The sequence below is a fragment of the Labrus bergylta genome, chromosome 13 (assembly GCF_963930695.1).
Source record: "Labrus bergylta chromosome 13, fLabBer1.1, whole genome shotgun sequence".
Lineage (NCBI taxonomy): Eukaryota > Metazoa > Chordata > Actinopteri > Labriformes > Labridae > Labrus > Labrus bergylta.
The window spans coordinates 14392547-14530269 of NC_089207.1; the positions used below are offsets into that span (position 1 = coordinate 14392547).

At 39.7% G+C, this 137723-nt stretch overlaps 5 protein-coding genes and 2 long non-coding RNA genes across 7 annotated transcripts; 1 reads left to right on the plus strand and 6 right to left on the minus strand.

The window, feature by feature from the left end:
• The first annotated feature begins 38441 nt into the window (after positions 1-38441).
• On the plus strand, positions 38442-41887 carry cdk5r2b (cyclin dependent kinase 5, regulatory subunit 2b (p39)). Its single transcript, XM_020638462.3, has one exon. The coding sequence runs from the start codon at positions 39189-39191 to the stop codon at positions 40095-40097; it is 909 nt and encodes a 302-aa protein (XP_020494118.1). The 5' UTR covers positions 38442-39188; the 3' UTR covers positions 40098-41887.
• An 11713-nt stretch (positions 41888-53600) lies between these two features.
• Positions 53601-57577, minus strand: fev (FEV transcription factor, ETS family member). Its single transcript, XM_020638423.3, has 3 exons — positions 57233-57577; positions 56490-56561; positions 53601-55204 (listed from the first exon to the last, which is right to left on the minus strand). The coding sequence occupies exons 1-3, from the start codon at positions 57279-57281 to the stop codon at positions 54663-54665; spliced, it is 663 nt and encodes a 220-aa protein (XP_020494079.1). The 5' UTR covers positions 57282-57577; the 3' UTR covers positions 53601-54662.
• Positions 57578-58083: 506 nt separating this feature from the next.
• On the minus strand, positions 58084-60255 carry LOC136181314 (uncharacterized). The gene is made up of 2 exons (XR_010667667.1): positions 60158-60255; positions 58084-59663 (listed from the first exon to the last, which is right to left on the minus strand). It is a non-coding gene; the product is annotated as an uncharacterized lncRNA (long non-coding RNA).
• A 1801-nt stretch (positions 60256-62056) lies between these two features.
• On the minus strand, positions 62057-65315 carry cryba2b (crystallin, beta A2b). The gene is made up of 5 exons (XM_020638447.3): positions 65164-65315; positions 64435-64621; positions 63361-63502; positions 62854-62996; positions 62057-62413 (listed from the first exon to the last, which is right to left on the minus strand). Exons 2-5 carry the CDS (start codon positions 64590-64592, stop codon positions 62266-62268), a joined length of 591 nt encoding a protein of 196 aa, XP_020494103.1. The 5' UTR covers positions 64593-64621; positions 65164-65315; the 3' UTR covers positions 62057-62265.
• A 6102-nt stretch (positions 65316-71417) lies between these two features.
• LOC109987385 (uncharacterized) lies at positions 71418-73515 on the minus strand. The gene is made up of 2 exons (XR_002278110.3): positions 73380-73515; positions 71418-73265 (listed from the first exon to the last, which is right to left on the minus strand). It is a non-coding gene; the product is annotated as an uncharacterized lncRNA (long non-coding RNA).
• A 2202-nt stretch (positions 73516-75717) lies between these two features.
• Positions 75718-83796, minus strand: umps (uridine monophosphate synthetase). The gene is made up of 10 exons (XM_065962434.1): positions 83556-83796; positions 82827-82980; positions 82015-82139; positions 81658-81845; positions 81474-81571; positions 79911-80071; positions 79708-79825; positions 78873-79048; positions 78667-78781; positions 75718-77223 (listed from the first exon to the last, which is right to left on the minus strand). Exons 1-10 carry the CDS (start codon positions 83703-83705, stop codon positions 77045-77047), a joined length of 1464 nt encoding a protein of 487 aa, XP_065818506.1. The 5' UTR covers positions 83706-83796; the 3' UTR covers positions 75718-77044.
• Positions 83797-84861: 1065 nt separating this feature from the next.
• On the minus strand, positions 84862-116019 carry fn1a (fibronectin 1a). The gene is made up of 49 exons (XM_020638439.3): positions 115733-116019; positions 114719-114844; positions 114436-114573; positions 113967-114098; positions 113592-113729; positions 112549-112707; positions 111870-112067; positions 111573-111755; positions 110591-110767; positions 106909-107064; positions 106505-106633; positions 106079-106222; positions 103089-103210; positions 102755-102923; positions 102168-102353; positions 101931-102059; positions 101623-101712; positions 101301-101495; positions 98774-99052; positions 98226-98489; positions 97701-97795; positions 97134-97302; positions 96932-97018; positions 96404-96595; positions 95585-95857; positions 94857-94971; positions 94668-94744; positions 94482-94571; positions 94085-94351; positions 93870-93986; positions 93474-93638; positions 93214-93369; positions 92970-93083; positions 92579-92848; positions 92245-92456; positions 91688-91775; positions 91325-91510; positions 91144-91233; positions 90591-90782; positions 90389-90478; positions 89521-89623; positions 89176-89395; positions 88847-89017; positions 88625-88763; positions 88323-88490; positions 87263-87388; positions 86932-87038; positions 86593-86712; positions 84862-86370 (listed from the first exon to the last, which is right to left on the minus strand). Exons 1-49 carry the CDS (start codon positions 115869-115871, stop codon positions 86302-86304), a joined length of 7521 nt encoding a protein of 2506 aa, XP_020494095.2. The 5' UTR covers positions 115872-116019; the 3' UTR covers positions 84862-86301.
• Between the last annotated feature and the right edge of the window lie 21704 nt (positions 116020-137723).

Sequence of the window (137723 nt, forward strand, 5' to 3'; positions counted from 1 at the left end):
ATAATATCATTCATACTTCGAAAACTATGTCGACTAAAACAAAGAATCAGGTTTTGACCTGATTTGACCTTAAAGACATGCTGCTATCATGGGTTGAAAGTCAAAGCTGACTTACAGTTAGGACTAGACTCCCTCACCGTTACATTCTATTAACGTCACACCATTTTTCTTAACATTTTTGGGCAGTTGGAAATCAGAGAGAGAGAGAGCGGGGAATGACATAAGGTAAAGGAGCCACAGGTCAGATATGAACCTGGGGTCACCCACCTGGAGGACCACATGGGATGCACGTACCATGCATAGGCTACCGGCGCCCCCACGTCACACCATTTTTAATTCAGTATGACAAAAAAAGGATTAATTTGCAAAACAACTTATTTATGCAAGTTTCAGGGAATGTCAATCACACTGGTGTTGGGTTCATTCATTTCAAGAATTGCATTTATCCGTTTGTAATTCTTTTGCTGTTGAAATACAGTTAATCACAATTATAATTGTTCTTGTAACATCATTATCTTTGGCTTTATAAATAAAACTTTCAAAGTATGACTGCAGATTACCTCTGATATTACCTGGCACACAACTACCATATATTTTCTAACATCATCAAAAAATCCATTTAACTTGTTCTTGTTATTGGATCACTGTAGTGCTTGTATACTAAAAATGAACGAGACAGTGTATGTCATTGTGCGGTAAGTACTGTGAAACATCCCCCGTCTACATCACCTGCACCTGAACACGATGACATAATATTCAACAATATTACATCCCTACCATCACCAGATGTCTCTCCAACAGCATTCCTCTTTGTATGAGGCAACCACTGCTTGTACCTAACAACCCATCCAACACTGACATGATCACATCTCCTGGCTGGATATGTGTGAGTGTGTGTGTCAGGTGTAGTGAGTGGCATTCATCTCAGGCGATCTATCACATACACACATCAGACATCTGGAGGGCTGGCCTTTTATGGGGGCTATGACATAAAGAGTATTCTCTTACATGGATCAACAACGACATGTGCGTGTGTATGTGTGTGTTCTGGAGTGTGTGCTCTGACAGGTACTTGCATGTATTCATGTGAGCGCGTGCCAGTGTGCAGGGAACAAAGAGATCAGACTCTGAGAGGGAGCATTTAAGAGTACGCCTACCTCCCAGTGTCACAGCAATAGCCTTCATCTCACCCAAAGAAACCACAACAGAGAACCGGGAGGGATACCTCACTGGCACATGACTGATAGCTCTCATCTAAAGGGAAATTCCATCCTAAAACAGATTTTGTGAACAGGTGGGATATATGACGGACACCTACTCTTTTATATTGGCCTTTGTGCAGCTGGCAACAAAACGTAATTCAGTTTGAATGAATGAAAACGCCATTGCAGCGGAGCAGCTGATGATGATGATGGTGCGTCTTTAAATTGCTGGTAGAGTCACTTTACTTCAGTCTAAATATTTGTAACACAATTCAAGTTTTAATTCTTGGGTGGAGAGAAATAATCTTCTTAGACATCAACAAAAACACGAAGCGCAAGGTGCAGCTTTAAATTACACGCATTTGGCCTGTTTGAGTTTACACAAGACTCTGCTGCACCAAGTCATCAAAGGAAAATGAGTGAGAACGGGTTTTTGTGTACGGTTACCTTAGGTTTTTTTTGTGATGATTTCTCTGCAGTCATAGTGTCTCAATATTTTCTGCAAAAACCAAAACAGAATTCAATGTGTGTAGAAAAGATCAAACACCAGGTTTTCAACTGGGTTTCCTTTTTAACTCAAATTGTACTTTGTTAGAAACATTATTTTACTAATAAAGGAAGATAAGACTTGTAGCTTTTCATTTGATCCTATATAGACATTCAAATATACAAAACTAAAACAACATCTCAATAATCAAGTTCATTTACACTACTACTAACATTTGACCACTAAGGTGTGGGGACCCCAATTAGTATCTGATACTCATAAAACAAGTAACTTCTGTGGGTTGGTTTAAATATTTGGAAGACATAGGAGACCTAACTACTACAAGGGATGAGCATTTTTTAGTAATTTCAATGTTTGAGTCTCATTACCATCCGACAAGGCCCTAATGGACCCACTCCTAGGCAGCTGCTTTGAAGTGGACCAATATGTTTTTATGTTATATGCTACTCATCAGTGTGATTTGTGTGTCTGCAGGACAGAGGTCCTCAAAACCAGTTTGTTTTTGAAATGACACATTTGACTCCATGTTGAGTACTATCGTCACAGCCCTGTTCATAACACATTGCAAATCAAATTGCATATCGCGGCGCTTCCATCATTTGAACATCTTTTAAACTCTTCAGTTCACTTTTAAGCTGTTCACGTGATGTTGGCATGTACTCTGGCTCCACAAAAGCGAATGCCTTTTTCCTCTACAAAACTTAATCGCAGAAAATCTCTGGTCACTTTATTAGCTGTCAGCGAGCTAATCTTCTCCACTCTGGTATCATCACAACAACGTGTGCTAACAGGGCTGGCAAACGGTGTGATGGGAGATTGCCTGTTGTCTGTCTCTGCTGGTTTCTCCTTGTGCACATGTGCTTAAGCATCAAACTAGTATTTCTACAATATGGGTATCAACAAGTATAGTGCCACATATCTTACACTGTACGCTATCTTCGTCTTTTTTTTGTCTTAGTACTTCCAGACAATACTTTTCCTTTTCACTGCTGACATGGTGCATGTAACGGTGGCTGAGTTTGTTTAAGGGAATGTCACATTTTTGTCAAAAAGCAGCATGGTGTCAAAGTTGACTCGCAAACTCTTGAAAGATGCACATGAATATTCGCACCTGTCTTAATCTTAATCTTACTAATTAGCTTAAAACCTTTGAGGTAGTCAAAAAACATTTCAAAGGTCAAGCACTGCTACTAATTTGTTTGCATGCCCTCAACATTGTTAATTTACTTCCAATGGCAATCATGAGAACAATTACTGTATATTTCAGAGATTTCTGCAGGTTGTGATTGAAGTAATCTGGCTGCAAGTTTACACCTATAGAGTGACGTCATGGTGGGCAGAGTGGTTGCACTTTGATCCAGCTTGGCAGAAAGCTTGTACTGGTGTTAGGAGTCAATAAGAAGTGAGCAGTAAACGGCTTTGAATCAGCTGAAAAGTGCCATCTTTTGTCTTATTAGTCAATGAGGATGTTCTTTTTGGGCACTATACAATAGATGCTCAGCTGATACAAAGTGTTTTTTTAGAAACTTTTGGATTTGTATTACCGGTAATAAAGCCACAGGAGGAAGCGGTGCCGTTACAGTAGATCATACTGTAATCAGTCCGTATACATCTCATCACTGCCTAAATACTTGTGATGAATATAATGTGAGCCCCATTCATTCTTCCTCCTCTCGTTTTTCACCTGTTTGTTTCAGGAAAAATGAAGAGCTTACATATTAGCAGATAAATCAAACAGCAAAAGAATGATGACCCAACATTTATTGACAACGGATTATGTTTTTAAGCTAGGACATAAATCCTACAAAGTCTGATTAACACAGCTGGTTTTCAAGCGGAAGTTTGGTCCATGGATATTTATCACAAACTAAATGAAATCTTCAACTTTACTACACTTATTCGGCCAAATTCTGAACTTATTTCCATGGTTTTTCATGAAGTAAAAGTATCCGACCGGTTCCTGTCTTAGCTGCTGAAATAATGTCATGGTTTAGAGCTGTAATGTGTGTTGTTGTCACATTAATAATAAATTTAATTAAATTAGAAATGAACTGGAGGCAGACAGTGTATCAGGTGTTAAAATTGAGCTAGCTTCAACTCAAAGAACGCTGTGGTGAAGACGCCGCCCCTCTGGTGTGTGATTGACCAGAGCGATCCTTTTAAAGACCTCTGAAAGATAAAGTAAAAACAAGCAAATGGATCAGTGAAATATGGAGAAACAACTGAATCTCTTCACTCTGACTATTAACTTTTTTGAGTTTCACATTCATCACTGATTGAACCTGTTAGAAAGCAGAGCTCTTAGAAGATTATCAGTTCCCATCCTCTCACCACTATTCATCCATCCATCCGTCCATCCATCTGTTTATTCATCCATCCATCTAACCACTCACTCAGGGCATCCAGAGCAGCGCAAGCCTCTAATCTGTGGCCCTGAGCAGCTGCTGCCTTGTGGCTGACAGGCATGCTTATTATTGCACACACATGCACTCACACACATGCAAACACACACATACATGCACATACACACATACATATACCAAAGTCTTATAATGTGGTAGGCAAGTTGCCAGTGGCGTGCCTTCCCCTCACCAGTGTGACCCAAACACTGCTGCTGCAGCTCCTGGTGCCACTGCTAAACTCAGGGGACTTTCCAGCAGAGCTGGAGAAGAGAAAGGGAGCGGTGGGATCAAGAGATGTGAGAAGATAAAGGGAGGAAAGCCACTACTGAGAAATTACAAGGTGCCGTACAGACAAATACAATTAGGAAGAGCAAAGGTGAGTAATGAGAGCAGATGACAAAACAGAGGATGAGACTAGAGGAAAAGTTATGAACCATGTCGAAATAGAGACATTTAAACCTGCTCCAAATAAGATATAACACAACAAAAATTTGGAAATGAATGATTAGAAGGACTAGTTGCTGTATTTCAATTTTTAGGTGTGATATCAGTACACTTGTCTGGTAAAGGCTTTAAAAATTGACTTCACATCGATGTATCCTCAACTGTATTGTTCTGTATGCAGTACGAAACAAAGGACATTCTCCTGAATCTCCTTTCCCCAGATGTTTTGCATCTGGATCTCTGTCCTGCAGGAGATGCAGCCTCTCTATATTCTCTCTCCACTCCCCCTACATAATGTGTATGTCATGCTTGTCTCTCTTTCACTCCTTGTTTGTTTCCTTTCTCTCATCTGAATGTACTATGTGCTCAAAGTTTAACTTTTTTTGAATTTGGGAAGTCTGTTTAATCCTTTGTCCAGTTTTTGGAGAGAGAAAACCTGGCTGAAGTTCTGTCTGATTTGGGGCAGTTGTTTTTTTTTTCTTATATGTTTACATATCACAATGCCTGATGCATGTTTTTTTCCGTCTTGGAAGGGAGTTCCCTCACTCTGTTGCTCATCCTAACATCTATATTTTCCTGATTAATGGTTGTTCTATTTTGAGAAGCTGTTTCAGTGCTTGCAAAATAGTGAATAGCTTACTCATAATGAACATTATTGAAATGACCAACCTGCACTTTTCCCTTACATTATATAATGTGGTGGCAAGCAGCACATTTGCAATTGTTAAAAGAACGACAAAGATCTTTTCCTTCTCATAATTCATCCACTGCAGAGAAAGACAAAGACTTCTGGTCCAACAGCCGTTAATTTTTTCATTTAGAGGTTTTTAGTAATACAGTACGCAGTTTCCTTGCAAACCTTTGCCTCACCCTGTACCAGCACTCGTTAAGATTAAGCTATTCAAATACATTGCAAGAAAGAATTACAAGTTGGTTGTGGTTACCTGGTAAAAAAATTAGACTTTTGCATTTTTTGTAAGACAGCTCAGCATTTACCTTTAAAAAGTCTAAGAGTTATCTTTGTCTAGACTTGTAGAGTTACCTTTTCATAGACTTTTAAATATATGTCCTTAACAACCTTTATAATTATAATTATAGTATTCAGTTCTCTTAGCTGAAGCAGAAGGCTCAGTTATACAAATGTTGGCCAAATGATTATTCAACCATAGGTGTTAGCAAGATGAGTGCTCTATTATAAGCATGCTAGCTAAATGGCCATAAAAGTACTGAGATGGGAATATCAGTGTAAATTAATTAAGTCCAACTCTACTCTGCCCATCCCTGGCCAAGGGATGGGCCAAGGGCCCAGCCAGCAGGCTGCACATCTGCTGGTGAAGTCAGCAATCTCTTCCCATCGCAGTAACACGAGGATGATGGATGATTTGGAGACAGAGGTTTTCTCTGTGGTTTCCTCCTCTTTAAAGCTCTCATCCAGACTCGCTCTGTCCTCTGATCTCTCCTTCTGTTATCATCCCGCTTGCCATCTTTAGCGACTATGTCATTCTCGTTTATTAGTTACTCCATCTCCGAAAGCAATTCTCTCCCAACAGTATCTATGTGTGACTCACTCCTTTTTTCTTGTTTGGGTTTGGGACCATGAGGAAAGCTCAGGGCAGGGCCTGGCAGCGTCTATATAAAGAAAGCAGGGTAATATCTGTCATGCGTTCTACATTACCATCGCTTAGCAATGACAGCAAAATGTTTTTTAGACAGAGGTCTAAACATTTTAATTAGAGCTGAAAGTCACTCCAATTAAAGATTAAACAGCTGATATCAAATTATGGTTTGGTCCCTACTATGTGAAAAGGGGAATATATTCCTGAAAAGTTCACAGCCCCAGACTCCTACTTCTAGTGTTGTCCAATTAACAGTCCAAAACTGATTTGTCAGAAGAAAAACGATGTGTTTGTCAGCAAATTAACTGAGCTTTAACGGAACGGAGCTTTTCAGTAACACTTTCTGGAGTTGCTTTATTTACAGCCAGAATTTAGCACCATTCAGAGCCACAGCCCACTTCTTTTAATCATTTTGTACAAGCGAATCATCAGTTGAAGCAGACCTTCTGTAGGTAGACCAGTTGTAATGGAGGTGCATCCATTCAAGCGCTCTTTGGTCAGTGAGTGTTTAAGAACGCTGGCTCTGCTCTGAGTGTCAGAGTGAAACATGTAGAAAACCAGGGGACACAGAGTCATTTTCTGCTACAAATCACTATGTAACTCTACTTTGTTAACCCGCCACTGTGACCAGACTGATCAATTGGTGTTGCCTGATGTGTGCACTACAACGAAACACATGTTAAAATAGCTTATTGCTAGCTCTCTCCACCAGTTAGTTTTAAACTGAAGAAGCCATTGGAGTAGAGTTGAAATTTCTCTAAGATCTTCCACCAAGTCCAGTTGCATTTGGATCAAGCTACTGGAGACTACTGGAGGTCAGCCAGGTAGGTCAGAGGTAGTGTTGGACGTGCAACCTGTCAGTCAGCCCTACTGGAGAAGGACCTCAGTGCACTTTCTCCATGCTTCTATGCTTTCCTTAAACTGTTGAAGCATGAGGAAATCCTCAGAGACTCCGTCGGCATACATATTCAGTAAGCTACTTACGGGGCAAGAGGCCCAACTTTTGAAGACAATTTCTATTCTCTCATACATTCACATTTGTAACTTTATGGCTAAAATGTGCAAATAGTTGTTCTTCAACTTTCTAGCAATTACCAAACTTTTTATTTGGAACCCTGTTGTTGATCTCATTGGATTAGAATTGGTATCTTTTAGATGTCATACTAATAAACAGACTCGATTGCTACATTTTGAGAAAATGTGAAAAAGAATTTAACCTGCAGATCGCCAGTGTTGTTTACATTGCAATGCAGTCTGGGTAGTGACAACGAATTGTTTGCATCGCCACAGTGTTAGTGAAGAATGTAGACTGAAGTTAATGCAAATGGAGAGTTGATAAGGCAACTGAGGGGCTGAAACTATGGTCTCTGTACAACAATTCTTCAATGCCAATAGAGAGAGAGAGAGAGAGAGAGAGAGAGTTTGTTTTATACCCGGTATTGGGGATGGGGTTGCTGCTGATTAGATCACATGTGGTCGGTTTTTTTCACATCTGTGATCAAGGGTCTCCACATGCATCTCCAGTTACCAGGATGTCACTTTCCCACATCATTTCCCACATCATATGCAAATACATTTTAATGACAAACAGTGGTGCATAGGTGGATAAGTTATAACGGTATTTGAATACTTTTGCAGTTCTATGGATTTTCAACAATGAGAACTGCTTTGCATGTTGTTGGGGCGCAAGTGGCACAGTGGTCCTCGAAGCAGACGGCCCGGGTTCAAGTCCAACCTGTGACTCCTTTCCCGCATGGTATTCCCCACTCTCTCTCTCTCTCTCTCTCTCCATGATTTCCCACTCTATCCACTGTGCTATCTCTACAATAAAGGCACAAAAAGCCCAAAAATAAATATAAAAAAAAAGTCATTTGTGTGAACATGTTGTCTCACCACTCTGCGTTGTTGTAAACTATGATGAAACAATTATGGGTAACATCTGCTCGTGTCATTCACAGCAGGTGGATATATTCACATTGAATCAATGCTGCAAGTGACTTTTTCATTATTGTCCTCTTTGCTAAGAGGAAGCCTTGTTAAGCCTTGCCTCCAATGTGTAATACATTGGCCGTGGCATGGTTGGTTGAAAACCCAACCATGATTTCGCCATCAGAGGTAGTAAAAGAGGCAGTAACAGTCTGACCCAGAACGTTCATCAGATACGTGTGCATTGCGTGTCAGCTCCGCTCCGTTAGGGCTCCGTACTCCCTCGTCTGTCAACACCCACAGGCTGCTTTCTCCGAGCGCATCTGGTGGAATTTAGGGGTCGGTGTGTGTGTCTATGCTAAGCTCCCACTGCGCAATGCAATGTGAATCCACACACTGGGACACCCATATCATGCAGTTTTGTATGCAATGTGTAAGAAAAAGGGCTAAATGTCAGCAGAACTTTGTCACGGTGCATACTGCAATCTGTAAAAGGCTTACGTTGCAATGTAAACAAATATGAAGGCTTACACATGGATTGTAGATGTAGAAAACGTTTTTTTTGTCATGACAATCATATATATCGGGTTCATTCAAGGTTAATTTTAAGGTGTAATGATCTGATTTGCTGCAGCCTTTGTGCACTGATACTCTTACTTTGTAGTGAATAAATGTAAAGAAAAAAAAGAATGATACTTGAATCAAGTTAAAAGTAATTTATTGTCAATGGACTGAACTTTTAACTTCAATTAAAACAGCAAAATGTAAAATTTGAGCTTGAGCATATTTGAAGTGTTTTTCTGTTTTTCACAGTGTATTTCACATTATAATGTGTACATTATACTGTAGAAGTAAGGATCACCAAGTACAAGCTGATCTGTCCAAACCTATGAAAACACATTGTAAACTTACAAAACAGCCCCATGATCATGAGCAAGAGAAGTCAAACATACATACATATTTTTTGGAGTTAATTATTGATGCCAGAAGAGTACCAAATTAATCACAAATTACAAACCGGACCTTAATTTCACCATTCTAGCTTCTTTTTTTTTATGACGGGTCAATGGGATGAGCAACCCCAAAACACAAGAAAAAGTGCCGTCATATATGTTCACTACGAGTCATTTAGGTATGCATTGTGTACAATACAATACAACACACACACACACACACACACACACTCATTCAGTACACACATTATGACCAGCTGTGTCCGTTCATTGGAGGTGATGATGAGATCAAAGCAGTCATCTTGTCATCCCCCCCCCACACACACACACACACACACACACACACACACACGCACACACAGAAGCATCAGGATGTTGTTAATCAGTAGCAGTGGGAGCTATACTGGGTAGAGGAAGGAAGGAAAACTAAAGAAAAAGAAAAACTTTTTTTCACTCTGCTTTACAAAGCCTGCCGGCCCCCAGTTGCCTCTGTGAATTTATTTTCACCTTGACTACCAAAAACATTTGACCTTATAATAAATAATACAATCACAGAAATAAAAAAATAAAGACCTACTTTACAGCTACAGCTTTACAACTACCAGTCAGCTTAGCTTATATAGTTCAAAGGTCTCTCTTTGTAAGTACAGAAGGTAAGCATTGACAGTGGCACTTTCCCACACGACCATGCCCCCTCAGTGTCAAAATGTTCAGAAACACACTTTAGAAGAGAAACTAAAATTACAAATATCTGCTTAAATTAAGGACATCTACATGTAACAGCAACTGATGGAGAACACCATAAAAATTAACTACTTAAAGCCATTTACTGATTACTGTCCACTGATTCCTGACACCAGTATCTGCTTTCTGCCACTCTGTAGCAGTATTGCAATGACTCTGGCATTCTGTGATGCCCGGCTCAAGTCGACACTTGAGGAATTGCAGTTTTTTGGTTCATTTTTAAATGGTAAAATTGAATTAAGTTTGTATGGTCCTTTTCTAGTCTTCTGACGACTCAAAGGACTTTTAACCCCACACGTCTCATTTACGCGACATTCACAAACGCTGTTATGTAAATTGTCCATCAGTAATAACTTATCCCAGCCATTAACATTCATGCCACTGACACAATAGCAGGAGCCACTTGTGCCTGCAGGAGCTGGGGATCATACCGCACACCTTCTGGTTGATAGGCGGCAGACAACGAGGCCTCAGCTGCAACAACATCAGCAGCCTAAGTAAGTGGTTAAACATAGGTCTGTTATATTTCAATCTCAAAAGCAAACCATTGTATCAGAAAAATATAAGGATTTAAGTGAAGTTCAAACTTCAAATGCCCCTTGATTTATATGTGTTTAGACAAAAGAACAATCAGCCAATGGATGTAAGGCCATTTCCGTATATCCCAAATGAGGCAATGTCTGGTGGGGTTACCACATGAACTGGGTGATTAAACATGCCTGTGTCCAACGATGAGACTGTAATTCCCAAATATAGGTACAAGTTAAAAAAAAAAATTAGGATACTGATTGACTGAGCAATCATTGCTTTGTTCTTAAAAACTACTAGGCCTATAATACATCTTAAGATGTCCAGAATACCCTTAAATTGCACTGCGTGTGGGTTTAAGTCTTTGATTCTAGGGGCAGCCTAAGTAATGACTTTGGAGTCATTAGATGGAGAAGTTAGAAGTGACCCTCTTTGAAGGGGAAGGCTCTTTGCTGTAGCCAAATAATAGGGTGAGGTCGTCTCTCAGATCAGGTGAATGAGTGGTTGCCACTTGGCACTCCAAAGAAGATTATTTGTTAAATGACCTACGCTTTACACAGATGTGCCCACATGGTCAACACTTTAAGAACACAGACATAACATGCTGAGGGAAAATGAGAAAATCTCTGTAGTCAGGTTAATTTGGTCATTTTCTCTGCTGAAATGACCAATCTGGTGTAAAGATGGATAACAGCCTCTCACTCTTCGCTGCAGAGAAAATTACATGCATTTTGTTGAACTGTAAACTTTTTTTCAAAAGCTGTTCTCAAAGAGTTACAATGTTAAAGGCCTGGAAAGCTCCTGCTGTGTTCTTGACATGTAGATATTTTAAATCATGTGATTTACACACACATTCATTAGTCTTTCCAGTAAAACTCCTGCAGCTGCAGTATGACACTTAACAGCAGCTATACGCAGATGCAAGCCATTTCAGTTGTTTGAAAATGTTACGGGAACAGGACCCCTGAGTTTCCGTAAGTGTTTGTGTGTGTCCATGTTGAGTCACCATGCTTATGCTAGTCACAAAGGTCAGAGGGCAAATGAAGTCTTTCTTGTCTCGACACAGAGTGACCTTATTTCCTTTATTAACAATAGCTTCTTGTGTGGCTCCTGAGAGTGAATACAGTGGATGAAAGGAAGACAAGTGAGGAATGGACTGAGAAAATAAAGGGTTATTTTGAAGTCTTATCATAAGGGTATTTGCCCTCACTTGCAGACAGCTTTGGCTGTAATGACACAATTTTTTTGAAAGCATGTTTTTACAAATGCACACAAAGTCATGATAAACAGGCCAAACCTTTTGATTGACATCATTATTAGATCGTCATCTTTTGTTTACCAAGCACAGTAAACCCTTATACCAATAAGGGCGTTTAGATTTTAGATTAGCCTTAAATGGTCCTTATTGTCAACACTCTCCATATACTGCAGTCTTATTCAAGAGTTGCACCAGATTTGTACTATTGTTGGATGAGAATCCATAGAGTTTCATTTGCAGCAATGCAAAAACTCTTGTCTGGCTCTCAGTTTCCCTACAGCTAAATAATTTTTACTCGGTAAATTATAAAAATGTCTTAAAATGCAGATCATTTGTCAAAAACACAAAAAGGAAAAAGTAAGGTTGTAAAAGACCAAACATTAGGCCAGCTGGCTAATATCTTTGAACAATAAAGCCTATGGGACGGATGGCCAAGTGGATAAAGACAAATCATCTACTAAACGGCTGATGAAAAAAAACAGGGACTGTTCCTCTGCATCAAAATAAATCCTGATAAAATGCAATCAGTAAACAAAAGGAAACCAGAATTTTCCAGTCAAAACCTATCCCTTGCCACAGATTCTGTATTTATAATGAAGTTATCTTTTCATAGAGATTAATCACTGAGAAAAGAAGAAAGTGGATACGGTGCCAAATATCTAAGTTCATTATATAAAAAAAAGAGTGACAGTAAGGCCTTAGAACCACAGAGCATTTTTTTAGTTTAGTTAAACCTTCACATGGTTCTTTTGACTCAGATTGCTATATTTTCAGATTATAGTCGACTTTAGCCTTGACCGACATGTTTACTTTTTGTCCTCAGCTTCCCAACTATGATCAAATCTTTAACCAAAGTGGTTTGGATTCCCTAAATGGAGCTTTCACACATAATGAAGAGGTGAAAAATGTCCTTCCAAATACATGATCCTGACATGGTGTTCATGGGAGGGCAGTATAACCATGATTCTTTTTTTCAGTTCCATTCGTTTGATGTTTATTTCACAACATCTCATCTAGTCCTGCTAATGGTAAATACATTTTACATGCAGATCTCGAGTAAAACAAAGTAATGTAGAAATAAGTCTGCCATCTTCTCTAATTAGCTCATGTTATTCTGAATTTGAAATTACCACGCTTGAAGGAAGAACAAAGCTTACTGTCTCTAAAATATACAGTCTCTGGTTATCATGATTTGCTTTTGGTCTCGGAGGTCTGTGAGGTTTAGTTACGGTTGAAATTAGGGCCATTCGTTGCCACAGTAACTATTCAAGACAGAGACGCTGATGAAAATGGGATCATAGCTGTGTGAGTGAGTGTGTGTAAGTGTGTGCACATGTGGTATCATGGGAAGTTTTTTATGGAGCGGATAGAGGTCCAGACTGAGGACTGAGATGTTGAAAACTTGGTCAATTTTTCCATTAAGTCAAACGGTTACTTCACTCCACACAGGCTTGACAAGCTACCATCAGGGTGGTGTGGCTTTGTCAAGAAGTGCTGCCAGCTTACACAGACACAGACACATCAATGTGTTGAAGCATTTTGTGATAATGACAACTAAATAACTATTTACAACAAAAACGTGCCCACAGAGATATAAAGTTTAAAAAAACATGCATACTAAGATATAGTTTACATAAAACTGCTTAGTTATCAAGAATGCCTGCTTCATGTAGAGGGTTAGAAACTTTAATTTCAAGGAATATTGGTTTAGATTCACCTCCCAATCAAACAATTATCTAAAAATATCTAAATAAAAAGTTACACAACAAATTACATATCCAAAGTCTAGACTTGTGGGTTAAATGCTGCTCGTTACTTTCTATTTAATCTGCTTTGCACTCTGCATTAAAGTCTGTGATCTAAGTAGGAATATCACCCATTAAGTTATTACGTCTGAATACTAAATTAAAAAATGAAAAAGTTGTCTTAAAAATGTTTAAATTCTTTCATTATGTGTATAAAAGACTTTGTCCAAAATATATCTGCATCTGCCCAAAGGCAACCCTCACATGTTATTGGCCCCATAAAGTCACCATTAACACCCTGCCACCATCAGCAGGTAATTTATTGCTTTAATTACAGACAGAAAGAATACCAGAAAGAGTTTATAACCACTCTAATAGGTATGACCCCTGCAGGTCCTGGACAGGGTCGAAGAGGGTCACCATCACTCTTCACAAAATGAGTTCAGGGCCTGGGAATCTAAAGTGGACGCCAGGCTTCAGAGCTTTGAGTTGGAGTTGCTTTAAACATTTTTCAAGAACTAAAGGTGATGTTAAGTAATTTTTCTCCTCAAATGTTGAAAAATTAAGATGCCTGGGCTCCTACGTAGAGAGTTCACGATACCAATATTTTACCTGATAGGGTTTGAATTCAGTTCATGAACAACCTTCAGTGTAAAAACTAGATAAACAATGAAGTTAAAGTCAGTTAGTATTTATTTCATATTTATAAGGGAACATTTCTCATCTGTTGTTAAATGAATTGGGTCAAATGTTAATCTACAGTATATATTAACATTTGATAACATTAATACATAAATATTGACCTGCCCTGTAAGAGGCCCATGTATCAGTCTATGAATCTCTAAACAGGCCGTTTCCACTAACACATTTCTCTATCAACCCAATCACAGTCATTTGTATTCATGTAGGAGCTTCATGTTCACTATGGGCACTGTTACGTTTAATTTACTTTGGGAGTGAGCCTTTGATGCTATTGAGCCATCATAGAAGAACAAACATGTAAAATAAGCTTGTAGACTTTTGCTATTAAGCCATTCAACTGTTTTACAAATCACTAAAATGAGACCCCAAATAACCGTTAATTTGTCATTTTGGAACTTACTTGTTTCTAATGGGGGGTCAATGTGATAAAATAACATTCTGTGGTTTACCAATACAAAAATATGTTATTAGCTTTAAATCTGTGATATTCAAAGGAGGATATGTTTTTGATATCGGTATGATATACAGTAGCCTATACTGCAATTCAAATGACTTAATGTGGGGAAATCTAAGTTAATTCTGTAGTCTAGCAAAAGACAGCTCATATAGTTAGTCAGATAAATGAAAAATAAACCACAGTAGCACAAGCTGCTGCAGAAATCACACACACACACATGCATTAAACATTTTTAAAAATGGTATTTAATCCTTGTCTTTGATGCTGATTCAAATTCTTGCTGCATTCCTTTCCCACAGTATTTTTTTTAGATTTCCGAACATTTCTTAAACCAACCAAAAACCACACTTAAATCTACCAGATTTAACCAGCAACATTTCCGAGTTAAAAAACATTATTGGGTTGAACCCCAGCATGGCTCCATATGGCGATGGTGAGCCTGAGCATGCATCTGTTAGTGTTTGTGTTTACGTGGTTTGGGAGTGTATTTGCATAAACACTTAAATGTTATCTGTATGTTGTACTTATATTATCAGTTGTTGTTCATTTTAAATCTATGGTCGAAAACAGTCAGACGTCACATGAGTGTGTTTGTGCTTGTGTGTGTGCTTTGGATGCTGTATGTGTAAGCAGGGTGTGGCAGAAGACCCTGATGTGGTTGCCTCTACTTCAACACATGTTGACGGGGGCTTGAGGCTCCACACATCACCAAGAATGTCTGGGAACTTTCCGTGTGTGTAAATGTGCATATGTGTGAGTGTGTACAATATCATTTCTGAAGGGTCGATGTGGCTGTACTAATCATTATGCATTTTGGTTTCATGACGATGGCCTGGGAATATTTGCTCCAGATACTAGGAACAGCTGCCTTGCTAACCCCCAATGGTAGACCGCCATCACTATCAATCTCCTTGGGAAAGTAGCTCTTTTTCACATATGGATTTCCCTTTATGTGAATCATATCATGTTTTTCTCAGATGTTCTTATCATAACAATTTCCCTTCTACAGCTATGTTCTTTAGTCATGGTAAGAAAGCATTATGAATGTTTGAAGTCGACAGTGAATGCAACACAACATCTAAATGCAGGATCTTTACATTTTTCTTGAATCATTTCAGAGAAAGAGAAAAATGAACGTCACTTCCTGTTTAATTCTTTATACCCTGTAGACACAGAAATGGAGTCTATCTGTGCACAAAACATTGTGGTGCACAGATGAGTCCCATGCATGTCTCAGTATAGCTGCATATTTCTGCACATATGCATGACAGTATGAAGTGTAGGAAATAAAGGAATATTTCTGCATCTACATTTGAGGAAAAGCAGAAGCTTTGCTTTAATGAGAAACTCCACATGGCTGCAGGAAAGCTCGTAGCTGGTAGGACTTATACCATTTCCAAAATAACATTGTTAAGTGTCGTGGTATCATATATCTGTTTCACAACACACAACTCAGTAAATTGTGGCTATGACACATGTCGAGGTTCTCCGCGCGGTTCCGTGGCGGTTCTCCGAGCGGTTCCATGCGCGGTTCTCGTGGTGTTCACTCTCTGAGCAGCTGCAAAGCATCGGGGCCAGTACGCTGCTGACTTGACTGTTCTCCTTCCAGAAGTCAACCAACCGAGGCAAATGGAGTTCAGCTTTTCCAGGGATCTTGGGCTCCCGGGATCAAACATTGTTGCTAACAGGCGGCCCCCGGCAGGCAGGCAGCGGTCACCACAGCAGCGGGCCCCTGGGCCAGAGGGAAACACCCTCCCTGTGGCTTCCCTCTCCTGACAAATATTAAAGACCTGGCCTTCCCCCTTGGCCATTCCGTCTGTCCTTTATTTGCGTGCCATTTAGTGGTAGTATAGATAAATTAAAATAAATTAGTCCTGCTCTTCACTATTTGTGTTTTACAACCTGTGGAAATAGATAAAATACATCAAGTTTGGAACACACCCCTGAAGCATCAACAACTGTGGAAAGACTTTCAGTAGCTCACTTTTATTGATTTTTTATTTTTACTGAATTCACTGTAATTATTTCCATCATCATCACATCTCTGCAAGTTTATCCTCATTTTGCCTTACTATCTATGTCCCTCTTCCCTCACTCTCTTTCTCTGACAGGGTTAGGGGCAGGCGCAGAGCCTATGGCTCATTGCAGAGGGTGCGGGGACCAATAGTGGGCCCTTAAACTGTCTATAGGCTATATAGAATATGCTGTGGCCTATATAGTAATATAGTATAGCATTTATGGTATAATATTGGCTGTATGGAGATACAAGACGGGGCGGGACTAAGAGAAATGCCGCTGCAGATTACAAAGGGTGCTATTACAGTGACAGGGACTTATCAGTGAGTGACCTGCTGATATTTAAGCAGAACAAGTGCTGATATGTCTGTGCGCATATTCCGCAGATTAAACAAGTAAAGCAGACTTAATTAGCCGGACGGGAAACCAAAGATAGAAGGCAACTACAGTTTAACATTCAGTGAAGTTGGACGCTCATCCAGCCACACAGCCAAACAGACAATACAATAAAACCACACATTATCAACCCACGCACAACAACAAACTTTGTAAACAGTGTGGTTGAGTTGTTGAGGGTTGAGTTGTCAATGAGAAAAAAAAAATTATTTAGTTTTTATACTTTTAATGTTACAAAAAACTGCGAGGTAAACAGAAATAAAGCAGACAGACGACTAAGTTTTTAAAACTCCAGACAGCAGCAGGGGGCCCAGCAAAGGGGGCGCTAAGAGGTGCAATCAATGACATTACAAACAGGCCACAGCACCCTGCTGGTGCTGTTTGCTGCCGAAGTTGAGAACCCCCTTGGCAGTGGAGGGGTGGGGCCCTCTCTGCTCTACAAAATACATTGTGTGTCTTGATTGCGACAAAAGGAAAGAGAGACTCAGACCTAGTCAAAGTAACTTTATTAGAAAATTCAACTAAATAACAAAAATGCATGTTAAATTTGGCTCAAAGAGGACCCCTTGAGACAACAGTGGGCCCGGGGCGGCCGCACCTTCTGCCCCCACACTTGCTCCGCTACTGGTTAGGGTATTAGTAGCTGTGTCTTCAAAGGCAGGGGCCGTATGCCTTCAGATTTACTACAAACACAAGGGGGATAATTGCACAGAGGCCAGAAGATTTACACTCCAACGACCAAGCATCATAGGACACCCCACTGACTGCTGTTTAGCTTTCATAGGTACATTTTGCTGTCTTGACAAAAACCCAACAGGTAGCTCAATCATTGTTCAAGTTAAGACTAATTTTCATTCTGAATCATTATGTGAGTCATATAACCTTTGCGTGTGGCAACTCCTTCACTTCATCTCCAAAGAAAATATACTAATTACACAATTCAGCCGCAGTACACTTAGGTACTGAAGTGTATAAAAGAGGCATTAAAGGCAAATACCTCGTCATTGTCGGTTTAAGGGGCTATATTGAGCGTTGAGAAAGCATATAGGAAGGAGTGGCGTAATGGAGTGATGTGAAGAGGTTCCCTTGTCTCTCCTGCATTCTGAAAGCATGTGAGGTTTCCATTTTTTTCACTTCACCTTCGCTTCCAGCAGCATGGGTATAATAAAGACTTGTGTAAACAGTCAAAGCATGGAAAAGAAGAGCCAACAGAGAAAAAAAAAGTAAGAGGTGAGAAAAGAGAGGTGAGGAGGGTTCATGAAGAAGGTCAACCCAGTGAACGCGTTTTCATTAACAGATTGTCAGATATGGTGAGGGAGAGAGGCGCTGACTGAAAAAAGAAAATAGTGCAAAGTTTGAAAGTGGAGCTCAATTCTCCTCTTGCAGCAGAAGGCATGTGGAGAGCAGGTGTTAGGGCCAGCTGGGGTGGAAAAGAAGAGATGGTGCAAGAGCAAAGGGAACTGCTCCCTCTACAGGTCATTAAGAGGCATTACAGTTCAGTTTTAAGGATGATGGATCGGTGAAGACATGCCCAGGCAAGACCCATTCAATCCAAGCACACGTTGCCCCCCACTTTGTAACAAGAGAGCGGTGTCCAACAGACCTCAACCGGAACATGAGTGGAAATCAAAGATTTACAAGAGGAAGCTACCCCCCTTGTATACTGGTCTTTTTTTTTTTTTTTTTTATTAAATCACTGGTCTTGGCAGCCTGGTCACAATGCTACATGAAGAGCACAACACCCGATGTGGCATAAGGGAAACTCAGATAACACAAAAGCCAGACGTTGTCTTGTCATTCTATGATGACAGACAATTTGTCAATGAAGTGATGTAGTGTAATGCTATCCCACCAAAGGAATATCGTACATAAAATGGAGTGCAATGTTATAAAACACAATTTTAAGAACATGTCTTCTCTCTTCCTCAAGTCCAGAGTTAATTGAGGTGCAATTAATGTCACTGAAGAATCAACCATGTTAGTTCCTTACAAATTAAAACATCTTAGTTTTTCTCTTCACATTGCCCCCATTCTGTTTCCTTTTTAATGGCCCTGGCAGCAATACTCGAGCCCTATATGTTCCCACAGCCCTATGTTCCCACATTTCTTGGACATTTTCAAAATTAGGTCTTTTGTTCATTTGTGTACATTTCCCTTCAATTTAAGCCCTATGTTCCCACAAGATTGTTTTGTTTAGTTTGTTTATTTAAAAGGACAATGTGCACTTACATTAAATGTTTGGGATCACCAGATTTATCTAAAAGCTACATTCCATCTGTAGTCCATTGCTACTGGATAATAGGTTAGGTGTAATTGGCTAACAAAGTGGGAGAAAGGGGGATAAAATCTGATACAAATTTATGAAAAAGGAAATGTGGGAACATAGGGCCTAATTTTGGGAAAAGATCTTAGAAAAATGGGAACATATGGGCTGTGGGAACATAGGCACGCTCCCCTGTACAGCAGAGATAATCTCCGTCTGAAGATGTTTTATCAGTAATTATCCTTAATCCCTTCTTCAGTATGAGCGGATAATAAGCCTGACAGTTAAGCTGTTATGACAAAGTGCAGAATATGTGTGTGTGTGTGTGTGTGTGTGTGTGTGTGTACATGTGAGTATTTGTGTATCTGTGCGTTTGTGTGCATCTGTACATTTAAGAACAGGCAAAAACACTTGAGGGTATCTTGTATGTATTTTTTTTATTTCATCTGCACTTTTATGCGCACTATAATCTGTGTGTGCCTCCACGTGTGCTTGTGTACCTGAACGAGTGTTTTTGCACATTCCGGGCCCTCCAAACCCATGAATAATAAGCTTTACTTTGACATGCCCTAAAGATGAACTTGAGAATCATCATCGTTTGACTTCTTAGCTTTTGACATGGCTGCCAGTCAGCATCAGTGGTTGGATGAAACCAGAGCTGCTGCTGCCCTCAGAGGATCTTCTCTAACCCTTCTCTTCCTCCCTCCCTCCCTTTCCCTATTTTAGCATTCTGTCTTGTTCTTTCCATTCCTTTCTCTGCAGTTCTACTCTCCCTGCTCCAGCCAGGTAAATCTGTTTCATATGACTTTGCAAAGGGGCCCCTCAACAAAGGTCAACATGAAAGGTAACACACCACGCGCCAGAAAAAGACTCTATACCTTTTTCCAATTGATCTTCTACCACAAGAATTACAAGTCAGTTAAACTACAGTACGGTAATTATTGTATTGTTGTATGCCCACAATGCCAGTCAAATAATGTGTCTAAGATTTAACGCGGCCTCCTGCAACCACACAGTGCTGTAGCTCCAGGTAATGGGCCTGCTCTCCCTGCCCTACTGCATGGATGTAAACCAGCACAGTGGACAGATGGCATCAAGTAGGACCAGCACCTTTGGCAGTGTTTTGTTACTGCAGCAATGCGTAACCACATTCAGCACAGGCATCTGCTGCTTAAGTCAGACAAGTTTGAAGTTATTGTGCTTGGCCCTAAAAACCTCAAAGATACTTTATCTAACGATATAAATGTTTTTAATGGCATCAGCTTTGCATCTAGCACAAATGTTAGGAATCTAGGAGTTATATTTGATCAAGACATGTCCTTTAACTCTCACATAAAACAGACTTCAAGGACAGCCTATTTTCACCTTATAATATCTCTAAAACCAGGCATATCCTGTTGCATACCAATTGAAAAAAAAAGCTAGTTCATGCATTTGTTACCTCCAGGTTGGATAATTGTAGTTCTCTTTTATCAGGTTGCTGGTAAGACTCTTCAGCTGGTCCAAAACGCTGCATCTTGTGTACTGACTAACTAACCCTGTATTGCCTTCACTGCACTGGCTCCCTATAAAATCTAGAATAGAATTTAAAATCCTAGAATTAAAACAATTCTTAGTCATTGTTGTTGCTGTTGCTATGTTTGTCTCTATAGTTCTCTCTTCTTTCTGTACATCTCAAGCCCAACACAGTTTCTGCAGATGTCTGTTCAGCATGAGTCTGGTTTTGCTCAATGTTTCTGCCTCCTTAAAGTAAGTGTTTTTCTTGCCACTATAACTTTTCTAAATGTTGCTTATTGCTGTGCGGATGATAGATTATGTTGGGTCTTTGTAGTTGATATAACATAGAGTAAGTAACTTTACCTGCTCTCTTGTAGAGGATCTTGAGATAACATTTGTATTTCTTTATTTGATAGGTCTGTGGATAGTGTTGGAAATTGAGAGAGAGTGAAGGACATGAGGGAAAAAACCACAGGGCTACCTGCTTGAAGGACTACAGTATAGCCACAGGGGTAGTGACCTAAACACTAGGCCATCTACGCCTTACATAACTTAATCCAAGAACTGGATTATTTGATTATTGGTTGCTGTTTTTATCCTTGGTATTTGTAAATAAGAATCAGTGCCGAAATCATGTCCATACAATAAACGCGCAGCTACAACAGTACAACAGGTATTACGATTGAAAACAGGGCAGGCACTTGTTAAAAGCATCAACATCTTCTCATTAAACAGGTCTTATTTTTACACTTGTATGTCTTAATTAAACCAACAATGTGTTTATTTATTGGTGAGCATTTAAAAGGTGCTGTTAGAAGGAGCTTAAAACAGAGGTAAGCTAGCTGTGTCCTGTCTTTGTACAAAGCTAAACTAGCTTATTGTTGTAGTTTTCCATTTGAACCCCAACAAGAGTGGTGCAATATTTCATCCATCCTTTGGCAAAATAAGGGTCATATTCCCCTTTATAGATAAAAAATGTTTTTAATTTCCTGGAGTTGAGTTGACGCTACACATGTCCTCAATACGTGTTCTTGAAATATTTTCCTTGTTTGAGCACACTGTATGCACGTGTAGCATGTGCATATGTTTGCAGGAGTTCATAGCCTATTGTGAAAGTGTGTGACCTTAATGCTGTATGCTGAACTGTTTCTTGGATAAAGTACAACTTCACATAACATCTGACCTGTGTTAATCTGACCTGTATACATTTAGCTGTTCAAGCAAGCCCCTTAATCCAAACCCAAAACAGATTAGTTTAGACTTTCTGGATCCAGAGTTTTGACTTTACTCAGCCACAATTTGTCAAATTGGAGATGATAGCTGACTGTAGCCAAGTTACAAAAGGGGAAAGTTTAAGAAATGTTTCTCCCTGTGATGATGTTCTCAGAGAAGGCCAATGAAAGGAGCGGCCACTCTTGGATACTAAGAGCATGCTTGTCTTAGCAAGGATCAACACAAAGATTTTACTCTTGCATCTTGTTCTGTCTTTACTTTCTCTCTCAAGATTTTGATCTGATTGCTTGATGGATTCTCCCCAGTCTCCCAGTTAATTTTCAATTTAAAGTAGTATACAAGTTTTTTCAAGATATATGACCTGCGTGTATGCAGAGACAGTAACTCACATAGTCAGGTCAATCAAACGTCTGAATTCAAATATGATCAGAGGGCCTGAAGGTCACATATTGTGCTCCTTCATAACAAGTTTAAATAAGTCTCAGAGGTCCCCAAAACAGGTCTGTGAAGTTTCTTGCCAAAATACACTCTGATCCCATATTTTAGCATGTCTATAGCTTCAAATAAAAATGAGCTGTGTGACCATGACAATGCTCCTCTCTGGAAGGGCTTGGTTGGCTTTCTTGCACAATGCCAAATTGTTTATGGTGAGAAGGCAGTCTCAATGGACAGAACAAACACCTAGCTGTGGGAGTGTCACCCACCTGGGGAAGGGGTTACTGCCCTTTGTGATGTCACAAAGGGAAAAAAGCTCCAAGTGGCCGGTTTGAGCACACGTTTTCTGAAAAGCGGAACAGGAAGAAGGCAGAGATGATGGACATTTCATATAAATGTAGGTTTTGTTGGCAGGCCAGGGAAAACACATATTAGTTTTGTAAAACCATGGTAAAGTGTATTTTGCATAATATGTGACCTATTAGGAGATCTGACCTTGTCTGATAGTCGAACGGATATTCTTCTTAGGGATACGACTACAAATAAATCTAAAACTGAAAAGCACCATCCAGAGTTTAATGCCCCTGAATCAAAAATAATCAATGGCAGCTTTAGTTTTTTACAGAAAATAACATTCAGTCCCTACTTGGTATCTGGCATCATCCACATCCATTAAACAGTCCAAGTTATCCTGAAGCTAATCTATGCCTCACAAATACAACCTCTTCCTGCTTCTGTCACTCCCTCTCTCTCTCTCTCTCTCTCTCTCTCTCTCTCTCTCCATCTTTCTTACCCACAGAGAACCTAGGTGATTATAGAGAGCCACTGAGCCAGAATTGAAGAAAACAAGGCAACTTAACCCGAAAACCCCAAAGAGCATGATAAGTAGCCTTTTACATGCCCTGATATTATCATATGCATGCCTCATTCATAACGGACAAACTGATCAAAAACCCTGAGATGCTCCAAAAGGTCATCTCTGGGTTCACTGTAGGTCAACCTAGCCCATGAAAGCTGAGGGTCATGGGAAGCTGCAGCTCTTGGCTTGCCTGGATAGGAACTTCAGTGACAGGTTCTCTTTGGAGAATGTTTGTAAAATGGCCGACCACTGATACCACAGCAAAGAGCAGCACTCTGTGAATACATCCTGGGCCAAGGACATGGCTAGCACATCATGACCAATGATCTGAACCAGGGAGGAGGCACTGAGAAAGGAGTGGAAGAGGGTAGCCTTTACACTGGCTTTGGAGGAGGAGAGGATATGTGGACATGTGTGCACATCTTTGTGTGTGTGTGTGCGTGTGTGTGTGTGCGTGTGTGTGAGCGGAGAGGGAGAGCAGACAGTGCCTGCATTTTAGAGGGTTGAATTGGTTTGATTACATTTGGAGATAACAATCAGCTCCATTCCACTTACTGCCTTATTGTGTTTGATGTCCAATGAGCATCCAGATGGAGCAACTCAACACGCATAGCCTGCTAATGTACACAGATACACAAACACACATGGTGGAAGGGGAATCTCAGATAGGGCACGTCTAAGTGAAGTATTCTGAATGTAATCTTTCTCTCTTTAATCCAAACACATTTTATGCATCAAAGGTAAGTATAGGTGAAAAAAAACTGGCCAAATACCATCTGCTAGAACCCTTTGAAACTACCCCATCCATCATCTTTTCCCTTGCTTTATATTCTCTCTGTGTCTGTCCATCTACATCAGTCTCTATATATCTCCTTTTTCTGGTGGCAAGTGGTTCTCTTTGTAAGTAAACACATTTGGAAATGCTTTGTCACTGTTTAGGGTGGGAAAGAAATGTGTGTGTTAGACTGTCTATGAGTGATTGTGGTGGGGGAGATACAGCTCACATACACACACACACACACACACACAAATACGCACATGAAAATGTTTGACTCAATGCTGTGGAAAAGGGCGATGTTTGGTCCTGATAGTTTCTCTCCCTCTTTAATTGTGGGGAAATGGGTTTCAGATGTTACTGCACGACTGATCACTTTGGGCCCATGCTCGGCCCCGTCATGTCCTCCCAAACCACATCAAGGAGCCCAGGCCTGATGTGGGACGATAGCAGCCGAGCGAGGGAGGCCCACTGCGGGGCTAAATACTCCTCTGGGTGCCCTTGCAATAACAGGATCCACATAAGCAGTAGCCGTATGATCTGTCAGCTATAAGAGAGGCTGCCTACCGTGTGATATGTGATGCTTTTACCAAAAAAACAAAAAAACAAATCGAACATGACTGGAGAATATTTTAGATGCTGTGTGTAGGATGGAGCATATTTAGGTGTGATTTTCAGGATAGGCATATTCAATATCTTGTACTAATAAGTTTTAAGGTCAAATTTGATGCCGTCTTAGGACTTTTATGTGAGTGCACAGGTGAGGTCAGAGATCAGGGTAATGAGGTATATGGCAGGCATTATGTGCTTTAGAAAATGACATCTAAACAGGTCAAATGCTCGACTGAACAGGAGCTTTATTACCCCAGATTTATGTGATTTTACGATTAGACTGTTCAATCTTTTCCTCGCATGTATTATTTGTGGTGGTGATGGTCAATAAAGAAACATTAAAGCTAAATTAAAAACTGAGTGTATAATCAAAACCAATGAAAACTGTGCACATATTTCGAGCACCTGTTGAAGACATGGTGGATCACTGTGGGTGTAACAAACCCACATTCCAGTAATAGAGACTTTTGGTTGCTTCGGTTTGTTTTCCTTGGATGACTCCTCACCCCTGGGTGAGGACTCTGGTAATTCACATGGGAGAATGTAGGGGTTGATGTCATGTGTTCCAGCTTTAAGACAGGGAGACAGACACAAACACAGAGGACTGGGATCTGATGCTGCCCTCTCCTGGTGAGTGCTGTCTGATCTATGATCTGAGACACTAAATTTTTTTTTACAAGATATTGAATGGCTAATCGCCCAAGCTTATGTCCCCCAGAACACACAAAAACAAAACTCATTTGTGGTGACGAACCTTCAATGATATATAGTGGAAGGGAACTAAACATATTTACTTGTCATACTTTGTTATAAAAAGTACTCAGGTCATTATGCTGACTCTTTTACTACAGTACTACAGCAACTCTGGGTCCCATGTCAGTTTGAATATCTCTAGGAGTTGTTGGCAGACAATACACAAACGTTTCTTTTGCCATATGATTTGAATAATATATTGATTTCAAAAGAAGAACAACCCTCCAATATTTCTTAAAAAATAATCAAAGAATGGTGAAAAACCAAATAAGAAAATGTGAGCAGTCGATCTTATACCTACCAATAATATCTTTGTCTCATGAAGCCGACAGTTGAACCTGTGAGCCCTATAAAATAATTAATGGAGTACACTACATAAGTATAAAGTAGTTAACAAATATCTACCCTTTAATCAGCTACTGTCCTGAAATAGGTGGTACTCAGCCTGCAAGAGTGCTTACGCTAAAAATGAATTACTGGAATTTGAAATATATTTAAATCAGTCAGAGTGGCAATTTTGCCTCAGTTTTATTGACATCACGTCTGTCATTTTTCTTAAAGGTTTTTGACTGCCGAGATCTAATGTGTCCTGGAGTTAGAGACGTAATGAAACGTCGCAGTACACATTATAAATGGATTCATATATGGACAATCTGCTCCACTTAACGAGAATTTCCCTATTTGTGTTATAGATATATTTATTTGAGTTGAGAGTTGCTTTGAATCCTTTTTTTTTATATTTAATAAATATTAAAAAATGAATTTGTCATCAGTCTCTCTAATAAAGAGAATAGTTTTTTTCAGTAATAATACAACCTCAACATTAAAAAGTATGACTTAGTTTTGGGGGGGAAAAAAAGGAATAAGGATATTTTGTATTTTTATTTTCAGATAATGAAAAATAAAGCAATCATATTTGTTTATAAAATGACTTTAATCTCATGTGCTTATAAAAATGTGAAAATTGGAAAGACATTTTTTTTTTTTAAATCAGGAACCCAGTATTGTGATATGCATCATTATGGTGAGTTTATTATGAAATCCCTACCTGTGTTAAGTTGTATTTCTACATTTTTGTGTCAGATTTTATGCACAAGTAAAAGTCCCGAGTACCTCCTCTGCCACCGTTAAATGTGATTTTATTTTGTCAGTTATTATTTGTGAGTACAATTGCAATGAGATGCTGTAAGGTGTTCTTTTCCCCGTTATCTTCCTCGAAAATCTTGAGTCATTCCCTGGCTGAGCACCCTTTGGTCCTTTGGTCTCCTCTTTCCCCTTCAGGGACTGTTTTGTCTCTCATGATTTACCTTGTGTTATCTCTCAAAAGAAATCTTCTCACGAATTGTCATGAGTTCATCTGCCATTCATCACTTTTTTTTTTTTTGAACAATATGCAATATCCCAATACAAACACTGAATCACAACATTTAATTCAACATTAAGTATTTTTGGCTGAGCTTGGAGGTTATCCTAATATAATTCAAATTCCCATGCGCATAGAGTTTTTCTGTCTGTGTGTAAATGTGTATCGTGTGTTTTTTGTCTTGATGTGATAGTCAGATGGAGAGAAAATAAGGGGAGGAGGGGGAGGATGTGGGAGGGGGAGTCAGATAGCCACCAGTTGATAGAAGTGTATCAGCCAGCTGGCCAGCAGCCGCAGAACTGTGGAGCTCTCCCTGATCTCTGGCTCAGTGAAAATACAACAGCCAGAGGCTAAAGGGGGGGGCTGAAAAGGGTCTGTTTGCATTGAAGCTCACAGTTTTGATGCTGTTGAAACAGATATAACAATAAGAAACAATAAGGTTATTGTCTTTGCCTGTATTTTATTTGACTTTGAACAACAGGAGTGCAAACTGTTTCTATACTGTGTGCATTAGACTTACATTGGACTCAAACCTGCACCTGCAAACATGTTAGTTAGTCTGGTAAGCCTTTAATAAAGGTCTGAAATGGAATAAAAACCTAATTCACGAAGATATTTGTGACGCAAAGTCGAAAGTTTCTGTCTGTTTTATTTTCAATTCACACACAAATTCACTAAAAGCAGAGGAGATCTTAGTGCGTCTGCCTCGTGGGCACGGTAAGCCCACAGACAAAAACATAAAACATCTGTTACCCATATTTTGTGAACCTTCCAAGAGGAGCAATCCGAGGTTACTCTGAGAAGGTCATCATCCCTTCAATCTCTTTCTCCCTCCAACCCATCTCTCGCTCTCTCGCCCCGCTCTCCTTCAGTAGCTCCTATTGAGCATCAAAGCCTCAACATGCTGGTCCTACAGAGCAGGAATCTCCCGTCTGTGTAAACAGCACTCCAGTCCTTCCCAACTGTGCAGCAGATTGGATTTGAACCTGCGTGTGAACCTTAACAGCTATACTGTACTACTCAGCAAAGGGAAATTAGGGTGCGGGCTGACAGAGGTTTATCTTGTTTCAAATCTAATTTACCTTAAGCACAAATAAAGTTTGAAGGAGAGCGATCATTGGGTGAGATGCTTGGAATCCATCTTCACATTTGAAAGTAATGGCATGTGGCTCTGATTGATGGGTACACAAGTTCATGAACAAATCTTTACATCTTCTTTTTGTTCATATATGGATGAAACAAAGCCTTCTGTAAAACAGTAAAAAGGATGTTAACACATGCCACTGTTGCTGTTGTTGTTTTTTCAATACATTTTTGGACATTCTCTTTTGTGAAAGGGAGGAGAGAGGGGGTTTATTTTGGAAGAACAAAGATGACTGGTATGACGAGACAGCATGCCATCAAGCAGAGAGAGTGTGTGTGTGTGTGTGTGTGTGTGTGTGTGTGTGTGTGTTTGTGTGTGTGTGTGTGTGTGTGTGTGTGTGTGTGTGTGTGTGTGTGTGTGGGAGGGGGAAATCTGTGTGCAACAATACAGGAGTGTGTTTTTGTGTATGTCTTGGTACTGTCTAGTACATAAGCATTTTAGGAAATTTCAGGGTTTTTTGTCTTGAAAGTAATTGGCAATAAGGATCAACATGGTCTATACTGTTTATACACACAATTAATGCACATGTACACACACACACATAAAAACACACTGACCAGGCCGCCTTTCTTGGCTAAGAAAAATACTAGTTAACAGCGAGACAAGTGCACAGCCTGGTGGGTAAAAAGGGTAGCGCCACCAAATGTGTACCTTCATGCATCTTAGCATTTGCTTTTCAAAAACGAGGGTTAACTCGATGTGCATGAAGAAAACTTTTATATTTTATTGAAATATAACGCTCAAAGTGCTGAAGCAACAGTCGCAGCTGTTTATTACTTAAGGAATCAGGCCTGGACACGATTTGTTTGGTTTGTTTTGTGCTGAAAGGCTCAAAATATCTTAGTTAAATATATAAACGATCATAACAAACCTAACACACATAGTCAGCAGGACATATAGTAGGCTATAGCATGTCTGTTAAATGTTCCTTCTCTCTCTTTACATAATGATAACATAACAGGCCACTTGTATGAGGGAGAGATAGTGCCTGTGTCAGTGTGTCCCCATTCACCTTTAGGACGCTCAAGATATGTACTTCAAAGCATTAAATATCATCCCTGTTCTAATAATAGCAGTGAGGCACAGCAGTACAGTACAGAACAGAACAGCAGGCTGGTTTAATGTGAGAGGAAAGACCTGCAGACCCGTGCTTATGAGAGAGAGAGACAGAGACAGAGAGAGAGAAGAGAGAGATAATAGCCTTTGATCACCTGGCTGCATTTGACTGAAGTGGTTCTGTGTTAAAGCCTTGAAATGATATCGCTGTTTTTCCCTTTTGTTACACCCTTCAATAGAAGCAGCAGGTGGGCTTTTATAACACCAGATGCAGCTTTTGTATTGATACATGTTACATGTGCCTGAGCAGGGTGGCCACATTTTCAGCTCCCGCTCTGAAGCTGGTGTTCCTAATTTCAATTCATTTCAGTGTTCGTACATTGAGTTGTGAAGGCCGCTATCTCGAACACTTAACATGTAAAAACTCAGAGTTGCTCACCATTCTATGTGTTTGACTGCCCTTTCATGATTTGTCGGGTATTGCGCCTTGATGACAGCGGCTAGTCTTTTCAGGGCAGAGCCAGTCTCCATCTCGTTTGGTTTTCTCACGGCAAAGTCAAGAATTAGCCCAGCACAGATCCTTTGGCTGCATGAATTAGAAAAATGTAAACTAAAAACACCCTTTTTCAGTGATAGGATTATAACTTATTATGACAGTATTTTTGACAGGCAAAGTATTCCATTGTAACATTTCTAAACATACAATGTCGTTACATGAAAGATACTGTAGTAGGCCTACTTGCTGGTTTTCTATGATTAATAGTTAGCTTACAGTGTTAAGTCTAAGCACAAGGCATAGCTTTTCTTGGATACATACTGATGTTGAGGTAATATTCTGTTTAAATATATAAACTGAATATAACAGAATTGATTGCAAATCGAATACAGACATAACCACTACAATTCGGAACAATTTAAATGAGCAATATGTAAAACATTAGAGAGAGCTGTCTCCCCCTTCCCTAGAGTTGAGGTGTCATGCAGGTGATCACCTCAGCAAGGGCAATGACCCCTTTCATCGCTGCATCACCTGTTGGTTTGCCCAAACCAAACGGCATCCAAAACGGCCGTGTGGGCGTGTTTTTAACTTTTCTATTCATAACAAAATAGAAGGCACTACTGTATGTACTTTATCGAGTTATTGTCTCTATATTGCCTGCCTCTACAACCAGGAGGAGGCACTGTTGTACACAGAGCAGTTAAACATACACTGACCAGAGAGTGCAGAACAGACAGACCAAACTATCAGAGAATGAAATGATTTGGTCTCATTCATATTCATTATGCAGAATTTTGTATTGTGAAAATGATATATAAGTGTGTGTGTGGTTCTGATGCAGCCTTGATTAGGTAGAATTGATGCTAGAGCTGAACAAAGTGGAAGACAGTATGCATTTGAGGGTTCTTTTACAAATAATCAAAATTTGGACCTAATAGTAGTACTCAAGCAAATCTAGAATACCACTTGCACTTTTTTAGATATTTCATTGACAGGTTGATGCACAGATTTGATGACTCTCAGCCATTCTACATACTGTATATATAGCACATCACATATCAGAAGCTACATTTTCAAACACCAAACACAGCCTACACAAATGTTTCGTCTCAGTTCTAAATTGAGTTTTAATGTTAGCAGCTTGAACAAAAGCTGTGCTGACGACTCGCACATCTCTTAATGGGAGGATTACTCCTTATGACATGTAAACTGCCCCGTTCAGTGGTGGATACAATCCTGCTTTGTCATTGCTGGGAAAATATTTTAAATACCTGGGAGTACTGTTTTCATTTTTGTGTTCACCATTATCAGCGATCCCCATGGCCGTGCAGCTGCGGAGGCAAAGAGGGGAGGCAGCTCCTTCACAAGTGAGTGACATTCACAGTGACCCACCTGTTTGTATGTGTGTGTGTGTGTGTGTGTGTGTGTGTGTGTGTGTGTGTGTGTGTGTCTGTCTTTGTGTGTGTTTGTATGATCCCACCTGCCTCCCTCTCACTCGTCCGTCTCTCAATTGTATTTTGTCTCCACCTGCCTGTGTCAGCCATGCTAATCCTCCCACTGCCTTTGACAGACGCCTCTGCGATAAGACACGACACCCAATCCCCTTTCTACCTTTTGATGTGTGCGCACACACACACACACACACACACACACACAGACACACACACACACACACACACACACACACACACACACACAGACTGATGATGATTCCCTTCTGAATGCTATCAGAAGTCAAATCAATTTTTAAAAAGGCAGCTAAATAGCTTGATCCTCTATCGGTTTCATTATCATTTTTTAATTCACTGAACTTAAATTAATATTTGATCATGATTTTTGATAACTATTGTGCATGAGATCACTTACTCTATGTATGAATGAAATTCAGATGCAGTGGCTGTGGCTCAGTTGGTAGAGTTGGTCATTTCTTCAACCAAAAGGTTAGGGGTTCAATCCCCAGCTCCTGCAGCAACATGTTCAGTGTGTCCTTGGGCAAGACACTAAACACAAAGTTGCTCCCACTGCTTTGTTGGTGGCATATGAATGTGTGGATAGGATAAGTTACTTCTGATGGACACTTTACATAGCAGCCTCGACCATCAGTGTGTGAATGTGTAGGTGTGACATGGTGTAAAATCGCTTTGAGAAGTCAGAACACTAAAAAAGCGCTACATAAGCTTAAATCCATTCACCATCAGGTGTAATATTTTTTTTAAAAAAGCTTTACTTTTGATTTGATGTATTACTCATCATGTGGATTGCAGTATAATATTCATGCTGTAAGGTTTGACCTTGAAGATCTTACAGTACTGAAGATGCACTGGGAATGCTGAGTAAACATTTATCATCCCTTTGTTCACTTCTCTAAAGCTACATTTTAAGGGCTACAATTATCCCACTTTACAATTTATTTTCCTTGACATACTTGTTTTTTTCATGACCAATAGTTTTCTACATCTCATATATTTTCACATGGGTGCCTTTGTGTTTGTATATATAGAGCAATAAAACATAAAGCAATAAAAGCGTTGCATTATCTCTTCCTGTCAGTGTTGTGGATAGATTGTTTCCACCGTGTCTCTCCCTGCTCACTCCCACTGTCCTGCTGGCAGGCTTTGAGCTAGCTGATGGGAGAATTCTGTCACTAAAGCTAATATTAGTCAGAGGTCTGAGAAACCTTCACTCCTCCTCTCTTCAATCATTCGGCCCGATATGTCATCCCACAGTTTCACTGGAACTAATTAAATGTTTGAAGGGGGGTGCTGAAGATGTCTGCTGACAGCAGATGTCACCAGAAAGTGCTCTGTCACAAATATTTCCACTCAGTCTGGTTTTATTTGGAGTCAGCGGGATGTCACTGCCCCCTAGTGGCTAACTTGTAAAGTGTCCACAAAAAACGGTTGTGATTGTTCAGATTGTAATGATAGGCAAAACAAAAAAAGGCAAAACATTGGACTCTGAATGAGTTTGACCCACCAGAGTTATATGTGCTCACATTGAAATATTCTTGATTATTAAAGATTCAAGTTTTTTAATATCAATGTACTTTTCAGTTCCGTCCACAAAATGGAATTTCTGCATTTCAGTATTGTCTTATCCTTGGGATCCATGACGTAAGCTTAAAATGTCAAAGGTTTTCAAGTGGACTTAGAAGGTAAAGTAAACATACCCTAACTACAATAACAAAGGGGAAGGTAGGCTAATATGTCAAAGTCATAGAGGGCACAACATCGAGGTATTAAATTATCACTTTTTATATGCCATGTTTCGGTTCTAACATTATTCCCCATCTTTGTGTAATTTAATGTAATTGCTAAAATGAAGCTAAATCACTTCCTACGCTGAGTTTACTGAGGTGTTGACTTTCTAAATAACAAGTCAAGCATTGTGAATGAAAACAGGTTCATAAGGCCTTATGGTCTCACATGTTAAAAACCTCTGACTAAAATTACAAATATATTTTCTGCTCTTGTATTTTTTGTCACACCACACCATGACATCCAATGGTTCTTAAGGCAGTATTCAAAATATACGTTATTATAATCATAAATAAAATCGTATTATTATTTTTGGTGGTGGTGGTGTTTACAGATGGATGAAAATTGAATATAAAACATTAGAAGTGCTTCAGCTGAAATCACCACCAGGTGGCAGACTAAACACAGCAAATGCCGAGAGATCTTTTGCCTTGAGGTATCATATTGCATAATATATAATTTGCTCAATGCAGCTGAAATTCTTCTTAATGCTCTGCTCTATTTTTCCTTCCATCTCTGTTGGCAGGACACTTTGATAAAAAAAAGGCAATGCTTTTTGCATGATGGGTTTCATTTTTCTGTTATGCAATATGTAAATGATATTTTAGAGAAGGCTTCTATTATACTGTTGGTTAAAAAGAATGGGTAGTATGCACTATGTTGATGAAAAGTGAAACTAAACAATGTCTTGCGGTTGGTTTAAAATAATAAGCATATATATTGTTGAGATGATTCATGTCTGCCTTGATTTCCCTGAGCTCAAGGGGGAGCAACATGCACACCTGTGCAGGCTGCAGCAATCAGACGAATCCACTCACATCAATCAAGACTCTCATAAAGAGTCTAAGAGCCCACTGCTCACTTTGCTCCTCCAACAACAAGACCTGTGTCCACCTTTCTTTGTTGAGTGTGTCAAAAAGGATTTTTTGATTCAAGTTAATACGTATGTGATGCAGTTTTATTTGTTATGCTTAAGCAGACTTTATCTATTGTTTAATTGATCCTTTGTTCATCATTTAGTTTAAGAATAACTTAAGGCAAGCAATGATGTCATCTACCTTCTTTCTCTTGTACATAAAACACCACTTGACAAAGTTAAAGGTGCCATTGTAAGAATAAAAATCTCAATCAATCCCCAACTCCTGAAGCAACATGTATGATGTGTCCCTGGGAAAGACACTTAACCCTGAATTGCTCCCGCTGCTTCATTGGTGGTGTATATGTGTATGAATGTTATTAGTTACTTCTGAAGGTCACTTAGCAACCTCTGCCATCAGTGTGTGAATGGGTGTAAAAGTGCTTTGAGTAGTCAGAAGACTAGAAAAGCGCTTAACAACCTCAAGTCAAATTTATCATTTATCATTTACCATGGCTTATGTCCACTGGCTCCAGCTCATCATTTAGGTTACACCTAAAACATGGATTGTAATATAACGTTTTATACACTGACTGACTACATATCCAAGGTGTTCTGTGTTGAAAATGAACAGAAAAAAACTCCACAACAGGCAGATTATGTAGGGATTGTAGTGTCATACACAAGCTACTTTAGTGTATTCACAATAATATATGTATTATTTTGCTTTCTGTCTTATTTCTTTGACGTTCTTTGATTTGTTGCTGGATTTGTAACATGGCTGCTATAACAACCCCAGTTTCTAAATATTACAAAACCAATACAAACATGGTTGCCCTGTGCACAGCACCTTATATCTCGGCGCAGGCGATGGCAGGAAAAATGAGAAGATTCACCCAAACAAGCGGGCTGAATTACTTTTTATTAAATCAAACAACGCATTATACCCGCATGGCTTCATCTGGGTGGTTTTTTTTCTGATGAAGCATTGAAACTTATTATAAAACCATTATTCATCAGCCCACTCTCCTTTCTCTCTGTTTCTTTCTCTGCACAGATATTTTTTTAAACCCAAATATATGTGTGTTTTTTTTCTCCCATGGCTTCTTTCTTTTCTTTAACAGGACCCTCAACTCATCCACATCTATTCATTATTTCAGGTTGGTGGGCCTTTCTCACATGAGGGCCCAGTTTGTACTTAGTCCCTCTTTAACCTCCGTGCCTGATGCCCCTGAGCAAACTACTGAACTTCCTATCTTTTTTTACAGTTCTCTCTCTTTCTTTTTGCCCTCTTATGATCCAGCCTTGTACTCATCTTAATACTCACAGACAGTATATCATAGAGCCAGACAAACTAGATGCTTCATGTCACGTGTAATACATTGAGATTATTCCTCTCCCACATCCGGTTGGGTTTTGTTTGATTTGTGATGAAAGCATGTCTTTTGATCGCCCTCTCATTTTTGATGTAACGGATCAAACGTTGACGTGATCAAAAGAGTTTGCGTGAAATAAATGGGCAGCACTTTGCAGTTTGAGGATGTTATTGTCTTCCATCTTAATTCCCTTAGTTTTACGAGCTTCCTTCATCATATATCATAACACTCAATCAATCAGATGACTGTCATTTACTAACACAAAGACGTGTTGATGATAATTAGATTGAGCTGAGCTGTCTATTGATGATTTTTAATGATAATAATGAGTAACAGAAAGTGGAGGAGTATGCATTGCAATGATTTAACTCTGTCCTTCCATCCATGTATAGCATCTACACCTATCTATCTGTGTACCTCATAATGTGTTGTAAGATGCTTGAATCTGAATGTAGATATTTTTTTATCTTTCAGGCTTCAGCAATTCAGAGGATGTTGACTTCAGTTTAGTCTTCTTTATGAGTCTACTGACCTTTTCTATTCAATGTTGGGACAGTGGACTAGCATTGTCTGCACAAAATTAAAAACAAATGGACAGGGTTGTTAAACTAGGTTGGAAGATAAATGGTAATTAGACTTAAACTTGTCTAGGGCTTTTCTAGCCTTCTGACTACTCAAAGCGCTTTTGCACCACAGGTCACACCTACACGTTCACACACTGATCGCAATCAGTGTTAACTAATCCCATTCATACGCATTCATATGCCGCCAACGAATCAGCGGGAGAAACTCTGGGTTAAGCCTGGTACACACTACACGATTAACACATTAAACGATTTTGATAATGTGAGAGACCCCACGCATGACAACAATCCTGACCGATTAACAGTTCAGATCTCATAGTGTGTAGTGTGCAACGAAACGATCAACTCGGCACACCACAGTGCCACACTACCCGATTCATTCGCCGACAACCAGAGTCTCGACTATCACAAAGTGTAATCTTGCGCGGTCAGATGCGATTTAAGAGTAAACAAACATGACGGGTAGCTAAATGTGGCTAGCTGTTAGCTGGTACATCCATTACAGTAAACATTTTGATCCTTTCCTTGTCAGTTGGATTGTGGTTTGTTTTACAGGACACGTTGTAATATAACTTGTGTTGTTGCCACAAATCAACAAGTTGGTCCTGAATTCATGACCATCCATTTAACTTTATGCTTCAAGATTGCTGTTGTCGCCATGGTAATGTTTGTTGTGCTTCCTGCTACAGTCAGCTTGCTTCCTGATTGGCTATTGTTCCGTTCTACCTGACAATTCACAGAGTCCGTGCTCGGCCGTCCTCAGTGTTCTCCCCACACCACAGGATTTCCGATCGTAAATATTGAACACGTTTAATATTTACGATTTCAAATCGGGGCGGCCCCAATCATCAGCAGATCGTTAAAATCACTCCTTACACACCTCACACCATCTGAGAATCTGGCAGGATAATCTTTGGAACATCAGATAATCGGGCCTTTGCTGACTTTCGTCAGAAGGGGCGAATCGGGCCCAAAATTGGCCCGATTATTTTGTAGTGTGTCCCCCTCATTAAGTGTCTTTCCCAAGGACACATTGGACATGTGGCTGCAGGAGCTGGGGAATCAAACCACCAACCCTCGGGTTGAGAGACGGCCAGCTCTACCAACTGAGCCACAGCCACCACAGAAAAGTAGGAAACTACTAGATGGTATTTTGTACATGACAGACCAGTACACACTGAATGTAGAGACCCACTGCATCCCCATTGGTGTGAATATGAACTTTTGACTTCAGGGAACAGGTATAGAATGCCCAGGATGAGGACTTAAAGAGCTATCACATCCACAATTTAACAAGCTCTTTTAATACAGTATGGACTAAGCACTCAGCCCTTTATTGGAATTTCTTCTTGACATACCACATCTGTAATCATGTGATGCTTTAATGATGTATATTAATGAGGTTAATTTGTTTTTAAGGACATTTGAGACGTGATATGTCATTTATGTTGTTATGCCCTTGGTGGGAGGAGTGACAAAGGTTTCATTAATTAATTAAATCATTCATCCATTCATTTATTCATTCATCCATCCATTCGTTCATCCATTCATTTATTCATTTATTCATTTATTCATTTATTCACTCACATGGCATCACAGTTCCTCACTGTCTTCCTAATCTTCTTAAATACAAATTCAATCAAACTCTTAGGATTGCTGTTGGGTATCCCTCTGTTTTCTCTTTAATTACATAAAAATGTATTCAATTCAAAACACTGAGAGTGAAATTGAACATTGTTTGGTTTGGGATTCATCAAAACATTGAACAAAAGCTCTTTCAAATGCGAATATGGAAATGTAGCTCACTTTTTAATAAAATGTTGTTATATGTAACTATTAAAGTTTACAGCTATTTGTTTCATAATCCTTTACAGTCAGCCTAACAGCAAATCCCTTTTTGAGAACTCCATAGACTTCCAGTGCTATTTTTATCTCTTTCCATTTCAGGGTGAATCTAAGACAGCAGTCATGTAACTCGACTGAGCAGTGCCAATTCTACGCAGGTTAATTGGATCACTCTTTGAGTTTCCAGAGACATGCATGCACTAGTGATGGCTGGCTGTCGGATTAGGACCGTAGCCGACAACAAGGAATCACTACCATGCCAAGCGACAATATTGGGTTTCAAATCATTGATGATTTTTTTTTAGAAATAAGAATGAAAACTTCAAAAGTCAAGCCCTGTCTTAAACAGGCTTACATATTTAAGACTTAAGGCATGAAATGAGTTGGAAGGCAACCTGTTCAGTGACCACATAGCACTTTTTCTGTACAATTTTAAAAGTCCAGATATTTCAAAGGTTGCAACGCCAAAGATGAGACAGAACATATTTCAAGTCAAAAACATGCAGGTGATGTTTCTTCTTTCGAAAAACAACTCTTCCCTGGCACCCGGCGCTCTGTGCATTGCTCAAATTCAAGGTTGAAGTTTGCCCAGAGCTGGCACTAACATTTTGTACAGATACCGTTCCAAAAACTCTTCAGGGAACATTCTTGCATTCACTTTTAAGAAAATATGTGCTTTCAAATAAACAAAATCAAAAATGAACAAGGGTAAACTCTCACAGCTTGCAATTTATTGTTTGTCTATTAATGCTTTTTTTTTTAAAGGGAAATTCATTCTGAGACTTATACAGTTTTTTTTTCTGTGACCCACTTTTACAAAAATTAGAGGTTGAGCAATTCAGTTTGATCAAGGGCTTGTTATGTTGAGCCATAAATCAGGAACAGTGTTTATCCATTAATGATGATGAGATACTCATCGCAGAAGTCACCTCCTCTGTTTGATTTTTATTCATGAATTCATTTGAAATGTGAGTAAGACAGAACGAGAGAGTGTAATCTGATTAGCTGGATTACACCTAGGCTATATACTGTCGACGTAAAACAATTAATTAACTTAATAAGGAAGGGCGATACTATATTTAGGGCACTTATAAATAGCATGGAGTCATTCCTGGCTTGATGCTTTAAAAAAAAAAAAAAAAAAAGCATAACGTAATTTTTGTGGATTTATTGTTATTCTCAATCAAAACAATAACAGTTAATTATGTATGACTAAATAGCAGAATGATAAGTAAATACATGCAATAAATAAGGTAAGCTATGTCAACCCTAGGCTATAAATGACACTCATGTCTTCTTTATATGCATCTCCAGTTAGACGGACAGACCAAAACATATCACTAGTGCTCTTACAATCTGTTGATTTCAGAGTTATATAAACATGATTTACTGAGAATGATTTAATACACGTTTGGATGGGGGAGAAAACCACTGAGACCAGAATGGAGCTTGCTACCTGAAAAAGCCAGGCTATCAATGGCAACCTACGGCTAAAAACAACAGCAACACCGATTGGATCATCGATCGGCTCTCTCATTGGCTGGCTCGTCTGTCAGTCAGGTACTGCAGTCTGTGGTTCGTTTAAACCCATCACTCTACGCACAGGCGACTAATCTTCGTTGAGGGTAAGCTTTAGGATTGTGTCGCAGCGTCTCCCCCCCCCCGTGAGGCGCCGACAGGGCATCTATTGGAATACAAGTTCCCGTTGGAAAGAAGCTCCATCTTCGTCCCCTTCTTACCCAGGGGCGACCGCACGGAGCATCGAAACGTGTAAATGGAGTTTCAAGCGTGGTCGTGACTGTCCTTCGCCTTCTCTCATCCAGCAGAAGACTGCGTTGAAGTTGCAGCAGCATCCTTACCACCGCGGCTCTCTCCTCTGCAGTCATGGGCACCGTCCTCTCCATATCCCCGGCGTCGAAGAGGGCGTCGATTATGGACGCAGGAGAAAGCGCAGGAGATGGATTCAAACCCGATAAGAGCCTCAAGCGGCACTCGATGTTCGTCGCTCTCTCCTGGAAGAAGCTGGTGGCCAGCTCGGCCAAGAAGAGTGCCAAGAAAGTGACCCCTAACCCGATGCCCACGCGTGATCTCCCGTACACCCAGATCTCACAGCTCAACAGCGTGAACAACAGGAAAACGCATCAGAATGAGGAGAAGAAACCCAAAGCGCCGATCCCTGTCCCGGTGCCCACGGTGCCCACGGTGCCCACAGTACCCAAGCATAGCAACGAGATAGTCGTTCAAAACGGGAGGCTTTCCTCGGTGCAGAAGCAACCCAGCAGCCAGTCTCTGGCGTCACCGAGGCGGGTTATTATTCAGGCTTCAACCGGGGAGCTACTGCGCTGTTTGGGGAACTTCATGTGCCGCAGGTGTTTTAAACTGAAAGAGTTAAACAGCGGGGAGGTGATCCTGTGGTTCCGGAACATTGACCGGACTCTCTTGCTCCAGGGCTGGCAGGATCAAGGCTTTATCACGCCGGCTAACCTTGTGTTCGTTTACCTGTTGTGCGAAGACACGATAGAGGACAGCATCGCCAGCGCGGCCGAGCTGCAGGGCACCTTTCAGACTTGCCTTTACCTCGCCTACTCCTACATGGGCAACGAGATCTCCTACCCACTCAAGCCGTTCATGATCGAGGCGAACAAGGACGTTTTCTGGGAGAACGCGCTCCGGATCATCAGCAGGCTGAGTGCCAAAATGCTGCAGCTCAATGCAGACCCGCACTTTTTCACCGAGGTCTTCCAGGACCTCAAAAACCAGCGAGAAAGCAGCGAGTCAAACCTGGACCGCTGACATTGAAACAAAGAAGACACTGGTGTTTTATAAAATAAGATGACCACATAAGGGTGGTTTTGAATGTAAAGGCCAGCGTTAAGGCTTCACATGTCTGGGCTGATTCTCTCTCTCTCTCTCTCTCTCTCTCATGATATAACTAAAGTGTGGTGTTTAGGCTACAAGTATGAGATTTCATAAATGCATGCAAATGGTGTATCGTCCTCTTTTGTCTCGTCCCCCGAGTGGCAGAGGGATTTCATTCATGATTAGCCCAGTTTGTGGGTCAGTGAGAGGATGTCGCAGTGAAGTGAGCTTCCAGGCAGGATCAGAATAGATGCTCTTGTGTGTGTGTGTTTGTGTATGTGCGTTTGCTCAAAAGGAGAGGTGGAGCTGTCCGAGGTGCTGACCTGTGCAGCCATTTCCTCTACCTTCACTGCTATGCGAGTCACTTCGCCACAACAGAGTCAAGCATGGCTTAAGAGGACAGAAATAAGCCCAGTACACTTTCAGGACATAAGCCTAAGCCTCCTACAGGTACAGGTTCACGTTCACGCTAAAGGCCTTTATTGTGCTTTTAAGTTCTTTGCATGTCAGTAAACATGCAACAGATATCAAGAAACATGGTTCTTTATGAGGGCAATACATTCTCCATGGTATACATGTAGGTACTTTAGGATTACTGTAGATCAAAATGGGTATATTTCATGCTGTATCTTTGCACCTGGTTGGAAGATTCTGTTTTTTGAGATTCTTTGTGTAATGACAACTGCACATTTATTCACAAAAAAAACACCTCATCATGAATTGAAAAAAGTTATTTTTTTGCTTGCAAACATGATTTCGCGGAGGCACGTTACCTGTAGGTTGGCAAATGAATGAAAAGGTAGGGAGCAGAAATGCAAATTTCCCCCTGGAATGTGATAATCTGCACTAAATGCAATCTAAGGCCTCGGTTGTTTCTAGACTGCAAACACATTGCAGTGGCCATCATAACTAGAGACTAAATGGAATGTAGAAGGTTTTTTTGTTATGTAATATGTGCCAACTATTAAATACTTTTGGCCTGGAAATGTATGGTTTACATGTAAGTATTTCAAATTTTAAATAAGCTCTTGATCTTGTTTGCCTGTTTCTTGGAGATGGCTGTAGTTCATGCACAACACAAAACAGATGTTTTGATGATGGTTTTTTTTGTTTTGTTTACCCTGCTCTGAGAATTTGCTGTTGTATACAGTTTGCTGGGTTCAGTTCTCTTTGAGTCAATGAAGAAAGAATGTTTCCTCACAATGTATATATTGAATGTGTATGTCTCATCACTAAGAGACGGAAGACTATCATTTGCACACATCTATAAGCAAAAAACCCTGAAAACAAGCTCATAGGACAAATCATGGCAGATATTATTCAGTATTTAGCGATCATTGTGAAGTGTTGTGCTACCATCGCTTGGAAAGTGGAATATATTGCTGCTATTTTGCACAGCTGTGAACAAATCTTTGATGTTTTGCACAGTGATATGACATAATTGCTTGTGTCCCAGTGTTTCCTCTATGGCACTGGAGTGTTTGCCATTATACGTTCGCAGTAAGTGTCAGCAAGTCTCACTCTAGGATGATCATATGTGGATTCAATCTTTTGTACAGTTCGTTTTTCATGAATGTCAACTATGAAATGTGATATTTAGATGTGTGTGTTTGCCTGTGGTATTGCACCGCAGTTGCATTCACTCTCTCTACATGTTAAGTAAAAGACCAATACAGTAATTGTTTATGGTGACCATGATGAAATAAATCCATACTCATGTAGGATCTCTTATTTCTTGACTTGTTTTCTTCATCTCACACTTAGTGTCAGTCTTTATGTGTTTGTTTGTTTCTTTGGTTACTACCTACCTACCTACTGTGTGTGTCTCTTCATGAATGAGTGATCATGTTTGTGCAAACCTTCCAGGTAGCCGTAGCAGTAATTAACTTGGACATCCTCTTATCCACACACACCACACACTAATCCTGTGATTTGCCAGGGAACCCTTGGGACATGGTTATGCAATAGAACTAAGCCCATGACAAATATACTTACAGTGATGATACTATAGGTTGCCATGAGGCTAAGACTTATGAGACTTCATTGGTTGCCTTGAAACTAAAACTAATCAGGAAGAAGTATTCCGACATTGAAAAGTGTTTTAAGCGACAGATTTGTTGGAGATACAGAAGTACAGATACATTTAATAGTTTTTAAAGCCTGACAGGTTTATTTCAGATATATAGCCTATCTGTGAAAACAGACACACTGCATCTTGGAAAATGTTGCGACTGATAAGAGTGCGCCACACACTGAGCAGAGTAAAGTAGGTTGACACATAAAAGCATATTTTTGGTATCCTGTGTGTCCTGGGTATTCGAATCAGGGCCACATACTGAAATGAGAACACAGAAACCAAACAGGAAAAAGGTTAATGTGAGAAAAAAAGTCAGGAGGAGTATGCCTGCATCAATCTGCTATCTCTATGTTTTATAAAATACTTTTCAGATATATTAAAATAAATACTTGACTTGAGTTAATTTACCTTTAAATGTAACAGATTTCAAAAAGCTTTTAGTATATATATGACATGCTGTAGAGAGGGAGAGAATGGAGCTGAATTGATTTGGGTTTTCTCCTGTTTTTTTATTTTTTTTATGAATAAACCACGTGGGCTGAAGGGTTCCTTCATGTGATTGGTTAGAATCTGCTGCAGTCTCAGAACTGTCTGTGACTCTCTCTCCCCTCTCTCTCTCTCTTTCTCTCTCTCTCTCTCTCTCACTGTCTTTCCCCTTCTCTCTTTCGATCTTATAGGACATACAGAATCTATTTATAGAACAATAAAGAAAGAATCTTGACAGAAAGGGAACAACAGTGAAATAGTTAGAGAAGGTACACAAAGTGGAAAAAAATGTTCACATCAGGGGAAAAAGGCTCACATTTCAATTTCACTTCAATTTTCCGGCTTTTTATGCTGTCTTGTGTTTATCTTGTGATCAAAACGGATGGCATAATAACATTTCATTTAATCAAAAATTAAAAATGACCATTTAAATGTCAGTAATTAGAGTGATACTCCTTTTACACGTCTTCCCTAAATTGATCATATTTCTGTTTTAAGCTAAACATGTTCTTTAGAATCTCAATCACCATAATGTGTGTTTTGACATTCATTTAGCATGTAATACAAACAGCTTAACTTCTCATGGAAACAGCTACATATTCAGTTAAATGGTCTGTTAAGTCAAAAGGGTTAGGGTAGATGTTTCAGATGTTTCAGTTCAAAACATCTGGAGTGCTGGTTAATCTGTAGTAGTGGTTATGTCATTGTTTTGATATTTGTCTGAGCTTATGTGCATTTGTTTGTTGGATTTAAATGTTTTTATATGTTGATCCATCTTCCAGGGTCATGGTGGACAAACTGGGCTTATGTGCTGTGCGTATTCTTAATTCTTATGTATGCTAATGTGCTTACGCAATTGCGGAGTCAGGATTTTTATGAGGCAGGGGCAACAATTATTAAAAGGGCACCATGTGCAGGCCAACTTATTTACCAGCAGGGCAGCCTGGAGGGCACTGCATCGCATTTTCTCCACCGAAAGAGCACACTATAGGACACATGCCCTCTGGAGGACACATTACAAGTTTTTTTTTTCCCCACAGGAAGGGCACCCTGCAGGGCATGTTACCACTAATTGTCCACTGGATGGGCACCCTGGAGGGCAAGTGACAACATTTTGGTCATCGGAAGGTCGCCCTGGAGAGCACTTCATCACGTTTTGTCCACTAAGAGGGCACATGAAGGGCATCTTATTAGGTTTCATCTACCTCATACAAGATGGCACTTTTGCAGCTTTTTTTCTCGAACATTTGGGCCCGATGTCATTTTAAATGATGTCATTTTAAATTACATCAATATGGGGTTCTCCATGAAAATGAGCCTGTATTGGTAAATCTGATCAATTTTCTAGACGGCCCCTAACCCTTGTGTTACAAATTTGCATTACACCTTTAAAAAAAAAAACCCACAATGGTCATGATGCTTGAAACAGCAGCCTTGTAATACGACATGTTTTATTTCTGTTCCCTAAGTCTTCAAAGGTTGATTTGATGGCAGAATCCTGCAGCAGCGTTACGTAACAGCCTCCTAGTGCAATGATGTGAGTCTTCTCTTTATTATTAAGATTCAGCCCAGGTCTCCTGCATATCTGTCTGCCAGCCTGTTTTCAGCATTCTTGTCCCCTGCGTCTCTATAGTAACGGGTAGGCAAGTGAATGAGAGCTAGACAAAGTGTGCAGTGTAGGACTGAGCGTGGGCTGAACCACTGCACAACACTCATCCCCACACTGCAGTGAGTGATCAATAGACGACATACATGTTTGTGAGAGTCTGTCGCTGCAGACATGTGTCTCACTCCTCCACATCCAGATACTCAGTCTGTTACCTCTGCCTTGGTACTGCTCTGTTTCTCACTCCTCTGGATTTGTGCTCCTCTCATCAGTAATGAAAGAGGAGAAAAATAACCAATGTTTGACTGTCGCCTTTATTTAAGCACAAACATCTTCTCTTTTCTTATTGGCGTTAACATATTGAACAGCATGTGTTTTTTGTTGAACTGACTTATTACTACCTCAATTGAACTGAGGACACAGACTGTGGTCAGAAACCTTGATACATGCCAGAGTATATGGAAAAATGTCTTATTGTTTATGGTTAAAGAATCCAGGAAGGGGATTCTTATAGAGGTTAAAATCCATGGTCTTTACCTGATACAGTTATTTCAAAGAACTGCACTGAAGTTCTGTATTTTATGAAGTTACTCTCTTAAACACGCCATGTGTTTTAGGGTAATGTGTCAAGAAGAGCTAAAAAAACAGCAAGTTCACAAACCATCTTGTTGCAAAGCAGTTATGGTATAACAGTGTATGTGTAAAGTCAGTTGCTACGTTGAACCTATTCTAAATAAACTAAATGTTTGTCTGAGGGGATTTCATAATATCAACCCAAGATTTGACCACGGTTCAATGAATTTATTGCCAATGCATCCAAAAAAACTGCATGCAAGGGATGGTTTGGTTAAGAAGTCTGATAAGTATACAACAGTAAGGTTTGAGTAAGCATGGTTCTATTCAATAAAATCTCCTGTGTAGAAAGCAACGGGAAACTCTGGTGTTGAAAAATGATGCCAATCAAAAGTGCAAAAACGTGTAGTTCCTTGAGTGTCCACTTGAGGCTGACTGCATATTACCTAGAAATACACAAACCATATCAACTCAATTCAATTAAAAAAACTTTATTTGTCCCCGGGGGGCAATTCAAAGGCACACAGAGCAGTAAATTAACAACAGTGCAGGTAGATGTCATTTTGTCGGCTGAAATAAACATGTTTACAGCCCGGTAAAACTAAATTGGTTTATGCATTTATTGGAACACACTATACATACTATGGGGGAGGGGTTATATAATTTATATATTTTGATTTTCTGAAGAATAGGTTGAAAAGTTAATTTGAGACAGCCTTTCCAATATGGAGAGCTCCATCGATTGGCTTTCAAATTGCATTTCAGAAACCAATAGGTGATGTCACTGAGACTCTGTCCATGTACTGTATATACAAAACAGTATGTTGAGGAAAGCAATAAAAGACACAAAAATGAATTCTAGGAACTGTTTGCTGTTGTCTGAAGACAATTTAGATTACGGTATTATGAATCTCTATAACTAGATGAATGAGATGAATCAATTGACAATTTGGTGATTGTTGTTGTCTCTCAGACTTAACTTTGGTCCCATTCACCTGAAACACTTGTCTTCAGCCCCAAAACCTGTGTAGTAATCAGAGGATTGATGAATTTTCTTCTTTTTAATTTTTTTTTTTTAAGTATAAACAATCCAAATACTAGAGTAGGACTTGTATAGTTTATAGTTTAATTCGCTTCTTCTAGGAAGAGGATGTTCTGTAACCGACATCCAGCAGCTTCACATGAATGGAAAAGACCAAATCTAGAACAACTGAGGAAACACACGTTAGAGATTATGTCTATTTTGCTGTCGTCTTTGCTACATAACAACCCTGCTAATCTCTTAAACTAGTTTACATCATAAGAGCGTTGCACTGAGAGGAAACTGGTCACCACTTTTACACTTTCTGAGGCTCAGAAGGAAAACTCAGTCAAAGAATCTTCATTCAGTTTATTGAAAAGTGATGTGTCATCCATACCGTCATGTTACATTATAATATAAATGTAACATAACTTTACAGTTCTGTATGTCTATATATATAGATTTTATATTTAGCATTAAGCTATTATACAACATTAAAGAAATACAGAACCAATTCCTCTATTCACAACACACCTACACATCATTTATTGTTATTTTTTCCTCTTTATTCACAATGAATCACTTCACACCACATGAATCTGCATGATAATTCTTCTATACAGTGTGAGGAAACAGCCACAAATCCAGGACTTTGTAGCCTATAGGTGTCTAAATCTCAAAATTAAATGTAATAAATTAACATTTGAATAGCAAGTTATCACCTGTTTCGTGTTTTCAGACTTTAATATTGTCATTTTTTTAAATAATTGAAACTTTATTGACTTGTATGGCGTGAAAGTCGGAGACAAGTATGGTGGGGAAAAGAACAAGAAAAATGGGGGAAACATAACAGACATTAAAAATGCATGATAAAAAGAAGATACAATACTGCTGAAAGCATCATCATGATTACATTTAATATGTAATGAAACAGACAATCAACATTCTGACGAGAACACGGAGCTTTCTTCTGATAAATACCTGCTTAAACTGTCCAGTTGCTCTTTAGGAATTCCTTTTTTCCTAATCAGTTTGCCAAGCATCTTTTCACATACTGCCATCATTTCTTCTTTCCACATTTTCAGAGTCAGGTTTTTGGCTATTTTCAACATCTTTAGAATTAACCAAGCACATGTTATTAAGCCACTTGTTAAAACTCTAAATTAATATTTACTTAAAACAGGTACTACAGTTTGATCTCCAAGGAGACAAAGCTGAGGTGATGTGTGCAGTCGACGCTCTGAAGAATCTTCCATAAGTTGTTCAACCTGTAATAATAATGGGGACTCAGCGCTCTCATAAAGCATGAACGTATGTGTTGTGTTTTACATTTCCAACATAGATTAACGCCATACAATAATATATATATATATTGAATACATTTGCCTCTGGCCTCTCTAATATATATATTGCCAAATTTAAGACACATTTAAATCAGTTTGGACCTACCCATTTATTTCTTATGTAAGGGGTTTTCACAGTGAATCAATGGAAAAAGCTGGTTTTATGGCCATGTAATGTAAAGATTTTACAGACTGTTACAGTTGACAGTGACTTGTTTTTAAAAGTTTAATAAATATTGGACGTAAAGTGTTTGATCGTCTAATAAATAACTATAACACTAATCACACCTCACTTTGAACGTATTGGTTGATGTCTTTACAGGTAATCTACACCACGTCTCTGACATTTTGCCTTAACATTGCTTTATTCTAACCATGTTCACAGTATGTTCAAGAGTTGTTTTTGTATTCTTAATGAACAGAACAGGGTCTGTATCCAGAGTGAGGGTCTCGGTAAAAAAAGAGAGAAACACAAACGTTTAAAATGATAATCGCCCATTTCTCTTTACTTTAGTGTTGCTCTTTGCATTCTCTCTCCGTCTTATTCACCGGTTAATTTTAGCTCCATGTAGGTGTGCTGTTCTAATTTTGCAGAGCCTTCATTACCACTCTCTATGACTCACTCATGACTGCAACACTTCACAAAGCCACACGAAGCCCACTCACTGATGTATGCTGTGTCCCAGTAAAGCACAGCTGTGGGACTCATTCCACCCTGAATATGTGACTTGTGTTCAATTTGTCAGGAATCAATCAGTTTTTGAGCAAATTTAATCATAAAATGTTTTGAAGAAAAAATACTTGCTGCAGATGTTTTGTTCTGGCATGCAGGTTATCTATCATATTCCACTATGTCGTATTAAACTGGTGAATATTAGTCATAAAATTCAAGTTCCTGCCTGTTACTTGTGCTGAAGGGTTTCAAGACTGGAGGACCTTAGAAATAACAAAATACACATTTAATTTTTCATAGTGTACACTTTGTCAAGAGTTCTTCAGAGCTGTGGGGATGATTATACACAGTTACCTAATCCAATCTGTCAGATGTTTAAACCATCGACTGAATGAACCTTTTAGTTTTGGAAAAGAAAATTGGAATACTTTTCGTACAAAATGCAAGATTTTACGTAAACAAGTCTAGATTACTAAAACTTCACTGAGATATTGCCTGATTGAATAACAAACTCTTAATGCCTGGAAAAAGACCATGTACATGTAAAACATTGTTGTAGTCTCAGTGACATCATCCTTTTGGATTATAGGCGGGAGTAGGAAGCCCAACGATGGTGGTCGCCATATTGGAAATGCTGACTCATATAACTTCCAACTGAACAAGAAGCAGTCAGAAGAAGAGTTGAGGCGGGCCAAACACATTTCTTGGATGCTGAAACAAGCCCATTTAGCTGTTCTATTATGTCATTTATATCCCAAACAATGAAAACAGCCCAAACAAAGCCAACATTTTAAGGTTGCTAACAGGATATAGCTATTGAAGTGATTCCTGGCAAAAACCACAACACACCCAACTGTCTGTCAATAAGCCATGCCTGATGTGATGCCTTATTATGTATAACTCTTAGCTTCAATTAAATCAAAATGGATGAGTTTTTTTTTTAATCACCCCCCTCACAGTTTTATCAATAAAGACCCTGAGCTTAAGAAACCTGACCTGTTTTCAGTGCCAGACTGTAAACATGTGTATTGTTGCTGTAAAAATGGGCATTTTAATATCAACTCAAAAAGGGGATTCCTTGGTTTTTGACAAACCCTAGTGTGGTCCTTAAAGCTGTTTCTGTGAGCAAGCGACAATTGTCTAATTCCTGAGGACAACTTTGAGACTGACTGCATGCCTACACACAGACTGTCTCTGTATAAATAAACCCAAACAAGGGGCATTTACAAATGGCTAAGAACGGACTTTGATCAGTGAGCTAAGAATTGATACACTTACATGTTTCATTTTTACAACATAAAACTAAGAATGATTTACTGCTTTCCTACCACTCTTACACTTTTTTTTTTTTCGTTTTTGTTTTTTTGTCACTCCTCAGTCTCCTCTTAAATTGAGCTAATAACCATGTGGTTTCCAGGGAAAACACCCACCCAGTTTGTTGCGTAAGAGGAGAGAGGATGAGTGCTGCTTAGCAGCAGCAATACACTCCGCGGATTAGCCAGAACAGTCGGCTGAGAAGTTGTGACATTTACACTGTTGTGAAAGTGACTCAATCCCTTTGATGATGATATGCTGTGGGTTTTTTTTTTTGTTTGTTTTACAAAGCTCGAGCAACACCTCTCTTTGTCATTCTCTCTATCTGGTGCCTAAATCCTTACAGACTATCAACATTCTCACAGACAGACAGAGAGAAAGGGAGAGAGAGCCAGATAGAAAACAAGCCTCAGTTGTGAGTAGTGACTTCTTTTCTATTGAGATGCAGAACACACACATGCTGTTTTTGTGAATGAGTGACCCACTCTCTCTTACAAACATGTACACTAACACACATGAAGTCCCTGTTTATAGATTCAATGATCAGCATTAAATTCCAACTAAAGTTATCTACTCACACTTTACATATAGAGCAAGTCCAGGATGTATTCTCTCTTTTGGCAATTAGACAGGCCCAGCGCTAATCCACCATCAGTAAACATGGGTGATGTAAACACCTCCTCTCACTTCCCTTTAGAATCCTTGAGCAGAACTACGGTACACACAGTCAATGACCATCTTCTTTGAATGTTTAGGTAAGAAAGCAAGAGAGAGAGAGATTCCTTTAATTCCAATTAAGTGTTCCAGTCACTTTAATAGGATTTGGTGATGAATGGTGTCTAATGCACAGCTAAGAAATAACAATACAAACACAGAGAGTGTCTTTTTTCTGCAGGATTAAGGAGGCAATTTGTCATAATCAGCTGCCTGGTCTCCGTATAATGCCCTGTGCTTATTCCCAACAAAAAAAAATCTTCTAATTATTTATTAATTTGGAAAAGACGCAAATTTGATTGGCAACTAAATCTCTGCTCCATCAAAGTGACCAGCTGGTTCTTTATAACAAGTCTTTGTTGGTGTTTAGTCAGCCTGCTGAGTTAGTGTTTACAGGTCACTTTACAGCTGCCTTTCATGAATGGGACCCTTTTTTCACTCAGGATTTTGATTTGAGTTATTTTACACAACTTACATGAACTTCCTTTGTTTAAATTGTGCACCTTCACTTTTTACAATACATTGTCTGTTGTTTCAAAAGTTAAATGTAGGGCTGTCAAAACAATTTTTTTTAAATTCACGATTAATTGCTGAATTTCAATAGTTGACCGCGATTCTTCATTTTTTATTTGCATGGTTAAAATAAGATTGTTTTAATTTTTAAAACACTTTTTGTTGGGGGGGAGGGCTTTTTGTGCCTGGAGAGATAGGAGAGTGGATAGAGATGGAAATCAGGGAGAGAGAGAGAGGGGAATGACATGCGGGAAAGAAGCCACAGGTGGGATTTGATCCCACCTGTGCCGCTTGGAGGACTATAGCCATATGGGGCGCGTGCACTTACAACAGCGCCACTGCGCTACCAGCGGCCCTTAAAACACTTTTTTAAGTCCATATTAACAGTGTGTGTAGGGTCAGTGTACTTTCAGGCAGTTTGTCTTTTTGTTTGAAAAACCATCACCCGACCATGCAGCAATAAGTACCAGTGTCTTGATTTGGGAATCAAGTGAATGAGGAGAAATGTACTCTATCGTCTTGACTTTTATATTTAATTAAGTGCTGCACTGCTACCATGGAGTCTGAAACCATGACGTAGCATGAGACATGCAGCTTCAAAGTGCTTATTTGTGAAAGTACACAGTTTTTTGGTTGTTGTTGTTTTCAAAGAGTATCACTTTTATACATTGCATTATATGCATGAGTGCATGTACAACGTGACTCACTGATATCCATTGATCCCAATTAATGTGACAACATTTGCATTTTTAAGGAGTTCTAGTTTAGTTGCTGTCTCTTTTTCATACACGTCCTGCATACATGAAACTATGGTTTCCTGCAAAGGAAAAGGCATGTAACTGCTTACAACATGCCAACCTGAGGACGTCTCTAGTCCCGACTCTTACACATTGTTGTCTGGCCTGCAGTCAATTGCCACCCATTGAGCAAGCGTTGTAATTAACTTCCTGGATTTAGTTTCATCCACTGGTCAAAAATAGAGCCCTGCAGGCTTTGGTGATGTGGTCTCATCAGTCTAATTAGCTGAACCTGTATGCTTAGCTCGTAGGTAGTTGCTCAAACTGAAAGTACTTTGACTTGTCACCTGAGCTCTCTAAGAATGTTTTTCTGAAATTAAATTAGCCATTTAACGGTGCAGTGGAGTCAGCTTTTTGGGTGGTGTCACCACTGAGGCAGCAAGAAGACGCTACGGCGGCTACACAGTGCATCAAAAGGGATATTATAGTACAAGATTAATATGATGTAAAAATCAATGCATTATATTCAGCCATTAATCACAATGAAATTAGCCAAGCCTTTTAATGTAAAGAATTACAGACCTGTATCTCTTGCTCCATTTCTTGCTACATGTAGTTTTCTCTCAGCCCTTTGCATTTCACCACCGTATTGATCTATACTTAACTCCCACTAGTCAAGTTTTAAGGAATACCACTGAATCAAGACTGCCCTCTCAGCCATTTAGAAAGAACTGCAACACTGCTAAAGCAGAGCAGTCCCCCTGTTTACATGCTGCCACTTGGACCACAATTAGAGAAAAAAGAAAGAAAAATAACTTTCTATCTCAACCGTGCAGCCTCACAACTGGGGTACTTAAATGATACTTCATCTCTCATTCACTCACATTAAAACTTCTGTCCTTTCCCTTCTATGGAAAGCACAGGATTACCAGGGGCCTGTACTACGAAGCGAGTCCAACGTATCTTCGGCTTATCTTGTTTCACTAACCCTGATATAAGAGACCGGGATCAACAGCATGAAGCTGGTAATCAACCCAGAGTTTCCAAGAGCACGTTCACATTAAAGGGGCGGAGTTAGCTTCATATAACCTATCACAAGCGTAACTGCGTCTGCCATCAGCTGATAGTCATATCTAACAAACTCTGAACAAACGATATTAATAATATAAAGACGTTTAAGATAAAACTGCAGGCTCCCAAAGACTACAAAGTTGCACAGCTGCAGGAACAAATGCAGGAAGGACAAGTGGAAGATAAAAGAAAACGCTGTAGCCGATGAATGTGCAAACTACGACTTATTATATTTTTTCCCATCATGAGTTCACCTTAGAACTGATGATTATAACTCCTCTGTTTTTTTTTTCTCTTAACTGATTGTGTTTCTCTGACTCTTTCATGTGGCGAGTATAACAGTTTGAGAAGTTTCAGCTGCAGCTCTGACGACAACAAACAGAGAGTGGAAACACGAAACATTAATAATATGAAGATATGCTCACTTAATTGGCATGTGAATTTAGGTTTTTAAATTGCATTAATACATTTTGCATTTTTTCAGGTATAAGTTTGCATCTTAATGCTTTTGGATGTTAGAAAATACTCGGAACACTTGAAATCAGATTATAAATAGTGTTTTACTGTGAACTACAAAAACACATACACTTTACCAATTCAAACTGCTAAACTACATTCAATTCACATATCCATTCAGCTGTTTGAAAATTCTCAGTCTAGACTTACGTGAGTCTCTGGAGGCCTGCACTGTCGTAAAATTAGGTTTTAGGTTAATCTGCTATTTGCAGGTGGTTTCTCTCTGCTGTATTAAATCGACTGTTCACCGTTATCTCGTTATGTAAACGGTGAGCTAAAATTGGCACAACTATGGCGCCCTCATGTGGCTGACAAGATGTCATCCTGAACCACCGCTTTCCTCTACCAGCAGCTCAAACTACAAACGCATAAAAAACACCACACCATTAAATTAGTGTTGAAGTCAAAACTTGTGAAATACTAATGTGATGTTGAAAATCTGAAAGTGGCATTTGTTTCATTCTCTTTGAATGTGTCATCCCAATCAATGATGTGTTTGTGTGCCATTGCTGGCAAGTCGAAAGGGGCAAAATGTAGAAACCTTTAAACCAGTTTCATTATTATGTTAAATATTTGTTAAATCTATATTTCAAATTTGGCTTTTTATTATTTCCTGTTTCCGAGCAGGCTATTGATTATTATTTTCTTCCCCCTCCTAAGAGCGATGACATGAATCCTGCTGCTTGTTTGTTCCGTGTTAAATATTACAATTTGCCGTTTAGTTGTACATGAGTATTTAAAACTAAAGCAAAGGGGCACCAGCACACCACTACAACACATAGTAACAAACAAATGTATTCACAACAGCCTTTATTCACTTAATTCATGTTTTAGCTACACTATGAAGCTGCGCGGATGTTATGTTATCCTCCTGAGCTTGCCTTCAACTCTATACCCAACAGTACTTACGAAGAATAGTTCACGAATTTAAAGGTTCTTTCACGATTCCCGTTTGAGCTATTTCACACAAATAACAACCCTGAAAATCTGTACTGGGTTCAGTTTTATTGCAAGTGGGATTTTTTTTTTCTGCAGGTGTTGTGATGTGTAATCAGATGTCGGGGTCAACGGTGCTTCATAAGAAAATACATTTAAGGTTTCAAAGGTAATATTGAGTAGAACGATCAAATGAAACACACAGCCATTACCAGGGCCACTTCAAAACCACGGGATGGCGCCAACACACCAGTAATAACTGCTGATTTGCTCCACTATACACCACCTGTATGTAAAAACAATGACAGAACTCATGGAAGGAGGATGAGAGACAGCAAAGGAACAGAACAGGAGGAGAACTGATAGGTATAAAAAAAAAAAAGATCTGCAAACCTTATTGCAATACCTAATATTTGAAAACTGTCTACAGGCTACTTTTTTCATTTTATATTTCCGACAATTTTCTTAAGGAAAAACCACATTTGGGGCTTTACAGATTAGATTCAATTTCAGAAAGAATTATCAAAATACTGTGCGTAAAAGTTCCAATCATGATGCGTAATCAGCGCGTGATCGGTAATTTAATTTGCCCAGTCTCGGTGGATTCAATATATTTTCCCTGAACAAATGTCTAACCTTTGGGTGTGGTGTGGCAAAATATTATTCATGTATTTTAATTTGAGTTTTTATCAGTTTTAAATACGATTTCTAAGCTAAATCACAATCGTTCCTTATATACACGTCGAGAATGAGCCCACAATCCGAAACTCTAACGTTTATTTTTGACCAAATAAAGTCTTTCTCACTGAAAATTGCCAGCCCTGATCTTTCAATCTTCTTTGTCATCTGTCGCCTTCGGTTGCTGTATTTACCAGTGGTGTCTATATGTTTCCAGTCTGTCTAACAGATGCATTAAGAGTCAGTTGTAATGGCTATTGATGTTACTCAGACTGCTGATGTTGTTGACACAGCTGATGTGGGACGGAGACACGGTCCCAAAAGGTCCTGGAGGCTGAAGGTTGTGGGTGTGATACAGAGCCGCCGGAGGGGAACCGGGCCAATAGGAGAACCCCGATGGTCCCACGCCGGGAGCCATGAGGTTCAGTTTGGAAATCCCGGAGAAGGGGATCGGGGAGAAGTTACCCTGAAACTTGTAGATGGCCTGCTCCGTGGTGGTCGGCTGACACACCTGGGCCAGGCCGTGGAAATCGAACTTGTATGCGTACCGCTTTCCGTGCACTTTGGTCATGATGTTTTTGTCGTAATAGTAGCGCAGCGCGCGGCTCAGCTTGTCGTAGTTCATGTTGGGCTTGCTTTTGCGTTCCCCCCAACGCCGAGCCACCTCGTCCGGGTCTATGAGTTTGAACTCGCCGTTTGTGCCCTCCCAGGCGATGCACGACATGTTGGTGCTGTCAGAGAGGAGCTCCAACAGAAACTGCCACAGCTGGATCTGACCGCTGCCTGTACAGGGGTACAACGAAGAAATACGAAATTATAAATTAATGAATTAATGAAAAGCGGAACAGAAGTCTGAAATATATAAAATTGATTAACAATAAAATAGAATAAAATAATAATAATAATAATAATAAAAAACGATCATGAAATCACATTCAAATCTTTATTTGTTTCAAGGCATGTTGTAGACTAACATGTATTATATCTACTTAGACATTTTAATAAGTTAAATTAAACAATGATTTGTCAGCTATAGGCTACATAGACGGTGGTCCTTCTATTTGTAAATTTAACAGTAACGTATTAAGCAGACCTGCCTCTCTAATTGCCTTTGCAGAATATTTGTGTATTTTTTAACCGAATAATGGTATTCTTGGATTTATCAATAAAGCTTCGCTGTTTAAAATAGGCTATAATATTGGCGCATATGATTCAATATTAAACTCAAGTCCAAAGATCGTTTACAATTTAAAAATAAAGAAATGTCCACAGAGCTGTTCTTTAAAGAAACGTTACGAATGGTCCTTTTTGTGGCCGTGTGCGTTTGGCTATTGCTGTTAAAAATCTGACAGATTTATTTGGATCAATGACAAAAAGGTGTGGATTTAGAAATGAATCATTTTTGTTGCTATAACAACTCTGAATTGCCTCAGTGTATGAACTGTGCGATACAAATAGTCCAAAGCTGCATTGCCATGGCTTTAAGTTCAGTCATGTACATTTAATTGCATTGCATGATTTGATTTGACATTTTTTCGATTATTCAGTTTTGAGTATCAATGTGAGCCAAATCATTTGCAAAATATATTTTGGAGTGCAAAGCGCGTCATGAGGGGCGGAAAAAAAAATACTTCCTGGAAATAAATTAGATAAAGTATGTGTGCTGTGGCATATCTACCCAATGAAGAGAGATTTAAACTGAAAGCTTTGTTTTTATCAATTGCATAATTCGACCCATAGAAGGCCCCGTCAAAAATAAATACAGCTTCTAATGCATATTGATGTGAAAATGATATAAAGAGCATTATAGGGATGCAATCTTTATCAAACCTATTCTCTTTTCAATACAGCCAAAACATTTTGTTTAAACACTCGGAGGCGGGCAGCTGTCCAACCACCTATTACCAAACAATGCGTCTATTAGCCTAATGATTTCATTTTTGATATTTTCAAATACGATGTTGGAGTATTTCAAGGCTTCTTTCATATCATATCCGGCTGATTAATTTGAAAGGTCTGTGCCCTTCACATTGTCTGGCAGGCCATAGATTGCCTTCTCTCCTCTTACCTTTTTGCACTCCTGTGTTAATCGGACCCCAGGTTGTTCCTTTGCTTTCTTTCAACAGATTTTCTGTTGGATCTGAAATCAAAACAAACACATTTCCAACATTAGTTGTGTCTCCTTTATATTGAATTGAAGGCCTGGTATCTATTACAATCTGGCTCTATTGCCTGTAAATGTTAGAAAGCCTTGGCGACCACTGTCTGATCCTCTTTTTTTTCAAAGAATAGTCTTGCATTTAAAAAAAAAATAAGATTTTTTTTTTTTTTTTTAGATTTGACTAAGTTGGATCAGTTCAAAGTGAAAAGGATGATGAAATAATTGCTTGGAATCCAATTATCTGTAGGAGAAAATGGTTTATAGTTGTTAAATTCGTATTGTGTGTATTCAATATAGCCTATTGCTAACAATTCAAAGTAGAGTAAAATGTAAATACAAAAAAAAAAAAATCAAAATCTCAAAAAAGTCAAAATAGGTAAAAATCCTAATAGTGTCCTGGTCCAGTCTCAGTCTAATGCAAGAAGCGTGTCGTCTGTGCGCTCTCCTCTCCGGGAAGCCAGGAAACGCGTCCAGGAAAAAGGATTTCCGATTTCCGACAAAAGAGCAGACGGGCTTTCAGATTGAAACCGCTGAACAATGCTCTGCCCTGAGACGGAGCATCCCCGCCTCAGGACACCCACACCCAGAGCAGGATTTAAAGAATTATTACAGATTATTCCTATAATTCTGCACAGGACTAAATGACGAACCTGAGAGATACATGTTGAACATGAGGTTTCCTCCGCAGTCCTGTCTCATTGTGTTCACTTGTTCAGAAAGGGTTGGATTTCATTTCGGTGGTGGCGGAGGAAAAGATTTTTATTAAACTTTATCTCATAACTGGGATCTGGAATAAATGCGGGTGGACAGATTGAAGTTTCCAGGCAACTGTCACTGGCCCCCATCTCTGAGACAATATTCAGACAGCAATTTCCCCTGGTGCATTGCTTTAATTAAAAGAGCAATTTACCTCTGTCAGCCCGACTGGTGCCCACAATAAAAAGAGGCCGATAGAAATTCGGCCCTTATCAATCCGCCATCACAGTTTAATAAAGTTTCCGCGTTAAGATCTGAGTTTCTATGGTGAATTGAAGTGTTTGACATGGAAACCAGTTCAGACCCTCCTCACTTTTCCGCCTCTTTACCTCTGGGCAAACAACAAAGAGCGATTTCATGCTGGAAAAAGAATATTTACCTTGAAAAACACGCCTCAGTGCACATGAGAAAACAAGGACATTTCACCCCCCTCATCCCACCCTCCAACCTTCTGTTTGTGGGTTTAGGGTTATACAGCCTCTATCTGAGGATAATGAGGTTGTAACTTTAAAACCATGGCCTTTAATACTCACTGATGTTACCATGTCCACTACTATAGATTTATGCGTTTTTATTGACAGATTTTCTTATAAAGATAGAATAGGCTACAGAATATGTAACAATTTTCATCTAAGGATCCTTGAAAGTGGTCCCGAACCTTTTTTCCTAGGAGCCTTGTATTTGTATTTCAGAAAAGTTGGGACCCCCGAGGACCCAATCGAAAAGAAATGATACGTGTCCAACAAAAATTGACATCAACTTTAATAGTTTCCATTGAAAAATCACAACAGAATGGGTCTACACACACTTGTTCTTACCAAAATACCTTTTCAGAACAATCCAGTAAGTGATCATAGTCAATATATGAAAATCTTATTTAGACAACCTCAAAGCAGAAAAAAAGCCTCATGCCCCCCTTCGAGACCTTTGGCGCCACCCCTTGGCACCCCAGGTTGAATGGGAAACAGTGCCTTGAAAGGTTCTTTTACCCTGCTGTTGAAGGGGATTTTGGATACATGGTTGACAATTGTAATTTTGCAGTTCTTGTCCCCAGTGTTTCTTGTCTTGTCTTTCTTCCTTCTTCTATTTTGATTTCCCTGATTGTCTTCACCTTGTGTCTATTTAGTCTCAGTGTTCCTTCCCTCTTCATGTCATTTCACACATCTGTGTCCTCTAATAATGGCTCCTCGTGGATTTTTGATGGACTTTCTTGGATATGAATCGAATTTTTTTGTTTTTGCCTTTTGCCTTTTTGTTAAATAAATGTTTTTGGTCCTCTACCCTTTTTTGTGGGGGAATTCAAAACCATGACAATTTTGTCCATTAGTAGCTAGAAGTACAGCCTCACAGAAACAAATGTGGCTTAAAAAAGGCAAAAAAACCCAACATTTTTAAATATGATTTGTAAATTTCTGACACCAACATCTGTGCATCTTTGAAAAATATCATACTTCTAGATCTCATGGGGATTGGCATCTTGTTTGTCTTGTCAAAAATGCAATATATATGTCATACCATAAACAAGACCGAGTAGGTGTCAGGTGTCAGCATTACAGCAGGACTCACAAACTAAATTCACTCAGGCACCGAGGATTCACTCTGAAAAAGGTGAAGTTCTAAGAGAAAGTACTTGTAGGTCACATTGTCTTAAGATTCAACAGAGGTTATCCTTTATTCCAAAAAGAGGTCATTCAAATTCTTAAAACAGAAACATAAATACCCTAACATTGTTTTCCAATACGTCAGCTGAGCAAAAGATCTTGACTCAAGCCTTAAATTCAAACTACTCTCTGTTGACTGAACTTAAAGTAAACAGTGTGCTAATCGTTCGTTATCTATTATAGTTTTTGTTCTGTGATGTGTCACCTGACTGAGCTCAGATAAGCACAAGTGCAAACACACTCGAGGAATTATGCATGATCTTACAGAGCAACTTGCAGAGCAAGGCCACATATTTGTAAAACATGTTATATTGTTGATAATGATCGCATGCAAAGTTGCACAAATTCTTTAATTGTCCTATGGGTTGAAAAAAATCAGCAATGGCATACTATATCAAGGTTTCTCCTCTCAGAGAAAAAAGATTAAGAACTCTTGTGTAAATGATCAATGCAGAATTGATTGTCTTATAATTCCCTACGTTCCTTCCTCTTGCACTCAGGGCCTGGATGTTTCCTTTCTGCATGCAGGCATCGTTTCCTCAGGGCTGTGCTTGAAGGTTTGACTCTGGCGTCCCAGACTTGCTTTAGCTGCCTGTGTCCATGTACGAGTCGCAGGCAACTTAAAACAAGCCTCGAAAACTAGAATGTATCCATGAAAAGACGGCTGTAGGAAGATAAATTCATTTCTTTCAGAGGCGAGCATGAACCAATGAAACCACTATGAGAAGGAAATACAATCACATAACATGATGAAAACGTTAGAAAATCATTCATTCATTTTTTTCCTTTGTTTGACATAACACATTCATTTTTCTATATGCATATTGATATCGTAAAGAATGAATGTCAAAAAGTGTTGTGGTCAGCTGATGGTTGCAATTTCAATTGATGCAGTTAAAGTTGCAAACTCAAGTTAATTGCATATTAATCTTTCATATATCCCTTAAAACCCTTCAACTCTTATCAATCAAGATCGGTTGGCTTTTTATTTAAGTATAGTACAGTAACTACAAACCCTGTACAGTGGCCTAAGTCGTCATTTTGTAGTGACAGCAAAAATAAGATCAAATTCATTTTCAGTATGAGAGAACATTCACACACACAAGTTTGATTGCCGGTGTCTTCAAGAATTAATGCAAAATTAAGTATAAGTCTTACCTCAGTGCTCTGAGACGTGCGCCTGGAGGAGTTTGTAACTTACTGGACAACTTCCCTAAGTGTCACTCCTGTGTAAGCCCCAGTGCAGCTGCTTTAATCTGTCTGCAGAGGAATGTATATTTGTGAAAGGTGTGTGCATGGTTACACATTTATTAGAAGATCCTGGTTTTTTTGGGTGTGGGACCGCATGAGCCGGTGCAGGCTTGTGGGTGTGTATCACGGAATCCCATGTCCTGGACCAACAGGAGGAGTGTGTGTGGAGGTAAACACAGTCCAGGATCCCGCTGTGTGACTAATGGTTAAACATGATGACGTCACATTAGAGTACACAAACAAATGCTAAGCTACTAGACTATGAGGAGGTCGTTCTGTGCAATACCGTTGATGCTTTTAAGTCGTTAAAAACATACAAAACTTCCCTTTCCTTTGTAATTAATGACACACATCTTTCCTGTCACCTCTAGAGTGTGCATGGTTTAAATTATAGGAGGGATGGCAGGATGTGACAGGATCATTTTTTCTGTTGGTTTTTGGTGGTTAGCTGAACATAACGTCTATCACCAACGTTGTGTTGTGTAAAGATATGATCAGGGACTCTGTAAAGGTTAAAGACTGGTTTTCACTTGGGTTAAACCAGTCTATGAGTAACACGTTTTAAACACTACTCTAGTCTGCATTCGTCATCATAAACAGAATGACGTTTCAATATTGGTGATACTGAAATGTTTACTCTAGAAAAAAAATAAAAATTGCCATTGAATAATAACCTTTGTCATTAATATAGCATTACAAAACAATTGACTGACTGAGAAATGTCTTGTCACAAAGTTCAAAACAGACCTTTTCTATTAACTCTAAGAAGTTGATATGGGTTTACAAATGAATTATGGACACATTGCAGATTTTTTTTTAATGAATTTATCTGTCACGATGTTACTTCAAGAGCCTTTACAGTAGGTCTCATTGAAAACAGTCGTCTTCATGGCTGTATATTCGAACAAGGTTCAGGGCTTTGGACAGTGCTTGTACATCTCCTTGTTTCTGGTAACTAACACAACAGTGGTTGCCATTTGTCTCATAGAGGACCTCTGCTGGGCTTTTTCTGGATTGCTTATTAAACAGTTGAAATAGGTAAGGGCTGCATGTGTACTGGTACTACAAAGTGAAAGAACCTGTGTCTTGTGTTGACCTATTCAGATTTTTACAGGAACTGTCTGCCTGATGTCATTGATGTCATTGTTGCAGTGCTTAAACTGTGTTAAATTGGAAGTGCAAGCAAGAGCAAGAAAACTTCAATGTGACCCTAACCCTAACCCACAGATACTCAAAAGATGATTCACTCAAGATGTTTAAGATTAACCCTGATTGGCATTTACGCAGTGCATGCTTTCAGAATGGCCAAACAGCTTGTCTAACCCTAACCCTATCTTTCCATTATTATTTTTTTTCAAACAGTTGATCACTTTACTGGCCATTTTGGCTAAATGTGATTGCAGCGGTCAAAGAACAAATAATAGAAGCAGATGTCAATCCCGTGCTCTTGTTTATTGAAAATAAGAAGACAGTCTGACAAGAACAATGTTACACAGTCTAAAGCCTGACAGAGAGATTTGAAACAATCGTCCCATTGATGCTCACTAAAAGGCTAAATATGTCCTTTGAATAAATACAAAGCTAAACCTATGCTATGTAACAGCCTGCTCTATGAAGCTCAAAAGCCAGAAGGAAAGGAGCTCTGATTGCCCAATGAGTATGCACCTGTGACTATCAAGGTGCAACAAATGATTGACAGCTCCCTGGAGCCAATCATTGCTTTTCTAAGTTGTACTTTAAGTTATCTAATTAGGTTGATAATTTCTCTTTAATGAAAAAAGGAAAAAAAAAAAAACGAACAGTCTCTAGTTTGGAAGAAAAGCCTTTATTTCCTATTTCAAAAACATGCTATAGCATGGTAGAAGAAGAAGGTACTTAGTTATCCATACAAGCAGAGCCACAGAGTGATAGAGAGAGTTTGTCCATCTACTGTTCTGTGACAGCGGTCTGTCCCAGGGTAAAGAAGGAGGGGTCAGGGAGAGTTTTTTTCAGGTCAGGTCAGGCAGAGTGAAGGCTTAGTGCTGGATCCTACGAATGGACTGCACCTGGTTGGTATGAGCCTGGGTGCTGAACTCGTTGTAGTTTCTGTACTCGCCTTGGTGTCTGTCCCTCTCCAGGATGTACTGGTAGCCACGGTAACCAGGGAACTGGTAGGCAACCCAGCTGCAAAGAGGAAGAGGGAGTGAGTCAGTGAGGGTAAGGTGAGAGTTTGAAGTGTATCAGCAACACAGACATTTATTTATGTCTGTAATATATTGTATGTGTGTGTTGTGCCTGTGCGTGTGTATATATATATATATATATATATATATCTGTAATATATATTATGATTGTGTTTATTTATAACAATCATAGCAAATCAAGTTACACTTCAGAGCAACTTACAAGTTTGGATTTAAGCACATCCGTCTTAAATACTGCCTCAAACTACGCTCTATTGATGAATGTTTCAAAATCACAAAAACTAATTTTTAGCATGTGTGGAACACAATAATATCTATAAGGACAGTTATAAAGGTGTGGAGACTGGAAACTGCAAAAGACCAAGAAAAATAGGAGACAGAGATGGCCACCAAAAGCAGAAAGAGAGCTGCCAAACTTACGCTCCTGAGCTGACTTTGATAGAGGGCACCTCCTTGCTGCACCAGCCCATGGCCTGTAGGGAGGGGTAGTCATCGCACACCTCAAACTTACGGCCCTGGAAGTCCTCACACTCGTAAAGGGTCACCTTGCTGTCACTGTGGTTCTGCAGGAAAAAGGAATAAAGAAGAAATATGTTAATGTGCTGCAGCAGTTGAATAATAGTTTGAATACAATTGGTGGAGACTGCAAAACCAGGGTCGGTGTTATTAACATTTTAAAAAGTATGGATGAAGGTTAAATTAGTTTCAAGTGTTAAGACCATAACATGATGGAGGAGAGGGGTTTATGTAATGAGATCTAATTAGCTTATGGCAAACTTGAGTGAGGCAAACTGAGTGTAAGACATGCTGAGGGAGGGATGACTTAAAATTTGTGTTTTGCAATACATACAAATGATTTGCAGGGTGAGGAGGAATGAGCATGAGGTGGGGGGAGGAAAAGATGAACTAAAGGATGTGACCACTCACAGCGCACTTGATGGGTCTGAAAGAGAGCATGTGCTCGGTTCTGTAGCTGCTGTTTCCACTCCAGGCCTCGTAGCGAGGATAGTCTCCCTTCTCCAGAATAAACTGCTGTCCCTGGAACTCTGGGTACTCATAACCCACCCAACTAGACAGAGAAAGGTGTGGGGGGGGGGGGGAGGAAAAAGACAACAGTAATGTTTGTGGTTAAATGAGCAGATATAAAATGTGGAAACAGACAGAATACAGACATGAAAGAATAATGAAAGATGAAATGCAACACTGAAACTGTCTTCTTTTCTTTTTAAACAATACGCCCACAGAGAGGCCTCAAGTAAAATCAGCATGCAGCTTCTTTTGTCTCTGGGAGCACAAAACAAACATTAAACCCTGCTGCTCCTGCCTCCACCGCTGCTGCTCCTGCTGCTGCTGCACCCACACCCGTTGCTTTTTATCTGATCGCCAGTCAGTCAGCCAGCCATTCTGGCTCACAGCCGGCAGCTGCACACAGCCAACTCATATCGCATCAGGGTTACACTTGGATGCATGCGCACACAAAATGTAAACGATACATGCCAAGTAGAAATGCAATAACCCTGTAGGCTGTAATTTATGTGTTGTTTTTTTTTTAAAAGTTATTCTGACCTTTCTGCTTGTTGATTACACTCTGTGTTTGAGTCCTGTCCGCTTTAATCAGACTTTTTCAAGCAGATAGAATTAATATTGGAGAAGAAGAAAATAACAGGATTTTATTAAATGTTGTTAAAGGACCAAAACTAGCTCTTTCTTCTCTGTTTTGTAGAAATGGGTGTCTAACTACTATTTTCCTCTATTATATCTCATGCAGTTAAGTAGTTATTGTTAAATACTACAAAATAAAGGCTTTATAAAGTTTACTTTGAAAGCCTTTTTGCAAAAAAACTGACCTATGGTGGCAACGAATATGGAAATATCCATGACTCAGATGAGGTCAAGTTATTTCCATGATAATTGGAAATCACAGATCTTTTAGATAGATGGAGAGACAAGGAGAAAGAAAAAAAACAAAGCAAGAGAGGAGCACCAATAAGGTGGACTTACGGTCCATTCTCAACCTTGATGGAACGGATCTTGTTGAATCCCCTCTCCATGATGTTCTGGCACTCCAGCATGAACTCACAGCGCTTTCCCTGGAAGTTCTCCTCCTCCCACACTGTGATCTTGAACTGGCCCATCTGCTCCATCTGTTGAGTGTTCATGGCTGCTGTTTCTCCCTAAGGGTTAATCTCTGTCCAGAGCAGAGGGTTTAAAAAGAATTCAGTTTTAAAAGATGGAACATTAAATAACAATAAGCAAATGTTTGAACAGATACTAGAAGTCAGATTTAAAATCGAATAGACTCATCTAAGGATTATTTGAATCATCCGCTGCAGTCTCTGTTTTTTTAGCCTTAAAGAACCAACTGATTAGAGACATATTGAATAATAAAAATGCACCTAGAGAACATTATTTAACCTTCACTGTTAAAGGGTATTTAGTTCAGCTCCCAGAGGTGTCAAAAAGGGGGCAAAGTCCACCCATGTTTACCAGCCAAGTACAAGCACACCAGTAAAGCATCATCATGCTATCCCTAAAAGCAACACTATGTTTTCATGTTTTTACTCCTTAGCAAATCTCATTATAAAGAGCACCCACAGCTGTCTCTCTCTGATAAAAAATAACAAAATAGCAGCATCTCATTTGCTGTATAGCGCCACCCCAGTACACTTAGCTGTCCCCTGACTGCAGGTTCTTGGCTATAGGTCTGAAGCGATGTGTTGATATACTTACAGACGTACTGAGGTGGGACAGATCCAGTATAATCAATGTCGGGGAAGAGCCCCTCGCCTGCGTTTTTATAGGGCCGGGCCCCCTGGACCTGCGCCACTCCATTTGCCCAGCAGCCTTGCACACTCAGCAGCTGAGCGGGCCGGCTGAAAGGGGAGCATTAGCCCCGTGCTTTGTGGAGGCTCCAGAGCACCATTGTCCTCAGAGCCCCAAACTGACTTAGTCATCAATATGGCAGCCATGGTCAGAGGCAACCTGACCAGCGGGCATACAATGGTAACACACTGACACAACAGTTTGATTGGTGTGGCAGGATAATAGACACATTCTGGGAGCTGATCCCCCCCCTCTCTCTTTCTCCCTCTGCTGTAGGTAACCTGGGTCCTGAATTAGATGGCATCCCACAGTGACTGAGTACAAGTTTAGGTACCTGTTTCGTCTAGAAGACATCCTTATGTTCTTCATTTCCAATGGTTGATCAGAAAAAGAATAACATGGAATAATTGGGTAATCCATCTTTGTACACCCACACTTTGGAACAGAGGAACAACATCCCCTAAATATACGTATATCAAACACTGTAAGAGGGGTCAAATAACAAGCGAGTATTCTACCATGTGAACTCAAATAAATAATTAATAAATAAAAAGGGAAAAATAAGTATGTGCTCATTAGCTTTGAGACATTGTGATCTGGTCGTACCTTGAAAACTGTAAAACGTTTAGAAGAAAAGCATTGGTGGTAAGAAATAAGACCAAAATAATTTGCATTCAACAAAAACAGTTATACATGTTGAATATAAAGTTCAAGAGACAAATCAAATGAAGGCTTGTAAGAGGGAAAACATTTAATATAATTTGACATGATGTGATATTTCTAAACAAAAAAATGGCTGTCTAGTTCCTCAACTATTGGCTAAGTCTTGCAAAACTGCAGAAAGCATTGGTAGCAGTAATAAGTTGAATGTTGTTCTATGTTTGTATGTCTATGATTTTTCATGTTTGGCCTCTGTTACTAAATGTAATTACTGATTTTTCTTTCACTGCTACAGCTCATCAGAGCGATCCCACAGACAGTTTAAAAATCATCATCTTCATGTATTATATTATTTTGTGTGTAAATCATTTTCTATTAGTCTTGAAGCTTAGGCCAAAGTTAAGACACTAAAATGTCAGATAAAATCATCGTTCATTTAATAGAATAGAAGAATAAAAATGTATGATTGGTCAAAAAAGTGACCTGTTGTTGTGTTTGTCATCAACCTGTGTGTAGTGTTAAACTGTATCTCTGAATCTCTGAATGGATACAATACAACATCTGTTCTTAACCTCTAACATATATACAGGATTTTAACTTTTTTTTGTCAAATGTAACACACCAGAAGTAACAGTGTGATGTCAAACAGGGAACACTGGAGTTTAGATGAAGTACTGTTTCCTTCATCACTGGTGACATCTAGTGGCCAATTTATTTATTGCATTTAATTTAGCAGAGATTTGTAAAGCTGGCCTTTTGTGTCCATTTTAAGTGGATTTCATCGTCAGTGTAGGACTGACATGACATTTAGATACAGATTTATAATCCCAGAAACGTCAGTAACAGTTACGGTAACATTTATTGAACTGTGAATTCACAGTGACGGACTTGTTGACGGTCATGTTTGGTCACTTGTTTTGTGTGTGAGAGTGTGTGTGTGCATTTCACCCACCAAATGTGAGCTGTTTGTATGAACAGCTCTATCATTGTCTGTTGTTAACCCCTTCATTGTTCTACTCTGTTGTGTGTTTGAAGTGTGTGTGTGTCTGTGTGTGTATGTGTCACCATACTCCCCCCCCCCCCCCCCCCCCCCCCCCAGAGCAGGTGATGGCCAGGTGACAGGAAAGGCTTGTATAGACACAGATGTCGTGTGTGTGTGTGTGTGTGTGTGTGTGTGTGTACATGTGCTACTACCTGAACATTGTGTTTCTACATACATACATAGTGTGCATGTTTGCATTTGTGTAGATGTGTGTGTGGGTGTGCATGCGTGTACGTGCGTGTTTGTGTCTGTGTCTGTGGTTACATTTTCTCATCAGGACTCATAAATTGGATCAGCTGTAAATCAAAGATACATACAAACACACACATGCATGTGCCCACTCTCTCTCTCGCTCTCTCTATCTCTCTCTCTATCTATCTCTCTCACACACACACACACACAAACTTTCTCTCTCTCTTTCTCTCTCTCACACACACACAAGTAATTTCCCTGTTAAATACAGCTGGGGGATTTGCATGTGTCAGGGACAGTGTCGTCAAGTACAGAGAAAGTACAGTTCTGCTTTGAATCCTTATCGTGCTGTATGAAAAATCCATTCATTAGTATGAACTCAGTTCGACTGGTCAATTGTTCTGTCAGCATTGAGGAAGAAAGTACAGTATGACATGTTTAGAGAAAACTTTGTGCTGTCATTCAACAAAAGAGGGGCATTTTAATATTTCTGCACAAAGATGTGTCCAACTGTACATTGGATTTGACCGAAAATAAGCTGGGTGGTAATTGTTCTGCCGGCGACGCATTGGGTTCCAATATGTGATCATCCTGCAACAGTCACTAAACATTATTTTATTACATGTTAAAAAGTGACTTCCACAGCATGCTGCACTGCCCATCATTATTCACCAATTCATTTTCATTCAAATGTGATATTTAGTTAGGTACAGTTTTACACACTCCAGATGTGATTGGAAAAATTACTATTGGGAATTGGTTTTTGCAGAATATTTATTATTTAGCTCCTCATCCGGCTGTGGCTCAGTTGGTAGAATCGTTTGTCTCTCAACCTAACGGTCAGGGGTTCGATCCTCCGCTCCTTGCAGCCACATGACCGATGTGTTCTTTAGCCAGACACTTAACCCCAAGTTGCTCCAACCGGTTCTGTTAATGCTAATGGGAACTTTACATAGCAGCTTCTGCCATCACTGTGTGAATGGTTGTGAATTATTAGGTGTGACGGTGTAAAAGCACTTGGAGGAGTAAGAAGACTAAAAAAAAGTGCGCTATACAAACTCTTATACAAGAGCTTTAAGTATCATTTTGACTGGGTCTCAAATGACAGCATATTTCCAATAATTTAAATCATCAGCATTCAGGCTGAATTGTCTTTTCGCTATATATTCGTATATATATTCAAACATATTCATTGCTTAATATGTTACACAACTTTTTAGCCACTAGGTGTAAACAGAATGAAATGCTTTAAAAATGTGAGTGATATAAATGCAATTCTGTGAGTTTGGCTGCCACAGGTTGCCAAGGCAATGCATTCATTCTTTGGGTTTGGTTGCAGGAAGTGAGATGGATTTTGTTTTCTGGGTCAGTGTGAGTTGGATCTATTTGAATAGTCATTAAATGCACCTGCACACACACACACATACACACAAACACACACACAAACACACACACCAACACGTGACTTATTTTTTTTTACATGACACACACAAACGCACAGAGCGACACACAGATTGCGCTGAATAATGCCCTCCTTCAGGTGGAAGGTTACCGTGGAAACTAATCCAGGTAAGGATGATGTGAGCAGGACATCTGCTCGCACCGCCTCCACTTGTCCTCCCTGATCTCTGATGCACTGACAAACAAGCCGCTGGATCGACCAGCAGGAAAAACAGAGAGTAATGTAACCATGAAGATTATAACATCTTTTTGTTAGTGTCCATGACTTATCACTGTTAAGGTTGCCACACTGGAAGACAATTACATGATGACAAACACACACACACACACACACACACACACACACACAGTAAAGGTTGCAGTCAGGTGTACAACCAGACACAAAGGAGGGTAAGGGGTTTTGAACTGGTAACTTTCTATTTATTTGCACTTTTCAAGATAAAAACTTTCTTTATTACTCATTAGGAGACGGTCTAATAGTTTCAAATTCAGAGTATTAAATCTTTCCTTATCAGCCAATTCAGCTAATTCTGTGGGGTCTTACAAGTTGACTCGTTACTCTTATCCAGTGGCATTCATTCTACCATCACAAAGTCAGGGAGAAAAAGGTGAGGGTTGGGCAGGAGGGAACCAGCCTCCAGCATTTGCATGACTCTTCATTATCGCTAACTGTCAGACGAAGCAGCACACATCCTACAGGCACACGCACCCACACAGAGACACACACATTTACACACACACACACACACACACACACACACGATGCCTCTGGGAAGCATTTGTTTCACCATTTACAGATAGCAGTGAACAGTTTGGCAGGCACCACAAATGTAATCATGTCTGCGTTATATACAAACAGTGGTCTTTATGGTGCTGGTACAGTGTATGTCCTTGCAGAGCAGAGTTCATGGGGTCACAGCCAGGGCAGCAGGAGTCCTGGAATAAGAAGAGGAGGCAAGCATGTGTGTGTGTGTGTGTGGGGGGGGGGGGGGGCGTTCCTTATATTCAAGTCAAGCTGAGTTAATTTTAGTCATATAGGACAACATTCATATTTTTATTAGAGGGTTTTAAGACATATGTATATATGTCACTCTATCACTAAATTATACAAACACTCTTCAACCACAGACACACCTGAATTGATTTTGCAGTAGTAGTATTATCATAAATGTGTTTGTTGTGTGACTTTACCTGTGAAATGAATCATATTACTACAACTTGACCTTTCCCTGATGAAGGCCTTCAGAGTCTTTAGCCCTGATAAGAGAAACACTTGGATCCCCACACTGAAGAGCACCAGAGGGGCAACTTTTTTTTTTTTTACACTAATTCAGCACTCCATGCATCTGCTTTTTGGAAAGAAGAAGAACCAAATGATCAACACTTGGGTCATTTTAAGTTAAGCAATGACATTTGTTGTAGTTGAATATCACGGAAATATTCTGCACAGAAGCTTAACCTTCAGAACTAATTTACATGAGACAGATAAACCTGATGTTCCTAAAGGCCAAGACTAACAGACACTTGTCTTAGTTTCCTATATGGACAAGGTCAAAGGATTTATTTTATGATAACAAGTCACCTTGACCTTCATCTGTCTGTGTAAGATTGGGTGTAGAGTGTCTAAAAGGCAGACTTACACAAAGACACTCTCAACATTCAGCTGCAGCGTTTCTTGCTGCTCCGTTGTGTGTACACTTTTAAATGTAATAAAAACCATGAAAAGCCGCTCTCCTGTTGTCAGTCTCTTGGTGTTTGTAGTCTCTTTTATGAAAATACCACGACATTCATCCAATGTTTATTATGTTGATATCATTGGTGGATGTGCTTTTCTGACAAAATTCAGCTTAACAATTTTTCAAACAGGCAAAAACATAATGTTTGCAATAATAAGTAAGTTCCAAGGTAAATTAGTATACAACTAAATAACCAAGGTAACCAAAGTAGTATAATGACATTAAACAGGAGGGGGAGAGAGGGGGATGTCATGCAGCGAAGAGTCTTGGGAAATAGAACCCTGTCCAAAGTGGTAAGGACTCGTAGTATGTTGTATGTAATTACTGTGTTCATGTTGCACACACCTGGATAACCCTGCTTTCATATCATCTGGGCCATAAAGGCTGCAGAGCTCTATGTGTGTGTGTGAGTGTGTGTGTGTGTGTGTGTGTTCCTATAAGTATAGAGCAAGAACATAATATTCGCGAAATTCTGTGTAAAGAAAAGGAGTCATCAATGTAAGCAGTGGCATACTCTGTCTGACCTCTTTCTTAATTCTTTGTATCGTTTAAAAATAACTACGCTGTTGCACTTTGATTTAGAGTTGCTTAACTAGACTGATTCCTACTTACTGCAATAAAACAATTTTCCTCACACTCTTATTTAGACTATGCAGCTTCTTTGAGCACAGGAAAGCATGTGGCCAGCTTCCTCACTGAATCCTTCACAGATCACCTTTGTGCTAAAGCTGCTGCTGGAGCTTAAGAGTGTAGCAGCAGCAGCAGCAGCAGCAGGACCAGTTGGGACAGTCAGTTTAAAGTGGTTGCAAGGTAACCAGGATACTGAGGAGTGTGAGCTTTCCCTTCATCATGGCTTTAAACAAATATTGACTAGAGCTCTAAGCAGAGGCAAATATAGGCTCGCAGGTAAAGACTGACATGAAGGAGGGACTCTCCCGCAAGGCCTCTTTTAAGGTGATGGGGCCTGCTGCACATTTTTTCATTCAGTCACAAGAGATGGGGATTTCCCGTTTAAAGAGAGCATAGATTTAATAATGATCTGCAGAAAAATACTAAATAAGATCGTCAGATATGTGAAAACTTACAACTTTTAATTGTATGACACAGCTTGACAAAGGGTGTTTGACTTTTGGGCAAAAGGATTATTTTAGGATTTGTAATTTTCAAGTGAACCCTCAAATGTCATGATACAAATGTTCCATCTTGAAGCACTTGGTCTTAAACCTTTATAGAAATGTTTCTTTTTAATAACAGATTAAGCAGACAATTTCACGAACATGATTTAATGGTTGACATGTATGGGGAATAGTGGTTAAAAACATATGAGGCATTTATGATGTTTTAGAGCTGGATGTAGTTATTTCTTAGGGAATAGAGATAAATAGCACAGCAGCAACAGTGGCATCAGTTTTGTGCTTTTCATTAGGGGGCTGTATTAAAAAAATACATTTTAATTTCCCGCTTAAAGGCTAACAAACTCTTAAACATGAGGAACAATTAAAAAAAGAAAAAGCTGAATTTTGCATCATAGCGTTCAAATGACAGATGGTCCATATCAGATGTCTGGTGTGTGTAAGTGGTTAATGTTTAGTTAATGATTAACATAACCTCCCATTAAGCCCATCTCTGTGCTCCCTGCTGCCTGCCTGAGGCCTCGGGTCATGACGTAGGAGATGGACAGTAATGAATAGGCCCCCAGTGGAAAATACATGCTGTCATCATGAATGGGCCATCGGGAAAACGGTTATCAAATAAGAGCCGACTGGAGATATGAAGATTATCATCCCTGTCGTTGTAAATGTCAACCTTTAAAGATATGGTATCGTGCAGGGGGGGGGGTGGGGGGGGGGACTCAAACATAAGGCACATAAAAGAAAGGTTCTACCACAGGATAAAAGTAAACAGAAAAAGGCCATCGGTTGGACACTTTCACACTATCAATGAGAGGTTATCAGCAGTTACACGGTTTCAATTGCAGCCTCGTTTGAGACCTGAACATGAAGGTGTGTCTGCTTAGATCAAGCATGTTTAAATGACCATATCGATTCATGTGGGTGTTAAATTACAATTTCTCATCTTGCTGTTTTTATGTAGTTAGTTTTGAATCCGGATGTTTTTAGGACTCATAATCTTTCTTTCAAGTTTTAGATATACAGGATGGATCTTTTTTTTTTTTTTTTAAATCTATGAACATATGTCTTTTTAGCCTCAATTGCAAATCAAATCAACAAAATCTGCTTGCTGTAACCTTTTATTTTTTTAAACAAAATCACAATTTAATTATTCTTTTTTTTTTTTAACTTACAATCAGATTTTTCATTTAGACAACATATTTCTATTCTTTACCGTCATCCTTTGGGCAAACAAAGTGACTTCAGTATTCAGCACCAACAAGTTGTACAAGGTTGACACGGCTTTCTTTCCTGCATGACCTGCAGCCACCTGTATGCAAATGAGGCTATCTAGCCAGCAACCAACTCTCCACACCTGGTGCTTCGGTTAATAAAATGTTGTTGTTACTAAGTCGTTTAGATGGAGCAGTGATCCAGACTTCGTGGATCATGTATAAAAGCTTTTTTTTTTTAATAATATTCCTTGGCCCTCTGGTGTTGCAGAAACGCAGCAACATGAGGCCTACCAATTGGGTGCCCAAAACTTGACATAATTAGTCTGAACTGAAGATTGGCAATAGCAGGAACAGTGATGCAACAGTCAACATCAAGTTTTGTGTCTTTTCAAGTTGCCAACCCGTACCTGCATAACGCGAGCCGAACGAACAAAACTTCATCTTCAGGTATTGTGCGTGAGGCTCAACGTGAAGCAAATACAGACATGAAAAGGGCACAAGAAGTCAGAGGATGATCCTGAGAGAGAGGCTGTGAGCGCGTAACAGCTGGCTCCTCTGTTGTCAAGATTACCTTTGGAGGGAGATTTAAAAAGTTTAAAACACCAAGAAATTTGACATCAGTGCAAAACGAGAAAAAGTTTTAAGAGCATAAATGAATGAAAAAAAGAGTAACCTTAAGGCTTACCTTCAAAAAGCAAAGAAGTCGAGGACAAAATGCGCATGCCTGGGCAGGTTTGGCTCACCTTTTACGCGCACTGAATGTGTGCCGTTTGTGACAGGTGATACACCTTTTATACCTCTACATGCTCTCTCTCTGTCTCCCCCCTCTTTCTCCACCCCTCATGTCCCTATCTCCACGCCTCATGGATGAAAACGACAGAGAGGATCCTCAGGCGAGCACAGACACCTGTCGCACGGTGCGTTGCTCTGATCCAATATTGACATAAAGGGGGAGGGGTGTGCTCGGGGCACATACACGAACACACACACACACGAAGTGAATTATCCAACGCTTCTCCACCATCCAGAGTGCCCTCCCTCCCCCCTCCTCCTCCTCCCGTGTGCCAGGCAACGTGTTTTACCTTTGTGCCTGCGAAGATCTGTTAAAGGGCGCATTGTAAGGTCGCTACCTGCCGACTCAATTTGTCCCATTCAGCGCCCGTTGGAGCATCATTTCCATATCATATGCCTTGCAAATTTATTTTCTGTTGCTCGGTTGCTCACCCCGACCAGCAACTCTGGGGTAAGGTCTTTAGTGAACACTCATGGAGTTTTGAAAGGTTTAATCCTGACCCTACACTAAAGGGACAATTTTTTTTAACAGAAGATAACATTACTTACATTTCCACAAGAAACCCTTTGACTTTTTAAAACTTTCAGGTGACAGGTTTTTGAGGAGTTGCAGGGTTTTAGTGCTATGTGTTCCATCTGAAAACCATTTGAGTATGTTATCAACCTCTAAGATGGAAGCAGGAAGGTTTGAGGAGTGAAATAAAAGCGAAGACATGCATGCATTTAGAATCAATGAAGGTGTTTTATACAACACGAGCAAGTCAAAGCAGCCAATTACAGACTCTGTTCCTGAGATATGGGTTGAACCCCTTTTTGTTTCAAACTCTCCAGCAGCTTTAAATTAAAGAGATAGCCTACTCCTCCAAGTTGATACATGACATGCATGTAGTCTTTGTGGAGTGAGGATGGTGGGATGACTTTGATGACGTCATCGGGGTCACGTTAGACAGACAGGAAAGGTTTGTAAAAAAAAAAAAAAGAAAAAAGAAAAAAGGGGAAAGTACATGGGACATGGCGTTTGACAGATAAGAGAACTAAGAGATGGCTTTAAACATCCAGTAGACTTGCATGAATGGTTTAAGATGGACTAATAGTAATGACTAACTGTCAGTAGCCAATGTCAAATCGTTTTTCATTTGTACTCTGAAGTTCCCGAAGTTTAGGAAAGAACCCAGACAGGACAAGAGAAAATAAAATATGATGTGATGCAGAGAATGATAACCCAGGCAACAAACACAAATGTGTAAGCCCCAATCTAGAGTTAGTTACAAAAAGAGTTTGCCTAATTCAAATTTATAATAACAATAATCATGATGAATCATTAATAAGCAGTGATACCCCATTTTCAAACATTAAATTGATCAACTAATGAAATGATTAATAATGTTTAGTTATTAGTTTGCTTGTTTGCTATTGCTTGTCAATAATGATCAAATTATTATTACATTAATACACTTATGATTGGCAGTTTATTGTTGCACGCATTAGAACCCTTAAACTTGTTCTCATAAATAGGCTACTGTATTATTTATTTGTTAATGTTTACCAAATGATTTTAAGCTTAAATGAATTGTGAAACTGATACAAAGCATCCATACCACCATGAACATAGCAAATCAATGCTATGTTCATGGGTTACTTGTTTTGTAAACTGTTAATAAATATTCAAACGGCTGTTATGAAAGTTGTAACTGAGTTTATAATACTTTTTAAATGGTTCATTCAAACGTTGTGCAGCAAATGCAAACGATGGGCAGAGGCCAAAATGGTTTATATTCAGCAAAACGTGCAGCAAATTCAGAAAAATGAGAAAAAGTCCAGAAGCAAATGCAACTGCAGAAATGAGCTGCAAATGAAAAAAAAAACGCTGCACAGAGCTAAAACATCAGTATAAACAGCAAAGGTGCTTCAAATGTATACATGGTGGAAATAGACAAAAACCTGTATTCAGACGAACACTGAAAATCAACTCTCCAACTTTATTGTTTAACAGTAAAATAACTGATCAGTTTCCTGTGTTTGACACAGTACACTTCAACTGTTTGTTAGTTTCCTGCCATTTATTCATCTCCAATTTGGATATGGAAAACAATCCATGAAAAGATACCAAAGGGGATGTGGAATGAAAAAAAACAAAAAACGATTTCTAGATAAGTACCAGACCTGCTTACCATTTGCATAATATGTTCGTATACATAGAACTGGAGCCATTTAAAACAGACACTCAAACATATTTTTGATACACAAGATTTATTGAAATACGTCAGTCTTACGACAAAAAGACATTTCATTTCTGTTATATAGACAAAAACTAAATGGAAGGAAAAAGACAAACGAGGTTCCTGTAAGAGAACACACTTCCTATTCATCCATTAAACCAGGAAGCAGAAATCCCTGATTATTACCATGACACCATTGAGGTCCCTGTTCTCCAGCAGTAACAGCACAACTGTCATGGCTCCAGGAAAACACTGTTTACTTCTGACTATTTCTCCAGGGAGGTGACACAAACTGAAGGTGTCTTATCTAAACAAGAGCTCCTTTATCCAGCGACTTTTACAAGACGATTGAAGCAGAGAACAACCTGTGGCTGGGTTTGCTGGTATCACTGAGCAGTTCACATTGACCGTGTGTGCAGAAACAACAACACATAAGTGTTTATTTTGAGTTTAACAATATGGACGGTACACATTGGACTGAAGAAAGACAGCTGTGACATGCACAGCTGCAAACCTGAGGGACTCACTGAACGCTGAACAACAGAACAGATAGTCAATAATTCAAGCTGCTGAAAAACACAATCAATCTCAAGCAGCCAGATCCCTGTTTTGATGGTTGACAGTTTCTGTCACATTTGCTTTAAGGACGTGCACTCAACCAGGTGAGTCAAATGCCATTGTTTTTAGTTGACCTTAAGTCCCATTTGTAAATTGAAAAATAACCTGAAATTTAATGTATTGTACAAAAACTGCAAAAACAAAGCCACACCCCTTCAGTCGTACCACAGATCTTGATCGAACATTTCAGAAAATATACAAAAGCATGCATAAGCATGGTAGAAAACACCTTGCAATCCACCTTAATCCCAAGCTCCACAGATGACTTTCACATCTTTATTATTTATGGAGAGTTCTGCTTGTTGGACAGAAGGGTTCAACTCTGAAATACTGAAACTCCCCAGTGTTTGTTTTTTTTTAACCTGGACAGAAGTACCACAGTGGTGGACTTCAGGTTTAGGAGGGAATCATGAGAACAAAGCAGCGTCTTAACAGGACAGAATTAAATGTTGTAAACAGTAAAGTGTCTGATCCCCACACCGTCCAGAAGGCCCAAACAGATGTCAGTCAACTGTGTGATTGTGTAATAACAGGTGTGCGTTCTGATGCGGCTGTGTGATGTCTACATATGTTTCTATGTATTCTATTACTACGTGCCCACTGGTGTTCATCAAAACTGCAACAAAAGTATATTAAGTTGTTTTTTTTTCCCACAGAGGTCCTTGTTTGTATAGCTGAGAGAAGGAATAAGAAATTCTATGGAGTAGCACAGAACTCCCTCCTATTGTGCAACCTTGCTCAGTCTTTTGGTGTAAGCCTCCCAGCCTGACATTCTGTATGACTCAGCGGCCTTCAGCCTATCAGGGGCCTCCAGGATACCGCGACCAACAATGATGACATCAGAACCCTTGTTGTAGAGGACGTCCTCCGGAGTGGTGTACTGCTGGCCCAACACGTCACCTGTGAGAGGAGGGGAGACAGAGAAAGGGAGCTGTAGGAGGAGGACTAAATGACAGCAGGCACAGCATCAATATTTTGTCCAATAGCGCCTCCTTGTGTTAAAGACAAGCCACAACAGTAATCAGGGAGCGGGTTAAAAGTTCTCCAGCCACCTTTTTGCCATATTTTTCAAAAGCATTCGAATTTTAACAGAAAGCTGTTTTACATGAGTCTGCATCTTCTTTTTTTTACGTTATATGTTTGGGCCTTTTTACCTTTATTAGACGGGACAGCTGAAGAGAGGAAGGAAATGTTGGGAGGAGAGAGTGGGGGTGGGGGGGGGGGGGGGGGGTGGACAGGCAGCAAAGGCCTGCAACGAGGACTACAGCCTCTGTACATGTAACCACTAGGCTATCCAGCGCCCCTTCCTCTTGGTGTCTGCCTGTTAAAAAGGACGTTTTTTCTTGCAATTGTAACTTTGCCCAGTGTTTCTTAATGCTGTGCTCATGGTGGATTAATGTTGTGTCTTTGTAGATAATATAACAGAGTACAGTCCAAACCCCTTTTTGTAAAGTGTGTGGAGATTACATTTGTTATGAACTATACAAATAAAGTTTTTAAATTGAAGATTGAATTTAGATAGCCCATAAAAGTTTTTTTTTTTAAATCACAGAATTGAAAATAATCAAAATTGTATTTAAACAGTGACCTCAATCATAGTTGCCTTGACTCTTGCAATATTTCGAATTTGACGAAAAAAAATGGTAAAACGTCTTTCTCTCAGCTATTGACAGAGAATTTTCACATCATCAAAAATAAAGCCTGTGTGGGAAACTCTACTTTTCTTCCCTTATATGCCTGAATATGTTTCCCCTAAATCAAATCACTCAATCAGCAAGTTAACGATTTTGTTGCTCAAAGATGTCCATAGAAAAGATTCGATATGACCGAGCACATGTATGTCCAAAAACCATTAGGCCAAAAAATAAAGATGTCTTACAGCAACAGGTCTTATTTTGCAAAATGCAGGCACCTTTTTTTTTTGTTGCCTATTCTGACCCACACACCAACGCTTTAGACAGGCATGTTGTGGTCGCAGCAGAAGACAGACAAATCTGAACGAATCAACAGAAATGCAATCCCAGAACCCATCGCTTTACATCAAACATTGACATAGCAATTTGTTCATCCCTGTTAACAAATGTCATTTGTACTGATAGCTGCCAGCTTCCACCTCGTGCTGCAAACCACAAAATTTCACCGATGGCTTGATGCGATTCTGACATTACCCTGTTTGTAATAATACAACTGATTTATTTTAAATCTAACTTTTAATAAAGTCTAAAGGATAACATTAACTTTTAAACATGAATTAAGACCTTTCTTTAAAAAAAAAAAGCAGGAAAAAAGAAATCAACCAACCATGAACTAAAGTGGGTCTAATCAAAATTCAGTGAAATGTACCTCCAGCCTGTATCTGCACCCCGGGGGTCATGTGGATGAACTCTGGCCTCTTGGAGATCTTAGAGCCACAGATAAACCCGATCACAAAGTCTGTGTGCTCCTCTGCCATCTTCAGCTGTAGACAGTGATAACAGAGATAAACAACTGTACAGTGGTAACCTCAAGATATACATTAAGTTTGACTCAAACTGCAGAAACACGCTTACCACAGCCTTTGTGTATTCTCCCGTAGCCAGGGAGCCCTGAGAGCTCATCTGTGCTATGAGCAAGCAGCCTCGGCCCAGAGGCTTCCCTACAGCGCTCAGACCCTTCACAACCCCCGGCCCGGGCACCGCATGGGCATTCACTATGTGGGACCAAGACGAGATCTGGTACAAACCACCTGGAAAATGGACGCATCAACACAATATTTAGCACAGATAAAAACACAGATTTTTACGACTGAAATGTTACTTAATAGACAATCAGGAAGCACAACGAAAACAGTCATGACATCTACAGCAAATGAATAGCATAAACGTTATATGGACGTCAGAAAAGGAGGCCCAACTTGGTGTGGCAACAACACAAGTGTTTATACAACGAGTCCTGTAAAACATACAGCCATCGAACTGACAAGGAAAAAAGTTGGACTGAAATCGTGACCGCAATGGATGTAACCAGCTAGCTGACAGCTAGCCACATTAAGCTTGACCATCATAACGTTACATGACATCATAAATTCTTCCTTCTCGTAGTCCGCCATGTTTGTTTACTCTTAAGTACGCGAGATTACGAGTTTTTGAGAGTGGATACTCTGGCTGTTGGATTCATCTTTTAGTGTGTGGTGGGCTGAGCTGGGCTGGTCGTCTCGTTGCACACCACACACTACAAGAACAGCACTGTTAAATCTGTTGCGATCTGTGGTCATGTGTGGGGTCTCTCACATTTTCAAGATCTTTAAGTGTGTGTCAGACTTACGACATTTCCAGATTTGGGATGAACATGTTTAAAAATAAATAAATACATTAAAAAAATGACAAAGATGTATTATCCTCATACCTTCATACTGATGCTTGACTGTGTTCCCAATGTCAGCAAACTTGCGGTCTTCAAAGATGATGAAGTTGTGTTTCTCAGCCAAAGCCTGCAGTTTCTGGACGAACGCAGCAGTGTAGTCCTGTGAGAAGACAAACAGTTAAGCATTAGATGATTTGTCCTGACAACAATGTTTCTGGTACTATACGGACTTGTTTCACACCCACCTCTAGGATGTCTACATGGGTTTTCAACATGCAGATTTTGGGACCCAGAGAGTCAGCCAGCTGTAGGAGCTCCTCACTGATCGTCACGTCAGCGGACACACAAAGGTTAGACTGCTTCTCCTCCATGATGCTGAGCAGCTTAGATGCTACAGGGTGAACATCTGTGGACAAGAGGAAGGAGGGACTAGATTAAGAGCTTAACTTAAAAATGGAAAGTCAATTTTTAAGTTGACAATGACTTAAATGAGAAAATAAAATGTACAACATGTTTAAAAGTCTGACATAAATAATTACACAGAAGCAAGAGTGAAATGTGTTAAGCCTGGCTCACACTGCGGGATAATCGGGCCGATTTGAAGTCCAATTCCTCTCTCTCGACAATCCAGGGGGTGTTCCCAACTAAATGCTGCCCCGAACCGATTATCTTCCCAGATTATCTTTTAGTGTGAGGGGTAACTCAAATGTAACGTCCCCTTTTCTGCTCTGAAAGTGTCTTGCACACCCCAATTCATATCAAACACGTTTGATATTTAGGATTTTAAGATCTTGACCATTCAGTCAGGTGGAAGTCGTGCGTGACTAAAATAACCGCTAGAGGCCAGCGACAAGATTCACGCCGCACAGGTGTGCTGGACACCTGAAATTAACGTGACTAGGGCTGGGAATCTTTGGGTGTCTCATGATTCGATTCTGATTCTTGGGGACACTATTCGATTCAGAATAGATTTTCGGTTCAAAACGATTCTGGATTCATTGATTCATGGATTCAAAGTCTATGTTTGAATAAATACATACTTCAGGATCTACTCCAGTCATCTGTGAGACTGGCTGAATTTGTTGTTGCTCTATTTGGCATTCTACTGAGTTAAAAAGAGCTAGCCTTGGCACTTAGCAGGGAGTGACTGAAGTGATTAGCCCACCCCAAAAAAAAAAATGTAAAAAAATGTAAAAAGAAATTGGAAGTTATGAATCGATTTTAAATCTTAGAAGAGAAGAATCTCAATTTTTACATGAATCGATTTTTTTCCCACCTCTTCATCTGACGGTTACAATCTTACCCCCAGCTCTCAGAAGAATATACAACCCATGTTGTCTGCGTCTCCCCAGACATTTCTCCACCCAACGTTTCGTATTTTTCTTCCTCTTTAGCATTATAATTATATATAATCGTAATAATTTTATAATCGTAAATTTAACTACCGGCTCCATTGTTTACATGAGGTCACGTGAGGTTGTGCGTTCCTGCGACAGGCACAATCATTTTAGTAAAATCCTGTAGTATGTGTTGCGCCATTATTTTCATATATTTCAGTGTGAGCATGTTTGAGATAATGGAGGAAAATATCTGTTGAGATTCTCTCTATGTGTGTGATGCCACCCGATTTCAAAGTCGGGTAGGATTTTTTTAATAAACCCTGTAGTGTGAGCCAGGTTTTAGTCAGGAATGATACCATAAATCCTTCAACAGTTCTAAAATTGGTCCACATTTTTAAACATTGTCAATTTGATTTACAGCACACCATTCTAGTGCTGGCCATTTGGCCGAGATGGACGACTACATACCCGGTAGTTTGGCCCTGTCTCCATAGCTCAGCTCCATCGTCTGATCCAAACATGGCTTCTTGATAGCAGGAACACCATTCCCGTTTTCCCCTTTGGTGCTGAAAGAGGCAAGTTGCAAATGTGTCTTGGTAACTGTTACTGTACATCTGTATTCAAACACACACTAACCCTGACTCTCCAGTACCTGAAAGTGTTGTTGTCCAAGATAAACTTGCGGACACTCTGGGCGGTTTGGGCGTCAATGCGATTGGCTGCCAGCAGCACATTGAGCAGCTTGAACATGGAGATGATTGGATGGAGTTTGATCCCTTTAGAAGCCAAATACTCCACGCCGCCCTGCTCTCTGTCCATTAGGACAATAGCGTCTGTCACCTTGAACAGATAACAATAATCAAAACCACGGGGGAAAGGGTTTCATATGGTTGATGTAATGAAAGCACTCCTACATTGCTGTTGTTGGTCATTACTACTTGACTTAACCTTTACAAAATACATCCATGTTAAATGATCATCCCTGCTGTCATTCTTTTTAATACTGCACCTTCAGCCCCCCGCTGTAGAGGACTTCAGCAGTCTCCAGGATGCTGGTGCCACTGGTCACCGTGTCCTCAATGATCAGACATATATCCCCCTCTCGAAACGAGCCCTCCACCAGACGCTTGGTTCCTAACAGGAAGGACAGCGCATATTATAGACACAACTTTCTCCAAGTGGAGCAAACGTTTTCTCCCACAGCTGATGTACATGGATGCTTCAGTCACATCTGTAGAGTGAGAGAGTCCACTTGGATGACTACAATGATTTTCTAGAGTTGTCTAGTCCACTTTTTAGAGCAATAGGAATCATTAGTTATTCAAAAGCTTTATTGTAGGTACACTGTGACAAAAAAAACCTAGTATACAAGAAGGAACGATGCCATTATCTACAGCTATTTGTGACATAAAGAAAAAACTATTCAACTCTTAAACATGGGACAGAGATTGTGTTTTCCTCCTTTCAATAATGTGAATTAGGAGGGTGTTTAACTTTGACAGCTGAGAGTAAACACCGGCTATATCCTCACTGAAAGAAGTGCCACCCAAGCTGTGCCGTAAGTAAACATTGAAAGCCAAATAGAGGAGCAGCAGCACCTCCCCAATAAAGCACATAAAGTTATAATAAGAGCCAAAATCCAAAATATTTTGTCATATTTTAAGAAAATATTGGGGTTTTTTTGGCTTGTGAAATAAGACTGGGTCTCTAAACAAAAACCGATACAGATAAAAGATTGTGTTAGAGGATGGGACACACTTAAGTGCAAAAAAACTGTCTTTTTTTTGGTGTCTGTGAGGTTAAAGCCATCCAGCCACCCACCATAGTCCTTCGCCTCCTTTCGCCTGATGAGCATGGGCAGCTCATGTCTGGAGCAGATGATTGTGGCCAAAGGCAGAGCGGTGTATGGAACCCCACACACATTGTCAAACTGCAGCTCCTCCTCTTGCACACGCTGGTAGATAAGAGCAGACACCTGCAAACAAAACAACAACAACAACAAAAAAAGCAGAGAAAGGGGAAAGTGTTGAATTGGCAGTGGTGTATGTGTTGCATGCATGATGATAAAAAAAAAATTAAAAAAAAGGTACATAAAAGTCCTTCACTTCGGATTAACCTGCACAAGATGATAATGTTTAAACTGTACACTGTATGGAAGTGAAACTAACATACTTGTCTAAACAAATTGGGTCAAATGGTGATGTTTAACTTTTGTTAGCCCGTTGATTGAAACTTCAGATTAGTATTACATTAAATGTGTTTTCCTCTACGATATTGTCGATTTGATCCTGGATAGGTCAACAGCTGCAAGATTGGCGAAGTAGCTGTTCTTGTCCCAAACTAAATCATGTGGAAAAAAATCAATCCTGACTGATTGGAGAACACCCACGTGCACTCCAGCCTCGCATCTCTTCAGCACGAGGAAACTTACATTAAAACGAGATTGTTAAAAAATGTTTACATAATGTATAAGCAGTCTGTAACACACGTACGACTCATTATGTCATTAAAAGTTCACGCTGTGCCCAGGTAACAACCGCACGTGCTCACCTGGTTCATGAGAGCTGGGTGGGACACGAGAACTCTCAGGTCGATGTAAATGGGGGTCATCATTCCAGTTTTCAGCTTGTACTCTCCAAACTTCACCGCGTTGACATCGTGCAGCTTCAGGATTAAACCGTCGATTGAATCGTTTTCCATCTTTTCGCGTGTTCGGGGAGATTTAACGACACTTCTCTCTCTTAAACTTCTTTCTCACTCTTTGCTTCCTTAGCTGCAGTTAACAAACAGTACTTCCGTTTCGAGTTTTTCAAAATAAAAACACGCGAAAATACACATTACTGATAACACTAAAAAGTATTTCGACTATTTTTTTTTTTTTTTTTTTTTTTTTTTTTTTGGACAACTAACGTGAAGCGCAATGTGGAAACCCGTAAACTGTGACTTAGGGTCTTTTTTTTATTATTATTTTGTCAGCTTTGTTTATTTGTTTAAGAGTATTTTTTATAAATGTTTAAGTACAGTCAAAAAAACAAACGAAGTCACATTTGTCGTAGGTGCGCTGATAGCTAACACAGATCATTCTGAGTATAACCTTTAGTCTGCTGTTTCAGTATCAAACAATTTTCCTGAATTTTATTCTGAAGTAAAAATACATTCACCGGAAACAATGCCAACATAATTATTTTTAAAGGATTTCCGGTTGTTTCTGTTTTGCTTTTCAGAATAAAAGCACATGCCTTTCACTTAATGAGAGATTGTAATATTTACATTATATGCCGAAAAGCCTTATTTATGTAATAAATCAATTTCCGGTTAAAATTGTAGGCCAAATACACACGATTCTCGTTTTAAAATAAAATTAAAACATATGATAAAGCACTTAAAACGGGACTGTAAAAATAGCAGCTGATTAAAAAACCTGGTGTGGTGAAGTGTCTATTTCAGATTATTCATGTAGTTTATTGCAGAGGGAATAAGGGATTTCTTGTAAATTCTTTTCGGGGTCAGTGGGACTTTGTACCGTCAGCTTGATGGCTGTAAATGGAATCAGTAGTGGAGGGGGTCAGAGAGTGGTCATCTGATCAGGGTGTGCTTTCCAGATCACCAGGTGGTTGCACAGTTCAGAGAGTGGAGGTTGGGATGAAACCAGAAGCTTTTTTTTTGCTGGCCTGATTATTTAAGCTGTAGAATTTAGTTTTATGTGTGGTGGTGAGGGAGTTTCAGCAGGGTGAAATGCTGAAGGTGAGAATACATTCAATGAATAAGCAGTAAACAAAATGTCCTCTGATCAGGGTTGAATTATTTGTTTCCCTCCATTAAACAACTTCTTTCATAAAAACAGACAACAGTTGGCTTGTTTTTTTTTTTTTTTTTAGTTTATTATAAAGATTCAGTCCACAGTAGTTCCGATTTTGGCACCAACAATATAAAAAACAAGTGAATCAAAAAATAAAGTGTACACCCCAAAAAGCATTGAACAAATGCCTGAATAAAAAGGGATAAATAAAGGAAATGAAAAAAAAAAACTACAAACATTTACGCTTTAAAATGCATTTCACTTGGAAAAAATTGTGACTTTTCTGATACATTTTGAAATAACATGTCTTTTGGTCAGTCAGCTTCTTCTTAAACAGGAACTAAAACTTTTTTTAAAAAGTTCAGATAATCAGATAATCATATCTACATGATGACTTCAGGTGCCTGTGCTATAATGCTAGCAAGGTCCCTTTTGTTTCAATTCTTACTTTTAGCCAACAGTGCTCATATTTGTTTAGGAAAAGTTTGTTGGTTTGAATTTTCTTCGGATTAAAGATAAATCTTGGTGAGCCACTGATCTGTTTTTATAAATATAGCAGGACGTTTGCTATGGAGAAACAGGCAGGACAATAATAATACTTTACAGCTTCTACAACTGTATTGCTGCATTACAAAGAATGCTCATTAAATTTAATTAAAACAGGCTTGACCACTTTATTTTATTCTAACAGTTAAGCTGAGTAAGTCAAACTGAGACAATGTCAATATAACCTGGAAACAATGAAAATAATGTATGGCTTAAGAATTAATTTGCAATAAACCAACACTGTCCTGATTTGGAAATGTAAAAGGAGCCAGAAAATGCATTCATGCATTACCTAAAAGCTTTCTCACTACATATACAAGTCACAGTGAAAGACATAATCATGGCAAATGTAACAAATATTGCTACAGTTATTATCAGGGAGCAGAAATACTTTGAGTGGTGTGTTTTGTCTGTAAAATGAAGAGAATTGTCATGGAATGTTTAAATTATGAAAAAGTCACATTGCAACAGTAACAATAGACAACAATACTGGCAGGTGATAAAGCAGCAGGATTTGTGTTCTGAATGGATTGGATGAAGAAATCCCTGTGTCTACTGAAGAATAATGGATCACAGCTAAATAGAAAGCATGACAGATATTGGATAAGGCACAGAGGCTGGTGTATGAAAGTTTTAAAAAAAGACCAGTGTGAAGATTTCGTCACCATCTAGTGGTGAGGTTGCACATTGCAATCCACTCATACCTTTTCTGCTCGCATTACCCTTCAAAGAATGTTGGAGAAATACTGTGGCCATAAGCTTATAGATGCCCATTGATCTCACACACTGGTCTTAAGGCCCTAGATTTGGATGAGGGTAAAACCTTCAAGGCACACGTCTGATGGAGATGTCTTCATTTTAATGAAAACAGGAGGAGGTTTCCTTCTTGAAGTGGTAGCAATGCTGTTAAGAACTTTACTTTTGTCTTTCTTCACACACACTGCCTCTTCTCTACTCTGAGGGGCTCTGGGCATCTGCAAGCAGCTCTGGCCTCAAACATTCAATCGGACACTGAATGTTCTGTAGAGAGGAGAGGGGAAGAGATTAGTCTGTGGAGAATTGTCAGGGTTGTAGTAGCCATAAAAAAAACAATACCGTGATGACTTTGCAATGGTATTTCATTATATAAGATAAGTGTTTTGGAATTATAAGGAAAATATGCAAGATTGCCAGTTTAGGAATAATAATAATGTTTGTTTTGGAGCAAGAGATTAGTAGTAAACAGTCTTGTGAGATACTGACCAGTTTGCGCAGAGCGTTTTCTCTGTACCGGTCAAAGACATCAGGACTGACTGGATGAAGGAGGTCAGCGTCCAAATCTGTGTGCACTCCAGGCCTTCTGCAGTTCTCACAACGCCAGCCCTGAAGAGGAGGAGAAATACATTAAAGGACACATACCAACAAAAACAGTCTGAACACAAGGTTTCTGTTCTGATCTGAGTTAAGGCAAACACACATAGAGAAGAGGGCACTCCAATAATGAGTAATACTTGTACCCTTGTACCAGCATTGTCAATAAATTAAAAAAAAAAAAAAGCATGGGTTTGTATGTATTGCACACACACAAAAAGTGTTACACACCTGTTGTCCTCCATAGCAGGTACATGTACATATGGCACCCAGGTATTCCTTCTGCCACTGGTTCCCCACCTGGTACATTTTCCCATCATCATAACATGTTGACTCATCTGAAGGGGGGGGGGGTTACATAACACAGTTTTCACATTATATTTCATGTATTCTCAATTCATAACAGAACAGATACAGTATTTATGGGCAATGCAATGATTTATTTTGTGACACACTATAGACTAATCCAAATAAAACAAAGTCAACCAGTGTCTAATTGCAGTAAGCTGGACGTCCGCGTACAGGTCTTGTTGTGCATGTGGGTGTACCATTCAGTACTTACGGGGTTCACATTTGAATTCTCCCTTGCCATTGCCCAGACAGGTGCAGCTCATCATGTGACCATTCTCGGCTTGGCGATCCCACTTCTCACCGATACGGTAGTTATTACCGCTGTCATGACACCATTCTGGAGGAGGGAGAAGAAGTATGGAGGGCAAAAGAGAATGCAAAGACAGGCAGAGGGAAAGGAATGAAGAAATGCACAATGATGGCAAGGAGGAAGAGGAAGGTTGGATTGAAATGACAAACAAGGGGAGAACAAAGAGTGAGGAGAATAAGAGTATGGAGGAGAGATAGAGAGATATTTCACAGTTAATCATTAGTGAAGGTAGAGAGGAGCAAAAACAGGCCTTCATCTTCCTTTACAAAATATATTATTCAGTAACATCATGTGATTTCATCCTTGGGATAAGTCATGGCCGGGTGAATGTGAAATAATTGAAACAATGTCCTGATGGGGACAATACAAAGATTAGGACAGAGAAGGGTTTCTTTGAACCTGAAGCAAATTGGCACAGAGCTCAGTTTTTGGTATTGCCTTGTTACCTTTATGGACAATACAAATAAATAACTGAGACTGGTGCAGGCTAGTTAGCTTAGCTTAGCTGTGCCCTGTTTGCTGTAATGCAAGAGAGGCAGCGCTAAGAGACTAACATGGGCAGAACACTCAATTCAGTTATGAAAGTAAAATCATAAATATTACATTAAAATCAAAGCACAGATAACTTTGGGTAGACTTTTTTCTTTTACTGTACATTATCCAGTTATCATTCCCGAGGCTGCCCATGCCAGTAATGTCTTTACAGTGATTTGCTGCACATAGAACACACACTGTATAATTCTATGGCTTTAAAATGCAGCAAAAGGAATTTATAACGATTATAATGAACAATCTTTTCATTTTTGTGGTCTTCATAACTGTAATAAGTCTTGAAATTGAACGTGCTTCTGGTACAATCTCCTCTTATAAATTCCTCTTAAATTAATCACATAGAATCATTCGATTTCTAATTCCATGGTGAATGCAAAGCATGCTGGGATGGTGTTAATAAGCCACTCACTGGATGAATCACACCTAAAATGGCCACTGCCCAGCCCCAGGCAGCGGCACCACAGCTTGAAGCCTGTCTCAGACATGCGCTCCCACTCGGAGCCCACCTCGTGGTAGGTTTGTGTGAATGTGTCGAAACACACATCCTGGCTGGGCGTAATGGGGAGGTCACCTGGAACTAAGGGAGCGGAGAAAAAAAATGTTTAAAATAGAGCTAATGGTTGTCGTTAACCCTGTGCTAACATGAGAACATGTGTCATATATGATACAATTCAACGCATGTCAAAGTTAAGTTAGTGGGTGCTACTGTACCGGCATTGCCGACTGTCACGACTTCTTCCAAAACCTTCTCTTTAGCCGTGCCCCTCATGGCCTCTACTACAACATTATAGGAAGCTCCAGATGTCAATCCAATGAGCGTTGCCCTGTTAGAAGTGCCAGGAAGACGCATCTATACGGAGAAAGGGAAAGTTAGTGAGCGTTCCTCCCACTTAAGAGTACTCACAATGTGTGTGTAGCTGTGTGTGTGTGTACCTGGAAGCCCCTCTCCTCCAGGTGTGTGATGGGATTGCAGGACACCTCATACTCTGAGGTCTGAGGAATGGGTTGCCATGAGATGGTGGTGACAGTCTGTGCTTCTTGGGGCATGTCTGTTTCGTTGTCAGGGAAACCAAATGCAAGACCTGGTAGAGGACCCTCGCTCACCTACAGATTTAAACATACAGCAGAGAGAAAACCCTCATAAATTAAACACTGTATACTTTTAAGTGTTAAAGAATTAACAACTTATTTATCAGATGCTGTTGAGCGTATGTTTACATTAAGTATTAAACTCATAACAATCCAATCCAAAGGACACACACCTTGACCAATGGTACTCTGTTTCCATCAGGGCCTGCTACAGGAATATAGATGAGGGGTTCTCTGAGAGTTGGTCTCCGGCCCTCTTTGGGTCCACTATAGGGGCCGTTCAGTCCGTTATTGGGGCCCAGGCTCTGGTACTCTGTATAGATGTGCTGGCCCTGTTGGCCTGGTTGGTTCTGGCCACTAGTACCAGCCAAGTGAACTTGGTTAGAGTCGAAACTGGTCGCAGAAAGAGAAAGGGATGGAGGAAAAAGAAGAATGATTTATACAAATGGAAAATCCATAGAAAAAAAAAAGGCGGATGAGTTTTTTTTAAATAATTCTAGTTTGATGCAGATTCTTACATTTGGTCATTGTAGGAGTCAGGAACATCCAAGATATCAGTGCTTGGTCTGTGAGGGACTGGAAGCTCTGGCAGCTTTGGCACCAATAGATCTGTAGTTAGCTCTGAAAAAACACACATGTATGCTCGCTGTCAGACGCAAGCAAGGCAAAGCAAATGCACACATCCAAGAGTGGAAATGTAAGTAGATAAATACAGGATGGCTGAGTTTCCACTGTGCCCCTCAAAAAACAGGAAATCTTTCAACATGCCCATCCCATTGCAGTTATCTATTTTTTTCCCACAAAGGAAAAAAGTAAATTAGTGGTAACTGAGAAAATGTTTTCTTAGGAGAAAAGTGCATCATGTAAATCCATACAAATTGTGGCTTCCAAAACAGATTAATGTGTTGTTAGGTTTGTAGCCAAACTGGTTGAATTAATTTTAATGGAGTCTGTTAAAATGGGTCTGATCAAAAAAGTTGATTTGTTCTAAATAGTCAAATGGCTCATGTTAACTGGCTAGGGTTGTGCCATTAAGAAACATGTCATTTGTGGTTTTAGATTCCAGTAGTTTAACTGCTGCCCATGATGGTTACCCAACTCCATGAGGGCCTTCACACATTTTAACATCAGTGTTTAGTATGGAGGAAATGTAGATGAAGAGATGACTCTTCTTTGTTATGAGTTACAGCAGCCAGAAGAGGGCAGCAGAGAGCAGTCCCAAACATTATGCAGAACATTTTACTTGTGTGCCCGGTTTCTCCAAAGTGTCTTCTGACAATGTTGGAATTCTACGTTAATGATTTAACAAAAATGTAGTCAAAGTAAAAAAAATCTGAAGTTTTAACAAGTCATTCATCTGCAAATGTTGATAATATGTGTACTTACGTGTTCTGGCTTTGCCCACAAGAGGCGTGCTTCTCAAGGTATTCTGCAGAGTCACGATCTTAATGACGTACTCTGTTCCCGGTTTCAAACCTGTAACAGCACACACCACATTTTCATGATTAACATGTACTGTTTCATACATTTATAAAACATATATATATGTTTCAGTGCACAGCTTATCTCAACCACTGACTGAACTCACCATTAATAATGGCGTAGCTCTGGCCTGCATGGGGTCTAGGTGTCAGTTCACGAGGCAGACCTCCAGCTTCTTCATAGGTGACGTAATACCCTGTAACTCCCGGGCTGCGTGAAGGCTCCCAGGTGAATGAAATGCTATTCGGGTTCAGGGAGGTGAAGCGGATATCGGTGGGAGGGATGACCACTGGTTTGGCTGGAAGAGATGAGACAATTCATAAGGTAATCAAAAGTCACATAAAAGTACAATATTTTAAGCTGCATTATTGGAAAGAAAAAAAACTGTGTTTATAAATAATCATGCTAACTACAGCTAATATCAAAGCATTGTATAACATCTCCAACATACTCAAACACTGGTTTGTTGATGTAAGGGTGACAACAGAGGGGATAAAAATGCATGTTTACTTCAATATATTCCTTTTAATATAGATTTATTTATATAACTACACATTTAACATATCTTAGAATCTTGCCAAAGCAAGAGCTCTCATGATGTCCGACTCTTGTTATGTATATCTCTAGACTGACACAGCAGAGCACAGATGAATGGTTACCTGTGGTGGCAGTGAGTGTGAAAGGTGCGCTGCGTCCATTGCCTTTCAGTGTATAGATGGTGATCTTGTAATTTGTGCCTGGCTCCAAACCTTAAATGAAGAGAGTCACATATTAATTATGGACTGTTGTCAAAATAAGCATCTGATGTTGTGATTGTTGCACATTCTCATGTCTTTGTACCTGTGATAGCATATGAACGTGAGTCAGGGCCGATGGTCTTCTGAATGGGTATGTAGTCTGATGAGGAAGAAGTGGGCGTGGCCTCAACCAGGAAGCCAGAGATGGTTTCTGTCTTGGAGCGCCAGGTAAAGGTGATGGAAGAGTCATTGACGTCTGAGATACGAACACGACGAGGGGGGCTGATATCTTCAGGTAGATTTTGAAAGATAGAACCAAAAGGAAGAGAAGAAACAAAAACCAAGGTGTTTATATTTCAAAGAGTGACTTTCTTTGCAAACACAAGAACTGCCTTTAAAAAAGAACGTAACTGTCTTTGTGTTTCACGCATCAAAACTAAGCAATCTGATTGTTTTAGAGACTCACTCTCCAGGGTGGTGACCTCTCCTTGGACTGGCCTGCTGGTTAGCGAGTTCTTCAAGGCATAAACATGGACTTCATAGTTAGTTGCAACCTTTGGGAGGCAAGAGAGACAAAAAACACAAACAAAGACTTGAGTCTCTCTCAGTGTTGCTCAGTCTCCATGGGACTGAGTTTAATTATACTGGCAGCTGCAGAAATCACAACTGTTCTTGCATGTTTATGCTTGTGGACCCACACTGCCCACAGGCATGAGTCCGCCTGTCTATTACATTTTATCTGTGAGTTATAATCACAGAGTGGGTGTGCGTCTCCATGTGTTTGTCTTTGTTAGCGCACTATTTTCCAATTTCCTTATTTTTCCATTTATCTATCTAGTGCTCAAAATTAACTCAGTGACATCCACAATTTACCAAAACAGTATCCATATGTTTCCTTCAGAAAATGAAGAGATACCAGTCTGGTGAAAAATCAACCTTTAAACTTGGTGAAAACTGTTTCAAATGTAGAAGTGAGGCTGGACAACTAGGGACTTTCTGCCACTCTTACAGACCCCTACTCACCATAAGTCCTGAGATGTGTGCCTGTGTGGTGTCCGGGGCCAAGTTAATCTCCTTGGTAGGGCCGCTTTTGTCCTTTGGGTTCACCACCACACGGTAGCCTGTGAGGCCAGTTAGCCCTGTTAGACGGTTTTCCTGGCCTGGCACCGACCAGCTCATAGTGAAAAATGTGGGGCCGACCTGAGAGAACTTGAGGTTGGTTGGGGGTGAGATGGCTGGGGGGAGGAACATAATTTAAAGAAGAGGGTTAGAGGGATACAATTTGGTTTTCGAAACTTTGTCTTTCACTTTCATGTCTGCGCCATAGCGGTTACTATAAAGAATCTGTCTTCTTTACCTGTAGCTTGTGTAGCAACAAGTGGTGTGCTGGCTGTGTCATCATGCAGAGCGATAACCTTCACAGTGTATTCAGTGCCGGGTTGTAGACCATAGATGACAGTGGACTCAGCATCTCCTCGGGGAGCAGGGCGCAGCTCTCTCTCACCCTCCTCTGGACTTGAATAGAAGACCCTGTAAGAAGTGACGATTCCCTCAGGACTGTCCCAGCTGATTCTCAGTGAGGTGGAGTCGATGTCTGAGAAGGTCAGGTCCTTAGGATGGTCTACATCTAAAACAAGTGATGAGAAGGGTTGCAAGGTAGTGGAGTTGGATGAGTATGTTTTATTTTTTTTCTGAGAGTAAGAAACCTTGTTCACAAAAGTATATCTCCAGAAAGTAAAAACCCTTACTTGTTAAAGCATTCACAACCATTGGAGAGCTCTCTCCATCTTGTCCAAGAGCATACACACTCAAAACATACTCGACTGTTGGCATCAGTCCTGAGAAAGTAATTTCTGTCTGATCTGGAATAGAGAAGGAACAGGATATGAACACTGGGATAAAGAAAGAAACTGCTTAGCAATAAACAAGACATTTACATCTAACCAAGCATTATCAACAAAACCTATGAGGAAGTTTAGATTGATGCAATACCTGGAGCCACCACTTCAGTGAAGGAAGGTCCCTGTCCATTTCTTGGGACCCCAGTCACCCTGTATCCTTTGATTGGTCCCTGGGCAGGGCTCCATCTCACTGTGACACTGTTGTCTTTCACTTCCATCACTTCCATTTCAGACGGAGAGTCGACTCCTGGAAAAGGAGGGACAGAGAGGTGAATAGGAGAAAGAACAATGACTTTATAAGGGCGACTGAGTGACTTAAGCCTCCTGGGGAGTGTGTGTGACTATGTGTACCTGTCCTGTGAATGACATAGATTGGAGTGCTTGATGCAGGGCTGTCTCCTCTACCAGTCACAGCGTAGACAGTGACATTGTAATCAGTGCCGGGCTTCAGGTTAGTGATGGTAGCAGTGGACTGAGAGCCAGGCACTGTGAACTCCTTAGGATTACTGTGACCTCCTGGATAAAAACAGACAATGTTACAAATGTTAGAGACACTGATACCAAAATAAAAGAGACCTGGAGTAGTCTCTTAAAACATTTCAGTTATCTTTATTCCATTACCAATTACATCAATTACACAATAAGTAAAAAACTAAAAGATTACAAAATACAAACTAGAACTTAAAGACCTGAAACCAAACATACTTTTTTTTTTTTTTTATCTGTACTTTCAGGAAACAAGCTCACCGATCTCTCCATGTGTGATTCTGTAGTAGCGCACTGTGACAGGTGGGGCATCCCAGCGGACAGTGATGCTGGTGGGGGAGGAGTCTAGCACTTCCAGGTCTGTGGGAGCATCAGAGACTAGAGAGAAAGGGAAAAATAAATAAACAACATGATGATAATGATGATAACATGGAGAGTATCTGGATAAAATCCAATATTAAATTGGGATTTCATACTTGTCTTCTGTGTTCCACTGAGTGGCAGGCTCTCCTGTGCCCGGTTCACTGCATAGATGTTTACTAGGTACTCTGTGTCTGCTGTCAGTCCTGTCAGGGTGAAGTGGTTCCTGGATGGGGGCAGCCTCTCGTCCTTGGCCCTCCCACCACTGACCATCTGGTAACGGATACGGTAACCGGTGATTTTGCTCTGGGGAGCGAGCCAGTGGATGGTAAAGGAGTTGGTGAAGATCTCAGAGAAACGCATGTCAACTGGTGAGTCCATGGCTGAAGGAGGATGAGGGACAGAAAAGGATACATGAAGCTCCAGGTCAAAGTCTTTTTTGATGAATTATTTTAAAACATGGCCTATATAATTCATTTCATTCAATTTTAAATTACAGCAATTAAGACTCACCTGTTTTCTGGGTGCCAACGAGGGGTGAGCTCTCTCTCTGCTCATAAACACACACCACGCTCACCAGATACTCTGTGTTAGGCAGAAGGTCTGTGGACAAGAAATGTATTTAATTACAAAGGCTGTTTGTGTGTGTGTCTGGTAGTTGTTGGTATCCTTTTTTTTTTTTTTGGGGATGTAACTTACTCCTTAGCACCACATTGTTACTTTTGCCTCCTGTGCTGGTTTCTGTAAGGTCATCTTCATCATCAATGGGATGATACCTGAATAAGAAGACAAACAACACAGGAGTTGTTTTTGTATTTGTTGTTTATCCCACAGAGCATCCGAACCACAAATACTAGGCTTTAAAAACATTGCGGTGTATTGTTGTACCTGATGAGGTAGCTGTTGATGTCAGCGGCATTAGGGACTTGGGGAGAGACCCAGGTGACTTCAATACTGTCTGGCCCAACCTGGCCAAAGCCCAAATCAGTAGGTGCTGGTACGGCTATAAGGAAAAGATAGAAGCTTAATTCAGAAAGTAATTTGAAGGTCATGTTCCACGTAATAATTGTTAAAATGGTGAGGAGAAAAAATATGAAAAGCTATTTACAAAAGAGATGAAGAAAATAATAAAGGCACCAAAAGCTGATGGTGTGAATTATTTATCCTTAAAAGGGGGAAATCAGTGTTCGATGTGCACGTCAGTGTGAATAACGTGTCTTAAGTTTAACAACATCTTTAAAGAGAGAGAACAAGCAGTGTTTGTGATGGGGGGCAAAATGATTCTCAGTATGATAAAACCACTGAACCAAAACCAGATGTTCTGCACGCACACACACACACACACACAGACAGGATTATTAAACTAACAACAGCATGCAGGGCAATTACATCAGCAACGTAGAGAGGGTTGCTTCAAAGAGCTATGTCTTAAAGTTATTAGGAACCTTATTAGATTATATCATCTCTCAGCACATAGTGTGATTTGTAACGCCCATCGCAGGCACTGTAATGATGCTGTTTACATAAAGGATCGTTTTTAGAGAAAGATTCAGGCACTGTTGGTGATTTAAGTAATGAATGTAATCTTTTCGGCTCAGTGGAAACATGGATCTTACATGTCTGCTGAATGAGGGTGGTTGGCTTGCTCTCTCCGTTTTCCGTCACAGTGGTCACACTGAACTCGTAGTCGATTCCAGGTTCCAGACCGTACACTTTATATTCACCAGTTGTTCGCAGAACCATGTCCTCAAAGATGGGTACGCTCTCGCCGGCCGCCACCACTGTGATCTTGTAACCTGTGATGGCTGTGGTGTTGAGCGGGGACCAGCGGAGGCTAATAGTTGTGTCGCTTACATCCTTGAAGCTGAGGTCTGTGAGCTGTGGGACGTCTGGGGGAGGTGAAGGAGAGAATCGGAGGGAAAGGGTGTAGAGGAGAGAGAGAGAGAGAGAGAGGAGGAAGAAAGAAAGAGAGAGCAGAGAAGACAACAAAAACACCAAACAAACGAGGCGAAAGGCAGGAGGAAAAGAAAGGAGGTGGACACAAGGGCCAGAGAGAGGAACCAGCAAAGAAAAAGAGAGGAGCAGATGTCAGGGCAAGAAACACATGTTGTCGACTTCCAGTTAGGTGAGATATTTAAATATCACACAGATGGAAGGGATAATGCAAGGTTGCTTTTCATGGTATATATTAACATCTAGTTAGACTTAAAATGTTATTCAATGACGCGTGTCCATTGATGGACCTTAATATATACAAAGGCAACATAGCATTAGTGATGGAAAACAGTCTTGGTCTAGCTTAGCAGGGTATGCTAGGTTAGAGCATCACTGTTAACATGGCAGCATTAGTATCTGTTACACATATTAAACATGTAACCCTTTTGATTGTCAATGCCATATCATCTCGGATGATTCTAATTTGACCCGTCACTCACCTGGTGTAACAATCGTTGATATAGGAGTGCTCTCCATATCGTCCTTAACAGTAAAAACGCTGATGTTGTACTCCACTCCTGGGCTGAGGTTCTCCAGGGTGCAGGAGTTCTTCTCCGGCTCCACAAACTCTTCCACACTGTTTCCTTGCTGTCCATTGGTGGGAGCGCATGTCACTCTGTAGCCAGTGATGTCTAATGATAGGAATGTTAAAAAAAAAAAAGACATGGGGCAAAAGTGAGAGGATGCATAAGTCACAAAAAAAGCAGTTTTACTTTTTTACTTCTTAAAGACATTTTAGAACGTAACAGCAGAGAGCAGTTTAAGGAAGGAGGGAAGGGGACAAAATCAATGAACTGACAGACGGTTGAAACCATGGAGAAAATGTCAAACACAAAAAAGCCTCCAACAAAGGGCACATTATAGAGGTGTACTCTTCATATATGCTTGATATGAATACTTGTTTTGTGTTCAGTTTGACTTAATCGTTTCTTTTTCATCCACATCAGGGTATGCAGGTGTGTATATACCTGGTGTGCTTGCTCCATTCCACTGGACGGTGAGATCTCCAGTGCCTGGGTTAGACTCCAGGTTGAGGTCAGTAGGAGGAGACAAAGCTGGAAGGAAAGAGGGATACATTAATTCAAAATGAGAAGGACAACATAATGGTTAAGGATACATAAAGAAAACTAAATTGAGAGATGACTAAATATTTTTCAGTTTTGTACTCACGTGTGACTACACGACGTGTGATTGGGGTTCCCGACTCATGGCCGTTGATGACTGGTTGGACGCTATATGTGTACTCCACTCCCGGAGTCAGGCCAGAAACATAAATACTTCCTGAGTCAGAAGTCACGTCTCTGGGGGCCTCTCCTCCCTGGCTGGGCCTTACTGTCAACTGAAAGATAAATGCACACAGAGTCAGAGAGACAGCAGAGAGAGAGAGAGAGAGAGAGAGAGAGAGAGATGTGGACATGGGGTGCAGAAGGTTAAGGTCATAGGTCAGGGCTTTCCCAAGAACACGGAGGCCAGCAGAACATTTACATCTGGGGTGTGACATATTCTGATCAATCAGGCTTCTTTCTGAGGTCGGTAGTTCCCCTGTTATCTAATTCAAATGGAGCCTGCACTACATTAGGAACTCTTTCTAAAGCAAAATAAGAAAATCAGAAAATGAGAGACAATCACCAAATCCAGATGTTTAATTGTATTCAAAGAAAGGAACGCAGCCTCAAATCTATGATCATGTGCATGATGAGACATAGAATTAAATCAAAGAAATGTTTGAGAGCATACCTTATATCCAATGCGGGAAACTGGAGTCCAGGAGATAATAATGGAGGTGTCAGTTACATCAGTGCTGAAATGAGGGGCGTTGCCCATTGGCGGGCCTACAAATACACAGAAAGAAAGAAAAAAGATTAGGATCAGATTTTGTTCTATATATGAATATTCCATCTTTTCATTTTTGGGCTTTTGCCTTTATGTAGAGCGCTCTATTATCATTAGAGCACATGCTCAACTAGTTGCTGGGATACTTATGCTAATGTCCTTTATTCGTCTTACATGCAACCTTAACATTTTAACGGCTGATACCATTGATAATATTTATGGTTTTATTCCAACTGGAAAACTGCCAATATTTTGTGCAGGTAGTCAATTTGAAAAATACAACATGACCCTTTAAAACCACCGACTTTTGTATCACCGCTCTGGCAAACAAATAGTCCCCCCCCTTCCACTACAAGAAACACTCGGATCACATGCACAGACCCCACACTGCTTCAAATTGATTTCTTTAAATATGCATCAGGCTCTCACTTGTGGTGAACACTGCGGTCTCTCCTTCACTCAGTGTATTGTCCTGCTCTGCATGCAGCGTAGCAGTGTAGTCTGTACTGGGCTTCAGGTTGAGGATGGTGTACTGAGTAAGGCGGGCAGGCAGGCGCAGCTGTTTGGGGTTTGAGCCCTCAACAGTGAGGAAGAGACGGTAGCCGGTGACTTTGGCACGGGGGGCAAACCACATGATCACAGCACTGTCCTCAGTCACATTGGAGAAATGGATATCTGTGGGAGCATCAGGCTCTGAAAAGAGAGAAGTCATAATCTCTGTTAGATGCAAAACAGTCATTTATAAGAAAGAAAAAGCTAGACGAATAAAGGTTTCAAGGACATAAAAGCATAATGTTTAAGTACCATACATTGTACATTACAAGAAACAATTCTTCAAAGTACACAAACAGTTTTCAGATGATGTTCAAAACTCTGGAACAGCTGCTTTTTTTCAAAACTAAATCAACATGCAAAACAGTTTTTATGTGTGTAGAAATGTCCACGATTGCGTCCTGGAGTGCATCAGTCATACTCACTTGTAGTTTGCTCCCCGGTAAGCGGTAAACTTTCCTCTCCATTGTTAATGGTGAAGATATTGAAGCGGTACAGTGTTCCAGGCTGTAGGTGTGTCACTTCGATGTAGGAGTTTTGGCTGACAGGAAGAGTCATTTCCCTCTGGGGAGAACCATTTTCATCAACAGGGATGACGGTGACCCGGTATCCTGAGACTTCAGTGGTTGGTCCAGACCAGGTCAGAACAATTTTCTTATCGGACACCTCGAAGAACTGAAGGTCTGTAGGAGAAACCACCTCATCTGTGGACAGGCAGGGGGGGAAACACTACATTTAAGTTGCTCATTCTTTAATCTCTATTTTTGAAGCAACATTATTAGTTGTTATTTAATTTATGGCATAAAAACTATTCACAGGAGTCTAATTATGTTGTAAAGTTGTAACAAAATGGACCCATACCTTATTTAATGTAACAGAGAAGAACAAACATTTGTGTATTAAGCAATGCATAATGAGCCTAACCATGAAACCATCATTCATTAAGTTAAAAAACTAGACTAAATTCAAACTGTGAATAATGACTCCCCATGCATTGAATAACTACAACACTTGCAGAAAAAAGAAAGTGAACTGGTGCACATAGGGAGAACGATGGAAAGGGCCCTGTTAAGGGCTCAGATATATGTCAGTGTAAGAACTTGAATATGTAACATAAGTTAAACCTCCCAGTATCTTAAAAATGGCAACAAAGAAGAAACTCCTTTGCTTCCACATAATATTACCTTCCTAACATGTTGACTCTACAGCTGTGTTTATTAACCATCATTTTTTCTGCTTTTTTGTTGTATATTGTTAAAGGACACTTTGTTTAAATGAGACATGATTACATTCGGCATGAGTTAATGAATTTTCCATGCCAGAAATTACACAAGTTTCTTAACTAGGCCAGTTTGTGGAGCAAAATAAACACATAAACATCACTAAAGAAACCTGGATGCAGAGCAAAGAAAATAAATTGGCTTTTAAAGGTAAATTAATGAGATGGAGAGGGTGAGGAAAAGGGGAAAAAGCAATGAAGTAAGAGTTCAAAATGAATAAATGAAGCTTTCTGTGGCTGTACATACAGCTTTATGTCATTCAGAACTTTAAAACGAACATATTTTACTCAGATTCACTCCTCCTGACCTGACAAGGCACATCAAATCAGATACAGCTGTTTCCAGATGTTAAATATAAGCACATGTCTGTAATGATTAGACTGCAGGCAAATTTAACTCACAAGAAAATATCAATAAGATGGACCTGCAATATCATATGTCAAGGTATGAGGTCAACACTTAGCTGTGACTCTACAACCGATCCAGTTACAACCACTTATATTGTGTAGACTTGGTCTACTCTACACGGTGTAAATCTGCCGCAGCAGACTCAACTAGGTCATGGATCTTTATTCCATTATGATGTACCAACAATCAGCCTTCCCACATTTTGTCTGACTGGCCCAAGAGCGTGTGCGTCCTGGCAGACTGGGATGTTTTACATAACTCCAGCTGAGCAGAATAAGACCTTAACAGCTGTGAACTCAGTGACTTCACTTTTCGGAAAACTCCTCGATTCCAGTATTCAGAATTGGAAACTTATTCATAAATTATTAAATAAGCCTCATGATACTTTGCAGGTTGATTCTGGAGGGTCAAAAGAGAAATTCATGTGAGCGTAAAGCCAAGCATGTGAGACAAAGGATCCAATGATTTAAGTTCAGGATCTTAATCGCCAAGGATTCAGATTGTTGGTCTGCTATGACTAAAATGCAAGCAATTCTTCCAATGAAACACATTTCATCTCTGTGATGTCAGATGTTTGAACTACACAGAACCAAAGCAATTGCTTAAGCAAACGTAAGCCTCCTTTGTAGATTTACAGTGATGCTCCAGAGGCTGCAGGAGCACGGGGACAAAGGTTTGAGCTAAGCATACATCAGAGTTAGAGCGAACTTTAAAAAGCAACCAATGCAAGCAGGCCAGTGACTATCTTATTTTCTTGGTCTTTCCCTTCAACATGTAAATGGCTGAAATGTACACCTGACTTTAATCAAACTTTTCCTGCCAGGCCCCACGTCAAATTTCCAAAGTGAATTTGTGGTGAGCCAATGTGAGAATGCAGCAGATAAGAGTCAGAAAACAAATCCCTGCAGGAGGGGATGATGATGTTTGAATCACATGTTTTGTGCATGTAACAAAGCAGCTTTATATTCTTTCCTTCCCTCCAGGAAGGAATTTGATTTTCCATATTTCCATTGATACTTTGGATAAATCCAATTACACTTAGCATTGTTATATTTGCAAAAATCGCTATCGCCCCCGAACACTGCTTCACACGGCACCCTGGATATCTTGTAAATAAACAAGGCAGCGTCCTTTTCTGCCTCCTTAGAGAACCCCCCCCACCCACATCACGTCAAACAGGTGAACTTCATGATGTGAGGGTCAAGTGTGAAGGATGAGTGCATATGTGAAAACTGCTGAAGGAATGCACATCTCAGTCTTTTACCTGGCAGTGGATCTCCAGCTGTGTTGACCTGTACAAAGACAGGCTCACTCTCCAGGCTATCCTCCACAGCATAGATACTGATGTTGTACAGCTTCCCCGGTCGGAGGTCACTCAGAGTCACAGATGTTGCCGTGTCAGGGAGAGTCAGCTCCGTGCTTTCGCCCTCGATTGATGGAGTGTAGACGACGCGATAACCTGTACGTAGGAAAAAAGACCAGTTCATTGTGTGAAGGTAAAAGTCGCAGATTATTTGGTCGAAATAGAAACTCCCTGCAGATATAGTTCAAAGATTTTGGCTGTACACAAGACTGCCAGAGCATACCTGTGATGGGAGCAAGTGGTTTATCCCAGCTTATCACAATGGAGGTTTCTCCCACTTCCTCCACTTCATGCTCAACAGGAGCATCAGGAGCTGTGCAGGAAAAATGAAATGAAGGACAATTACAACCAATACTTAATCATTTGAGCTGAAGTTCCTGGCACATGGTCATGAAGCTGCTGACAGGTCTGGGATGGCAACGAATATTTCAATCTAGCAGCAGAAATGTTGTAGGTGAAATGAGACAGAATTGCATCGAAGACAAACTGGGAATACATTTAATAAAAGACAGTGTGTGTGTTTGGAAGTACCAGTTGTTTGTGAAGTAGTAAGAATGAGGTTGTCTTCTCCGTCATCTGTAACCTCATAGACATTGACAGTGTATTTCCTCCCAGGTAGAAGTTCATTTATGTTCACTGAGGTAGTTGTACGGGGCAGGTCTGATGATAAAAAAAAAAAAAAAACATATTGAAGTAATAAAGTCTTCACATGCTATTATTTTAAAGCAGTTAAATATCCATTTCTGGTGTATGTATATCTGTGTTTACCTAGCACCATGGGCTGTCCAGTGGCATGTCCCTGCTCACTGAGCTCATACTCTACTCTGAAACCAGAAACTGTGTCGGAGGCAGAGACCCAGGAGATGACGAAGCTGCTGGAGGTAATTTCCGTCACCGACTCTGAGATGTCAACCACAGGAGGAAGCTGGGTGGTCTCGCCTTGTGATGTAGCCACTGCAGGAGAAAGAGAGATTTGAAAAGAAGAGAGTTAGCTACTTGTGGCATCTGAAATTAAAACTGGCTCGGACGATCAAAAAAAAGAGCTCAGAGAGGAGTCTCAGGTTTGAATTTTCAGAACTAAACGGGAGAAACAGAGTCATTTTTTTATGGATGCGTCAAGTGTCATTTTATGATCTCTGTCTTTAACGCCATCATCCATAATTTATATCTGGCCACCAGAGAGAGTGGGATAGGTTTAGACAAATGTTAAGCTAGGATTTGCAAAAAAACACCAAGCGGCTGAGACAATCTTTCACAGAAAAAGGAAGCAAAATAACCTGGTCAATGTCAAAACGGTAAGTAAGTGATGCAGCAAACTCAGCCAGCCCTTTGATCCGTCAACTCTCACAACTCACATGATCCGTATGTGGTGGTAAAGTCAAAGCGTGTGATCTCTCTGCGTCCAAACCGCAGCACGCTAATCAGCTGACCCTCGTAGGTGATACCCGGCTTCAGACCTGAGATGGTGTAGGAGTTTAGATGACCAGGAATCAACACCTCCCTCCACGGGTTTTGAGTGTTTTTCTGTAAAATGTGATGGGACAGTGTTAGGAAAAGAGAAATGCATGGCTAATTAAATAAACCTGGCATGTGAAACACAAGTTAAATAAAGGCTGTGTCATCGTCAGTTTCAGGAAAGAGACCAGCGAGAAGAAGCACCCTGTTGGAGAGCTGTTCAACAAAACTCACCACTTTCCACTTGAGGATGTACTGTGTAATGTGAGCCGACTGTGGGGCGTTCCACTGGATAGGGTGGGAGTTGGGTTGGTTTCCAGATTCTGTTATTAATACCTGAACTGGGCGGTTACCACCTGAGGGGGGGGGGGGGGGCCAACACAGACAGAGGGGGAGATTAGAGATTTAGAAATGTAGACAAAACAGACTAGAAAAGGAGTTCTGAAGAGATCAAATCAGCATGGTCACAGATTTTTGAAGAGGCACTTTCAGTATTCATCATGTTAAATATATAACATACATCTTTTTTGAAAAGACACAGAATTTGGCACAATAACAGGGCTCATGCAATATCAGAAATTTCAACATCCTGTCACTTATTACAAACTGGATTTGAGTAAATATCAGTGGATGTACAACCATATTCTCCCTGAACAGAACACTGGAAAAGTGAGGAAAAACTAGCACATCTCTGTGAGATTCCAGCCCAGACTCTAGCAGCTGAGGGGGAGAAACTGTTTCTCTGCTTTTTGCACACTCTTTAACCCTATGTCCTCAGGATTTCTGTTCTCTTGGATAAAAAAAAAAGGTGCATGCAGAGGCAACTGTCTGAAAAGATGAGTAAGGTGTTTAATGAATCTAACTTTAACAAACATAATCCTTCTTTTAATTGTCCATCCATTACCACATCTGACATTTGACAAAACACTGGGTACACTTGTGTTCTGTACTGCAGAAGGTTGTGTTACACAGTAAGGGGTATCAATTTCTCAGAAGGGGGGGGGGGGGGGGGGGGAGTAATAGATTAAGCAGATAAGTACATAAAAAAAAGGAGGAAAACTCTTATGAGCAGAAGTTAAAAGTGTAGTCTCGCGAGCGGTTTTGTGAAATAAAAAAAGGGGGTATGGAGTCATGTTTAATGTAAACAGAAGTCATGTGTTGAGCAGACCCTCTGACATAAGCTGTGCTGATAGAAACTGGTAGCTTCTATAAAGAACTGAGGTTTTCTAACCGCTTTTCCAAATAGCAGACCTGTAATCAAAGTTTCTGAGCAAGTGGCTCGGTTAACCAGAAGTTGCTTACAGATACACAAACCTCAAAAACAATCTGGGACCAATTACTGCCTATTACAGACCCACAGGCCAATGGCGAGGGTAAAGGTTACACAGATTCAGATGTGGGACGCACAGAGAAACAGATGCACACTTGCAGTGGATGCTTTTCATGTTCATTCTACCAGCATCACGTGCATACATACTTGTAACATACAGGCGCACAAGCGTGCATACAAACAACCACTTTTACCGCACACATATAGACACAACATTCATGCTTGAGACCGACAGATTCACACGGTGGGGTTGTGATAAGAACAACAGTAAAGGGAAGTGTTGTTGAGAGTAATCATAGAAATACAAAGAGCCCCCAAGAGATTAAATAACTCCCCAGATGGAGAGATAAACACAGCATAAACACGTTTTTTTTTTTAGAAGATCTTATCAATGTCGTCGCTAAATCTGAGACTTAACTGGGGTTTTCCATTTTTACCTTTTATGGTCTTCTAACCAGTGAGCCAATTGACTTAGAGTCTGGGTTTGCTCCTCGCTGCCCTTAAATCTTAGCATGGCGTATTTTGCCTCTGCATAGACACACACACATGCACACACACACACACACACGGAGCAAGTTCACAGCTGGTTGCTATTATGGCCACTTACGGCAGAATAGTGCCCTACATTTTGTATCTCCTGTCAACCTGCTTCATAAAAAGCAAAGAAGTTACAGCTCAAATGTTCCCTTATGCATCACGAGCCTGAAGTTCTGTTGCACAGTGGACTCCCTTGAAGCTTCACAGGCAAATTTATGCATGCTGAGGACAATTTTACAACTTAGGTTCCTCTAAAGAGCTAAATACAGCATACATGTCTATCAGAGTATGCAATATTACTATCACCATAAAACAAGTCATGCTGAGGAAGAAAAAGGGATTGTTTCCAGCTCAAGAGGGGGTTGTATCTCACTCTGAGAAATGGGAAAATCCAGACAGGAATGTGACTGGGTTGCAAAACATGACAGAGCGCTAAAAAAAGAAAATACACAAATAATCTGTGACGGGGATAAGATGCATGACGACTTCAGAAGTCAAACCAAATTGTAAGAAACATTACCGTAAAAAGTTTGCTTGCAATTAAGACTATTTTTCCAAGCTCCGTCTCAGGTTACAAGGTTAAAAAAAAAAAAAACATCATTCCTACGTATTCGGTTCAATGTGGCATGATCCTGGAGAAGAGCTAACGAAGCCAAAATGTAAACACTGACATGTGTTTACATTTAATTTAAAACTCTTTCCTAAATCTAAAATCCTTTAATGAAAAACGTTCCTCCTAAGGCTTTACGGTTTATGTTTGGTAGGTGTGTGTGTTAGGGAGTCTAAACACACACACACACACACACCTGCACTGTGGTGTTTTGTGCAGCTGTGGCAACAACACCGGGGATGTACCACATGCTAACAAGAACAAAGGCTCAAAGTGGGGGGTGAATCTGTAAAACAGGAAATCACACCCCCTCCCATTTCTGCCTGTTTCACATCAAAGTCAAGGGTCTCATTTTCTGGTGACCTAAACAAACATTTTGCTTCACTTAGCATTTTGTCCGTTTGGTCTCCTTTACTCAAACAGTTTTCATATCGACACCAACTTGGCTATCCCAGTTTAAGACACGACGCTTGAACAACCCACTGTATTGGATATCAATGAAAAAATACTGTGATATAATACAGCCTGAGACATTTTACAGAAATCATCACTATAGAGTAATGTCAGATTTGGCCAACCCAGTAAATGATAAATGGATAACTTTAAACTCAACTTCTGCAAACACACTTGTGTCAAATAGAATATAAAAGTCCATCAAGATCCAAATTTCAATGTGTAATACAGCCAAATCTTGTATCTATACAAAATAATATCAGCTCATTATTCAACCTTAATGTAACATCTTACCGGGGTAGGACTGCTGAGGCTCACAGCTGAGTTCTCCAACGCCGTTACCATAGCAATAGCACTTGTACATAATTCCATGGATGACTTTATCCCAAGACTCTCCGATCTGATAGAAAGCTCTTGTCTCCGGCTCCTGGCACTGATCTGAGGGCAGAGACACATAAAAACAAATAATGCAGCAGGAACCACTGACAAGAGTTTGGAGCAAGAACAAATAGTGCTAAACTGATATATCATTCTTTATTTTTCAGGCCCCTTTGGTTTGAGTTGTGGGTCTAGCAGTGGTATTGACAAATTAGCACTAGTGTAGCAGGAGTTCAGGAGTTTCAATTTTACTTTTTTAAATGTAAGGTGAAACTGACAGAATGGCAGTCATGCAAAATGACAACACATTACAGATGCACACATGTAACAAGTTCAACTCACCAATAGCATCACACTTCCAGCGGCCACGCCCTTGTCCAAAGCAGGTACAGTTCATCATGTAGCCTTCATTGTGTTGTTTGGTGAAGGTTTGGTTCACCTCGTAGGTCAGATTGTCCACAATACACTGATCTGTCAATTAAACATACGACATATAATATCAAGACATTGGTATGTGTGCATGTGAAAGTGTGTAATGCAGGTGCACCATAAAGTGCAGGTGTGCAGGTTCTCTGTTAATCTTTTGGCAGTTGAGTGAAGAGGTGAAAGGTCACATGTCATATAATCAGTCACAGACCTCTAATGTTACCCACTAATTGTAAGCCTACACATACTTCCATGCCTCTCAATCACATTTTCTTCCTCTGTGTAACCTCAGTGTGTTTTCCTGTTACACACAAACACACCTTTAATCTGGGAGTAAGCCGCACAGCTCCATTCTCCTCGGCCATTGCCCACACAGGTGCATCTCATCATGTGGCCCAGAACATCGTGACGCTTGTCCCACTGGTCTCCCACGCGGTACATCACCCCTTCAGTGCTGGTACATACTTCTTCCTGGGCTAGAACACACAACACAAAAAATGTTAATTTGGTGGGATATTGGTTAATTCTTACTTCAAGAATGTATTTTTGGTTTTAATGTTCATTAAGAAAAGGGTTGGAAATCCAACACAGAAGAACAAATTGTCTGTATTTCCTTAATAACAAGGACAAGGACCTTTTGGTTCTGAGATAAAAACAGACTCAAATACATAAAAGATAAAAGACCCCCCTCAGAGATCAGTAACTATAAATGGCAATTACAACCCAAGGCTGGAAGTGACACAACTATCAGAAAACACCTTTTTTCCAACATTAAAAGCCAAAAACAGCTGCTTCTCTCCTTGTGTGTGTTGAGGACTGTGTGTGTTCACCATATGTTCTCAAGTAATTAAAACAGTAAGTTGTTTCTATCAGGAAAGATAAAAAGTTTTCAACAGGGCAGCATTAGAGTGGATGCAGTCCTCTGTGGTTGTGTGTGAGAGGAGAAACAACATTTCAGTAAGTTCTCTTTATTGGACCAGGTATCTTCTCTGCATGTCTGTTATAAAAAAAAAAACTATGACTGACATTGCTTCAGCTGCCACACCTAAGAGTGGAGGCATGAAGTGGAGGCAAGTGGAGATAAGAAATGATTTGCTGTATTGGAAGCCAGCCCAAATTTTGCTATGGCGTGCAGAAACTGAACCAAGGTCAGGACATCTGGTTCCTGGAAGTAAAAAACGCTTGGACTGGGTTTGGTTTGCACAATGCTGTACCTGAGGCAAAAAAACAAGGCCTTGACATTTTTTAAACACATAATGAAATAGATTTGTAGACACAGACGGTATAAAACATGGACATAGTCTTAGTGACAACAACCATTACTATCTGAATCTGACTTTAAAGCCTGTCAGTGGTGGTTGACACATTGGAAATGCTGTGTCAAACTAACTTTTGGTCAACCAAGTAACAGACAAAGAGCTGAAATTGAGGCGGGCTTTCAGCCTCCTGATGAACAGCTGCAACACTCCCACCCGTCAGCCAGATCAGCCCCATCACTTAGTATGAATAACTCTAACCCGCGATAAAGAAATTAGCTGTTCACACCATTTTAGAACCGGTGTATAGGTGGGCTTTTGCAGCCAGCCTCAACTGGACCATAAGGAATTGCAGTTTGCACTTCCTCATTGGTGTAAAATACCACCAGAGATTGCTGCTTGCATGTAAAGATGAAATACCCAATGGCTCGGACTGGGGCTTAAACATATTCTATGCCCAGAGAACTGCAAAAGACTCAACCATTCTTAAAAACAAACAAGCAATTAAGAAACGTAACTCTTTAAAACCAGTCATTGTTATCTTCAGATAATGTTGCCACTGGTTTAATGACTCTGAAATAGGCCATTAAAGGTAAAAAGCATAGATCTTTTACAAATGTATTTAAGTGGAATTTCAGTGTTATTTCAGTGGAAAGGGAAAATTCAACCCTGATTCTGAGGAGGTTTGTTAAGGTAGAGATAAACAATCCGGATCCAATAATTGTACTGGTGCAGTTGGCAATACGAAGTTGTACCCTGACCGGCTATCTGGAGATGTTTGAGCTACCATCTATAACACACAGACAAGCCTATCTAGCAATCTTTCCAGAGGATGGTTACAGGTGTAGGAGAAGGGGCTCCAGAAGACTACTGATGTTTTAATTACCATCATTAACATGTCAAGTACCATGTTTGTTTTGACAATCCCTGTGAAGTCATTAATGTTAATATCTAAGAACCCCTGCTGCTTTGACTGCTGGATGGAGTTTACCACTGTCTAAAGGCCTCTGTTCTTTCCCTCTTGAAATCTTTACAAGGCGTTTTTAACAACAGGGTGTTGGCCCAAATGTTGGCCTCTGGACTGTTGCAGACATTTAAAGCAATTCTGAAAAAAAGTATAGCTTTAGAAAAAGTAAGCATACCTATTACCCATCCTTCGCAATGAACAAGTGAAGTTTATCATCAAAAGGACACAAACATTGCTGTTCAACAGATCTTCTACATGTGTATCAACTCTAATCATCTGCAGACAGTGAAATCCCTTGACTTCAGAGTGGAGTTAAACAAGTTTCAAATGTCTGAACTCCTATCTGCCATCCACATTGCAAAAAAAAAAAAAAAAAAAAGATAAATTCAAGATGAGATTAAATAAATCCAGCGCTCCATTTCTCTTGGAATTCAAAGACTACTTTATGTCAGATGAGTCTTGTACAAGTATCAAATGGGTACCATCCACATTTTACAGCCTGCTGCCAAACACAATTTTCCACTCACTTTCTGTCTACTTTGAAGTCTACTACTCTACCTAGAGACAGCAATGAGAGTGAATTCTGGTTTACACTAGGGATAACCTTCTCTGTGATTTTTGGATATCGTTCAATGATGTCACTAAACTTCGATGTAAGTAGGGTCTTGGTATAACTTCAGCATTCATTTTCAGTCAGGATGAACAGCACAAGCTTTGATCCTCATCTTCAATACCAAAGAAGCACATTTGTTCCAACAGCTTGCCTTTCTTTGTATTAAGTGGATTTGACACCTGAACATTTTTTTTGTTTGAGCAGCTGTTTCTAAATAACATCACTAGACATCTACACTCATCAACTCTGATTTCCAAAGGGGATTCTTCAGAGTTTTATAGTTTCCTCTTTTCATGTAACAGCATTGGTGTCATTATTACCATTTCATTACTTCTACGCTGCCATTAAGGCGGTGTCAATGACCCCCTGGTGTTTCACTGGCTTCAGCCTCTTTTGTTTCCCATGGAGACCTAATTGACACCTAAACAACACAACAACATGTTCCTTACAAGCCAACAGTGACTTCAGTGTGAATAGGATTATGTTATAGATAAAAGGTGTTGGAGCGGTTAATTAGATTTTGTCTGCGCTATTAGCCCTGACTTCTTTTAAACGTCACGCTGATAATAGCTTTTATGCATATTTAACAAGGTGACCCAGAGTTCTGTTTTTACAAAGTGTTACTCCTTCATTTAGACTGGGCGGAGAGATCTTACCTAGGGCAGGGTGGGACATTGTAATTGATGATGCTAATCATGTTATGGCCCCTGTGGCTAGCAAACTACTGAGCTGATCCACAGGTCCACTTTGCAAGGTTTTCCAAAGAAATATAGTTACGTTAAAACATGCTTTTGTGACATTTAGACCATTTCAAATTGCCTGTTGTAGGAAAAGCATTTAAGAGAAATTGTTTGTCACATTCAAGTTTGCACATTGTGTAGAAATGTAACATTCTTGAAAACAACTGCATTAAAACTGTGACAAATAGTTTTAAAAGTCTCCTGTGATTTCCCTGAAGTTGATATTTGAAAAAAAAAAATGTTTTTTAAACGCTTGAGCCAAAGCAGTTTTCACCAACATGGCAGTTTGAATTATAATTTCAAAGCGTAGGCTTAAACCGTTTTAATTTTAAATGACATCATCTCCAGCCCAAAACTTACAAGTCCCCTGGCCCTTTTTCTCAATTAACACACATACTTGCATAAAATAAACACAAACAGACTTACCAGCCATGGGACAGAACCCAAAACGGTGTTCTCCATCGTAGTTTGTTGTGGTGCCACACCACTTCATGCCGTCTCTACGTCCATCAGCAGTACAGTCGGTGTAGTTTCGACCATTGTAGAGGAAGGGGAACTGGCACAAAGCACCGTTAGAATTGCCACCACGTGTTGCCACAATTACTGTAAAAAAGGAAACGGTAACATTAGAAATTTAGATATACATATCCAAATTAAATATGTATGTTCATAACTTACATGTAGAGTATTTAACAATATGAGTTTATACCAAGCACAAACACAAGCTTTGAATATGAATATGATAGCCTACTGATTGTTGAGCTATGTGTTTGCTTGTTTATACTCGTTTTTCTGTTTAGTCAGAAAACAAAGCTAGTTTTTGGTCAACATTTGTCGTAGTTCAAAAATTATAACCCACTTAAATATTGGAACATAGGCCTCATAGCCTACTGTTGACTACTCTTTAGCTGTTTTAGCCAATGTTAGATTAAAAATAGGACAAGCTAGTTCACAGTCCTGGAAAAAAAAAGTTTCTAATTCACAGTTTAAAGGAATTACCATTTAGTCTCATGTATCTTGCTTTAAACGTATTAACAGGGATATCCCACTGCTTTTCACCCTTTGTTTACTCTCTAATAACATCGCTTGAGAGGTTAGCTGTGTAGATGCGAGCTAGCTGTAAAGCTTAGCTGGATTGTAATTCCTCAGTTAAAGACTTAACACTGTTAGTTAAGAAAAACAGTCCACTTTCAATCGCCATCTTTCAATAAATAAATACAAATAATAACCTTATATAAGACTAAACCAGAACTTGTTGAGCATATTTACCTGTCAAAGACAAAAAACTTTTTTTTGGTCCCCTTCTGATTCATTGTTTTATATATAAAACAACATTAGACCCTTTCTATGCCTTGCCAATTTCGCTTTAAATTCCCAGCCTTTAATAGTTCTTGGAACATCAGCTTACCATTCTTCTCTGTACAGAAGGAATATTTCTGGTCCGTCTCAAAGTCTGAGGAGGTGGCGCACCAGAGCTGTCCGTCAGTGCGTCCATCTGAGGTACAGGAGTGGTAGGTTTTCCCCTTGTGGACGAAGGGAATTACACAGGGCTGACCACCAGAGGTGCCACCATACACTGGAGCTGGTCCATCTGTTTGAAGACAGGAACACACACAAATATAGTAAGTATAACTTTAAATACAGGTATTATCAAAAGCTCAGCACCTCAAGCAATAGCATGCCTGTGTTATAAGTTGTTCCTCACCCCACTGTACACAGCTGACTCCATTGCCAAGACAGGTACAGAGCATCTGCTTGGTGCCCTGGTTCTTTATCCAGCGCTGACCAATGAAATAGTTCAGTCCTGTATCTGACCGGCAGGGACCCTCCTGGGGAAAGTCAGGCACAGTGGCAGGCTGGTAGACTGCAGGCTGGATGTTAGTGATCACTCGAGAACCACTGCCTGAAATGCACCATAGGATTCAGTTTAGGGGCAGCACGAGTATCAAAAAGCCACATAAGAACTTCCCAAATTAAATATTTCTTACAACTGCTGTAACTATAAATGGATAATTTGATTGTAACAGAAGAATACAGTTCTGTTTTACAACATGCAACTCTTTTTTTTCACTGTCCTAGTGCAACAAGGAGCAAATGTTTTTTCCTCACACGCAATAATCACTCTAACCTACTTTTAGCACATTTCTCCAACCGATTTTCCCATGATTCATCTTTACCTCTTCATTACCCAACGGCCCCTCTCTCCTTCACATGAGCTCATGATCATGTGTTACAAGAGACATTTTTCTCACTTCAACACTTGAACACTTGGCACTTCTTATCTCCCCCCACCTCACTGCATCTGTCTCTGGTATACATTTCTCTCTCCTCACAGAGGGCAGGAAAGAAGGGGGAGGAGAGTAAGGGGTATTATCATTTCTCACCCAGGCCAGTGGTGTGAAGAGAGCCATGTCTCTCACACTTCCACTCCCCTCGGCCATTCCCTGTGCACAGACACTGGAGCATGTTTCCTTGGGCGTCTGTCTTGGTCCAGGTATCTCCAATGCGATAGGAGGATAGAGTATCCTGATCATTGCAGCGATCTAAAAGTAAGAAATGTGAGAAATCAAATTTCATGTAGGCATTAACTTAGTTTAAGATGACTGAGAAATAGTCTCACATTATAAATAATGGCACTTAATGACCTATATGCAAATTAGACCCGTAATGAGAGATGATTCGCTCATTTTTGATACCCTACACATGATTGGATCGGAGTCACCACTAAAAATCTTGCAGAAGTTTATAACTTGAGCATCCTTAACGAATTAACTACCACACCTACTGCCCACAGGTCCTGCCAAAAATCAACAAAATAAAAGTTTGTCACAGTTGTTTTGTTGGGCAGAATTCAAGTGCAGATGTTTGCAGTGACTCTGTGGGGAACGATTCCTCCTGGGCACCAGCTGTTTTCATGTTTGCAATTTTTCCGCCTTTGTCGGTAACATGTTGAACACATGCATGATTACAATTTACTGATGAACGATCACTTTAAAAATGTCCAAGGCCACCCGAAGTCTCGTGTGCAACAACAAGCCAACATTGACTGACATTAATTTAGATCTGTTACATCAGTCAGCTTCATTAAGGATGGAAGTAATGGATCTAATTGGAAACACAACTTGTAAACACTTCCTGCTCAAGACTGTTCAAATGCTCTGACAAATCACAGGCTACATTTTGCATCAAGTTCTTGTAAGTGCAGAGAGAGTGCATATATTCATAATGACGACACCTGTATTGATGTGTAGCTTGTTACAAAAAAACTGAATTTCAGCAGGAACTGTTGATTTTCTGGTTGTGGGACCCTTAATGACCCAGATTTCTCCATCTGATTTTGAAAAAGTAGAGTGACGTAGAGGGAGCAATAACAAATGGGAAGCTGACAGTTTGGCTCAAAGAGGGAAAAAAAAGTGGAATGTCTTACTTCTGGAGGTGCATGTGATGCGTCCACTTCCCTCTCCCATACAGGTGCAGTCAATCATCATCCATCCCTGGTATGGCTTCTCATAAGTCTCTCCAACAACATATGATGTTCCCACAGAGTTGTCATAGCAACGCTCAGCTGGAGAAAACAAACATTTATCGAGTGCTTAATACATAACATGTTTGAACATATCAAACATTGTTCGAAAAAAAAAATCATATAAATTATATTCATTCATTTACTGACTGTGTAACACAGATGATAATCCATTAATAACCATCACAAGTTTACTGGCACTCAATTTAGAAATTCAGCCAGTTCTCCAATCAGGTAAGTACAGTCATCTGTTAGTCAGAGGCTAACCGAGTGACTCACCGACAGGTTTGCAGGTCCACTCTCCCTTTCCATTACCCAGACAGACACACTCCAGCATGTAGCCTCCAGTCTCGTGGGGTCTCTTCCAGGTGTCACCTATCTTATATGAAGCCCCACCCTCATGACAGCGATCTGAGGAGACAGAAGGGGGGGAAAAAAGGATTTTAGAGACAGATTCATGTGCATTTAAGGGTTTGCACAGAAAGGAAAAGAAAAACACACCCAGACATTCTCCCATTATCCACCCCCCCCCCCCCCCCCCCCCAGATAACTGCTAACAGCTGCACAGCACCAGTTGCTAATCAGCTGTGGAGAATATTGAGATTAAGCAGTTTACTGGCATCGGTCTGGGAAACCAGAATATACACAGAAACACATTAGCTAGGACGTGTGGTCTGGCGTCAGAACACTTAACGGCAGCAGAGCAGCTCCTTGTAGAACAGAAACTCAAATAGAAAAAATAACTTACTGGCAATGGTGCAGCTGATCTTGCCCTTGCCAGACCCGATACAGGTACAGTCCCAGATCATGCCGTCCTTGGGTCGCTCATAGGTTTCTCCCACAGTGTAGTACTGCTGGTTGACTTTATCAAAGCATCTTTCCTCTGCTACAGGGAGAAGAGAATGGAAAAGATCTGTGTTACGAGTGTTTTAATACAAAAAGGCATGGATTAGGGTGTCCTGATGTTGAAAAAGATGCACAATATGTGATTTGTGGATGTAAAGATCCAAGATCAAAACACACAAACATACCTTCAGGTTTGCTTTTACACTTTATGCCAGCAACTCCATGGCAGGTACAGGTCAATGTGCTGCCCAAATATGGCCGTTCCCACTGGTCATTAATACCATAGAATTGATCGTTCTCTATACAACCATCTGACAGGAGAGAAAATACAGACGTAGTGAGACTTTTTTTTTTTACAAGCTAGAAAAAGGCAACCCCTCAATTTACTTCTACAGCAAAACACATACAGTGCAGGGAAAAAGTGAGCGAGGAAAAAAAAACACACCCTACCCGCACACACCAACAAACACTGTACCTGCTTACCCTGTCCTTTTTTTCATTGTGGAAAAAAAGTGCAACTACTGGAAAATGGTCAAGCCCTGACCATTACAAAACAAATAGGCTTGTGTTATTGAGTTAAAAAAAAAAAGGGTTTATACCAAAGTAAGCAAACCCTACATTTGAATAAACGTTGTATTGTGGGAAAAGACTTCACCCATGTCTGTGAAATTGACCCTGGATGTGTTAACTTCACTTCAAAGGCCCCCCAAGACTGAGTAATAAATCAGCTGCACAGACTGGAGTACACTTCTACACCTTATTCTCTCTCTCTCCCCCCCCCACCAGGCACGCTCTTTGTTCACATCCCATGACTTCACATGCCACAAGCATCTTTTTTTTTATTTTTTTTACTCTTTTCAAGTTTAAAATTGACACCAAGTGTTTCCATTCATTTGATTTTGTCTTAAGCTTTGATCGGTTGCCTTCACACGCAGATTAATAGAAAGGGCCACACCAAGACTGGAGCATAAGATTTAGGAACAATACAAAAAAGGGACATTACTGAACACAAAAGTTTCTAACATTTGTTGCTCTTTTCTTGCAAGAAAGTTTTGCTTTCTAAAAACCAAACATTTTCACAAATTACATTAGGTGAGCCCTTTTTGGCCCCTACTCTAACCATGTTTCACTACACTTAGTCAATTTAGTGATCAAACACTCGTGGGAACAACTTTAAAAAAAAAAAAAAAAAAACGTACCCTGAGGGACTGAGGAGACGTGATGCTGCTGCGCTTGTCGCCGATTTCGTGCCATTTCGAGCGTCTCTTTGGGCATGCAGTTCACCGCGCTCCCGATACAGAGCGCAACCAGCACTCTGGCTATGGTGCTGCCAGACATTCTGTTGAATGAGAACGACTCCTCTTTTTTTGCAGAATGTGCTCACAGGTGCTCCTTGTGCAAAGTATATTTCACTGGGGACGGAGAGAAGTTGGTTCCAGTGCAGACTCTGATTGTGTTCCTCGCTCCCAACTTTCCCTGTTCAGTCCGCCCCTCTCCGGTCTGCGGCCCCAGTGTGCAGGTTAGCAGTCTGGGGGAGTGATTTATCTGGGCATGGCTTTGCTTCAGCCGGAGGAGGGAGGTGCCAACAAAGAGAGCGACAACCCACGCTGCGCGTAGAAGAAGTGAGGCATACCAACCTTTTTACGATTCAGAGATGATTACGCAAATTTCGGCTCGTAAACTCTTCTTCCCTCTTCTTTTTTTAAACTATGAGCGAAGGCAGACAGAGGTTTCCTAAGATGCCAGGGTTGTCTCCATGCAACACCGAAGTAAACAGACTTCAAAATATATTGGTAATCATGATTCCAAAACAATCACCCATTAGCAGATCGCTTACCCCATCCTGTCTAAAATGGTAAGACCCTGACCACAGCCCACCCACTTACTGTAAAGGTTTAAGGTTAGTGGTCCTTTTGGTCAAAGAGCCACAGCCCTTTCTCATCAAAATCCTTGAAGTTGTATTTATTGAGGAATATAAATATTACCAGATTACCAAACATTCTTTAATGTGACTTTTGCCTGAGTCACTTGGATGACTCAGATTGTGCCTGAAGAATGCCATGCATGCTTTCATTTGTATTCCATTTCGATTTTACTCCAACTTCATTTTGCCCAAATTCACTCCAACCATGAAACTCTACTTTTCATCGAGAAATATTGCATAGAATGTTGCCACCCTGCTGAAGGAACATAGATGCGATGCAGTGTATTGGCCCATAGGTTTTCTACAACCCTGGGAGACATCTGCAGGAATTAGGTCAGTGGCGTCAGTGTCTGGAAAGTCTCCAGTAGCCCAGAGTTTCAATGTCTGGAAAGTGTTTATATGTCCAGGAGTTTTATTGAACTGATACATCGGTGATACTAAAGCTAACTTTGGAAATGTGAAAGTTGTTTTTTTTTGTTTGTTTTTTTTACTTATTTCTTCTCCACGCTAATTTCTGTCCTTGGTTGGTTATTTCTAAGTTATTTCAAGATTGGGTCTTAAAAAACACAATAGTAGGGTTCTTTATCTATCAGTGTAGTTGATCTTTTCTGTTGGTGACTGACTTTAGAAGATGCCCTTTTTGGTTATCACTGAAAATTAAAAGTTTAAGCTGAGTTTTTTAAATTATTTCTTGCGAGTTTGGAACCTTTTGTTCCTCTTAATTTCTTCATTTTGATTTTCTCTTTAAGATGTTGAGAATAGTGATAACTTTTGAAATGAAATTTGTATGTAGAGGGGAAAACATAATCACTTTTTCTTTCCCCCGATCCATGAGTGCTAACTTCCTGCAATGTAGTCATGTCTAGACAGCTTTGAAGGTGAAACACTCACTCATGGTGGGTCCTTAGATTTCTTTACAATTATAGATACAGTTGTCCTGGCAGAGACATGTTATCAATGGATGCATCAGCCAAGTTTAGGTGCAGATGCCTACCCTAATGATGATTCAGACACTTACTGATGATTCATGCATACTTTGTTTGCTGTATTCCTTTTGGTTTATGTTAAAAAAGATATGAGATTACATACAGTTTGTTGATTAATGCTATCGAGTTTGAAGAAAATCAAGTCCTGCAGAGAAATTAGATTCAGTTCATACTAGTTTGTAAACTGATGTCATATAATCGCTAAGCAGTACAGAAGAGTCTTAAAGCTGTCCTTATGATTACATTTGTCTCTATCATTAAAGAAATAAAGAATTAAAGACAATATGACGGATAGACGAGCAAGAGGTTGTCTATATGGAGTTGAATATCTCAGAGCTGCGTTGATAACATAAAGTTGTTGTAACTGTGGTTCTATGAATCCTGGATGACCGCCAAAGCGTCCAGTCACTCAGAATACTTGAGCCTTCGCATGAAGATTCTGCAGAAACAGATCCTCTGATGACACTTGAAAATATAAACAGACCAAGGGTCATCAGTGGTCACAGGTGTATTTGTTGATAGCTCCTCCACCTGTGCATGTGCAAAACAGTGTCATTCAGTCCTTAAAGCAGGATGGATATAATAGAACTGCATAGTTAAGAAGGATAAACAAAGAAAATCTTAACTTGAATTCCTTTGAGATGACAAGATCTACACAGACTTTCTAAAACTTGCAAGGTGGTTGCATTCAGCTGTGGCTCACTTGTTAGAGTCAGTTGTCTCTCAACTAGAAGGGCAGGGGTTCAATCCCCAGATCCTGCAGCCACATGTGCAATGTGTCTTCGGGCAAGACACTTAACCCCCATTTGCTTCCGCTACTTCGTTGGGGTCATATGTATGGGATTAGTTAATTCACGTGGTCACTTCACATAGCAACCTCTGCCATCGGTGTGTGAACAGGTGTGAGTTCTCAATTGATAGTGTAAAAGCTCGTTGAGTAGTCAGAGACAAGAAAATCTCTAAACAAGCTAAAGTCCATTTACCATTCTTAAGAAAACTGCTTCAGAGTCATCCGTCCATGACAAATGTTAAAAAACAGAACAATGGCTGTCACTTTTCTCTTCTGAAATGTCACATGCTCAACTGTTACGACAATGAAACCGCTTCATCATCAGTTAATGCGAAATCAAGGCAAAACATTCAGCCTCTCTTATGCCATACTGTCAGGAAATCTGCAGTCTGGACACATTTTCAAGACACTGGATGGATTTTATGTTGACAGAATTTGAAAGGACGTTTTTTTAATCGCACCAATCAATCTTTATTAGTATAGCCCAAGACACTTTACTGAAAGAGCAGGTCTACTCTGTTGCAATCCATCCCATACATGGGAGTCTGTAAGCTGGCATGTGGACAGACTATTATCCTCAACAGAAACATGGGAAACTAGAGATCTCAGGACAAAACGTCTTCAGCATGAAGGTCTGAGTCATTTTATTTAAAAGAATGTACACACAGGTCATTCTGACTGAAGCCTTTGGGGTTATTGTTAGAGAAATCTTGCCAGCTCTAGAAGTGAAGAGACAAGCCTTCTAAACAGTGCAGCTGCACATGTGTTTTTACTTACAGAGATTCAGTGTCAATGCAATCTCATTGTCTATCTAGTATCTGCACATACACAACTACCCTTTCTGTGATGGTTATCCTCAACTCTTGGTCTTTCTTTCTTTCCCTCTTTCTATCCAACCCTTTATACCTTTGGAGTTCACTGATCTATATAAGGAGATGTTTGTCGGTTGGGGGGGATGTTACGTAAATGTGAAGAGGTGGATAGGTCATGTAATTTACTGCAGTGATTTTACACCTTGGATGTGTTGATCTATGGAGGCTTGTACAATAACATGTTTCTGTGTTGACTTGAGTCTTCACAGAAAATTGCAAAGCCTCTACCGCAGAGGGACTATCTTCTTTAGGCCTGACAGCAGAGGAGGGGAAATCAATATGTCATTGCTTCATACTGTAATAATGACATAATCACATTCTTAACAATCTTGGATGATTATATTATATTAAACCATAGAAATCCACTGCACGAAAATCGACTAAAGCGGCACTATGGCGCCACCCAAAAGGCTGAAAGTTCCCCCCCATGTGTTATTGATTCTTTGATTCTTTGATCTTCAAGAATTTAAAGCTTTGACCTTTCTGTCCATGAACATGGTAAAGCTTCTTCTTTGTCAAAAAATAAGTTCATCATTTTTTGACCACAGTTTTGTATCTCATAAACATCCTTACATGACTTCACCAAACTGAGCTCATTCCCCCTGTGGTAACCATGTCTAATTTATTTCTGCTATACTGCAATGGTGGGTTGAAGCCAGACATCCCCTGTTTAGAGCCATTATCTGGTTATTGTGCAAGCTAACTGGCCTGTTGTGGCTTCACATGCAGCTCGACAAACATTCATTCTTGGTTTCATGGTAAGTCTGGTTTTAAGTGGTAGCTTGCCATTAAAAGCGAATCACGCAGGATGGTCACAGTGACAGTTCGGATCCATCATTTCCAGTACACAGCTTGGTTACATTGTTTACAGACACGTTAGTTTCCTTGAGCTTGAAAAAGATGGTCATAGACACAAAAAACAACTGTACCCAGCTCATACCATGAAGGGCCTTATGCAGAGGATTTAAAAGCTTCTATAAGGTATGATTTCATATGAAATGATGGAAAAACATTTGTCTTCTGTTACGTTTTGCCTGAACATTTGCATGAACTGTATCCTATTATACAAGACTCATTCATACTTGTTTGGAATGTTTGGAAAGATAAGGAACTTTCGGGGAAAAAGAGAAACTCAAGAGAGAGATCAGGGGGAGTACAAAGAGAAATCAAGCGAGAAAAAGAAAGAACAACAGCGTAGAATCCTCTTGAGACACTTTCCGATTTGAGTTCAAGGCTCTGGGAGGTATGAATAATAATGATTAACGGGGAGAAACAACGCTGAAAGGATGAGAGTCAATGGAAAGTTGTGAAATATTGGGCAGAGCTAGTGAAGTTTTTTTTGTTTTTTGCTGACATGTGGAAATCACACTGTAACTGTGTGATTACATTACACAACACATTCACAATGAGCATCATGAGAAAGAGGACAAGGGTGAGGAGAGAGAGAGGTCACAGCTGCAACGTCTCTCTACAGCTGCTGCACCGTTTCATCCAACTCTCTCTTCCGAAACCCTGTTACTGCTAATAATCTTTACATCCGTCATGGTCTTACCCTCTGACTCACAGTGGATTAGCACAATGAAGTTATTTCCATTAAATAGTTGGCCAGTCCTCATATAATACATATTTGTTTCATTAAGACTTGCTCTTCTAGCTATTTTCCATCCTTTTTGCATCTTTAATGTGTCTCCATGTTAAACAATCACTTTTCTTAATCGTTATCTGTGTACCTGTTCCTCTAACTACAGGCACATTTGGTATTACAGTTTTTGCTGCTGCAGGTTTTTGCCTGATGTGTCCCATTTCAGGGGTTGCATATTTTTAGGGTTAGGGGTTAGGGTTTAGGGTTAATGTAAAATCCATTTTCTCCTCCAAATTTGAATCGCAGTATCCTTCATTCAACTGTTTATGATCTTTTCAAACAACTGGAACAGTCTTCCAGTTTTAAAGTGAAAGAAACTCATATTACACAAAATAAGTCTTTGGATGTCAGTGGCCACGATGAAAAGATGGCATTAATTGAATCTTAAATAAACTGAAACGCATGTTTAAACAACCATCAAGAGTCTACATCGATGATAGCTGTAAAGCTGTACTTGCACATTCATGCCTGAGCAATGAGCATGTTAACATTTGTTAATTATTATAAACACAAAGCCCAGCCAAGGCTGATAGAAGTGCATCTGTATTTCAACCAGTATTGGACCAGTATATATAAATACATATCTGTACATTGGAGTCCAGGACATGGGACTAAATTATTGTTGAAATATGTTATGGTAATATAACTGACAACCTAATGGCATAATGGGTGTAAATATCCGCCTTAAACTGGCAATCTGTAAGCCCCAATTTGTGTCACTGTGAAGGTAAAGCTAAAGTCATTTAAGAGCTGTTGAGAGATCACAGTCAGAACTAATTTTTCAATGTATTGCATCAAGTAAATGTTAACTTCTTTGTGAAGGATGGACTTGCATTTCAAAAATGTACTCTTGTATTGTTTTACAGTTGTCTATACGTTAGATTTACCACATTCTTTGTACTTAAAAAGACAGCTCCCTGGTGGTAAAAGTGGTGATAGCAAACTTTAAGAGTTGTTTAGAAACCCACTGAGTGCAAGATCATTTTTGTTTCTGTAACACAATTGGGGGGTCTAATGATGAGTTCTCTAAAGACCATTTGGAAGAAGGAACAGAGGGGTACAGTACTTGTATGTTTAAATCCACACACATCACCCAAAATGTTTTATCCATGCATTCGACTTTATTCCTTCACACTCTTCCTCTTTCTGTGTGTGCTTCGGCAGGACTTGCAGCACCTATAAGTAAATCTTGATATCAGCTGAAAATATGTGCACACAATTTCTTGTATTTGCTGTCTGAAAAAACTTTTCTTTATGCATAAGGAATCGCCTTAAGTTAGATTCTCTGTAAACTTTTCTTCTGCTTCCCTCCCCCCCTTGCTTCTTCTCTTCTTCCTCCTTCTCCTTAAGCCCCTCTTTCCTCCAGGGAGATGAGGTCACGGTGTGAGGAAAGATGGAGTGATTAAGAGTTTAAACTCAACACTGTTCTGAGCTGGATTACTTCTGGATATCTTAGAAAGCGCCACAGTATTTATCACTGTGCAGACCTGGTTTGAAATGTAGCATAAATCCCTGCGCAACTTATAGGCAAAGTTATTGTCCTGCTGTCCTTCATCTATGCAGAAGCTACTTGTGCAGCTACTAATCATTTGTCACAGATACAGGGGTTTTTATGGAGGCTGTCTTGAACGTTTAAAAGTTACTGTTTCCATGGATGTTGGTTACTTTTACCTCTGTCCAAGCAAACAAGTTAAAAAGATGATAAATAACAATGTTTCAGTGTAGGTTTCACCCCCTGGAGACGGACATGTCGGCTCCCACTGTGTGACCTTACCCGCAATAATTTGCTTTGGAGACAAGCAGGAAAATCACAAAGAGCCCAAGAGAGCGTGAGAACAACATGGCCCCTGACCACCTCCACAACCATTAGCTACAGTACACCACAGATATGAGTGATTCTGATTCTCATCCATTGAATTGTTACAGATGCACGTGGAACTTTCAAGTGTGTCATGTACACCTCACAGACCACTTCCACTGTTATTGTCGTAGAAAGGAGGACATTTTTTTATTTGTTTTAACCATGGAAATTTTGAATCTTAGAATTTTTATGTTAATGTCAGTGAAATGTTCTAATACTTTGTGTACTGACAGTAAATGACTGTATCCTGCTGCTATGTTGTTTTTTTGTATGCTGAAAAACATTGAATATAGTAGACTGTTTTGCATATGTGTGTAGATTGTAACTATTGATGGACGAAGCCTGAGTGACGTCACAAAATTTGGATCACTGTTTTGACGTGTCAGTTTTACCATTTTCTATCTTGTAGCATGATATGAAAGTAGTTAAATGGCAGTGAATACATCTCTACATTTATATCTTGGCTGGGGGTTTGCCGGTATCGACGTGTCACACCCTACTTTTTCAACAACTGAGCTCCAAACAGGAGTTTAATTTACCTCCATAACATCATAATATATTGAACAAATAATTGAAAGTTTCATCTGAGACCAAAAACTCATCATGGAAAGTGTCATTGAGGTACTAGAAGAAGGTTCATTTCTCAACAAGAATACAGACAGGAATTGCATAAACTTCATGAATACATTAAATGTCATAAACAGTGGAAATTCCATGCTTCATTGGCTAAAAAGAAAATTGGCTTTTTAATCGGGAAACAAAATGTCTGCATTGTTTTTTTCAAAACCTGTGCTTTATCAAATATTTGCCTCGATTGTTCATCTTGATGTTTTCTGTCACTATTAGTATTTTTACAAAAATAGATTCAATTAAAGTCTTAACTTATCAAAAATAACGGTTGGATCCTTGTATTTATTGAAGATATTTCATTGGAGGTACTTAGACATATTTTTGAAGAAAAACCAAAGAAACACAGCATGTGACTGAATCCGTATTTTTCTGATGAAAAGATATAGGCTACATCCTGCTTATCAGTAGCTGCCTTCCACATTTCTAAAATATTCAAGACCTCAGACCCATACTAAATAATGTATGGTACAAGCAGAGTAAAAATAATTTAAAAAAATACAACCAAAAGTGGATACACATGTATTTCAATGATTCTGAATTGGAAAGCTTTTTAAAGATACACAAAGCCCACTAACCAAAGTAGCACTGGCATTTCTGTTAACGTCATAGAATAATACACAGATGGAAGCTGAATTTAATTGAAAGCTCAACCATAGACTAAGCAGCTCGGCTCTGAAAGCAAACAGTCAGCGGGTGCAAAATGTGAGTGTTTGATTATATTTAGTGTTACTTACTGCAGGCTAAACAGACTGAGCAGAAAAGTAGGTTCAATTTGCTTTTTCAGGGATTATGAATGCTTCCTGTAACACTGTCTCTCTTCTCTACATTAGCTCAAACCTCCCTGTTCTCCATACTCACTACCTCTTAGTTTACAATCCTACATGGACAACTCATTAAACCATCCTAACCCTTTGAGTCAGAGATATACTTGCTGTTTAACCTTGCCTTTGCAAACTCAAACTATATGGTATCTATACTTGGCTATGCGCTATGTGTGTTACTGCGGATACCTAGAGGGAACACCAGGGAGCTCAGGCAGTATACAACAAATGTGGGGGATGTGAACAACAAACATGGCGTCACTTGAGGCAGTTACTGTAATGTGAATTCTGAGATTAGAGCTTACATAATATAGAAATCAATACTGACATCAGATAAGCTAATGCTGACCAATGGAGGTAATGGTCCCGTTTGTTCCTGCTGTTTTCGGTTGAAAGCAATTGGTGCACTTTGGCGCCAACCTAAGGTCTCTGAGTGCAACTGCACTGTTGTCGAACAAACAGTGCTGTTATGCCTCCCCCATTAATGGCCCTAACTAAGTGCATTTGTTAACAAGCAGAGAAGAGGTGTTATGAGAAGCCAAAGACACAAGGTACAGGGATATTACCAGATTTGGCACAAATATGACTCTGCAAGTGTCTACAGCCTCTTTGAGACAACCTTTGGCATAAGATCGATTTAGTTATTTATTTGTATGCAAGCCTGAGACATAACTTAGGTGATATGACTTTCTGTACCTGGCAACCCGCTAAAGCTGCTAAACATGAGACAACCATGACGCCAGATAACAATATGTCACAATCTATTATGAATACTATGTCTGCAGGGATGTATACTCACTCATATCAATCATACCATAAAATTGTTTTGGCAGCATTTCATATTGAAAGTTTCTTTATAGAAATATTCAATTGTATTCCTCATAATCTCATTTGCTTGTTGTTATGTTATATAGATCCATTGGTTTGTTTCAGTCTGTTTTATAACCAGTTAAAACTCATCACAGGAGCTTCAAGTTTAAATCATATTCAAGCATTCATAAATCCTTTTCTAGTTTGGAAAATGATAGATGTGTTCATTTGATTGTTCAGTGCTGTTTATTTACTGAGGCTGCTGTGAAAACAAAGCAGCTTATACACAGAGTGAAAACAGGGGGGGGGAAATGGAGAAAGAAATGCCACCAAAGAAGTTTGGGAATATGTTTTATTTTCTTAATGTGGACTGATTTTAATGAGTTTGCCATTCATTGTTTTGGAGCTTGTTTCAATTTGTATGTATATCTTACAGTTATAAAAAGTTCCAGTTTCTATCTGAGTGAGGGGAGTTGTTCCAAACGCTTTTGTTATACCCTACGCCTTAGAGAAGGGGGCATCATTCAGCTGTGACTTTAATACAAACTGAGTTCACTCTGTTACTTTGTCAGTGAGGAGGGTCCAAATTATAAAGACCCTGTCTCTTCTCTTGTCTTTCCCAACACTTCGTCAGATGCTCCCCATCCCGCCCTCTTCCTTCATCACATGTCCTCACCCCGCACCCCTCACCTCCTGTAAACACACAGACAGATGATGTCATCACGGTGGTTTATCTCTTAATGACAGGCCATAATGCAGTGGGCTGTCGAACCCCACAGGGAACCCAAGCTGGGAGGGAGGAAGTTAGGCGTCGCAAGGGGGTATGGTGTGTGTGTAGATATCACAGAGAGTTGCAAATTGTATCCTGACAGTACTATATAACCCCCAACTCGTTCTCTCAGGGCCATTAAACACACCGACAGCACCTAATACTGATCAAATGGATTTACAGCACTACCTCTCAAAGCATCTGTTTTCAACTCTTTCTGTCTATAAAATTATTTTCATTCCAATCAAACAAAAGTCTTAAAGATTTAACTGACTGAAAATACTTCTCACTGAATATATTGTAAAATGTCCTTCCTTTCCTTTTAAATGAAAATGATTGAGTTTTTTAAAAATACGTTTCATAACAAGTTCTTGTTGGGATCAAATGCCCCAGCCAGCTCCCTCCTTCTCTTCCTCTTTCTTTTCTGACATCCTAACTCTGTTCATGTCCTTGAATGTTTTTATTAGATAGGACAGCTGAAGAGAGACAGGGGAAATGTGGGGAAGAGAGAGAATGCATGACATGCACCAAATAGTCATAGGCCGGGACCAGTGATTCAAATATCCTCTTTCAGTTTAAACACAGTGTTTCCTTGTTTCTCTGCTCGGTGTATTGTAAAATAAACTGGACATTTTATACCTAAAGACATTAACTGGAAAAAAAACATCTGATTGGTCTGAGGCTATGTTCAGATGTTTCCTGCATAAAAAGAATTGTCATGCGTTTCCCAATGAGCTCAGTCTGATGACACAGCATGGGGTCATTGGAGTGGGCTCCAGCGGAAATAAAGCAGACGTACCAAAGCAAAACAAAACTTTGTCGTCTGCACAAAAGACAGCTCAAGATTTGATGCTTCCACTCCATTGTCATGTCATCTTTAACACATTGCCAATCAAATACATGCAAGCACACAGTCTTGATGTGTAATTCAGTAATGTGAAATATGTTATTAGACTTTAACTTGCACTTACCCAAATGAAAGTAAATTGTATTGATATCTTTCCATTGTTGTTAAATGCTGTATTACAAACACTGTGCACTGTTTTAGCATCCGTGAAGCCTTCAGATTCATAAATCAAATGAATTTGCCTCACTGGAAGCAGCATGATCCACAGCTCTGAATTTTGTTTCAATGCAGGACTTAGTTTGGTCAAAGCATCCAATATGTGAGACAGCTGAAGCCTCATTATTTTTGGGCAGAGCTATAGAGTTTAATTTAGCACAAATATTGCATCATTTTCCTATTCACAAGTCATATTTTCCTCTTCAGTCATTTTTATCATTAAATGAATAAGAAGGATGAAGAAGTAAGATTTAGGGCCTCTGTCCATTGACGGCGATCTTTTTGCTGAAGGCAAGTTTTAGAGCGCTTGTCACCGGCTCTCATTGTTGCTAGGTTACGAAATTTTAACTTGTAGCTTAGCTTTAAAAGCTCCATGTGCTTAATATTTTCCTTTATTCAAGGAAGTATCAAGAAAAATGAAAACAATGAAGGCCCAAAACATGGAAATTGTACCCTCAAAAAAGCAAGTCAGAATAGTTTCTCCTCTGCTATTGTTGTGTATAAAGCTGATAATAAAAGTACCACCCCACGATTGTGGAACTGTTTGAACTCTTTTCAAATGAGAGTGCTGTGAGCCCAGCGACAAATGACAGCTGGCGCTGAGGGCATTGCAGCACTCAGCACACTGAATGCTGAAAACACCAAAATGCGTTGGTTTTATACTGAGTATGGTCACTGCTAGCACAAGAAACGTCCTCAGTGGACACAGGCTGTTGTAATCTTTATTGTGCTGCTTGAGGTTGGTGATAATGTTCAAACAGAGCTGCTATTTATTTTACATATGAAGTCAGTTTGAAAGCATTTTAGTATCATTTTCATCAGGGAAATTACATTTTTATCCGTCTCTTATTGTGGATAACAGAGCGTCACACATGGCTACCATTTGAAAAGTAACACTTCAGTGATAATCTTACCATTTCCCCGCTGGTTTCAGTTCAGATCCAGACTCTGGAAGAACACTTTCCTAACTTACATGCTGGAAAGGAGTTTCAAGGCCTCTCTGAAGGATCATCACTATATATGGCAGGAGTCCATGTTTTCATAAGTCTGGGCCATGTGTGAAAAAAATTGGCTACTGGTCTGGGAACATAAATCAACCTCTGGTTTATTTTTTGTGTTAGTTCCCAGATTAGGTGTCCATTTCCTCAAGATTCAATATAGCTCTTAAATGGTGATATACTTTCCCTGCCTTTGGTTATTGTGGTAGAGAAATGAAAGAAGAGGTTTGGATTGTTAACGTTGTGGGGGATTGAAAAATGTTACTGAGTCTTGGTGGTTGAATGGACTAAGTGCTGTTTGGACTACTTAAGGAAGATGTATGAGCCCAGACAATGACCTGCCTGACCCCACAGACCTCTGTCTGACCTGGAAATATTTAACATCCTCATTTGCATGTGTTTATGTGCCAGGTTCCAAATAAAACCTAATTAGAAATAGGATAAAAAGCATTTCGTCCTATTTAATGTTCCTCCGGTTAAATTAGGTAATTTAGCTGAAATATTTCTCCTATGTGTTGGGAACAACAGGCAGAAGTTTCTCATTTTTAAAGTGTAGTTATTAAAATAGATATATGGTTAGTTATTATGTAGACAGAATTTATAGAGTGGATGACAGCTGCCATTTTTTACTTTTCCCATTTTGTAAAAATAAACACTGAAGCTTATTTTTATGTAGCCAAAAGGGATCCGATTAGAGACTTTCCATGGTTACCCCCAAACACTGGTGAGGAATTCCCGAGTTGTAACTTTGTTTAAGAACATAAAGAGTGCACCAGACTAAATAGAAGACTGTGAGGAAGAGACAATATGAAAGAAGAAGAAAATGTAGTAAAATATTAAAGGATAATACAGAAAGCCATCCTTTATCAAGCGTTTTGCACGTGGGTTTGGCTGAGTCATTAAAATATTCTAGAAAAACAGTTACTAAGCACAGACAGGATGGAAAGTCAGCAGAACTGGGAAAGGATGACTTCCCTCAAACTCTTACTCATGTTCTAATTAGAGGTACATAACTACAGATGCACATGTTTGGGGTGTGGGTGGATACTGAATGCAGAAGCAAGGGGTCCCACATGAAGTGTGTTTTTATTCTCTTGGGGCAGCGTTAAGCATTGGGACTGCAAAATGTTGAAATGTGTGAGGGATTAGGGGTTGAGGAATTTGGTCCTTCTTTACAAAACATTTTTTTTCCATCCGCAGCCACAAAGGAAACAGAACAACATGGATGACAGAACTAAACTGGTAAATGTTCCACAATTGGTAAATGGTAAACGGACTTGAGCTTGCATAGAGATTTTTAAGTCTTCTGACTACTCAAAGCACTTTTATCAAAGCAGGTCACACTCACCAACTCACCCCACTTTCACACACTGATGGCCGAGGTTGCAATGTAAAGTGTCCATCAATATTAAAGAATCCCATTCATACACATTCACATGTTGCTGATGTAGCAACAGGAGCATTTTGGGGTTCAAGTACATGCATGTGATTGCAAAAACTGGGGATCGAACCCCCCACCTTCCGGTCAATGGACGACCAACTCTGAGCCACAGTCAATAGTAAACAATCGCAAAAAAAATAATACTTTTTTTGCATAATTTACCTTTTTTGTGATTCACAATTCTTAAAAAAGGGTTTTTAACTTTTATTTATTTCAGTAATAAACAAGAGAAATTGGTCACTTTTACAAAAGCCATAGCATTAACAACTAACAGATTATTTTCACATATACTATTTTGAAAATGTCTAAAACCTTTAGGAGGAATGCCCCATCTTTACTTCATAATCTTGAATTTTTTTTTGATTAAATGCTAAGCCTGTATGTCAGCTTTGAAAATAACAAGTTTTCTTCTCAAGAGGTGAACTCATTTCTCTTTCCAAAACATAGGTAGAGAGTTATTTACTTCTAAATTTCCCTAAAAGGTAAATTAACAAAAAAAATACATACATTTTACCATTTGCCTCATTATTTCAGATTTTGATATATCTGACGCTCATATATCTATAATTATTTATTTTCATTCTAAGTTGAATACATAAGTTTTTGATGTCTGGTATGATGGCGTTCAACCTGTTTTTAACATCCTTTATCATACATGGAGTCTCTTTGGGACATAAGTGTAAAATGAAATCGCAGCTCTATTTCTTTTTTACCAATTCCTGAATTGTAGCGTAATGTCATACACTGCATGAGTCAAATTTGGTCTGAGCGGAAACCAATAAATGGAAACAGACTGGGAAATACAAGGACTAAATCACACACACACACACACACACACACACACATACACACACACACACACACACACATACACACACACACACACACACACACATGTGTGCACACACACTTCCAGATGGTTGTAAAGCTCACAGTCCAGCACTGGAAAGCCATCATCTGACTGGGCAAGAGAGAGACAGAGTGTGTTTGTGCTGATGTAACATTTATGAATCCATGTCTGTGTGTGTGTGTGTGTACACTGCAAATGTATCTAACCCGCAAAGTGAATGTGCTCTTCCACTTTCATTTACAATATCTTGTAGTTCATGTAAACTTTTTGATGTCATAGAAAAGACACCTCTGGCTGTGAAACTGTGAAGTATTCAGTAACTTCACTTTACTAGAGATCTGGATTTGCTGTTATATGTAACGACATTTTTCTGGTCAAAGGGAAAAGGAAAGACTGGAGACAGATAAGGAAACACTAGAAATATGTAAGCTAAGAGGAAAAAGGATGGATGGGAAGGGTAATTGAGGCATGTATTTTAAGTTAACATTAGGCTTAAGATTTGTACATAAAAACGTCTTTAATGTAGCCTAATTATGCTTGAAGAACATTTAACAGGTTAAAGTTTGATGTCCAGGAGGAGGATTTAAATCTTCTACATCATGAAAATAAAGAAGTGTACGTGCGTGTTCTTGCGTGTAGTATTTAAAAAGAAAAGATCAAGAGACCGTTTTGGTTCCTTTCATGTCCTCAGTCAGGCTTCATTATGAGAGGATCTTCTGTCTCTTTGCTACCTGTCCACTGAACCAGGAAAAATAAATCAGGTCACTTCTTTTGATGTTGTGCAGTGACCTGCCCCCAAAAATCTCAGCTCTGCTATCGGAACAGAAGAGTGACTGTTACACATAAGGCAGACTGCCCACTCTCCAGCAGCTCTTTATTAATCCCTCTGATAATACATGGTGTAGAGAGACAGGGGGATGAGAAGGGGTTTTCCCCAATGACTCAGACGTGAGTACAGCCACAAATAGTAAATTTCAGACACTGACAGTCCACCTTTAAAGGCCAAAGTCAGAGTACTGGACGATGGAAAAGATCGAAGCCAGCTACATCCAAACCTGCTCTAGTCTCTTTTTAATTTCTATTTCATGTATCATTTGTACATACTAAATCACTGTTACATACATTTACAATAACAGCCAAGTTGATTAGAAAACTGGCAGAAATATCTATAGACAGGGAATAATGTTACAGGATCTGCATACCTGAAATCTGTCGTCAATTTTTGCCATTACCTTGTTTTTAAGCATGTTTGTGTTCATTTCATGTGTATTGATTGTTAAAGCATTTTTTCTAAACCTAATCTAACCAGTAGGGACATCTAAACTAACAGACAGTTACGAAAACACACTATACTTAATTACAGAATACTTTTAAACCAGACTCCCTCTTCTTGTTTTATTTCTCAGACCACAGTAGTTTTCATTTAGATGTTAATGTTTAAAGAGAGCTGTGACTTGTTCAGGCTGAATGCTGTGCTGTAATTATTGTTAGCCTAGCTAACTACTCCCTTTTCAGGCTCTGAACCCAAAACATGTTCCCTTTCCACATATGGATTTCAGAAATCCTGACATCTCTGCACAATTTATTGTGAGGAAATTATTGTTTACAAAACTAGACTAAGCTTTTATTCTTGTTTCTTCTTGGGGTGTCTTTGGCCTAAGTGGTATAGAGTCGACTGTCTCTCAATAGAAAGGTTGGTTGTTGGAGCTCTTGCAATGTCGACGTGGCCTTGGGCAAGACACATTGAACCCCAAATTGCTCCAATTGGCATTACCATCAGTGTGAATGAGTATTAATGGGATAAATACTGATGGGCACTTTACATAGCATCCTCTTTTATCAGTGTGTTGTTGAGCTTTGAATGGTCCAATGGCTATAAAAGCTCTATCGCAGTAGTTCAATTACCATTTAAAATGTCCTAAAATTTCCTTTTTTATGTGACTCAGTCTGGTTTTCTACAAAGAAGATATTGTAAAAAAAAAAAAACACTGTCATAGGATCTTTTTTGTCTGTTCTATACATTTGGTTTCAGCTAACAACAAGATTGTCAACACTTGAAGTGACCAAATCGAATCCATCTGGGTCTTAGCTTGATGGCTAGTGCGCTAATACCTAGTAACATGCTTGGAACATGCTAGTAATATAGCAGTAGCAGCTTTCCATCTTTGTTTTATTCTGTCTTGGTGATTTACTCCTCCCTTGCATTTTGGTTATCATGGAGCTTGCTAGCTAATAAAATGGTTATTAACTGGAATTAAAAAAAATGGAGATGTGCCATCAATAACTGTCTAATAACTAGCATAAAAAAATGAATTTTCTTATGGAGTAGCTTAGGCCTGCAGGTGAGGAGGCTGAAATGAAATGATTAGTGAATACAGCTATATCTTCTTCTTATTCAGAAGGGAATTTAATAATTTCCCCTAAACCCTTTCTCTTAAACTCACTTTCAGTATACAGTATTCATAGAGTGATGTCACAGAGAAGTTCAAGTACGGTATGCAGTCACATTTGTCATTGTTTTGCAGAACTTTTGTTCCTCCTGAAAGTCCCCTCTTAAGCAACAAAACTGATTCATTTTCCTGTTGTACCCAGTCTTGACGTACGGTCTTGATGGTTTGGTCTTATTGAGTTATTCAGTGTCAAACACATACTGGTTTTTTATCCCATCGAGAAAAGGAAGTATTAAAAGCAGTGCAGGACAAAAAAACGATGTGTTTCCTCTACATCACATCTGTGTTTGATACTCCAGGGTAGATTCGTTAGAGACGGTAAAGGTTGGAAAGAATTAGTCACTCGTACAACTCACTCATACCAGTTAAAGGCACTTATTTCTAACCAGTGGGGAACCTCATCACTTTGTGTTTTGGTTCTGTCACAGCATATAAAGATAACATTCATGTTCCCCTACTGCATCCTGGGAAACAGACATCAACATTTACTTTTAAAACTTCTTTACTCTATCATATTATGCTTAACTCTTTGTGTCTGTGTCACCATCAGATACGTTTCACCAACCCAACACCCCATAGAGACGTTTTTAAAATGAGTCTGAGGAAAAAAAATACCAATGATTCACCGCTTTTTCTCACATTCTGAAGAATCTGGAACTCCTTCCCCTCCGATGAAGGACAAAGTCTGCTGCTTTGGTTGTTTGTGAGTATGTGTGTACGTGAGAATGTGTGTGTGCCTCAGGCATTGCAACATTATTGCTTTGGTTTTTTTTTTTTTTTCAAACAACATATGTCCACTGGAAAATGACACTCATTCAAAACAAACTACTCACTTTTGCCCACTAGCAAAACCACACACACTGAGCACCATCACGTTGGTCAAAACGGTCCAAAAATGTGTATCTATCTTATCCGTCACTGGTAAGGTCGGGAACGTCAGCTCATACTGTGCAACTGAATCCTTTTACGATGCACATACAAAGCTCAGACTGTGCAATCAGGTTGGCAAGCATGATCTGAGTGCTCACACCTTTTAAGTGAAATCAGAACGGAGCATTGACAATTGTCAATAAAGCTTCCTTTAAAAAACTCCCACAGACGGAGGTTAAAGTCAGATTTGTGTATTTTAGCTTTCTCATATGCATGACTTAAATACACACAGTGTCAAAAACACTCTGTCTCTTTCTCTCTCTCTCACACACACACACACACACGCGCTTCCATCAACACAAGCTGTCCAACAATACTTAAATATATCCTGGCAGCTCGAGGCTATTTCCTGGCAAAGTTACTCTCGTTGATATCTTTGGTGATAGGACGGAGAAGGCACATCAAAAAGGCACGTCTGCTAGTGCCACTGTGCTTTCAGATACTGTCTGACAGTTTTGGCAGGTGTGATCAGGAAAAGAGCCTTGAAGTTTGGGAAAGGCTCGTGGCTCTGTTCTCACTGTGGACTATGAAGCAGCTGGTCAAGCCATGTTTTCGGCCGTCGTGCCTTCCTGTACACTGCATTACAAACTACGCATGAGCAGGCAGAGATTCAGCCTGACTTCTAAACTTTATGTGCAACTGAAAAATAGATTCTAAATTGGCCTGAAATCTTTTGATTTTTGTTTTGATTTTTTTTTGACTCTGCAGTGCTCGGGAAGTGTCCTGGCACCTCTCCAGCTACCAGTTCAACTTCCATATTATAGTCCACAATGGGACTTGAACCAGCAACCCTCTGGTTCCCAACCCAGCCCCCTACGGACTGAGCTTCAATGCCAGGTCTCAACTCTAAATACTAAAGGATTATCCAATCATTACTTTTTTTTAATTTAATTTTATTTTTTTACTTTTTATTATAGTTACAACAGAAACACAAAACACAAAACAAGGCAACCAGAGAAAAACAGACAATCATCCGGATTGGAGAAAGAGAAAAGAAACAAATAAACAAAAAGAAATGCATGAAAAATAAGAGTGGCTGTGGTGACAATTTTTGATGATGAATATGATATGAATATAAGGGGGGAGAGGAAATAAATCAACAAATAGGTCATAATAAAATGGTGGCTAAAGACAATAATAATAATAATAATAATAATAGTAATAAGAAAAGATTAAATTTGATGGTAAGAGGAAAATAAATTCATGAATAAATTGTGATAGTTATACAGAAAGGAAACAAAAGAGAAAAAAAAAATCAATTACTGGTAAAAACCAATCATTACTGACTGTCATAACCGTACGTGCTTGAAATAACAGTGCCAATGACCTCTGTACTTTCTTTTCCTTTACAGTCAGAGATTATTGGAAATGCTTAGAGAAAAGAAAGTAAAGCAATGAAATCACATTTTACACCAGAATGCAACTTAAAAAGATGACTCACATTAAAGGTGCAGAGTGCGCTTCACAGATTTGATCCTGTGACATCTTTGTAAAAGATCAATTTAAATCAGTATGAAACATTTTTAGAAATCTTTTTTTCATAGAAAGTAGGCTCAAAGTCTCACAGGAAAATTAATTGCCTGCACTTTTTTAAGGCCCTAAAACACAAAACTGACCTCAAAGAGATGGCTTCACTTGGAATCACAGGTCCCATTGTGCCATCCATCACAGTGCGTCATATTCACGTCAAGTTGGATATTACTTTGCTGGAACACACCACCTAAACAACAGCTTTCATTTTAAAGAAGATATGTATATAACTCTAATAGAAACCCATTCATACCAATATTAGGCATTCAGTGTAACTGCTCCTGCCGAGGGGCATTGTAGATAGACTAACCAGATCCATCTGGGCCTGCAGGTGGGAGCAATGGAGGGGATTTAAGGGAGGTGTGAAACCAAAAGACAACACTGGATTATTATTTGAACCAGCACCCTGATGTTTTACTTGTTAGCGTAATATTGTGTTATCCTCTGAACTTTACAAAGTAGTTTTTGGGTGTAAACCTAAAAGAAACAGATTGTTCAGGTTACCATGTTTTAGAAAGGAAGAGAACAGATCTTAAACTGACATAGTGGATCCTAAAAGAGCCGCTAAACAGAGACCCCTCCTCTTATAAAATCAAACCAATAAATGAGTAAACTTTGTGAAGATGGAAAATATTAGCTGAGGCCCTTTTTGCAGATTGGTGCACATACTGGTAACGCTGACACTGTCGCCTCACATGGCTTTAGAGAGTCTTTGGTGCTATGCTGAAAATAAACAAGCTGAAGCAAATAGACTCAGAGCAGCAGACCCACTTACTCAGAATAGACAAAGAAATGCTCTAACAGCTATTAACTACATAATATGACTTGCCATGGGGCATTTCTAGACAATATTTTCCTTTCTCTCATACATCCTTCTTTTATCCTTTCCAGACCAGCTCTTTTTCAGAACACTTTTCACACACTTTTAAACAAACCTCAAACACTCAACACGATCCAGCACCTCAAATTTGAAAAAATAGCTACCGTGGCTAGGGTAGCCTTGTTAGCTGATATTAGCTCTGCTACAAGCTTTCTGGTATCATCGGAGACGAAATGTATATAAAACAACTTTACTGTCATCACGGAGATACCAGACAATTAAATCAATACATCCTAAATGAAAAAAAGGACAATATCAACTTATAAAATCATTTCATAACTAAATTATGTTGCACTAACGTCGTCAATATAGACAAAAAGTGCACATTTGCAGTAGTGAACATCGTAAAGTAAGTCGACTGCCATTAATGTACATATGTATGATGGTGGTGGAAGATTGGCGATTGAAATGAGCGATGAGTGTTATTTTGCGCTGGACCCCTGCCAGCGAGCCAACGACAAATGCAGATGCCGCTGAATTTATTGTGTCATGTCGCTGTTGAACTGGCCTGCCACGAATAACAGCGGCATTTTTCATGTGCCGTGACGTGTGTCCCGTGCCGCTTTTAGATCTCAGCGTCACTCATGTTTGATTGGAAATTCTTTTTTTTTCTTTATTTTTTTTTTACTATGATAGTCATTATATCTACACTGTTTCCAAAATTATTACATTTTAATTCAGACTCACTTCTAAGGCTAAGCGGCCAAAAATATAAAAAAAAAATGTTTTCATTATTTTCATTATTGTTATAGTTGTATCGGAAGTAGCCATTAAATCCAAATGGTTTGCCAGACTCATTTAAATCAAGTAAGATGCACAAACTAAAACTTTCATAACTTGGTAAGAGGAAAAACACTTGCCAAGCCTGAAAGGACTTGTTTTATAGTATGCACACCTATAGTGTTTGGTATGATCCTCCCAGGTTTGGCTATATAGCTGAGCACATCTGGCATCAAAGTGCATCTGAACGTGTCTCAACTTGCCCAATTTTACTTCCTAGCTCACATTTAATGGAAACTGTCCCCTCTGCCAACCACAACACTACTGAAATTCAGACTCATACAAGCAGACACACACCCACACACACACACACACACACACACACACACACACACGCACACACACACACGCACACACACGCACACATACAGGAGGATTGCCGTGATTTTTAGTGCCGAGTTACTGGAAGTGTGTCCAAGTTGTCTGGCAGAGGACTTTCCCCTTTTTCTCTTCAAGGTCTACCCTCTCAAGCATCTGTTTTTCTCCTCCATTTCTTTCTACTGTAAATTCCCTTCTCTTTCACCCTTGTGTTGCTTTCATTTAGTCATTTCACAATACTTTCTCATTGTCTCTCGCACTGCATCTTTCAATAACTGTCCCCACCCATTTCTCCCCTATTGTCTCTTCCTCTTCTTGTCTGTAATCAGTTTCTCCCTCCTTCCTGCATGACCTGAGATGATCCCAGAGACACCATGTTTCTATTCAGCCCTCTGCAGAAACCTTCAATCACTCTATCTGCCCCAAAGCCACTTTAAAAGGATGCTCTTTGTAGATGTCTATATATGTGTGTGTGTGTGTTTCTGTGTGTGTGTGTGTGTGTGTGTGTGTGTGTGTGTGTGTGTGTGTGTGTGTGTGTGTGTTAGTGCTATACTGTAACTCTGTACAGTAAGTCTGAGTTTCACACCCAGTTAATAAGTGTACATCATAATAGCAGAAGGATTGGATCTGGTACTAATGGAGTTACTGGAAACTTGTACTTAGCCATGACTTCCAGAGTTTCTTCAATAGAAATGATCATCTAATTACCCCTCTAGTGTGGTTGCTAGGCAGACAAAAAAGAATCCCCCTCGGAGAGTTTCCTCACATCAAAGAGATCGGATGCTCTCTCAACTTGACACGTTTTATCTTCTTTCTCCTTTTTAATCTACTCGTCTCCTCCCATC

Coding starts and splice junctions, on each gene's coding strand:
- cdk5r2b (XM_020638462.3), top strand. CDS start 39,189: ATGGGCACCGTCCTCTCCATATCCCCGGCGTCGAAGAGGGCGTCGATT.
- fev (XM_020638423.3), bottom strand. CDS start 57,281: ATGAGACAGGACTGCGGAGGAAACCTCATGTTCAACATGTATCTCTCA. Junction 56,562..57,232: donor GTTCAACATGTATCTCTCAG/GTTCGTCATTTA, acceptor TTTTGATTTCAG/ATCCAACAGAAAATCTGTTG. Junction 55,205..56,489: donor TAACACAGGAGTGCAAAAAG/GTAAGAGGAGAG, acceptor ACCCCTGTACAG/GCAGCGGTCAGATCCAGCTG.
- cryba2b (XM_020638447.3), bottom strand. CDS start 64,592: ATGAACACTCAACAGATGGAGCAGATGGGCCAGTTCAAGATCACAGTG. Junction 63,503..64,434: donor ATCAAGGTTGAGAATGGACC/GTAAGTCCACCT, acceptor TTCTCTGTCTAG/TTGGGTGGGTTATGAGTACC. Junction 62,997..63,360: donor TCAGACCCATCAAGTGCGCT/GTGAGTGGTCAC, acceptor TTTTTCCTGCAG/AACCACAGTGACAGCAAGGT.
- umps (XM_065962434.1), bottom strand. CDS start 83,705: ATGGAAAACGATTCAATCGACGGTTTAATCCTGAAGCTGCACGATGTC. Junction 82,981..83,555: donor ACCCAGCTCTCATGAACCAG/GTGAGCACGTGC, acceptor TTTTGTTTGCAG/GTGTCTGCTCTTATCTACCA. Junction 81,572..81,657: donor TTGGACAACAACACTTTCAG/GTACTGGAGAGT, acceptor TGCCTCTTTCAG/CACCAAAGGGGAAAACGGGA.
- fn1a (XM_020638439.3), bottom strand. CDS start 115,871: ATGTCTGGCAGCACCATAGCCAGAGTGCTGGTTGCGCTCTGTATCGGG. Junction 113,730..113,966: donor GTGGACCTGCAAACCTGTCG/GTGAGTCACTCG, acceptor TGTTTTCTCCAG/CTGAGCGTTGCTATGACAAC. Junction 97,303..97,700: donor TTTCCCGCATTGGATATAAG/GTATGCTCTCAA, acceptor TTTATCTTTCAG/TTGACAGTAAGGCCCAGCCA.